Genomic DNA, 121,896 nt, shown 5'->3' on the forward strand with positions numbered 1-121,896 from the left:
GAGTGGCTCATCTCCTTGTCTGTGTGTGGCCCTGTGGCTTCTGTGTGTGTCTAATTTGAGAATTCTGAGTTTTCTGGCCATGGCCTCTGTGTTCTCCCCACAAGCAGTTATAGAAGGAGGAGTTTCTGCTCTGTAAATGTTGAGCTATTTTTTTAAAGGGAAGATTAAATTGTATAGGTGGTAGAAGATTACAGTGAGCTTAGAAGAGTTACCATTTTATTACCTTCCATTTCTTGAACAAGAATTTCACTAAGTCTACCTAGCAACCTTGAATTTAGGAGTTGAACTGCTAAATCATTCACAACTGTTTGAGAGGAATAGTATTTTACATAGAACTCTTGAAATTTTTCAGAAGCTGAAATTGAAAATCAGCTGAGTTCCTGAAGAATCTATTGCCTTTCTAGTCTGCGAATGCATTTCAATGAGCAGGTTGAAGCAATCTAGGCATTCCAGTTTTTCTAATAAATACGCATATGCCAACTATTTGTACATACATAATAATATTAGGTGCTTACTGTGTTCCAGGAAGTTTTAAGCACTTTACTGGTATTATCTGACATAATCCTCACAACAATCTATGAGATAAGTACTTTTAATATCTTCATATTATAAATGATGAATTTCTAGTAATCATAAGGAAATGCAAATTAAACTCATCATGAGATAACATTTTACACCTGTCAGAATGACTAAAACCAAAACCCCAAGAAATAACAAATGTTGGTGAAGATGTGGGGGGGCAGAAAGGAAGCCTCATGCACTGTTGGTGGGGATGCAAACTGGTGTAGCCACTGTGGAAAACAGTATGGAATTTCCTAAAAAAATTAAAAATAGAATTACCAGGGGAGCCTGGGTGGCTCAGTTGGTCAAAAGTCTGATTCTGGATTTCAGCTCAGGTCATGATCTCATGGTTCATGAGATTGAACCCCACTGAGAGTACAGAGCCTGCTTGGGATTCTCCTGCCCTCTCTCACTCACTCTACTCTTCCCACTCGTGCTTGTGGTCTCGCTAAATTAAACAAACTTTTTAAAAAATTAAAAATAGGGGCGCCTGGGTGGCGCAGTCGGTTAAGCGTCCGACTTCAGCCAGGTCACAATCTCGCGGTCCGTGAGTTCGAGCCCCGGTCGGGCTCTGGGCTGATGGCTCAGAGCCTGGAGCCTGTTTCCGATTCTGTGTCTCCCTCTCTCTCTGCCCCTCCCCCATTCATGCTCTGTCTCTCTCTGTCCCAAAAATAAATAAACGTTGGAAAAAAATAAATAAATAAAAATAAATAAATAAATAATTAATTAAAAATAAATAAAAATAGAATTATCATATGATCCATTAATTCCTCTATTTACCCAAAGAAAATGAAAACACTAATTTGAAAAGATATATGCACCCCTATGTTTATTGCAGCATTATTTACAATAGTCAGAATAGGAAAGCAACCCAAGTGTCCATCCACAGATAGACGGATGAAGAAGTAGTATATATATTATATACTACTATATATAATACTATATATAGTATATGCTACTATATATACTACTATGTATAATATATATACACAAGGAATATTATTCATCCATCAAAAAGAATGAAATCTTGCCATTTGCAACAACGTGGTTGGACCAAGAGCGTATAATGCTAAATGAAATAAGTCAGAGAAAGACAAATACCATATGATTTCATTCAATTTAAGAAACAAAACAAATGAACAAAGTTTTCAAAAGAGGCCAAAAAAAAACCAACAACAGACTCTTAAATGCAGAGAAGCTGGTGGTTGCCAGAGGGGAGGTGAGTGGAGGGATGGATAAAATAGATAAAGGGGTACACTTTAAATAGATTAAGAATGCACTTATCTTGATGAGCCCTGAGCAATATATTGAGTTGTTGAATCATTATATTGTACACCTGAAACTAATATAACATTGTGTTAATTATACTCAAAAAAAGAATTTAAATAAATGATGTATTTCTGGCTATGTAAGTAATAAAAGGTAGAATGAGGAAACTAAGTAATCCAGAGGTTCTGGGAAATGTAGGGACTCTACCAAGAGCAGGCAAGATGGATCAGCCCAGCGGACCTACACAATACCCAGATAAAAGAGTATCCCTGAGTATGTGGCCTAATGGAGGAGCCTATGTTCTGAGGATAGAAAGCCAGAGGTTCATGCTAGGTGCCCCTTCTATGGGAGAAGAAGCCTCCTATTGACCCTACTAGTTAGCCTGGGCTAGTAAAGAGGTAAAACAAAAAAAACAGGAAACCCTAGCAGGACTTCCTATGACCAGGACTTGAAAGCAGAGAAGGGAGAATAGAGACCTTATTTCTGTCTTCTATGGATAAGGCAAACTCTCCCTTATGTTCTTACTATACTGGGCCAGATTGCAGCTTCTAAAGGACTCTCCTGGGAGGCAAAGCCTCCCTCATGGGAATAAGGTACACAAAACTCATCCTAGGGAAAGCAATGGGCCACATGTCAAATAACTGGGCAGTAGTCTTACGTTCATGTTTGATTTCATGCCTTTTAGGGGCTGTGGGAGAAGTGTCCCATCATATTCTCCACAAAAGTATACAGTTTCCATACATGCAAATCCAACCTCCAACTGCAGCTCTTTGCTTCAGGGCTGGTTATGGACACCAGAGCCCACTGGGCCTGTGCAAAGGGTGGACTGGAAATTCCAGACAATTAATACCAGTTCTTTAGTTGGGTGATAAATATCACATCCTTCTTACCACTTGAGTGGGTAACTCTGAAGTACATCTTCTACACTTGTTCCAAAATTCCCCAGAAGAATTTTGCTCTGATTGCCCATTCTAGTAATATATGATAATACATCCTTTTAAGGGCCATCATTTCTTCCCTTCTTAGTGTCTTCTGGGATCACCTCCTGTGTTGAGGGTCTCCAAGACCACCCTTCTCAGGTTCAGTAATTCTCTAGGAGGATTCACACAGCTCAGTATATGGTCATACTTATGGTTATGATTTAACGCAGCTAAAGGACAAAAAGCAAAAAAAAAAAAAAGGTGCATGAAATAAAGCCCAGAGGAAACAAGCTTCCAAAATGTCTCCTCCAGTAAATCACACAGGATGTGCTTTATTCCCACAGCAACAAATTGTGACAGTGTGTTTGAAAAGCTGTCTACCAGGGAAGCTCATTAGAGACTCCATGCCCAAAGTCTTTAACAAAAGTTGATCATATAGACACCCTCTGCTTGCTATGTGCCCAAATCCCAGACTCCCAGAAGGAAAGGTGTTTAGCACAAATCACATTGTTTGCATGCAACTTAGGCACAGTGAGCCATTTACCAGGGTTTTGGGAACCGTCTCAAAATCCAAGTTCCCTGATGCCAGCCAAGGGCCAACTTTGCAAGCAGAATAGCAGTCTTAGGCCTGGTGTGTTAATGCTTTTATCCACATAAAGTGAACCCTGATACAAAGATCTGAGGACAAGAGATATCCCAAGTAAATTTCTTGTCCTCAGATCTTTGTGTCAGGGTTCACTTAATCCATACTAATGCTGGAGTATGCTCCTCCTCTGAGATTACTGGGCAGTAATCATGTCGTAAACTCAATATATTTGATTTTGAAAGTTACTAATGTGTCACTCTTTTTAAAAATTCTTTGGATTCATATATAATAATAATATACAAACCAAAAAGAACTGAAAATGTAGTATAATGGATAGATCTCTATTCTGGGAGTAGGGATCCTGACTTTAGTCCTTTCATATCTCACATAAGGATTGGCTAACATCAATGGATTTCAGTTTGTTGCCACCAAAGACCCCTTGTTAATTCCTGTTTTCATTCATTTGGGCTGCTATAACAAAATGCCGTAGATGAAGTAGCTAAAAATTATGTAAATTTATTTCTTACAATTCTGGAAGCTGGCAAACCCAAGATCAAGGTGCCAGCAGATTTGGTGTTGGGTTAGAGTCCACCTCATGGTTCTTTTCACTGTGGCCTTACATGGCAGAAGGGGCAAGCGAGCCCTCATGGTTATCTTTTGTAAAGATACTACTCCCATTCGTGGGGGTTCTGCCTTCCTGATCTGAGCACCTCCCAAAGGCTCTCCCTCCTGATATCATCACATTAGGGACTAGATAAGAATTAAGATTCTTATGTTCTTCTTAAGAACATAAGAATTTTAGAGGGAAAGCAAACAATCTACAGAAATCCTCTCCCACAATAAACCTCATATTTCTTTGATTTTTTTCTAAAAAAATGTAATTACCTTTATTGAGGTATAATTTACGTTCAATAAAATTTATCCCTTGTCAATGTGCAAATCAATGATTCATGATAAATTTATACAATTATGTGATCAACATCCCAATCAAGACAAAATAGACATCTCCCCAAAAAGTTTCTTCATGATCCATTACAGTCAATCTTTTCCTCTACCCCTAGCCCAAATACTAGATGACTGATCTGGTTTCCTTCTTTATAGTTTACCTCTTCTAAATTTTCATGTAAGTGGTATCATAAAATATGTAGTCTTTTTTGTCTATCTTCTTTCACTTGGCATAAGTCATCTAAGATTCACCCATATTGTTGCGAGCACCAGTAGTTTACTCCTTTTTATTGCCGAGCAGTATTCCACTGAATGAATATAGAATGGTCTGTTTATCCATTCACCTGTTGATGAACACTTGAGTTCCTTCCAGTTTGTGCTGTTGTGAATAAAATTGCTAAATTCTTGGAAAAAACTTAGTAAAAACATGTTTTTATTTTTCTTGAGTAAATCCTATGAGTAGGATTGCTGAGTTGTATGGTAAGTATATATGTAATTTTTTAAGAAGTGCAGGACTACTATGCAAACTAGCTGTGTCTTTTGCATTTCCAACAGAAATGTATGAGAAATCCACATCCTCTTGGACACTGTATATTGTCAGGTGTTTTTCTTTTAGTTTTAGCCATTCTAATAGATGTGTAGTAATAGCTCATGGTGATTTTACTATATATTTTCTTGATGATCATTGATATTAATTAAACAACTTTTCATGTGTTTATTTGACATGCATGTAACTTCTTTGGTGAAGTATCTGTTCAAATCTTTTCCCCATTTTTAAAAATTGAGTTGTTTGTGTTCCCAATATTTAGTTGTAAGAGTTCTTTACTTATTTAGGATATAAGTCCTTTAATCAGATTATATTTTGTAAATGTTTCCCAGTCTGTAGCTTGCATTTTCATTTTCTTAATGAAGTCCTTTAAAATAGCTTTATTAAAATATAACTCACATATCCTACAATTTACCATTTAAAGTATATAAATCAGTGGATTTTAGTGTATTCACAAAGTTGTGCAACCATCAGCACGATCCAATTTTAGAATATTTCAACACTCCAAAAAAATACCTAGTACTCATTAGCATTCACTCTCCCATTTCCCCTTACTGATCCCACATTACCCCCACCCCAGGACTCTGTAATCCCTAGTCTATTTTCTGTATCTCTGGATTTGCCTATTTGGAACATTGCATACAAGTGGAATCATGTAATATGTAATATGTTGTGATTAGCTCCTTTCATTTTGTAAAATGTTTTCAAGTTCCATCCATGTTGTAGCATGTATCAGTACTTCATTCCTTTGAATTGCCAATAATAATCCATTGCGTGAACATATTACATTTTCTTTATCCACTTATCAGTTTATGGACATTGGGTTGTTTCCACTTTTGGACTATTATGAATAAGCCTACTATGAGCATTCTTATACAAGTTTTTGTGGACATATGTTTTCACTTATCACTAGTAATATATAAGGGTTCTAATTTCTCCACATCCTTGCCAATACTTGTTATTATCTTGTCTTTTTTATTTTAAGTCATCTAAGTGGGCATGAAGTCATATTACTTTGCTTTACATTTCCTAATGGCAAATGAAATTGAGCACCTTTTCATGTGCTGATTAGACCTCATACATCTTCTTTGGAGAAATGTCTTTTCAGAGCCTTTTCCCATTTTTAATTGGATTATCTTTTTATTATTGATCTGTAAAAGTTCTTTATATATTCTGGATATAAAACCCTTATCAGATATATGCTCTGCAAATATTTCCTCTCACTCTGTAGGTTTTACTCATACTTTTTGCAGAACAAAAGTTTTAAATTTTGATGAAATTCAATTTATAAACTTTTTCTCTTTTCTCTTAAAGTTTTGGTGTCATATCTAAGAAACCATTACCTAACACAAGGTGACAGAGATTTACTTTCTTCTATGAGTTATAATTTTACTCCTTACATTTATGTGTTTGATCTATTTTGAATTAATTTTTGTGTGTGATACAAGGAAGGATCATAACTTAATTTTTTTTTGCATTTTTATATGTAGCTTATCTAGCACCATTTGTTGAAGATCATTTTCCCCCCATTGAATTGTCAAAAATCAATTGATCATAAACGTAAGGGTTTATTTTTGGACTATAAATTCTATTTCAATGATATGCATTTCTATCTTTCTGCCAATACTATACTCTTTGTAGTAAATTTTGAAATCAGAAGTGTGACTCCTCTAGTTTGGTTCTTTTTCAAGATTGTATTAGCTGTTCTGGGTCTATTGTATCTCTGTATGAATTTTAGTATCAACTTGTCAGTGTCTGTAAAGCAAACAAACAAACAAAAAAAGCCATCTGGGATTTTTAGTAGTGGTTGCACTGAATCCGTAGATCAATTTAAGGAATACTGCAATCTTAACAATATTGTCTTCTGATCCATGATTATGGGATATCTTTCTATTTATTTTGATTGTATTTAATTTTTTCCACATTTTATACTTTTGAGTGTACAAATCTTGTACTCTTGTTAAATGTATGTCTTACTATTCTATTATTTTTGATGATATTTTTGATGATATTAGAATTGTTTTCTTAATTTCATTTTCAGATTGTTTCTGGTGTATATAAGTATAATTGATTTTTATATATAGAACTGATATTTTATCCTGCAGCCTTGCTGAACTCATTTGCTAGTTCTAGTGTATATTACTGGATTACTTAAGATTTACTATACACAAGATCATGTCATCTGCAAATAGAGATCATTTTACTTCTTCCTTCCTGATCTGAATGCCTGTTATTTTTCATGCCTAATTGCCCTGGCTATAACCTCCAGTAAAATGTTGAATAGAAGTGGGAAGAGCAGACATCCTTGTCTTGTTTTACCATTAAGTATAATGTTGGCTGTAGGATTTTTTTGGTAGATGTCCTTTATCATGTGAAGAAATTTACTTCTTTTCCTGGTTGTTGTGTTTTTATCATGTTTTATCATGTTTTGTCATGAAAGGATACTAATTTTGTCAAATTTTTCTGTGTCTATTGAGAGAATCATGTGATTTTTACCCTTCATCCAATTGATAGAGTATATTACGTTAATCAAATTTCATAAATTAAACTAACCTTGAATTCTTAGAATAAATCCCATATGTACATGATTTATAATTATTTCTATATGTTTGTGGATTCAGGTTACTAGTGTTTTTTTGAAGATTTTTGCCTCTGTATTCATAAAAGATATGGGTCTATAGTTATCTAGTGATGTCTTTGTCTGTTTTTGGTATCAGGGTAATCCTGGCCTCATAGAATGAATTGGAAAATATTCCATCCTTTTTTATTTGAAAGTTTGTGAAGGATAGTTATTAACTCTTTAAATGTTTGGTAGAATTCACCATTGAAGCCATTTGGGCCTAGGCTTTCCTTTGTGAAAAGTGTATTTATTTACTCAATGTTTATTTATTTTGAGAGAGGGAGAGAGACAGAGTGTGAGCAGGAGAGAGGCAGAGAGAGAGGGAGACACAGAATCCAAAGCAGGCTCCAGGCCCTGAGCTGTCAGTACAGAACCCGATGCAAGTCTTGAACTCACAAGCCATGAGATCATGACCTGAGCCAAAGTGGGACACTTAACTGACTGAGCCACCCAGGCACCCCTGTGGGAAGTTTTAAAATTACTAAGCTTTGGGGCGCCTGGGTGGCTCAGTCAGTTACGTGTCTGACTTCTGCTCAGGTCATGATCTCACCGTTCATGGGTTTGAGCCCCGCGTCGGGCTCTGTGCTGACAGCTCAGAGCCTGGAGCCTGCTTTGGATTCTGTGCCTCCCTTTCTCTCTGCCCCTCCCCTGCTTGTGCTCTGTCTCTCTCTCTCTCTCTTTCTCTCAAAAATAAATAAACATTAAAATTTTTTTTTAATTACTAAGCTTTTATTTATTGTTAGTCAATTCAGATTTTCTCTGTTGAGTTAGTTTCAGTAGTTTGGGTCTTTCTAGGAATTTTTCCATTTTATCTCTCTAATTTGTTGGCATGCAGTTTTTTAAGGTATCCTCTTATATTTCTTCCTATTTCTTCTGCATGTAGCTGTCCACTTTTCCCAACACCATTTGTTGAAGAGGCTGTCTTTTTCCCATTGGATATTCTTTCCTACTTAGTTAAAGATTAATTGCCCATATAATAATTTATTTCTGGGCTCTCTATTCTGCTGTGTTGATGTTGTGCCAGTACCATACTGTTTTGATTACTATAGCTTTGAGTTTTTTTAATGCTTGGAAAGTTGTAATAGTTTAATCTATCAGCAAATGCCATCATTCCCAAAAACAAAAACCAGACTCTTTAATTATTAGTGTTAAAGCAGTTCATATTTAAAATCACATATTTACAGAATTCAGTCTTTTGTGACTGATCATTGTGTCATGTAGATGAGGTATGCCCTTGATAATTTGCTACAGTACATAATGAAATACATTTTTCTATTAAAAAGAGATCATTTCAATCTTTTTGGTTCACATTGCCTTTTTAAATCAAGATATAGTTATTATTGATAAAACAATGTTAACTTATTAACAAAAAAGTATTTTCATTGATTGAGTGAAGAAAACTATATGCACCATGATAGTCTGAAAACCTGGAGGGTCTACTTAAAGCACTCAAAGCCTATGAAGCTGAAGAACCTATATTGAAAAAAAAATAGTCACACTTGGGATTTGTGTTTCTTTGGACAGCAGGTAGTTGAGTCTTCTTTTTTGTTGTTGTTCCATTTAAATATATACCAATATATTTTAGTATGTAATTTACATATGCACACAATGTAATAACTATTTTGTTAATGGCGATGATCACTGCAGCTTTGTAATATAACTTGAAGTCTGGAATTATGATACCACTAGTTTTGTTTTTCTTGGCTGTTCGGGATCTTTTGTGGTTACATACAAATTTTAGGATTGTTTATTCTACTTCTGTGAAAAATTCCGTTGGTATTTTGATAGATTGTATTATATGTGTAGATTGCTTTGGGTAATGGAGACATTTTAACAACATTTGTTCTTCCAACCCATGAGCATGAAATGTCTTTCCATTTCTTTGTGTCCTCTTGAATTTCTTTCATCAGTGATTTATAGTTTTCAGAGTACAAGTCTTTCACCTCTGGTTAGGTTTATTCCCAGGTATTTTATTATTTTTGGTACAATTGTAAATGGGATTATTTTCTTAATTTCACTTTCTGCTGCTTCATTATCAATGTGTAGGAATGCAACAGACTTCTGTACATTGATTTTTGTATCCTGCAGCTGAATTCATTTATTAGTTCTAGCAGATTTTTGGTGGAGTCTTTAGGATTTTCTGTATATAGTACCATGTCATCTGCAAATAATGAAAGTTTTATTTCTTCCTTACTGATTTAGATGCCTTTTATTTCTTTTTGTTGTCTAATTGTTGTGGCCAGGACATACAGTACTACATTGAGTAAAAGTGGTGAGAATGGACATCCATGTGTTGTTCCTGACCTTAGAGGAAAAACTCTCAGTTTTCCCCCACTAAGTATGATATTAACTGTGGGCTTTTCATATAAGGACTTTATTATGTTGAGGTCCATTCCCTCTAAACCTACTTTGTTGGGGAGTTTTATCATGAATGGATGTTGTACTTTGTCAAATGCTTTTTCTGCATTTACTGAAATAATCATATGTTTTAATCCTTTCTCTTATTGACGTGTTGTATCACATTGACTGATTTCATATAAGCTTTTACATATTGTATTATGTTTTTTATTTATTTCAAAGGACTTTCTAATTTCCCCTGTGATTTCTTCTTTGACCTGTTAGTTATTTAGGAATATGTTGTTTAACTTACACATATTTGTGAATTTCCCAACTTTCCTTCTGTTATTGATTTCTAATTTTATTCCATTGTGCTTAGAAAACATGCTAGGTATGACCTAAATCTTTTTAAATTTACTGACACTTTCTTCGTGGCCTACTATATAATATATCCTGGGGAATGCACCATATGCACTTGAGAAGAAAGTGTATTCTGCTGTTGTTGGGGGGAGTGTTCTAGAGATGCCGAGATCTAGTTGATTTATATTATTGTTCAAGTCTTTTATGTCATTCTTGATTTTCTGCCTAATTCTTCTATCCATTATTGAAAGAAGGGTATTAAAGTCTCCAACTATAATTATTGAATTGTTTATTTCTCCCCTCCTCACATGGCCTTTCCAGAAGTCTCATCGTCTATATTCTAAGATTATATATATTTTTAATTTTGATGAATTCCAGTTAATCTATTTTTTTTTCTTTTATGCTTTCTGCTTTTCTGTATCTTATCTAAGACATCTTGCCCTTACTCAGGATCACAAAACTTTTCTCCTCTTATTTCTTTTCATAAGTTTTACCATTTTAGCCTCTATATTTAGATCTATCTGGGTTATTTCTAGTTAACTTTTATATGTGGAGTGAGGTAAGGGCCAAGGTTCTTTTTTTTTTTCCTTTTTATACATCCAATTGCTCCAGTATTATTTATTGCAAATATAATCCTTTCCCCATTGAATTACCCTAGTACATTTGTAAACAATTAATTGGACATATATACATGGGTCTACATCTGGACTATCTACTGTATTCCATTTATCTGTAAGTCTATCCTTATTCTAAAACCATTCCATCTTGCCTAATGAAGCTTTTTTGTACATCCTAGAATTAGGAGCATAAATTCTACAGATTTATTCTCCTTTTTCAAAATGTTTTGGCTATTCTGTATCCTTTGGTATTCCACATATATTTTAGAATCAGCTCATTAAATTATACAAAGGATGCCTATGTTATAAGAATACCATAAAATTCAAACTGAAATTACAGGAAGGAGGGATATAAAATCATTTACCTGGAATCAGTCCTTCACCCTTTTTGTAAGAATCTGTGTAAAGACTAATACTGCAGAATCATAGAAGTATTGTAGTGTAGTGGTGGGGTGGAATCTGAAGCCCTTGTTTGGGATTCAGTTCTGCTACATTCATCATTTAAAATCCCTGAATCTTGGGGCACCTAGATGGCTCAGTCAGTTAAGTGTCCGACTCTTGATTTCGGCTATCATCATGATCTCATGGTTGTGAGATAGAGTCCCACATCAGGCTCCATGCTGGGCATGGAACTTGCTTAAGATTCTCTGTCTCCCTCCCTGTCTGTGCCTCCCCAGCTTGTACACACACTCTGTGAAAGAAAGAAACAAAGAAAAAGAAAAAGAAACAAAATTTTTTTAACAAAATCTCTGAGTCTTGATTTCTCCTGGACAGAATCAATAATTTTATCCATTCTTTTTTTTTTTTCTTTATGAAAGAGAGAGGAAGAAAGAGAATCCGAAGCAGGCTCCATGCTGTCAGTGCAGAGCCCAACACTGGGCTCCTTCCCACAAACCATGAGATCATGATCTGAGCTGAAATCAAGAGGAGGATGCCCAACCAACTGCCACCCAGGCACCCTCCATTCTTTTCTGATTATGCAAACTATACCAAAATTCAGTAGTTTAAGCAATAACCAATTTATACTATAGAGAAAAATACTTTGTAACTGGGGAAGACTTGTGAAAACATAAGAGATTATTACTACTGATATTTTTTTTAATCCAGGGCACCTGGGTGGCTTAATCAGTTGAGCATCCAACTTCAGCTCAGGTAATGATCTCATGGTTTGTGGGCTTGAGCCCTGCATCAGGCTCTGTGCTGACAGCTCAGAGCCTGGAGCCTGCTCCAAATATGTGTCTCCCTCTCTCTCTGCCTACTCCCCCCCCCCCCCCCCCGCTTGCACTCTGTCTCTCTCTCTCTTTCAAAAATAAATAAAACATTAAAAAAATTTTTAATCCAGACGAATTTAATTTTTTCTAATTCTAGCCTATTAACTTGGAAAGGAGTAAAATAACATCTAACACAATGCAGTATGAAACGTTCTGAGCTAACATATTCCTGACCATTGTCTAACCAGCAATATCCCATGTACACTCACCAGAGAAAAAAGGGGGCATAAATCCCCCTGTCCCCTCTCTCCAGAAAAGACAAACTGTGACAGGTCAGTACCCGTGGGAGGAAGAATATAAAAAAAGAAGATGTCAACGCAAGATGACACAAGAAAATAGAGATAAGGAGAAATGTAGCTCATTCATTCTTTTCCCCAAAAGAACTGTGGCTGTCATGCTTCCCACACCTTGTCAAATACTCCTGTGCGGCTCAAGGATGATCCAGGTTCTAGCCTGTCCCTACAATTAACTTCTACATCACCTTGGACAAGTCAACTTCACCTCTTTAGGCTTCAATTTCCTTATTTTTTTCCAAGCTTAATTATGGTTTGGCTAACTATATATATTTAGGTATACAATGTGATGTTTTGAATTTGGTGTATATTGTGAACGTATTAATACGATTGATCTAATTAACATATCTGTCACTTCACATAGTTTTCGTTTTGTGTGTGTGTGGTGAGAACATTTGAAATCTACTCTTTTAGCAAATGTCAAGTATACAGTACATTATTGTTAACTATAGTCACCATGCTGTACGTTAGGTCTTCAGAACTTACTCATCTTAGAACTGAAAGTTTGTACCATTTGGTCAATATCTCCCATTTTCTCCCACCCCCGCCCCAGCCTCTAATAACCACACTTCTACTCTGTTATTGTAAGTTCCACTTTTTTTTTAATTCCACGTATAAGTGAGATCACGCTTATCTAGCTTATTTAGCTTAGCATAATGTCATCCAGGCTTATCCATCTAGTTGCAAATGGCAGGATTTTCTTCTTTTGTAAGGCTGAATGGCATTTCATAGGTACTATGGTATCTCATAGTAATAAACAAACACATAAGAAAAAGTCTAAAGGATGAGTGGCTCAGTCAGTTAAGCGTCCGATTCTTGGTTTCAGCTCGGGTCATGATCTCACAGCTTTGGGTGTTCAAGCCCTGCATCAGGCTCTGCACCAGCAGAGGGATTCTCTCTCTCCCTCTCTCTCTGCCCCTCCCCCCTCATGCTGTGTCTCTTTCAAAATAAATAATAAAAAAAGAAAATTTTAAAGGATGAGATTTTAAAATGAAAACAATATTTTAAATGTCTGATTAGCTGGATACCTCCTGTATCATTATCAGTATCTCAAGTCACAGTATAGACTTTGTCAATAAGGATAGTAAATGTCAATCCATTTTTCAGATAGTATTCTTAATCTAAAAGTTTTGTGTGTCGGTTTTTGTTGCCGGGTTTTCTTTTTTCTCTCACTGGGAGAAAGAGGCATGTCTGCCTAGCCATTTCCATGTTCATTTGTCCCTGCTATGCAGTTTAGCTAAGAGTCAACAGATAACCTTTGTCTCTTACCCACCTGTGTTCTAAGATACAGCAGTTAGACATATGGAGATCAGAATGATAAGTAGTATGTACAGAAAAGAGTTAACATGGCAGGCCTAAGCTACTATCCTTGAAAAACTCCAGCTTGCAAGGTTGCTTCTTCTCTGGCATCTAGAACTTAGATTTCAGGAGGGTTCCTACCCATTAACTGATAAATGTGCCTCACTGAACCCAACTGTGCAAATAATGTAGCTTATGCTGAACATCTGCTTTCCTTCTGGTAGTCTGGAATTTGAATATATGCTAGGTAAAGAATACTGTGTGACCAGCCCTCAAGAAAAACTCCAAGCATTGACTTCTAATGGACTTCCCTCATTGGCAACATTATATATGTATTGTCACAACTTGATGCTGGGAGCATTCAGAGTGTCCTGTGTGACTATACTGGAAGAAGACTTTTAGAAGCTTGTGCCTGGTTTCCTCCAGACTTCACCCAGTGCACCTTTTCCCTTTGCTAATTGTGCTGTCTATCCTTTCTCTGTAATAAATCAAACCCATGTCTCTGACTTATGCTGAGTCCTATGGGTCCTCCTAGAGAATAACTGAACGTGGTTGGTCTTGGGGACCTCATGACATGGCCTGCTAACAATTCTTGACATAAGCTTACCTCAAATTGCAGCCTTCCCTTTGTTGGGTTATTTGAAAAGAAAGAGCCTTTGTCAAACTTTCAATTTGTGTGTGAAAACAAAAATAACCCTCCCCCCCAAAATAAAATAAACCCACATACTGTATCTTAAGAACAATATTCAAAGAAGGCAATACAGGGCACCTGGGTGGCTCAGTTGGTTAAGCACCTGACTCTTTATTTTGGCTCAGGTCAAAGTTTGAGCCCCACATCAGGCTCTGTGCTGACAGTGCAGAGCCTGCTTGAGATTCTCTTTCCTTCTCTCTCTGCCCCTCCCTCAATTGCTTGGTCTCTCTCTCTCTCTCTCTCTCTCTCAGAATAAATAAATAAACTTAAAAAAATAGAAGGCAATACAAATCTGTGCCACTAGCTGATGCAAGTTTTGTTTTTCCATGACTGTTGGGCTTACTCTGTATACACAGGATGAACTCAATAAATGCTTACAAATTGAATAACATACATTCTGCAAATGTAAAGTGAAAATGGAATCGTTTCATAAATTTTTCCAAATGTGTAACTAAAGCAGCTCTTAAATTCACATTAGGGAAATTGTGTGTTTTTTAATTATGCTGCCAACTGTCCTTTAGATGAACCAGATGCACTTTGTCCAGACCTGCTCTGACACTGCCTAAAAGTAAACATCTCTCACTCTTTAATGTGGACTCAACTCTAATGTTCCCTGTTATGAAATTACTTTGAATTTAGACTCTTCTACTTTGGTATATATTGAAATAGTTCTTAAATTAATTGAATTATGCCACCCTAGTTGTAACCATGATGCTGAAATAAGAATGAGACAGTCCACATAAAATTAAACAGAACTCACAGGAATTGTGTTGAATTAAAAAAGAAAAAGCCAATATCAAAAGGTTACAGACTGTATAATTCCATTTATACAGCATTCTTGAAATAACAAAATTACAGAGATGAAGAAAAGATTAGTGGTTGCCAGAGCTGGGGTATGGGGGAAGGAGGTGGGTATAAAAAAATAAAATAAACAGAATATGATTATTAATCAGGAATGTAGAAAGATGAAATCCTATATGTCACTTATTTTTAAAATATTTATCATTACCCATTTGATCTTTTTCATTTCCAACCATATATAGTTTTCACCTTGGTGATGACCTTGCTGGGTGGAAAGCATAATATCTTTAATACATGAGTTAAATCTAAGATGATGTTCAAATGGACTGCAGGTAACTGTTTATGTCAATAATAAATACAGTAGATTACTTTTAAAACCCATACTTTGGACTTTTTATTACAGATGCAATTGCTGGCTTACCATAAATCAATGTGCTTAAAGTGCCATATGATATCAAATGTTTAGCTTAACAGCATAAAATTGAGCCGAAACTGTAAAACATGTTTTATAGATGCTATAAAATCTTGAGGCTGGAGGTCCCGATTTTTGCATTACTCTGATCCATCAAGTCCACTGAAAATTCCAGATAGCCAATATACTTGGGAATTGCAAATTGGCTTTCAGAGTTTTGCTCACTTTGGTTATTATGACCTCCAGAGACAGTATCTTCTGTTTCCTAACATGAAGAGAGGAGCACAGGCTAGCATAGGACCCACAGATTTAAAACCTTGAATCCTTTACAATGCTCTTCTGTTACTCCATCTTGCTGAATCTGGCCTCTCCCCCACCCCCACACCCCTCGGCCCCAGTCCCTTGTGGGCGCCTCTTTAGCATCTGAAAAAAGGCCAATTGATATAGCTAGAAGGTATTCATTGTTTATCTTAAAATGTTTGTTTTCTGCCAGTAGTGGACGTGGCCGCTCCTTCATTTAGCAAATGGAGTTACCGCTCCACTTCACGGCATTCTGTGGTTAAGCAACAGAGAAGAGGTGGGGTCAGTGAGGAAGTGAAGATGGAGAGATGTAAGTAACTGTGAGGAACCTTTAAGATACAGAAGGAATCAGAGTTGGTGGTGAAAATGGGTGAGTAAGAGAGAGAAGTCAGATATGATGCCCAGGTTCTTGGCGGATGGTGGTGCTGTTGCCTGAGAGAAGAGGAGAGAGAGAGGGAGCTGGGGCAGTGAGTAAGGGAGGATACGTTGCATTGGAGATGCTCCATAGGTAATCTGGTGGCAATTTCCAATAACAATTGGTTGTATGGATCAAGACCAAAATACAAATTAAAGGAATCAACTGTAGTAAGCACCATTGATAGCGTTTTCTGTTGTTGCAAATGCAGTCCCCTCCATTATAAAACCGTGTATCTCACAGATCCCTTCAAAGAATTACCAGATTCAGCCTTCCATCTTTATTTATCCATCCAGCCATTAATTTCTAAGCTTAAACCATCTACTGCTCACCTTTTAGAACTGGGAAAGTCTGCTACTTTTCCTCTTTAATCTGTGGAATCCAGAACATGGATTCTAACTAATGCCTTAATATGTTGTCAGACATCAGCACTGACGAAATGAAAATAGTCAATAAAGAGGACTATCACAAGTTAGTAAAGGGGCAAAATGGAATAATAAAAAAACGTACTAATCCAAAAAAATGGAAGGAAAAAAATGTAATACAAAGCGGGTGGGTTAATTAGAAAACAATATAAGTCACTATAAACTCAACTAAGTCAATAATTAATATAAATTCTCTAAATCCAAGTGAAAAGCTAAAACTGCAACACTGGATACAAAAAGCAATAGACACTCTTTTTATTGAAGTAGAGTCGACGCAAAGCAATAGACACTCTTTTTATTGAAGTAGAGTCGACGCACAATGTTACATTAGTTTCAGTTGTACAACATAGTGATTGGACACCTCTATATGTTATGCTACGCTCACCACAAGTATAGCTACTATCTGTCACCATAAAACATTATTACAGCACCACTGACTATATTCCCTATGCTGGCCTTTCATCCCCATGACTTACTCATTCTGTAACTGGAAGCTTGTACTTCCCACTACCCTTCACCCATTTTGCCCACCCTTCTGAGTCCCTCCCTATGGCAGGCACCAGTTTGCTTTCTGTATTCATCGATCTGTTTCTGCTTTGTTTGTTCATTTGTCTTGTTTTCTGGATTCCACATATAACTGAAATTATATGGTATTTGTCTTTCTCTGTTTGACTTATTTCACTTAGTGTGACACCCTCTAGGTCCATTTATGTTTTCACAAATGACAAGATCTCATTCTTTTTAATGGCTGTGTAATATTATATATATTACACATTATATATCTATATCTATATCTATATCTATATCTATATATCACTCTTCTTTATCCATTCATCTATCAGTGGACACTTAGGTTGCTTCCATATCTTAGCTATTGTAAATAATGCTGCAATGAACAGAGGGAGGCATATATCTTCTCCAATTAATGTTCTCTTTTTCTTTAGGTAAATATCCAGTAGTGGACTTACTGGATCTTATGATCCAGTGATCTTATGATATTTCTATTTTTAATTTTGAGAAGGAACCTCCATACTGTTCTCCAGGTTACACTGCCACCAACAATGTACCAGAGTTCCTTTTTTTTCCACATCCTTACCAACACTTGTTATAGCTTCTCTTTTGGATTCTAACCATTCTGACAGGTGTAAGGTGATATCTCACAGTGGTTTTGATTTGCATTTCCTGATGATGAGTGATGTTGACTATCTTTTAATGTGCCTGTTTGCCATCTGTGTATGTCTTCTTTGGAAAAATGTCTATTCAGGTGTTCTGCCCATTTTTAATTGGATTATTTGGGTTTGTTTGCTTCTTTGTTTTTTTGATGTTGAGTTGTATAAGTTCTTTATATATTTTGGATATTAACCCCTTATTGGATATCTCATTTACAAATATCTTCTCCCAATCAGTAGGTTGCCTTTTGCTTTGTTGATGGCTTTATTCTCTGGGCAAAAGCTTTTCAGTTTGATTTAGTCCCATTTGTTTATTTTAGCTTTTGTTTCCCTTGCCTGAGGACATAAGCTAGAAAAATGTTGCTAAAGCCAGTGTCAAAGAGATTACTATGTTTTCTTCTAGAAGTTGTATGGTTTCTGGCCTCATATGTAGGCCCTTAAACCATTTTATTTGCATTTTTTATGTTTATTCATTTTGAGAGAGAGAGAGACAGATTGTAAGTGGGAGAGGGGCAGAGAGAGAGGGAGACACAGAATCTAAAGCAGGTTCCAGGCTGTGAGCTGTCAGCACAGAGCCCGACGAGGGCCGGAACCCACATACTGCAAGATCATGACCTGAGCCTAAGTGGACGCTCAACCGACTGAGCCACCCAGGCACCTCTGTTTGCATTTATTTTTAGATATGGTGTAAGAAAGTGGTCCAGCTTCATTCTTTTGCATGTAGCTGTCCAGTTTTCTCAACATCATTTATTGAAGAGATTGTCTTTCCCCGTTGTGTATTCTTGTCTCCTTTGTCGTAGATTAATTGACCATGTAAGCATGAGTTTATGACTGGACTATACATCATGTTCCACTGATCTGCTTGTCTCTTTTTATGGCAGTACCATACAGTTTTGATAACTAAAACTTTGTAGTATATCTTAAAATCTGGAATTATAATACCTCCAGTTTTGTTCTTCTTTCTCAAGATTGCTTCAGCTCTTTGAGGTCTTCTGTGGTTCCATACAAATTTTAGGGTTGTTTTTTCTAGTTCTGTGAAAAATGCTGTTTGGTATTTTGATAGGGATTGCATCAAATCTGTAGATTGCTTTGGGTCTACTTGCACTTTTAAACCATGGCTTTTTTTTTCCTGTGCCCCAGAGCAACCCGGGCTAGAATAGACTGCGGATCTAGGGGCTGCTGAGGTGACAGGCTGACTTTGGCACCTGGACCCTGTTCCCATGTGTACTGTTAAGGTGGAGAAGGAACACAAACTGGTGTTCGCCATCCCCTCTGAGCCTGAAGAGAGTTCCAGCACCTCCCCTGCCATTTGGCAAGGTTCTAGAGCTGGTTCATTTATACTGTAGTTACTCTTTTAAACTGCTCTTTTTTCCTGTGCTATAGGGCAGATGAATCTACTCAAGGTTCCTAGGTACTGTCCCTCACCCCTGCAGTTCATAGCATCAGAGGTGGGGGTTCCCTTCATTACTGTGTCTCCAACTCTCTTGCCATTGTCTATGTGGTCTCTCTACCTTTTGTTGTGCACAATCTATTCAGTCAGACCTCAGTTCTTTTTCAGGAGGAATTGCTTTAGAAATAGGTGTAGAATTGATGTGTCAGTGAGAGGTGAGTTCAGGGTCTTTATACATCCCTGTGTTGGACCCTCTCATTCAACTATAGACACATTTTTAAGTTTATTTATTTATTTATTTATTTATGTATTTATTTATTTTGAGAGCGACTAAAAGAGAGAATAGGCAGGGGAGGGGCAGAGAGAGAAGGGGACAGAGGATCCAAAACCAGCTCTGTGCTGACAGCAGATAGACCAATGCGGGGCTTGAACTCACAAACTGCAAGATCATGACCTGAGCCAAAATTGGATGCTTAACCATCTGAGCCACCCCTAGACACATTTTAAATACAATAACACAGAAATATTGAAACTGAGATATTGGAAAAAGAGTCATCATGCAGACATTCACCCTAAGGAGCTAGTATAGCTATCCTAATATCAGACAAAGTAAACTGTGAGGCAAGAAGCCACACCCCAAAGAAAGAGGGACACTTTATAGTGATCAGGGAGTGAATCCAGTAGAATATAACACAATCCCAAATCCTTGAACATCCAATAACTTAGCTTCAAAATACAAAAAGTGAAAAATTGAAAAATTGACAGATCTGAAATCCACTGAGGGAAATCACTGATTAAGTTCAAAACTGATCTGAGTGAATTACTACTAATTCTGAACTCTTTATCACAAAGCACATGACTTGCCTAAGCACCAGTCGGCCATGAAGTTGCCTCAGGGACAGTTGGATAGGGGCAGCAGCTGGACGGTGAGCTGTATCCATCCTGCTAGATCTCTTGCTTAGTGAGATCTCTAGAAAACATCTCCAGCACTTCAGTTGAAACACTGTGCAGCCTTTTGTAGCAACGTGGATGGAACTGGAGAGTGTGATGCTAAGTGAAATAAGTCATACAGAGAAAGACAGATACCATATGGTTTCACTCTTATGTGGATCCTGAGAAACTTAACAGAAGTCCATGGGGGAGGGGAAGAAACAAAAAAAGAGGTTAGAGTGGGAGAGAGCCAAAGCATAAGAGACTCTTAAAAACTGAGAACAAACTGAGGGTTGATGGGGGGTGGGAGGGAGGGGAGGGTGGGTGATGGGTAGTGAGGAGGGCACCTTTTGGGATGAGCACTGGGTGTTGTATGGAAACCAATTTGACAATAAATTTCATATATTGAAAAAAAATATATAAATAAAAAACATATACAGAGAAAAAATAAAAAATAAAAACATCAAAATAAATAAATAAATAAATAATTTACATTCCTCAAAAAAAATGAAATTTGAACACAAAATTTGTTCAAAGAGATCCTCTGAAATTTAACGAATGAAAGATTAGGTTATTTGAAGATGAAGGAAGAAAAAAAAATAAAACACTATGCAAATATTACATCCTTACCAAGACTGTTACATTCCATCTGCAATTTTCTAAGTGAATTCTATTCAGTGTCAGCAGATCACCAGGCCAGGTCCCAGCCTTAGGATTCTCCAGTCCTGGTCTTATTGTCAAAAGATAAACATAATGTGCAGTTGCATCTTGGTACCCGGCCCATCAGGAGTCCTCATCAGAGACTCATAACAGTGAAGAGCTCCAGGATTATGGTCCAAAGGATCATAAATATGTAGAGGATTTTAAAATGTGGGTCTCTTCCCCAGTAAGGAGCACATTACTCAGTTCCCTGTGCCATCACTAATTTCTGCCCCAAGAGCTGTTTTTCATGAGGATCCCTTGACTTCTCGATCCTGTCTGTGGTCACCCCACACATATGACCCTAATATACATTGCCCACTTGGGCAAACTCTCAAGTGATTGGTCATAATCTCTGCATCAAAACTTTTTTCCCCAGGAGGAGTAAATTACTCTGCTACATTTACCTAACTTTAATCTTCAAAGATGGGGATCATTCTTTTGGGGTATCCCTTCTCCCACTGCCTCTCTGAGATGGGGCTTTGACCCTGGAGTTCACCTACTTCCTTTCACCCAAGGAAAAAAAGCCTCCTCCCCTTACTTTTCTTTAGTCCCTGGGACCTCCCTTGGGTTCTAGCCACTCCCCTTTCCCCAGAACTCTTTGTATTTCTGCCATCTCTGTAGGATCCTGCATAATCTGCCTCTAGTGGTTCAGGGAGTAAGCTCAGCTTCTCTTGCTGAGGGTAGGTCTGGGGGGTGGGTGCAACAGTGGGCAGGCTGTTATTAACAAACATGGCTAGATATTATCTTGAGATATTAATCTGTGGAGTTTTTTCCCCATTTCCTTGTACAGTGAGCAAGTGACCCCATGGAAGAGTAAAGTTCATAGAGAGGAACTGAGAAGAGCTGAGAATGGTTAATGCTGAGCTTTGTGACTCTGAAATAGCTTTTGAGAATCAAAAGGTGGGGCTTGGGTCATGAAGCACATAAAGAAACATGGAACAGGGGCGCCTGGGTGGCTCAGTCGGTTGAGCGTCCGACTTCGGCTCAGGTCATGATCTCACAGATCGTGGATTCAAGCCCCACGTCGGGCTCTGTGCTGACAGCTCAGAGCCTGGAGCCTGCTTCTGCTTCTGTGTCTCCCTCTCTCTCTGCCCCTAACCCACTCACATTCTGTCTCCGTCTCTCTCAAAAATAAATAAACACTAAAAAAAAAAAATTAAAAAAAAAAAAAGAAACATGGAACAAGGAGAGAGGCTAGAGGAATTGTCAGACAACCACATCCCGGTGTCTCTAGGGGCACTAGTGTAGGTCTCCTGGATGGGTGAGGGGAGGAACAGGGAGGAGCACACAGCAAAGAGTAGGTCAGCACTGAAAACCTGGGGAGCATCTTGGAGCATTTCCCATTACCACCCCTTCCCCCAGGAGGCCCTCAGCTGGCTGCATATCCCTGGAGATGTTTGCTCTCATACTCCCCTGAATGGTCACCCTTTCCACTAAGTGTTTTGAGATTCTCATGAGCCCATGTACACTAAAACCTTGGATTGCAAGTAACTTGTTCTGTGAGTGTTCCGCAAGATGAACAAGCATTTCTAATAAACTTTAACTTGATAAATGAGTGATGTCTTACAATATGAGTAATACTTGATGCTGAATGTCACGTGATCACAACTGAGCCAATGTTTCTTGAAATTCACTTTGATATACAAGTGTTTTGAATTACAAGCATGTTTCTGAAATGAATTACACTCACAAACCAAGGTTTTACTGTATATGTTAGGAATACTCTCAGCTCTAAGCAACAAAAAAAAATGTGATCAACAGTACCTTAAACATCAGAGGTTTGTTTTTTCATGTAACAAAAAGGCTAGAGGTGGGCAGTTGCTTCATAAAAATTCAGATTCCCCAAGAACCAGTCCCTGAGAACAGGATTCAGTTAGTTCTGGAATGATCTCCAGGGATTTGTAATTCTAGAATCTTCCCAAGCAATCCTAATTTGCAACCAAATGTGGAAGCCACTGTTCCCTAGTTTACTGCACCTGCTATGCTCTCCCCTATTCTGAGTGTTCAGAGCCCTTTAGCTTCCCCAGGAGCTAGCAGCACTATCAGTGATCACCTGATATTATTCATTCAAATGAATTCATTCAAAGTAATTGCTCACCTTTTAAATGGCAGACACCAGCTCTATGAGGGTTGTGAACTGGGCACTAGAAACATGAAGGTTTAATAACATTCTCTAAGTGGGTAGAATTTCCATAGAATCTATTTTAAGTACTTTTTTTTCCATTGAGGAAGGATGGGGTAACCATCCAAGTAAACATGGTGCATTAAACACACTTTTTTGCCTCTATTTCCTCTCAAAACCTCATTACAATATAAAGATTTTGTTAAAGGCAACAAGAATGGAAAGAGAGATGTGAACACAGTGTTGGCAACTGGAAAACAGATAGCCAATGATGAATGACTCAGAGACTGGGCATGGGGTGCAGAGAGGAAGCAGAAAGCTAACAGATCAGCCTCATAGAGCCCCTGAAAGGCATAGGATCAGAGGCACCAGGAACTGCTCAGGAAGTGGGGTCCTGGTTCAAAGCCTGTACTAAATGCAAGGAGATCCCTAGATCACTTCTTCACCCCACCAACCAGGCATCTCCCTCATCCAACAGAAAACATACTGGAGAAGGAGACTGAGGGCAAGGTGGCATGCTGAATGAATGGTGACAATCACTAGTAACTCTTCCCCATTGCTTCTGAGAATCTTGGTGGCCCAGCTTGGACACCTGAGGCAGCAGCCTCAAAGTTTCCTTCTTAGGGAAACTGAGTTCCTCAAAGAAAAAACTTACAGACAATGATTATTGGGAATCCTAATCAAATATAGAAATTCAGAGGAAACCAAGACAGCACAAAGAGCAGAATAAACTGTCAGGAAAATCACAGTATCTTCAGAGAGGTAATAAAAGATAATTGTATCAACAAAAAAAGAATAGACTGGCTTGTAGAAAAAATGTTTCTCGGTTTTAAAAATATATAAAAACAAGAAAAATTTTTTCAATAGAATCCAACCATGCTTTAAAAGAAACTACCTGAGAATGTACTCCACCAAAATGAGGGAATAAACCAGGAAAAAAGAAGACACAGGATTCAAGAATAAGGGATCCAACACAGGGAAGTTGGATAATACATCAGAACAGGCCAGTGGGCTCCAGAGGGATTATGATAAAAATTTAAAAATAACCAGATTATTTGACATATTTGAACTATTACAAGATTAATGGTTTTGACAAAGAGTTGGAAGAGCATTAGGGACAGGTATTAACCAAGACATAAGATAATTTTGAAATCCAGGGATTTCCTTTGTATAATAATGTTTTGTTATTAGTTGCTGCATGCCTTAACTGGGGAAGATACTTACAATAATCACAACAGTGTTAACTGAATAGTGATTTAACCAAATATTATGATATATTTATATTGGAAGAAGGAGGAGAACAAGGGTGCTAAATCCTCATCTTTCATAGGAGGAAGTCAAGAGTTTATATCTAAATCTTAAAAATCAATAGGGAAGCATATTATTTAGACACATGGAAGAAAGATCCAGAAGAAACAGCTTAGCTAGTTGAAAGTGACACTTCCGTGTCTCTGATGAGAAGGGCCATGTGGGAAATGGTAGTCTGTCAGACCACAGGGGATTTTTCTGGTCAAAAAATCCCAGACTTTAGTGATTCTTTCTCTCTAGTTCACTGAGTTCAGCCAAAGTACTCCCTTGAGATTTGCCAAGTAGAAGCCCTAAGGAACACACAAACACACACAATGAACTTCATCTGAACTTTGTTCATCCTTTTTTTCTAAGCCAAAAGTGTCATAACAAATAGGGAAAGAGCCAGAGCCCACACAGATAGTTGGGGTGTTAGCACAGCAGGTCTATTCCCTGAGCCTCTCACATCTGTGTTTCCCATCAACATGAAGAACTACGAGTGGCTTCAATAGCCACCCACCATAGCGGGCACTCAGTGCACGTTTGAATGAATGAAAGAAAGAATGAATGAACAAGAAAACTCATTATTTTTCATGCATTGTGAATGCTTAACAAACTAGGACCAACACTATTTTGCCTCTGTGCTTCTTTCTGATTCACTCAGATTTAATGGCCTGTTGTGTGCTTTGTTATATATGAAGTGGGCACCCCTAATGTGCAAAGAACACTCCTGCTTTCAAAGATATTACAATCTGTTTGGGAAGGCAAAATGTACATAGATGAGTTTAAATAATTAGCCACAGACAGTGGGTGCAAGAGGAGATGTTACTATGGGATTTGAACTCATAACCTGAATGAGGGTCTGATGCAAGGAGGCATGAATTTCCCAATACTAGCTGAAAAGAGTCATTTCCAAGTATTTTGCTCACACTGAAGATGGGAAATGGGAAGATGGGAAGAGAGTGTCACAAAAGTCAACAAAGTTGACAAAAGTCAACAAAGCACGTTGGAGCGCCTGGGAGGCTCAGTCAGTTAAGTGAAGTGTCGACTCTTGATTTCGGCTCAGGTCATGATCTCAGGGATCCTGAGTTTGAGCCTGCATAGGGCTCTGCACTGATGGTGCAGAGCCTGCTTCGGATTCTCTCTCTCTCTCTCTCTCTCTCTCTCTCTCTCTCTCTCTTTCTCTCTCTCTCTCTCTCTCTCTCTCTCTCTCTCTCTCTCTCTCTTTCTCTGACCCTTCAGTGCTCTCTCTTTCTCAAAATAAATACCAAAAAAGTCAACAAAGCACAGATTTGGCTGGCGCCCTACAATCATTCTCATATTTGCCTTAGTGCTTTCTCTTTAAAGCAGGAAAATAACAGTTCCTCTGGTGATGAAATCTCACCAGTCTTGCTGCCACGAGGGCAATGACAGAGGTGTTGCTGTTTTCCAGCTCTGCTTACTCCATGGCTGCAGATGCCAATTGATTTCCCCCTTTGGGGTATTTCTTCCCAAAGAAACATTGGAACAATGATCAAACCATTATACATAAGTAACTAAGAGAACTTTCACTGCTTTGAGCTCATTTTGGTCTTTTCTGAATTCTGGAACTCTGCCTCAACTCCTGTGTCCTCCCATGGCACCACATCCACTGCCAGCCCCACCAGGTCCCACGAGAGTAGCCCCTTCCATGTCCTAGGAGGAATAACCTAATAAAGGAGAATTCTTTGTCTCACTCTGCACTTCAGATTTAGAGGCTTAGAACTTGAGGTTCAGACCTCAAAACATAAAGTCTTCATTTCCTTAGCTGTGGCTACTTTACTATTATTTACTTTTGCAGAAATATCCAGAGATGCAGTACTCTTTAAGTGTTATAAATATTTCATTTTAACAAAATGCATTCCCTTGGCATTTAAATGTCCCTGCCTTTGGGAAATAAGATCATTACAAGAGGAGCTAAACCTTTAAAAGGCCCTTGAACTCTATAGGATGGTTATTTCTGAGGATCTGGTTGCTTTTGTGTGTGTAGAGTGCTCATTTCTGTGTGCATCCACAACAGAGCCTGGCATAAAAAAGTCCCTGGATAAGTATTTTTAGATGAATGAGAAATAAAAACCTTTCATCTGATTGCCATAAGCTTATCCTACCACAATATGAAAACATTGGAGAGTTCTATTTTGTGTTCTCTTCAAATATACTTGGCCGTCCTGCAAGCTTACATAGACTCTACCTATTTTGTTTGAGGCTACCATGGGAACCAGCTTACGCTGATTAATCTAGTGCCTGTATGTCTCAAGTGTAAGGAAAAAAGCCTGTCTCCTGGCTCTTCCAAATAATCTCCTCTGTGAGGCCAGCTCCAGGAGGATGGGGCTCCAGCTACCATTTTCTGTGAACTGCACAGGCTCGTTAGCATGGTTTGTGGTGTAGGAAAATCTCTGTGTGGGAGAAAGCAGCTGGATTTCTCCCCTTAGATTTCATTGGAAGAAGGTCTGCCACCACCACGCTCCATTTAAGGATTCTGCTCTGGGGGCTGAGCACCTACTATGTGTCAGTGAGAAACAAGACAGACACAATCTCTGCTTTTAAGGAACTTGTAGTCTCGTGGAAGAGGCTAGAAGTTAGAGTCCTATGGGGCACCCAGAGGGACACTTGGCCCAGACAAGCATGGACAGTGTCCTCTAAGAACTAAAACCTGGCCAAAGCAGGTGGGCCAGGAGAGAGCTCCAGCAGGGGAACAGCATGTGTTAAGGCTCATAGGTAAGAGATGCTGTCACGTATTGGGGTTACGTCTGGAACAGAGAAAGCAAAAGGAGGAAAAAGAGATGAGAGAGGGTGAGAGACACATCACAGAGGGGGCACATCACAGAGGAAGCATGTTAGGAGGTTTGGGCTTCATGTTGAGAGAAATGGGAAGTCACTGAAGTATTTTAAGCAGGTTAGGAACATAATTACATTTGCATTTTAGAAATATCAAACCAACAGAGCAGCTGTGGAGATGAAGAAAAACAGCAGAATTTAAGTCTTTTAGGAGACAGAATATATAGTTGTGAGGAGAATGGATATGGTGGATGAGAGGTCGGGGATTCACGATGAAGCTACAGGCTCCTAGAATTAACAGCTGGATAAACAGACAGGCCATTCCCTGAGCTAGAGCTCACAGAGGAAAAGCAGATTTGAAGAAGGTAGGAAGATGATAGATTCAGTTTGAACCTGTTGAATTTGAGTTACCTGTAGAACAGCCAAGAAGAGACAAATAAATGTCCATTAGATGGCTGTGTGTTTAGGTGTAGAGTTCATCAGAGAATCTGGGCTGAAGACATGGACTTGGACAGCATCAGCACAAAGAAGGTAACAAAAACCATGGAAGTAGATGTAAAAGGAGAAGAGAATTCAAGGACAAACCCCCAAGGAGCACCAATATTTAAAAGCAAGATTAAAAAAGAGATGGGGAGAGCATAGGAGGCTCAGTCAGTTAAGCATCTGACTCTTGATTTCGGCTCAGGTCATGATCTCATGGTTCATTGGATGGAGCCCATTCAGGCTCTGTGCTGACAGCATGGAGCCTACTTGGGATTCTGTCTCTCTCTGCCCCTCCCCTGTTCACATTTTCTCTCTCTCTCAAAATAAATAAATAAGCAGAGAGAGAGAGTGAGAGAGAGAGGAATCTATAGCATAGATTAAGAGGAAACAGCCAGAGAGGTGGGGGAAAAAAACCCAGGAGTCACAGAAATAAGGGAGCTAGACTTGTAGGTATGGGTGGACAACATTGTCTAGTGATGCTGAGAGATTAAGCAACATAAGGGTGGAAAAGTATATGTTGGACTTAGCACCAAAGCAGTTGTTTTGAGTTGCATTGTGTCCCCAAAATTCATATGTTGAAGTCTTAATCCCTAGTACCTCAGAATGTGACTGTATTTGGAAATAGGATCTTTGAAGAGTTAGTTAGGTTAAAACGAGGTCATATGGATGCACTTTATCTGATATGACAGCTGTCATTATAAAAAGAAGATATTAGGACATAGATAAACAGAGAAGGATGACCATGTGAAGACACAAGAAGGCAGCTATCTGCAAGCCAAAGAAAGAGGTCTCAGAAGAAACTGGCCCCACCAACACCTTGATCTGAGACTGCCAACCTCCAGAACAATGAGAAACTAAATTTCTGTTGTGTAAGCCACACAGTCTATGGTACTTTGTGGTGGCAGCCCTTGAAAATGAACACAGCAGTTGTGGTGACTTTGATGAGAGGAGCTGCTTTGAGAGGAGCGTCATGGGAGGTCAGGTGGCAAGGACTGAGGAGTGAGCAAGAATGAGGAAATGTCCAACAGTTATAGAAAATGATTTTAAAATTCTGGGGCACCACAGGGTGGCTCAGTTGGTTGAGCATCCAACTCTTGATTTTTGGCTCAGGTCGTGATCCCAGAGTCGTGGGATTGAGCCCCATGTGGGGCTCCATACTGAGCATGGAGCCTGCCTGAGATTCTCTCTCTCCCTCTGCCCCTCTCCCCCATTCACACACACTCTGTCTCTAAAATAAAAAAAATAAATTAAAAAATTTTTAATGATTTTAAAATTCTGTCTGTGAAGGGAAAGAGAAAACATGGTGATACCTGGAGGAAGCTGTGGGTTAATGAAAGGGTGTTGTTGACTAGTTAGTTGCTGGACTAGTTAGTTGATTTAAAAGTAATACAGGGTGCCTGGGTGGCTCAGTCAGTTGGGTGTCCGACTCTTGATTTTGGCTCAGGTCATGATCCCAGGGTCATGGGATCAAGTCCTGTGTCAGGCTCCATGCTGAGCATGGAGCTTGCTTGAGATTCTCACTCTGTCTCCCTCTGCCCCTCTCCCCAGCTTGCATGCATGCATGCACTCACTCTCTAAAATAAAAAATAATAAATAAAAAATTTTTAAGTGATACAACTAGTCATTAATAGCTCTCCGACTGAAGAATCAGAGCATATTTCAAGAAGGTCAGTTTAACATTCCAAGGATAGAGTTTAACCAAGCTAACACATCCATTCTGGTCAGGTCCCTAGAGCAGCACTCTCCAGTAAAGTAGGCACTGGCTGCATGTACTTATTAAAATATAAATTAATTATAGTTGAGTAAAATTTAAAATTCAGTTCCTCACTCACGCTTGCCTGCTTTCAGGTGCTCAATGGCCACAAATGGCTAGTGGCTACCATATTAGGCAGGACAGATTATAGAATATTTCCATCATCACAGGAAGGTCAATTGGACAATCCTGCCCCAGAGTTATTTAAGTTGTTGTCAAGTGAAGAGCTGCTACAAACCCCACAGTGTCACACGGTACAGTTTCAATGAATAGGGGAAGGTCAGCAAGAGAATGCATGTCATTCCCAAGTCACGTGTCATTTGAGAAAGATGCTTTAGGCCAGACACAGCTGGACACAGCCTGGTTTATGCTCCAGAGAGAGAACCCCTATGGCCCTCCCTTTTGCCAAGGACTTTGAGATTGAGAGCAGGTGGTAGAACCTGACTAAAGGTGTAACTGGAGGTTTTTATGGCCAGGAAGCCCAGTAGTGGAGATAAATTCCTACCAGCTGACTAGGGGTCCCTGTCCTGGGGGCCAGGAAGGAAGCTGAGTCATGAAGGTCCTGGGAGAGACTCCTGCACCCTGTGGCTTGTTGCCAGGAACCGAAAGGGACCCAAAAGGGTCATCCAAAGGACAATCCTACTTATGTCTCCTCAGTAAGTCTCCTTAAGTTAGACAAGGACTAGCCTCTCTGGAATTTCCACACACTAGAAAGGATGAAATGGTTTACTTTTATTTAACCATTGTATTGGAAGCTTTTGTTATTGTCGTTAAAATTGATTTATTTGTTCCTTTTCATTTTTTAAGACATAGTCATGTCTGACTGTATTTTTTTCTTTTGTTATTGTATTGAAATATACATAACATAAACTTTACCATCTCAGTCATTTTTAAATTTTTTTAAGGCTTATTTTATTTTTGAGAGAGAGACAGACAGACAGAGCATGAGTGGGGGAGGGACAGAGAGAGAGGGAGACACAGAATCTGAAGCAGGCTCCAGGCTCTGAGCTGTCGGCACAGAGCCCGATGCAGGGCACGAACCCACAGACTGTGACATCATGACCTGAGCCGAAGTCGGACATTTAACCGACTGAACCACCCAGACACCCCTACTATCTCAACCATTTTTAAGTGTACACACAGTTCAGTGGTATTAAATACCTTCACATTGTGCAGCTGTCATCACCATCCATCCCCATAGCTATTGTCATCTTGTGAAACTGAAACTCTATACTTATTAATCAATAACTACCCATCTCTCCTTTCCCCAGCCCCTGCCAACCATCATTATACTTTCTGTCTTAATAATTTTGACACTCTACATACCTTATGGAAGTGAATCATACGATATTTGTCTTTTTGTGAATGGCTTGTTTCACTTAGCATATCATCGAGGTTCATCCATGTTGTAGCATGTTGCAGAATTTCCTTCCATTTTGAGACAGAATAATATTCCGCTGCATGTATATACCAAATTTTGCTTATCCAGTCATTCATTGGTGGGCACTTGGTTTGCTTCCATGTTTTAGCTGTTGTGAATAATGCTTCTATAAACATGGGTGTATAAATATCCCTTTGATACTCTGCTTTCAATTATTTTAAGTATATACCCAAAATGGAATTGCTAGACCATATGGTAATTTTATTTTTAACTTCTTGAGGAACATCTATATTGTTTTCCACAGCAGCTTATCATTTTACATTCCCACCAACAGGGGTTCCAATTTCTCCACATCCATGCCATCTTTTCTTTTGTGTTTGTTTGTTTGTGTTTGTTTTTGTTTTTGTTTTTGTTTTTGTTTTTGTTTAGAGCAGCCATCCTAGTGAGTGTGGGGTGGCCTTACTGGCAGTTTTTTGAATACTCTAGTTGAAATATGTCCATCCAAAACTGCCCACAGAGCTGACCAAACCAAGGTCTGTAACCTCAGCTCACACTATCAGCATGGTTTGCTGCAGCCCATCATACTAAAGGGGCCTATTACAAACAAACAACATGCACAAACACACACAAACTTTAAAGAGGTTTTCATTTTTAAAAATGTGATTGTGGTTAAAAAGTTCTAACAGTATAGAAGTATGTAAAATGAAAAGTAAAATCTCTTCCCACTGCTCCTGACCTCCAGCTTTCTGCCTCCCAGCGAGAACCACAGTCGACAACTTCCTGTGTATCCTTATGGAAATTTTCTATTCATTCCCACACACACCTTGTTTTATACAAACTGGCATAACTGATCAGGATGACACTGCTGATCTCATAAGTTTTGTCTTTGCAAATATATCCGTGTGTAGGGGTGTCTGAGTGGCTCAGTTGGTTAAGCGTCCAGCTTGATTTTGGCTCAGGTCATGATCTCACAGTTGTCAGATTAGGCCGGGCATTGAGCTCTGAGTGGGGCTCTGTGCTGGGTGTGGAGCCTGCTTTAGATTCTCTTTCTCTCTTTCTCTCTCTCTCTCTCTCCCTCTCCCCCCCAAAAAAAATATATCTGTGTGTATGTATACCTACACTCAATCCACTCCCATGTCATGGTATCGCCCCCATATCACTCAAGGGCTCTCACCTAAGAAGAACTAATGCAGTCACCTGTGGGTCATGTCTATATGAACCCACGTATGTATTTCATACAAATGAAATCTTACCTCTATATACTTTCTGTAACTTACTTTTTTCTTTAACCTTAAAAATATCAGAGTGTGATAATTTATGTGCCAATTTGACTGAGCCATGGGGGTACCCAGATATTTGGTCAGACATCATTCCTGGGTGTGTCTGTGAAGGTGTTTCTGGGTGAGATTAACATGTGAATCAGTAGACTGAGTGAAGCATATTACCTTTCCCAGTACAAGTGGGCCTCATCCCATCCTTTGGACGTCTCTACAGAACAAAGGGTGAAGTGAGGGAGAATTTGCTCGCTCCCTCTGGCTGTTTTCCAGCTGGAACATCGGTCCACTTGGGCACTTGAACTAGAACTATACTACCAGCTCGCCTGGATTTCCAGTTTGTGGATGGCAGCTCTTTTAATGATTCTCCATAGAATTCATGACCTACTCTCGCTATCCTGACTTCAAGCTGCTCAACATTTTCATCTGATTAGCTTTTTCTCCGAGAATGGGTCTTAACCTCTACCAGTATCATCACATTAGAAAGGACTCTCCTGGGCCCCCATAAAAGGCCCCTTGGGGACAGCAGAGCAGCCTATCAGTGACCCACTGGGGAAATGGAGCAGATGGCAAGTGGAAGGACATTCCAGACAGACTGCCTTCGTGACATAAACGGCAGGTCAGAAGGAAAGACCCTAAAGTGTTTCCTTCACCTTAAAGCTCCATATTCTATTGTTTGTCCTTCCCAACACATCAGAATTTGAACTTTTGTTTTTTTCAAGAGAAAAATGCCCAGTTTTATTTACTTTTCAATAAGCTTAAATCCTTCAGGGGTACAACATGGCAAGGAATCTATGTGCAATGGCCTTAGCAAGAAGGCAGCTTTACAGTTTGGCAAAAACCATGCCACTGTTTCCACGGCATGAGTTGTCTTTTGCCAGATTCCTCCTGGTTTCCTGCCAGGAGTCACTGAGTTGTACTTTATGCTCATATACACATTTCTTGCCCAAATAGAATTCAGCTTCATGTCAGGCATAAACAACTCCAGTTTTAAAAAGAGTTGTGTATTCTATCTGGTTCTGGAGACATTGCCAGCAAAAATAGCCCTGGACCACAGCCTCCCTGACATAGTTACTGCTTTAGAAGTCCTATTCCTGGCAACCTTCCATGGGTTCCAAGATGATGGACAGAGTAAATTTGATCTCTTTTGATAAGATAAGAATCTCTCTAATTGGAGAGGAACAAAGTACTTTTTCAATACCATTTGTCCCAAAATAAACTATGTTGATTGCCGAATAGAAGATTGGTACAATATTATCTTGTTGTTACTATTTATTATTTTGTGATGAGAAATTAGCACTACAAAAAAAGTAATAGCTCCACTAATAATTACACCAGAGAAAAATAACTTCACTTCTCCCTGTTATGGTTTAAAAGAGCATATCAGTTTACATGGACATTGCCTCCAAATTCATAATTAATCCCCAAATGATGTAAGTAAAAGTTCTGTGGGTCAGTAAAGAGGAAAAGAGAAACTAATTTCATGAAGTATTAAGATTGCTTAAGGTAGGGCCCATAGCCATGCCCCCTCGGGCTTTGTAGGATCATTTTCTCAAGCAAAGTGGAGTTAGGGTTGGAGAGAATTCAAACAGGACAAAAAGCACATCGGGTACAGCAGGACATGGTAGTTATTATTTAGGAGGCCTCATGCCCCTCGAGTCAGTAATAACAATATTTAGCACTCCTGGGGTGCTGTTGAAACCTTGGACGCCCCTCAAAGCCCTACCATAAGCCCAGGGCACCGAGTTGCTGAGAAAGGTTATTGCTACAAGTATCATGTAACCCGATGTTCTTCTCGCTGATGAATAAATTGGGGAGAGGAAGAAACCAATCCTGAGTGCCACATGTTGTAGTAACACCCTCCTCACTGAGCTCCTGGGTGCCTTTTCCTATATGTTCCTAGCAGGGCAGCAAGACTGACTCTCTCCAGACACATTCTGATTGTGTCACACCTCTGCTAAACACTCAGGCCTCCTGTCAATTTTAGAACATAGACCAAATCCTAAGAGGGTGTTCAGGACTTGGTATAGACTCCTGCCCACTTCACCATCATCTTCTACTTTTCCTCCTGCACACTGGTCTTCTGTAAACTCCTCAGGCATCCCCTGAGGGCACTTCCTGTCACAGAGCTCTGTACGGGCTGTTCCCAACCTTCCAGCCCCACCCACACTTTGCCTTGGCTCATGGCTCACGCTAGTACTTGAGATCAAAACTGAAAGGTCTGTTCCTTAATGAACTTCCTGCCCCAGATTAGTTTACCTCTCCCAGAACCAAGTATCTTTTCCTCAAGAATTTATCACATATGCAATTATGCAGTCATGTGCGTGATTATTTGATTAACATCTTCCTCTTCCATTCAAATGTGATCTCCATGAGGGCAAGGCTCACGTATGTTTTGCTTACCATGTTTTTTCCTAATGCCTGGCACAGGTTCATCACAGACTCAATAACTGCTTGATGCCTTAATAAATGGTAGAGTGCTGTTCCATCCCTTATAAATGTAATATTTGGGTTCACTACCCACCATTGCAGCACAAGCTATAATCAACATACAGATTTTTATCTGTATTTTTATACTGTAAATGTTGACTTATATACCTTGTTCTCTGGAATTTAATAGTATATTGATTACTTCAATTCATGCATCTCCATCCTTCAAAAAGAAAGAAAATGATCATAGGCTCATGGTACCAAAAGGGACTCAGTTATTTTCACTGGACATTTTTTTCCATTTTATTTATTTATTTATATATTTTAAAATTTTTATTTTTATTTAAATCCAAGTTAGTTAACATATAGTGGAATAATGATTTCAGCAGTAGAATTTAGTGATTCATCACTTACATATAACACCCCAGTGTCCATCCCAACAAGTCCCCTCCTTAATACCCACCACCCATTTAGCCCATCCCCCCACCCAATACCTCTCCAGCGACCCTCAGTTTGTTTTCTGTATTTAAGAGTCTCTTTGGGGCCCTTGGGTGGCTCAGTCAGTTGAGCATCTGATTTCAGCTCAGGTCATGGTCTTGTGGTTCGTGGGTTCGAGTCCTGTGTTGGGCTCTGTGCTGACAGCTCGGAGCTTGGAGCCTGTTTCAATTTCTGTGTGTGTGTGTGTGTGTGTGTGTGTGTCTATGCCCTACCCCACTGGTGCTCTGTCTCTCTCTCTCTCTCTCTCTAGAAAATAAATAACACATTAAAAAAAATTTCAAGAGTCTCTTATGGTTTGCCTCCCTTTCTGTTTTTATCATATGTTTCCTTCCTTTCCCCTCTGTTCATCTGTTTTGTTTCTTAAATTCTACATATGAGTGAAATCATATGATATTCATCTTTCTCTGACTTACTTATTTCACTTAGCATAATACCCTTTAGCTCCATCCACATTGTTGCAAATGGCAAGATTTCATTCTTTTTGATCACTGAGTAGTAGTATTCCATTGTATATGTATACCATATCTCTATCCATTCATTAGTCGGTGGACATTTGGGCTTTTTCCATAATTTGTCTATTGTTGATAGCACTGCTATAAACATCAAGGTATATGTGCCCCTTTGAATCAGCATTTTTGTATTCTTTGGATAAATACCTAGTAGCACAATTGCTGGGTGTTAAGGTAGTTCTATTTTTAATTTTTTTAAAAACTTCCATACTGTTTTCCAGAGTAGCTGCACAAGTTTGTGTTCCCACCAACAGTGCAAGAGGGTTCCCCTTTCTCCACATCCTCACCAACATCTATTGTTTCCTGAGTTGTTAATTTTAGCCATTCTGACAGGTGTGCCTGGACATTTTAAACATCAGGCAAATGTTGAGCAGTCTAGTCAACATAACTGAGCTTCCTAATTTTTTCTACCATTAGAGACCCTCTCACTGCCCCAGAAGTCTAGTGAAATGACACTTGAATCTGTATTCAGTCTATTAGACAGAAATTTCTCCTTGCTTTTCATGTACTATCCCTTTGACTGATCGGGAAATGAAAATCAACCAGTGTACCTGCTCATTCTTCAGAGCTCTCTGTGCAGCCGATGGGTTCCAAGACCTCTTTCCTCTGAAATAAGCCACTCCAATTTCCAGCTTAATTCCTTTATCTAAAGTGGTTTTTCTTCTCAACTTCTGTGGAGCTGTCAAAGACAATGTTGTCTGAAAAGAATAGCAGGGATAAGCCAGCTCTGCCAAGTATTAGATACATTATAAGGCTGTGATACTGTTGTGACTGGTGCCAAGACTTCTGTTTCAGTAGCCAAGATCCGCTGGGCACCAGAGAACTAACAATAATTGGAGACCCATGATGTAAATCCTGCACACTGCCTGGTCAAGGCAGTGATCCACTGTGGCTCCTAGAAAATAGTTCTTCACTTGACCCACTTGAGGCTGCCTCTAGGCCAAGACCCCTATTTAAGAAGCACAGTTGCCTGGTTTCCCATAACTTCTGAACCTCTCTCATCTTCTGGCCATTATCCCTTTTATCCTCTGAGCCAAAGGCTTCGTCTCTTCTCTTCCCTCACAATATCTGTGGTTGGCCTATTGTTGGGAAGATTACTTATTGCCCAGTCAGATTAGTGAGGAACCCCAGTTGTTAATGACTGACCTCACCACGTCAGTTCTCAAGGGCAGATGGTGCTCATTCTTCATCAAACCCAACAGTCTAATCTTCACTCCAAAGAGAGAAGAGAATGTTGCCTCTCAGCCCTGGGGAAAGTTATCATCACCTCCAGAATGGACTGAATAACTCTTCACCATCCGGAAAGAAAAAGACAATAAAATTTGAGTATTTGTTTAAAGAGAAAATTTATATCCTGCTTTTCAGACCATGATCCATTTACTACCCATAAATATCTCTAACACACCCACAAAAAAGGTGATCACATTCATTATTTTTAAGAATTCCCCACAGAAAGACACTCATTTTTTGTATTTCGTTTAATGCTCAATTTATTAAAACCTACAAGTTTAATAATCAAAACTTTGAAAATCAAATTTTCCTTTACATTCAAGCATTGGTTATTTACTTAAATTACCTGAGGTTATTTAAGCTACAATGACATTTTAGCATAACTAATTTCTGAACAGTTCAAACATAAACATGATGACCACAAAACCCTTAAAACTATTCTAAAATATAACCCAACTTATTTCCTAAGAATTGTTTAGAGAGAGTCCAGGGCTCCGGAGCACCCCTGCTGCCACCACTGCCTTGCAGGAAACCCGAAGCCCCCCCTCCCACCAACACACAGAGCCCACCCCGTCAGTACCAGAGCTGAACTCAGTGGTGCCCTTCACTCTCTCTCTTCACAGTCAGTAACAAGCACACATCCATACTCAGTGTTGGTAAGGAAATGTAGCCAAGTGAAGAAATAAAAGCCTGCATGTATTACTGTTCTCCTACTCATTACTATCAACACAAAATTAAACATGCATGATTGCATTCACTCTTTTACTATAACTTCCTTCTGTTCACTTTATATTAACCTTTTAAATATCTTTTTTAATACCTTTATCAAGATAGCTGAGGCTAGGAGAACTTATGTAATGTGTCCAGGATGACATCAGTAAGCAGCAGATTTCAAACCTGATCTATTTCTAAAGCTCATATTCTCTCCATTACACAGCACTTTGTGAAACAGAAGCTCTGGTTCTGGTCATTTATTAATTTACTCTATGAACCAGTCCTCCCTTACAGCTTAGGACTTGTCTTTCCTTCTTTATCCTCTGTCATGTGGTTATAAGGTGACTTAAGTATGTCCTGTCTGTTCTGGACATGCTGCTAAATGATCAAGGGAAGAAAAATTCCTGTAATTGCATCAAAGTGGGAAGTAATTATTTTAAACATTATTTTTATACCTTCAAGAACCATTCTCTCAAGGCGTCAAGTTACCTTACATTTCAAGGTCAAGGTCAGCATAAAGAGTAGAGTACAATAAGAGAAATTATCTGAACAATGCAAGCCAGCACAGCTACAGTAAATGAGGATTCAAATCTTGCCAAGCTATAAATTTCAGAATAAAGGATCTGCTCTTTCTCCACAGAATTGGCATCAGGATCAAATAAGAGCCCACTTAAAGTATCTGTCATAGAGCAAATACTCAAAAATGTTGGGGATCATTAGTAGTATTACTTCTGTCTGAACCAGCCAGTTCTATGGATCACCTATAATGTGTACAGTATTTTGATGCAAACTGGGGGTTAGTATAAATCAACAATCCTGTTTTTCAAATAATAGAAATAATTATTTTGAAGATAAACTTTATTGATAAAAATGTTGATTAAAGTCACAAGGGGGGTGCCTGGGTGGCGCAGTCGGTTAAGCGTCCGACTTCAGCCAGGTCACGATCTCACTGTCCCTGAGTTCGAGCCCCACGTCGGGCTCTGGGCTGATGGCTCAGAGCCTGGAGCCTGTTTCCGATTCTGTGTCTCCCTCTCTCTCTGCCCCTCCCCCGTGCATGCTCTGTCTCTCTCTGTCCCAAAAATAAATAAATGTTGAAAAAAAAATTAAAAAAAAAAAGTCACAAGGTGCTGCTTTGAGTTAGAGGAAGAAGATGGGCTGGCAGAGGGTGGGGTGAGTCAGCTCAGAGAGACAGGGTACATGTGATGTGCTTCAGTGGAGAGATTCCACCCCCACACAACAGCCTGAGAAAACCAAATGAGTCAAATAGTCACTGAGTTCAGAACCATGACAGGGTAAAGTAAATTAAATGTACACCCTTATTAAGTAGTAAGTCAAATGGTCTAAAGCATTTAAAATGAACTTGTCTTCATCAAGAACCCAAAGGGCTATCTTGTTTTTAGCACACGAAGACTTTACCTCACCCCACTCTTACTTCTTCCAAATATAGCACACTTTAATTACTGTGGTTTCTTCATTCAGAGGGATTATATTCCCAAACTGAGGTCTGCTGAAGTCTTCAATGGCCTCCCATCTGTGGGGATGGCAGATCCAATAAATTGCAATCAGCCCAGTAGGATGTAGTAATGCCATAGTAAAGAAAATTGGACAGTCCCTGTTCCACATATTATAAAAACCTTTAAAAAAAAAACAGGAGGAAAATTCTCAAACTGCTGGTACACAGCCAATCTGTCTTAGTCAAAGCTGATCTCAGTTTCTGTAGACAGTGGCACAAATTAACAATAAATAATTCCTTTCGGTTCCTAATTCCTCAAGTACAGAAAAAGTTAGCTAGGATAGCTCAGTGTGACCTAACTGGTAACTACAGCCAATTGGATAGAACTTTTTAAAGATAATTTTAAAATATCGTATATAATTGAAGTCTTTCTATGAAGCTTAAAAGCAGCGTTGCAAATAGGTGTTAGGTTAAATGCTAAAGTGAAAACCTAAATATATTGTGTTATAAGTATTACACCTACTATATAATTATATGTATTATATAACTGGCACATCTATATCATCCAAGTGTTTATTGAGAGATTAGGCTCTCAGATTTATTAAATAAGTCTTTCTTCCTGCATTCTTTTTTTAAATGTTTATTTATTTATTTTGAGAGAGAGCGCAGGGGAGGGGCAGAGAAAGAGAGAGAGAGAGGGAGAGAAAGAGAATCCCAAGCAGACTCCCCACTGTCAGCACAGAGTCTGACTCAGGGCTTGAGCTCAGGAACTGTAAGTTCATGACCTGAGCCAAAATCAAGAGTCAGAAGCTTAATGGACTGAGCCACTCCAGAGCTCCAGAGGAGCATGAGACTCTTGATCTCACGGTTGTAAGTTCAAGCCCTACATTGGGTGTAGAGATTACTTAAAAATTTTCTTTTAAATCTTAAAAAGAGAGAAACAGTTTTCTAAATATTTCATTAATTAAAGAATAAATCACTTAAAAATGGTAAAATATTTAGAAGTGGATGCCCCCAAATTCTATATCCCATATGGAATGAAACTAATGCAAAACTTAGAAGAAATTAGATATATTAGAACAGAATAAACATTTAAAACTTTAATTTTTAAATGTTTATTTATTGTAGAGAGAGAGAGAGTTAGAGAGAGACAGAGCATGAGTGGGCAGGGGTAGAGAGAGAGGGAGACAGAGAATTCAAAACAGGCTCCATGCTCTGAGTTGTCAGCACAGATCCCGATGCATGGCTTGGCCTCACGAACTATGAGATCATGACCTGAGCCAAGGTCAGACGCTTAACTGAACTACCCCTAAAAACTTTAAAATGTAAGCATTCAGTTCAAGAAACTATTGAAATAATAATAAAATAAAATACAACAGAACTAATAAATATAAGAGCACAAATGAATGAAATTAAAAAACAAAGATAACTAAGGGCACCTTGGTGACTCAGCTGGTTAAGCCTCTGACTCTTGATTTCAGCTCAGTTCATGATCTCACAGTTAATTGTGAGATTGAGCCCCGAGTTGGGCTCTGTGCTGGATGTGGAGCCTGCAAAAGACTCTCTCTCTCCCTCTCTCTCTGCCTCTCTCTCTCTCTCTCTCTCTCAAAAAAAAAAAAAAATTTCAGTTAGAAATAAAAAAAAAGATAGCTAAATAGGTTTAATAAAATCAAAAGCTGACTCTACAATGTCTTGTAAAATGGATAAACTCACAAAACTGGTCAATTACAATGAGAAAAGGCATAGATCAACATACAATATGGAAAGTAAATATAAATACTGGCATAGGAACCTTTTTAATGTAATGAAAGAATACTATGAACAATATGCAATAATAATTAGATATACTAGATAATTTTCTAGAAAAATATAAAAAATCAAGGAGAATATAAAACCTGAAAATATCTGTATGTTTAAAAACAAATTGAATCATGGGGTGCCTGGGTAGCACAGTCAGTTAAGTATCTGACTTCAGCTCAGGTCGTGATCTCACAGTTCATGGGTTTAAGCCCCACATTGGCTCTGTGCTAAGAGCTCAGAGCCTGGAGCCTGCTTCAGATTCTGTCTCTCTCTCTCTCTCTCTCTGCTCACCACCCCCCCCCCCGCCATGCTTATGCTCTCTCTCTCTCTCTCAAAAAGAAATAAACATTCAAAATTTTTTAATAAATCGAAATAAAAATAAGTTGAATCAGTAATTTAAAAAAAAAGTCAACCCCTGAAAAAAGCAACAATCCTTCAAATGGTGCAGCTATTTTGGATGATAGTCTGGAGGTTTCTTACAAAGCTATAAACATAATCTTATCATATGATCCAGCATTCATGCTTCTTGGTATTTACCCAAAGGAGCTGAAAACTTAGCCACACAAAAATGTGTACATAAGTGTTTATAGCAACTTTATTTATTATTACCCAAACTTGGAAGCAATTACCAAAACTTGGTAGGCAAATGAATAAACTGGTGCATCTAGACAATGGAATATTATTCAGTGTTATCAAGCCATCAGCTATATAAAGCCATGAAAAGACATGGAAAAAAGTTAAATGCATATTACTAATGAAAGAAGCCAATCTGAAAAGGCTGCATACTGTACGATTCCAACTATCTGACATTTGGAAAAGGCAAAACTAAGGAGACAGTAAAAATATCAGTGATTACCAGGGGCTAGGGATTGGAAGGGATGAACAGGCAGATCACAGAGGATTTTTAGAGCAATGAAAGTATTCTGTATGATATGATAATGGTGCATACATGTCATCATACATTTATCAAAACCCATAGAGAATGTATGACACCAAGAATGAATCCTAATATAAATTATGGACTTTGGGTGATAATGATGTGTCAGTGTAGGTTTATCACTTTATAATAAACTTACCACTCTGGGTTGTGGGATGTTGATAGTTGGAGAGGCTGGAGCTTTGATGGGAAAGAAAGGGAGTAGAAAGAACTTTCTGTTCTTTCTGCTCAATTTTGCCATGAACCTAACACTGCTGTTTAAAAACAAGGAAAGTCTACTTAGAAGAAAGCAACAATCTTTGATGGTTTCACAATTGTTTTACCAAACATTTGAAGAAAGATAACAAAAATTTTAATAAAATATTAGCAAACTTGGGTGTCTGAGTGGCTCAGTCAGTTAAGCATCTGACTCTTGATTTTGGCTCAGGTCATGATCTCACGGTACATGAGCTCAAACCCCGTGTTGTAACCTGAGCCGAAATCAAGAGTTGGATGCTTAACTGACTGAGCCACTCAAGTGCCCTTGAAAACCCACTTATGACAGAGGTGGTATTACAATTTAGACTAAAAAAATGTTCTGGGGCAACTGACTGTGGATTTGGGAATAAAATCACTTTCACACACATATTCAAAATTATGTATGATAAAGACTCACGTGTGGAAAACAACATCTTAATATCTTTAGAAGAAAATAAGAGGTTATTTTTATGACATCGAAGTGGGAAAGAAATTTCCTAAATAAGATATAAAAGCAAAAACCATGAAAGAAAAATTTGATTACATTAAAATGTAAAACATATGTAGAACAAAAGTCAATACACATAAAATGAAAAAAAAACAATGCATAGACTGAGAGAAGATATTTTCAAGGCATGTAACTGACTACATCAAGAGCCCCATCCCACCCCCACTTTCTTGCTTCCATAGGGTTTATCAATGAAGAGCCCAATAGACTGGAGGCAGGCAGATGTTATGAAGTCAGAGCATCTATTCTCTCAGTATCCATGGGTGTTCCCATAACTGGCTATGACTTTCAACCAAAGTCCACAGCTCCTGAAGGAGCCCTCTCCACATAGCCTCACTGTCCCCAGGTTCCTTCTGTGTCCTATCAGCCTAGGGGTACAATGGCACCCATATTAGGAGTTTGGTTTCCCTAAGCCCTGCCCACACCTTTTTTACACTTGCTCCTAACTGCTCAATTTGTTTGCCATCTGCTCTCTTCTGGGACACTGACTGGTGTACGTGGTACAAATTCTGCTTTTAACCTATTAGGCATGTTACTTAACCTGTCTGACCCCAATTACTTCAACTATAAATGGTGCCACCATGGGAATTAATTTAAATGATCTATATAAGCTCCTCAGTGCGGTATTCACCATGATGACCAGTCAGTAAATTGCTACTATTATTATTGTGGTGGTGGTGGCTATATTGTTGTTTCTAATATTTCTTCATTGCTACTCAGTGGTCTAAATGTCACCTAACCACAGCTGGGCAAAAACACCAAAGCTGAACCTAAACAGGATAGCTAAAACATAATTTGCTATCAGGCTTGAAGAACTTCTCAGGGTTTTCCTAAGCTCACTGTCATACTAATCAATGTGAAACCTTCTTCATCATGTGGAATTACATAATGTTGTTGTCTTCTGTCTACCTATGATGAATGGGCCAGTCCAGTTCATCTCCCGCAACAAAAGAAGCCTTCATTATTTGCAAGATGAGGCCGCACCAATCATTCACATTCCACAGACACCTGCAGGTATGTCAGCCACAGCAGTCAATGATGCTCTTACACATTCAGGTCTCCATAAATAGCAGCCAACACAAACCAGGGGTGGAGGCTGGCCAGCACCCACCCCTACACCTATGTGCAACTCTCCCAGTTGTAGACCTCATGGGTCAGTTCTGCCAGTCAGTCACCATGATGCGGGTCCTTACATACCTAATGACATTCATGATCAGGAAAATTGTCTCCATTTCAATTCAATTTTATATACATATTTGAAAAATACTACACGTTACAACATGAAATAAATGCTTTAATTGGTATGACATACTGAACTATTTAAGGAAAATTATGCAATGTGGTAAAACAACATAGTAAACACCTGTGTCATGGAAGGGGGTGGCAAATTTTAAACTATATGTATTTATAAATCACATATATCTGTCCCATTTTATTTTTAGGGGATATTTATTCTCCTCCCGTTACAGTTGCATAGTGTCTAAGATCTGTTAGAGTGTTAGACCATAGAATTTGTGAGGAATGGGGAAGGGGACCATTCTAGGGTGATAGACATGATCTGTATTCTGATCAGAATGCTGGCTACATGGATCTATGCATTTTTCAAAACTCATAGAACTGCACACTTACTATCTGGGCATTTCCCTATAGGTATTAACTCAATTTTAATTGAGTTTACAGGAACATGTAGAGGAATAAAAAAGTTAAAACACAAATTCTAAAAGGTTACACTGGAAGGTATATCCCATTGTACCAGTCTCTTTATGATGGAATACAATCTTGAAACACTAAGAAAATCAATCTCATCCCCCAGAAGTTTGGTAGATAATGGAAGGTAAGAGGAGGTGAGTCAGAGACCTCAGAGTAGCAGTGGGAGTCAACTGAAGATTAGGCCTCTGCTGGGAGTGTACCGCCTACATAATTACAGGGTCAACGCCTCAATTATCTGTGCTCATTCAGAGTGGGGTTGACCCAATGACACCCTAGGCTTTCTGGAAAAGGCTTTGGCCCCTAAGGGATCCCAATTTTTTTATGAGCATGTGCGCAAAAGCCTCTAGGGTTACCCCTGAGGGCCCAAACACAATTAGATCTATTCCGAGGCGGCTGAGTGGGAAAACTATAAGTTATTGACAGACCCTCAAGGTTCTTAAACATTTTAATCAACAATTTGGATGAGGGCATAGAAGATTCATTTACCAAATGTTCAGAAGCCACACACAGGGGTGAGACCACCGGTAAGAGGGGTCAGAGGCTCATAATTCACATCCCCTAAACAGGAACAATGACGGGGCCCAAGCCAAAAACTTAAACTAGAATAAATTAAAAACAAACTACCATCAGGTGCAAAAGCCAATTGCCAAATCCAGGGTGGGAGTGGGGACACCTGACTTGGCAGAAAAGAAGCCCAATGGTTTTCACTGATCACACATGCAGTTGTGCATCAATGGTGTAGTACAGTTGGTTAAAAATTGAACACATTGACAGACAGGTCTGCTAAACTCAACATTGATGCTCTCCTTTTGTCACAGGTGCTACATCTTAAGAGTGACATTGACAAAGTGGAGTGTCTGCCAGAGAGGGGGATCAGGTGGAAGTAGATACCTGCTCTACCAGAAACATTTTAGGAAATTCATTATTTAAGCTAAAAAAGAGTAAAGAGGTACAGGTTAGGTGACCGACCATCTTGGTTTGCCTGGGACTGAGGGGAGTTTCCAGACATAGAACTTCCAGGTTTAAAACCTGTGCGGTCTCTCTCCCTGGCTTGCAGGTGGTCACCTTCTCACCGTGTCCTCACATGGTAGAGAGAAGGAGCATGCTCTGGTCTGTCTTTTGCTAATAAGGACACTATCCCTTCATGGAGAATAGTGTTGCCCTCATAACCTCATCTAAACCCGATTATCTCTCAAAGGTTCCACCTCCAAATATTGCAACAGTGGGGGCTAGGGCTTCAACATATGAATTTGGAGGGTGAGGAACACAAACATTCAGTCCATAACAGAGAGATACCAAGCTATGGGTGCCAGAGCCATGAACCTCAATACCCACCTCCAGACACCGAAAGCAGAAGCCTAGGAACGAGAGTTAGAGGGGTCAAGAGTCATGATGAAGGGTGGAGTGGTCAGACAGACTCAGGCCAGAATCCCACCTTCACCACTTCCTGGCTGTGTGATTTGGGCTTATTATTAAATTAAATACCCTCTGAGCCTTAGGTTTGTCATGTGTAAAATGACCAATCTAAGACATGGCATTGTACCCGACCTAGAGTAAGTCCTCAGGAAAAGGTGGTTAACAATTGTCATCACCATCGTCATCAGTATCAGGGAGCATGCTCACATACATCCCACTGACTTCTCTTCTTTCCCGGACTTCATGCTCCTTGAGGCAGGCAGAGCCCTCACAAGTACCAAAAACCTGATGGAAAGAGGCCCTGTCTGGTCAGGGGTTAGTTTTCCCACATAAGAGAGTCTGGAGTCCTGCAGCCGCTTGGGGATACCACTAGAGAGGCAAGGTCCTTCTCTCTCCTGCTCCACCTCCCTCGGTGCATAGCTTCTGTGGTGGCAGAGTGGCTGCTGTATCTCCAAGCCTACCATCTGCATTCCAGGGAGGAAAAAAGAAAGGGGTGAAGGGCAAAGGTCCATAACAACACCCCAGCTAAGCCAAACCTCTTTATTTAAAAAAATTTTTTTGATGTTTATTCACTTTTGAGACAGAGAGAGAGAGAGAGAGAGCACGAGTGGGGGAGGAGTAGAGACAGAGGGAGACACAGAATCCAAAGCAAGCTCCAGGCTCTGAGCTGTCAACACAGAGCCCAATGCAGAGCTTGAACCCACAGACCGGGAGATCATGACCTGAGCCGAAGTCAGACACTTAACCTACTGAGCCACCCAGGTGCCCCTAAGCCAAACCCCTTTTAAAAGCCATCCTGGAAGCATTGTGTGGAAACCCCTTGGATGTCATTGGACAGGATCAGGTCACACAGCTACCCCAGCTGCAAGGGCCCTGGCGCAGTACTCAATGGACACATTGCAATCCTGAACAATACTGGGGTTTAGCTAGTAAGGAAGAAAAGGAGAATGGATATTGGGTAGGCAGAGAGCAGTGTCCCCCCCCTCCCCCAGCTACCTCTTCTGCACTATACATTCGTCACCTCCCCACCTCACTTCTCAGGGAACGAAAAAAACCACTAGTCCTAAAGGCACAGCCTGAGGATGCAGCCCTAAACAGGAGGGCACATGGACATCAAGGAGAGGTCCTTGATGCACTCACCTCAAGATGCACTCACCTTGAGAGTGAGTGCAGGCTGTAGTGCTGTGTCTTGGCAAGGAGCTCTGTGACTCCCAAAGCAGAGGTGGTCACAGTTAACATTGAGCCCAGGAGATTTTCCTTTAAGAAAAGCAGCACAGTTGGACATGGAAAAAGGATCGGGTCTTTTTTTTTCTCAAGACTTTGGTGGAATTGACATAACTATTAAAAAGAATGTTCTTTAACGCAGGCCCCTGTGTTCTAAAAACAAAAACAAAATGATTGAAGAGTGGGCTAAGAGGAAGCAGCCTTGTGCAGAGTGGGTAATATATGGCTTGTGTTGCAATGAAGAAATACAAAACAGCTAGTCCTGGTTAGACAATTGACAGTTCTGACTGTCTTGCTCAGCCCATGTCAGCCCATGCCTGGAAGGTGCCAACGAGTGTACCTACACTAACCAGGTTGCCTCCAGGCATCCCCCACCCAGGCACTCAGAGATGAGAAGTATACAAAGGTAGTTCTCCATCATGTCAACTGCAACTTCCTGAACCAGTGGTGTTTGAAGTCTGATCCCTGGGTAGTACCAGCAGCATCAGCATCCCTGGGAACTGGTCAGAAGTGCAAAGCCTCAGGCCCATCCTGGACCTACTGGGATTCTGATACATATACAGGTTTGAGAACCACTAGCCTAAGTCATTGTCCAATAGCAGGGATGTATTCAATAAGAGCAATCGTTCTATGGCTTTCTAATACATTTCACAAGAGACCCATTAAAGCCAATAAAAAGAAGGGGCACCTGGGTGGCTCAGTCGGTTAAGCATCTGGCTTCAGCTCAGGTCATGATTTCACAGTTTGTGGGTTCCAGCCCTGCTGACAGCTCAGAGCCGGGAGCCTGTTTCAGGTTCTATGACTCTCTCTCTCTCTCTCTGCCCCTCCCTTGTTCATGCTTTGTCTCTTTCTCTCTCAAAAATAAATAAACACTAAAAAAAAATTTGTTTAAGCCAGTAAAAAGTTAAATCAGGATTCTGAACTATGTAATAAATTCAGAGAGTTTAGGGTAGGAGATGAATCAGGGAAACCCTCCACAGACCTGTAATTAAATTTGTAGTCTTAATGTTATTTTTTTATTATTCTAATCACAACATGTCTTTTTATCTGTCTTGAAAGTTATAGCAAAAAATGATTTATTTACAAAAATTGATCTCATTAGAGTTTTGGCCCCAAGTATAGGGATAAAATGCACTGAAAAGTTTTGCATATTCCCGTCATTGTTATAGCCTTACTCAGTGAGACAGGCCCCAGTTTTAATATCATATCTATTATGGGCTGAATTGTGTCCCCACCAAATTCATGTTGAAGTCCTAACCCCGAGTACTTCTGACTATATTTGGAGATAGGACCTTTAAATAGGTAATTCAGGTAAAATGAAGTCATTAGGGCAGGCCTTAATCCACTATGACTGGTGTACCTATAAAAAGAGGAGATTAAGACAGACACACACAGTGGGAAGACCACGTGAAGAGACAGCAAAAGTGGCTATCTGCAAACCAAGGAGAGAGGCCTCACATGAAACCAACTCTGCCAGGACCTTAATTTCAGACTTCTAGCCCGAGAGTTGTGAGAAAATTAATTTCTGCTGTTCAGTCCACCCAGTCTGTGCTGCTTTGTTATGGCAGCCCTAGCAGACTAAGATGACATACAAAAAGACTTATGAGTAAGTAGGGCCTTGCCTAATAATTACTGTTGTGGCAGACCTTTGTGCTGTTCCAAATATTTCCAGCTTGCCACTTCCTGGGAAACGTAATGATATTGTACCTTCCCACCCCCTGAAGAACTTAGGCATGGCCACATGACATGCTTTGGCCAATAAAATGTGACAGGAATTTTAAGAGCCTGAGCACGATTCCCCTTGCTCCTTTTCCCCTCCACCACAGCAAGGAGCAATGCTCCCAAAGAGGCTATTCCTTCACCTGCTCCCTGGAACAAGTGATACAGGCCAGCCCCCAGCCAACCTGTGATGGAGTGGTAGTGAGAGCAACACAATACACCTTTGCTGTTTTAAGTCCTGAGACTGACGCATTGTTCATTATTGCAGCATACCCTAGCCCATCCTGACTGCCACATTGCTTTACTCACAATCTAAAACATGAGCCATCTCATTTATCAAATTTCAAACATTTGATTGTCTCATTTAATTCAGAAAATAGGCATAAAAATTAAACTATCAGTCTTTTTTTGTTTGGATTTTTTAAAACCCCAAAAAAGCTGAAAAATAAATAAAATGTAGAGTAAATAAAAAGGAACTACTGAAGTATAAAATAATAATAAAATAAAATAAAATAGGTAATAAGTCCGTGTATGATACCTGCATGCTGGGGAGAGAGCACAGGGCTTCTTGTAGAGGGTGGGAAGATGTCACTGAGATTAGTCCAAAGGAAGGACAATGCAGCAAGCCTCTCTGCAATGGGGAGGCACAGCTAAAGGAGAGTATAATCACAGTGTTCCAAACTGGTTCTTCCTTCTGATTATCATCTAATTTACCCCCAAACCAGCATCTTATACAGAAGAGGCTGAGGCCAGTTAGGGTGGCTGAGCTGGGCTAGAAGTCTTTCCTCCTGCCTCTCAGACCAGAACCCTCTGCACTCTTCTGTACTTTAAGTCCTTTAAGAATCAAAAGGTAGAGAGGTGCCTGGGTGGCTCTGTTGGTGGAGCATCCCTTGATTTCAGCTCAGGTCATGATCTCCTGGTTCATGAGATAGAGCCCCACATCAGGCTCTGCACTGACAGCATGGAGCCTGTTTGGGATTCTCTCTCTCTCTCTCTCTCTCTCTCTCTCTCTCTCTGTCTCTCTGTCTCTCTCTGCCCCTCCCCTGCTCATGCTCTCTCTCTCTCTCTCAAAATAATAGCCCATAGTCCATAATAGTGTCTGCTTATCCTAAAGTCTGATCATTTCTGTTATTTACCAGTGAAAACCATTTTTGAACTAGTTATTTCCAAAAAATAATGTTCATATAATCTAACTCACTTTGTGCACTGTGGATTCTTTTATTTGTAATTTTTAAAAATTTTCTTTTAATGTTTATTTATTTTGAGAGAGAGAGAGAGAGAAAGCTTGTGAGGGAGAGACTGTGGGAGAGCGGGGGAGGGGCATAGAGAGAGAACCCCGAGCAGGCTCCACACTGCCAGCACAGAGCCCTACTCAGGGCTCAACTCACAAATACGAGATCATGACCTGAGCAGAAATCAAGAGTTGGACCCTTCACTGACTGAGCCACCCAGGAACCCCTGTGTACTGTGCATTCTTCTCAGCCTAGGCATGTGGAAACTTCTGGGGGAACCTCTAAGAACAAAATGCCTCTTTCTGGGCTTCAGGGTCTTCTGCCTTTTTCCTTTACCTCAGGTAGCCGCTGGCACCATCCCAGTCAGCGTCACTGCTGTCCTGAGCTTGGGCTTCCCTACAATTCATTCAGGCCACCCCTTCTGCCTGGAACAGTCCCCCAACTTGATGTTCTCACAACTTGCTGACTCTTCTAAACCCACCACAAATGCAACTTTTCTGGGAGAACTTCCCAACTTGAAGCTACCCCTACTGCGTCATTACATTGCAAGGTACTTGCCTGACGTCTGCTTATACATAAGTTGTCTAGGCGATTGTGTCATCTATTTATCAGTCAGGTGATTTACTGTATCAGTATTCTGTTCTTACTATTAGACACATGCCCTGTCATGTACTCTGTGGAAAGAATGGTGAGAAGGGAAAAAAATACAATGTGGGTTTTCTAACACATTGTCCTGTTATCTAGGCTGCCATATGTGGGCAGATGCAGTCCTCTGCGGTATGCGGAATTGGTTTTAGTTGGCCCTGATAACATACTCTATGAAGTTTAGTCGTGAGCACTAGCATCATAAACAGAGTTTCAAAAATCGATCACTCCAGAGAGTTCATGGTATACAAATATGAACAATTACTAGGGATTTTTCTTTGAAAAACATAAAATCCTAAGTAGTACTGCCAGGGGAAAAAAAAACCTTTAAAATTCTTTATTTCACTCTGTAATGAATATAGCATCTTCTCAAGAAAGAATAAACTTTACAATTTCAAGCTTTACTTAAATATCTTTTGCTTGGAAAATTAAAACAGTCCCAACTTGTCATTTATTTTACATCACAGTTTATAAATCAAGTAGAATGTTAATTCATTCTTGGAATGGCAAATATCCTGTCCTAAGTGATTGATGGAAGGACAAAATGCCAAGCAAAATTCATTAGAAAATGTATAATCGATCTATAAAGATGTTGCATTCCTAACTAGCATTACATGCAAAAATGAGGACTTATTTGGAAAATTGCAAAATCCAATACCTTGGGTACTGACCACGTTCGTGTCATTACATTTTTAAAAACATCTGTTGGCAATTTTGTGTCAAAATGGGCTTGTCAAATCTTTTCAAAAGAAGAAATTTTTCTCAAAGCCACACCATCTAAATTACTTTCAGTTTTAACTGTGAACACATGGTGGATTTTAAAAGAATTGTTTCATACTCACGGTAAGTGGAACAGAGAACGTCCTAACAGTTCTATTAATCTGCGCAAATGCTGCAGTGACGCCAAATCAAGAGTGGTCAGGCAAATAGGTTGTCCCCACTCACTATGTACCTTAGCTAACAACCAGTGTTGCAATCACCAAATAATTTGAATATAGGAAGCTTGATGCTTTTTATTTTCTTTAGATGCCACCAGTTTCTGGCCATCCCAAATGCTCCTCATACAACATCCTAAGGCCCAAGCTGTTGAGTTCCTCCTAGGGGCCTGAAGTCTAGCCAAGCTCACTGGGATATAAGAGAAATGTCCACACATCAGAACCAAGAAAAACCAGAATAAAAGGAAGCTTTCACTAGTGGTAACAGAGACAACCCACTACTCCCCTCTAAAAAAATGATCTTTGAATTTCACACTGAAGATTGAGTGGCTCCTTCAGTATTCTTCTCTGAAAACAAAATAATCCCAACTCCTCTGACCACAAAGTCATATTTTCCCATCATTCTTTAGGCTTTTTGTTTTGTTTATGTAATCCAAACCCCTCCACCTTGAGTCTCTGGTTGTGGAATGTACAAAATAGTGCTTGGAGAAACAATGGGCCACACCTGAGTGTGGACCCCTTTCCTAACCCTTGCTGGTAATGAGACCTTGGGCAAATCGTGTAACCTCTCTCTGGCTTACGGTTTAGTCCTCTAAACTGTGGAGATTGAAGGAGGTAATTCTGTTACAGAAAGCATGTAGCATCATATCTGAAACACAACTCCCCAAAATATTATTTTCCCTCTTTCCCCAAATCAACCCTGTAGTGAAGTCAGTTGTCTGTAACTGTGCTGTCTAGTATGGTAATCAGCCACAAGTGGCTATATATATTTAAATCAATTAAAATTACATAAAATTAAAAATTCATTCTTCAGTTGCACTAACCACATTTCAAACACGTGGTAACTACGCATAACTAATGGCTCCCATATTAGACAATGCAAATAGAGAAACCTTTTCACTCTGAAGTTATTTTGGATGGTGCTGGTTACCTTACCCACTTGGATTTGGAGGCTTCCAGACATATCAATTTCAGTCTTTAACTAAACTATGTCATGTGAAATCTTTCCTTGGTGACAGTAATAAATGCAACTACTCTATTTTATATCACATCTCTTTTATTTTTTTTAGTTTTTAAAGTTTATTTATTTATTTTGAGAGAGAGAGAGAGCAAGCAAGGGAGGGGCAAATAGAGAGGGAGGGAGAGAATCCCAAGCAGGTTCCACACCTGTCAGTGCAGAGCCCAGTGCAGGGCTTGAACTCACAAACTGTGAGATCAGGACCTGAGCTAAAATCAAGAGTCAGACACTCAACCAACTAAGCCACACAGGCACCACCTTTTTATTTTTTTTTATTTTATTTTTTCTCCAGCTAAGACAGAAGAGTGGATTTTATTGTACGTGGGTCACATTCAACCACAAATGAAAACAGAATTAGTCCCAGAGGTCACAGGTCCAAAACAAAGGATCAAAAGGGACTGTTTTGGTATGAGCAAGGCAAGTCTCTCAAAGGTGGTGGTTGCAAATAGATGGCAATGGATGTTCTAGATCCACCGAATCAAGTTCTAGAAAGTAGGCGTGTAGTCCAACAATTGGTACCAGTGTCCCTGGCATCTGGCTTTCCTTATTTCTGCTCCTGTGGCTCCATGGGTGTACAAGCTAGCGGTTTACTCAGAATTCTACCTCATCTTTCTTCTTTTACACTTCAGCCTGCGCATTTACTTCTTCCTCCACTTGGCTCTCATGGTGCAGAGGTTTCCAAGAAGATGGCGCTAAGGCTGAGAAAGCGCCAGAGGCCCCTCACATCTTTTATAGAAAGAACCTTATCTCCAGTTCTGCATCTCAAAGAATTCATTCTTTTTTTTTTTAACGTCTTTATTTATTTTTGGGACAGAGAGAGACAGGGCATGAACGGGGGAGGGGCAGAGAGAGAGGGAGACACAGAATCGGAAACAGGCTCCAGGCTCTGAGCCATCAGCCCAGAACTCACAGACCGCGAGATCGTGACCTGGCTGAAGTCGGACGCCCAACCGACTGCGCCACCCAGGCGCCCCTCAAAGAATTCATTCTTACTAGTTCAAGCTAGAAAGGCTCTCTCCTTAATTCAGAAACCTATCACAGCCATCCCAACCCAGACCTGCATTTTAGAGCCCTTGGCACTGAGGGTGCCCTCTGCCTGGCTACTGAGGATCTGGTGGGGTGTAGGTGTGATGCTTCAAGCCCTGGGTCTTGTTCCCATCTCTGGAAACTTGCTGCAGCCGGTGTGAGCATCAGGTAGCTTATGGGCCCATGCTGAGGACAATGAATTTCTCCCTGAGTCCTAGGTATCTTCAAGGGAGAGATCAGAAAGCCAAATGTTGTATGCAAACAGCTCACTGTCGAGAAGGGCTTCTTTTCTTTCCTTGACCAGCAAAGTGCTTTCCTCCAGGGATTTTAGGACAATTATTACATTACAGGCCTGGGGACATAGCATGGGAAATGTAAAGATCTATAGGGCTTAACTGAAACAAAAACTAACGTCACCTTAGAGCATGCAAGATGCAGACCCAGGGAACCAGGTGACCCACACTTTCTTCACAAGTGTCCCTGGTTCCAAGGCTCAGAGAAAAGGATCATCTCAGTCACACCTGAGCTTTGGTTAAACAGCTTTCAGTAGTCAAGGATTGATTATCCATATACTCCTCCCAATCCCACCTCCCTTCACTTTCACCTGCTGAAGAGAACAGAAAAGGGATATAGAATCACATTTTCTGGCTTGCTAATAGCTCTAATAATAGGTTAAGAAGGCTAAAGAGTACAATCACGCACATAGCCATTACTGTGTGCCTAGCACCGTTGGAAGCGCTTTATGTACGTACAGATATTAGCAGATGCAAATCATTAGGAGGCACCGCAAAAGTGCAGAGCAGTTGAGTCACGCCGCAGCTCACACTAGTGAAGCTGGGGGTCTGGCTCCAAGTCCAAGCTCCCCACTGTTGCACTACCAGCAAGAGATGATGGCAAAGAACCAAAGACTTGCAGTTAGAATAAACCCCTCCCACCCCCAGCTCCCTCTTGCAGAGGCAACCACTGTTAGCAGTTTCCAATTGTCCTAGACATTCTGCGCAAATGTCCAGAAAGGAGTTGTGGTGTTACATTCTGTGGCCTCACTCATGTATGAATAGGAAATGTTTTCATCATTTTCCTAATAATTGATATCATCTGTGCTTTCTAATCATTGATTTCATCTGTGGGGGGATGCTTGCAACTGGTGATATCAGGGGTGAGGGACAGGGAGAAAACTAAGTTGTCAATAAAGAGTACTCAGGCCTTTACAAAACAGTCCATCCATCCCAGTGCTTCAGGATGGGACTTTTCGCCATGGTCCAGGTTCAAGTCTCTAGCGGATTCCTTCTCCTCCTGCAGGGTCTTTTCTCCCCTCCCACTCCTCCTGATCTGCTCTTCTTAGAGAAGAGCCTGAGAGACTGGAGCTGACCATTTTCCAGCCTGGGAGCTGTCACTCCTTAAGGACCAGCCTGGCCTTAACCAGCTTAACCTTCACCAGCTGGCTCAGCCCAAAGTTGGTGGGATCTGCCAATAGGGTCTTCTCAAGGTAGGGAGTAGCTGAGGTAGTCCCAGACTGTCCTCCAGTGCTGGCACAAGCAGACCCCTTACACACACACACACACACACACACACACACACACACACACACACACGGCAGCCTTATAACTTTGGTTCCTGCTAGTTGTATCCGCCTTAGCAGAAAAATTAGGAATTCTTCAACTGTTATAACAAAATCATGCTCAAGTTGGCTTAAACAATACATTTGGTTTATTGGTTCTTAAAACTCTAAAGTCTAGAGCTAGGGCAGGCTTCAGGTGGGTCTTGAGTCAGCAGGACTTCATTTCACCTTGAAATCATCTCCAAGGACTTGATTTCTTTCCATGCCTCATTCCTGCCTCCCCGCCCCCCCCCCCCCCCGCAGTTGTCTTCACCCTGATGCCTACTTTCCTGAGGGTGGCAAGATCGCACCAGCACCTTCTGGGGCTACAGGCTTCCTCTCAAAGGCGCAGCAAGGGGAGGGCTCGCTCTCTAGAGGAGCAGCTTCCCTCCAAGACCTCACCAACAATTCATGACTCACTCACCCAAATAGGGGCCTGAGTCTACACCTGAACCACCCCCACCCCCGCAATGACCAGGGGGTGAAGGTCCTGCTGACCACTTACAACCTCCTCTCCAGCCCCAGCTTTCTGAAGACCTGTCCCAGTTCCAACGTCACTGTGCCACAGGGACCCCCATCAATGCTGGCTGCGTCTCTCCCACTTCTCTCCATGGCCCCCAATTTCACTGTGTGCGAAACCGAAGTTCCAAGCCTTGGAGAACTGAAGCAGGTTCTCTCTAAAACCCAAAGGGTTTCGAAATCGCAGCAACTGCAGAGGAGAGAAGCCGGCACACGGACTGGGCTGGGGGCACGGCGCAGGGTGGCGGCGGGCAAGTCGTGCTCCCTCGGGGAAGGAGTCTCCATTGCCCCCCTCGTCCCCTGCTAGCGCAGCCGGGGCTGGACATCCCCGGCCCCGCGCCGCTGAGGCGCCGCCGCGTCCCGGCATCGAGCCGGGAAGCTGGGGCCCGGGCGGAGTGGGGTGGGGCGGAGGGGCCCAGGGGCTGGAAGCGGCGCCGAGAGGGCGCGGCCGGGCACGGGCCCGGGCTCCGGGCAGCGGGCCGCCCCGAAGGCGGAGGGGAGTGGCCCGCCGCGGCCTTATTTCCTTGAGCGCCGGCGCAGCTCACTTGGAGCCCGTCCGTCGAACGCCGCGCCCGCCCGCGTCCATGCCGCCCCGCCTGCAACCGCCGCCCGCCTCTGGGACCAGGCGCCCGCGCGCCGCGGTTCTGCCGCTCGCGCTGCTGCTGTCGCTCGCCCTGCAAGGGGTGGCGGCGGCACCCGCGGGGGCCGGGGAGCCCGAGGACTCCCTTCGGCGCCGGGACTCGGAGCTCCCGCGCGGACTCCTGGAGCAGGCGGCGCGCGCGGCGCTGCACTTCGTCAACTTCCGCGCGGGCTCGCCCAGCACCCTGCGCGTGCTGGCCGACGTGCTGGAGGGCCGCGCCAGGGTAAGTGCTGGCGCCACGCGGCGGCGCACCGTGGGGGCAGTGACACTTCTGTGCGCGCCTGCCCGCCCAGCGGCGGATCCGAGAGTGGGTCTGTGAGGAGTACGGCGTTGGGGGAGATCAGCGGCCGCGAAGCGTTCAGGCCGTGGAGCGGTCCGTGGTTGTGCGCAGTTCGCAGAAAGCTGGGTGGCCCTTTCGGCATTTATGAGACCATAGATTTTTTTTACAGGGCAGCTACCATTCCTGGGAAAGAGGTGCATGGGGAAACTGAAGAACAGGCCCCAAAGGCAAGGCTGGATCTTGTCTGGGAGTACCCAGAGGTGGTTGTGAAGGGGGTGGTCGCTGCGCGGCCCACCATGGACCCAGCAGAAGTCCTGGGCGGGATTTCCAAAAACTATGCCAGTTCCCCTGCGGACCGTGGACGGAGTGCCTTTTAATTGCAGGCGACCCTGCAAGGGCTTCAGGATAATGTGGTTGGAATTTACGCGTTGGCCTGGGCAGAAACCTTGGTAATACTGGCGTCTGCTTTAAGGGGAGTGAGTGCACCAGAGCTGTTTTCCCTGTGAATGCAGTGAATGAGAATTTGGCAGCTCGTTATTTGGTTGCTAATTTCCAGGCTCTGGCTGTAGGAACCATGAGATCATGACGTGAGCTGAAACCAAGAGCATGACCCTTAACGACCTAACCGACTGAGCCACCCGGGAGTTCCTATAAATTAGTTCTAAAGAGTGGCAGTAGGATTTTTGTTCTAGATTGCTCTAGACTTGGTGTCAGATACAGAGGTGGAGAGGACATTTTGGAAACTCAGCCTTGGTTCGTCAAAGACTTAATCTTGTACCTGAGGTTGTTAAATTTATTGACCGCTGAAATAAAATTTTTCCTAGAAAAAGGCAACCTACTCTCCTCACCTGTTTTGACAATCCTTACTGGCTCAGGGAGAAAGTTGTTCAGTTTTACTAGTCCAACAGAGAAGTGCAGAAACAGAGCTTGAGAACTTTCTATCCAAGTAGCCACCTCCCAGAGCCCAACAAGACTGTCCCTGAAGATTTGCTCCCTGGTTTTCATTGAAAAGGGTTCCTTACAGAAAACCAAGCTCGGTTTTCAAATTCAGGAATTATTTTCTTCCTTCCAAAACCATAAAAGCTAAATAATAACACTTTGCTTTTGTATGCATTTAGTCATCCCCTTGAAAGAAAGATTAAATACTTGGCATCTTTCACAAAATAAACTAAGCTCTCAAAACACAAGTGAGTTAAGTAAAAATTCCTCTTCTCTTCCACAAAGAACTCAGTGTTTTTCATCAGTAATAGTATAACGTTCCTGAATTTTAAGGAGATTCTCCTTTTGACGAAAACAAACAAAAAACCGGTGGGGGAGTAAATCAACACATTAGAGGCAGATATGCATGAGATGGGGGAGGAAGAGTTAACAAGTAGGGGAATCCAGGGCATTGACCCTAAGAAAGGATAACTTCCTATTGTCATTTGGTTTACCTTTACATTTCTTCTGAAAATGGTTATACATGTTTAAAAAAATTTTTTTTAATCTTTATTTTTGAGAGAGAGAAAGAGTGCAAGTGGGGGAGGAACAGAGAGAGAGGGAGACACAGAATCAACCCAAAGGAGGCTCCAGGCTCTGAGTTGTCAGCACAGAGCCTAATGCAGGGCTCGAACTCACGAACCACCAGTTCATGACCTGAGCCTATCTGATGCTTAACCGACTGAGCCACCCAGGAGCCCCACAAGTGTTTTTAAATCAAGGAGCCAGGAAAGTGAGCTCAGTGACTTTCAGGGCCAAGAATTTCCAGAGGCTAAAGTGTTTTCAGTTTTTCCCAGCAATTTGGTGAAATTTTCCCTCCATTCCTCTGCCACCTCGAAACATCACCACTAAGTGAAGACAGACCCCCCCCCCCCTTTCAAGGGTGATCAAGGCAGCCAGGGGCAAAGTGTATCTTAAATTTGTGGCAGTGGCCTGCCAGAATCCTGCGGGGTAGCAGAAGCAGAGCAGGGGGCGGCTCGAGTGTGTGTGCTGTTTCTACTGGGGAGCTGCCATGGGTTGCCTTTCCAGAATGTGGGTGACCAGTTGGTGTGGTGTTGTAGGGAACCCGTATTCTAGCCCCTGTTTTACCTCCAGTGAGCCACACAACCTAGAGAAGAAAGATCATGTCTTCTCTGGTTATACCCTCATTTGGAGTGGAAATAATCCATGTTCTGCCGACCATGCTAGGCAATTTTTAAGAGTTCTTTCTATAAGATGATACAAGTACCAGTGGTAAAGTATAAAAATGTGAGTTATCATTATACTGTCTGAGGGTTATCCATTTATCTTTGAGTTATTTGTTGAGCACTTACTATGCGCCAGACACTGGGCTACACATTATGGCCCCAATTCAGATTGGGCTGGGGTCATTGGGGAAACCCTCTTTGAGATTCACTCAGTTTTGAAGCAGTGTCTCAGCTACCTGAATGAGGAGCACAGACACCAACCACCTGCATGGAACTTTCAGCATAGTGGCTTAAGGAATTTCTGCTTTAATTACAAGAACAGTCATAGTATGGACAAGAAGTAAAAAATAGTAGATCCCCAAAACGGGTCTGCATTCTTGATTCAATCAGTGCATTTCCAGAGTGAGTGCTCACTTGCTACACAATGTCCCTCATCCATGACTGAGCCCAGGGTGAGCAGGTGGCTGGGTATGTGTGAGAAGTGTAGCCAGTAGGGAGCCCTCTCCACCCATGAGGTTCCTGCACCCCTTTGTAAGATGAGAAGCAGGGACCAAGTCAGGAGTTTTCAAAATAATGGCCCCCATAGTGGGTTAAGAAATCAGTGTAGTAGATTGTAGATGTTTTGACAAAATTGTTTAGAATACAGACTACTGGAGTGTGTTGTGAAAGTAAGAGTAAATAGTATCTAAAATGTGTTTCAAATATACATGTATGAACTAGGTCATTATGGAGAATGAAATTCTTGATTTTGGTTTCAGCTAAGAAGATTGTGAAAGCCAGTAAACCATATGATTTTTAAGATCTCTTCTAGCCTGGAAATTTCCTGGATTCTAAGTGATTTCTTAGTTCTGCAAAAATCCCTCATTTTAGAAACACTGTTGCCCTCTCGTGGTGAAATGCAGTGATAGCTGTGGTAGGAAATGTAGCCAAGTTTTGAAAAGAAATCAATGCTAGCTGCTGAAAGAGGCATTCTGGTTTGTTTACGAATTGTAGGGAGAGATCACACACCACAGCTTGTGTTCCTTCACTGCCCTACCTGGTGGCATCTCTTTTCTGGCTTTACACTACCCTCCACCACCAAGGGAACTTCTGTTTTTCTGATACCATGTAGCACAGCATTACCCACAGTGCAGAGTGGTGGGAGAGTTTGGGGTTGATAACCAGGATATCCTGGATCAGCCCCACTCCTGACTCCTCCCTCCCCTTAAGAGGCTGCCCCTTACACTGAGACAAGTCTCAGCAAGTACTGAGACCACTTCCCCTAGCAGTTGATGAGAGGCCAGCCAGCCCTTCCCTGACATTTAAAGATCTTTGTGTGCACATACTTCATGAGAAAGGCACCCATTCAGGAATCAGCCATTGTTTGAGGATTGGTCACTTAGGGTGAATGCCCTCTTACATTTCTTGGTTCATTTGTTTGGGGGAGGGAGGTTAGGCCCATACCCCAAATGTTTCTATTCAAATTAAAATCAGTAAATATAAATGAATCACCTATTTTTTGGTACAGGGCAAGGGCCTTTTAACTGTCACCCCTTGCAGTTTCTGTAACAAGAAAACTCAGCCGTTATGGATCACCCATGTCTTTCATTTTGGTTTACTTACAGTGCAGGGGAGCACTTGCAAAGGATACAGCGCATAATCCTCTACTTTTACCCTTTTTTCTTCTTTCTTGCTCAGTCTTGACTCACCCACACCCAATTCAACAGCAAGAGTTTTAGAGACTTCATCAATTCCTTCTACAAATTTACCTTGGATTTTGTGGACGTGACACTTCTATTTCACACCCACGCTTCACCAGTTTACCTGACAGTTAATTTGCAATTAGATAATAGGCACACCTGGCAGGAGCAAGTTTGGGAGCAAAACAATGGACTTTTGGTAAGTCTCGGGCCACCAGTGGGACAGACAGGCTGGGCTACTGTGGGTACCCACCCACAGAGCCTGTCGGCTGAGCCACAGGCATTTAGGAGAGCACTTGCTCTACTAAGAAAAGCCTTTCTTTATCACTTTCCAATCTATACTTTCACTTAAGGAAGTCTCCTAACTGCTTTTACAGCCATCACGAAAGAACCCGGGTGGGATTTGCAAGATGAGCATAGTGTTCCTCACTGCCCTCACCCTGCTCTGGGAAATGAAACATAATGATCCTGAGACCACAAAACAGAGATACACTCTCTCCTTCTTTCCCAGGCATCCCTTGTGCTGAAAAGGCACAGGTGTACCCAAGGTCTCCACCCAACCTCTCACTACAGCACCCATCTGGTCTGCAGGCTCTGACTGCAGAGTCTGGGTTTAGCATGGGATGGGAAAGGCCATCTGGCCCAGATGATAAACTTAGGCCTTGGCCTCTTTGGCACTTAGCCCCACTCACCCAAGCCAACTGCACCCAGATGAGCTAGTAAGTAGGAATGCTTTTGACCAGCTTGTAATGAATTGTTTTTGAACCATAAACATTTTTTTACCATCCCACAACACTTTCCACTTGTCTCGCCGCATGTGGTATCATAGCCAGGGATGTGTGTGATCACAGATTATGAGCAGCGGCCCCATTTAAAGATCACTGGCGGTGGGTCATGAACCTAACCACCAGGAGTCTGGCTTGGTTGCACATCCTTCCTTGAACAGCCTAGGCTGTTCTGCTGGAGATAGAATATAAATTCTCAATACTAAAATGACTGATTAATGAGGCACAGAATGTTAAATACACACACACACACACACACACACACACAGTGTCCCAAATCCAACCTGACCTTTGATCTCAGTGTATGGACAATGAGTCACCCTAGAGATTTATCCTCTCACATGCACCCTTGGCATTTAGTTGCCTTTGCAGTGGTGCCTCAATTGAAGGAGTTTTTACAGAGCTGGTCCCACAGGAGTGGTTGAGAACAGTAGCCATAGCAAGTCTGCACTCTAAGTGACTTCTTTTGGTTATTCAGGATGTTTCTAACCTTAAAGTCAAGTTATCAAGGGGTCTTGTAACTGTTTGCAAGGGGTATGTAAAACCATTATGGTCACAAAAGGACCTGCCCATGAAGAACACATAAAGAATCACTAATAGTAGTGGGTGGCTCAGTCAGTTAAGCGTCAGACTTTGGCCCAGGTCTTGATCTCCCAGTTCATGGGTTTGAGCCCCGCGTCAGGCTCTGTGCTCACAGCTCAGAGCCTGGAGCCTGCTTCGGATTCTGTGTCTCCCTCTCTTTCTGCCCCTTCCCTGCTCACTCGCTCGCTCTCTCTCTCAAAAATAAACATTAAAAAAAATCTTAAAAAGAATCCCCAACATCTATAACTAGTTTCATTGCTGTAACAAATACCCACAAACTTTGTAGGTTAAAAAACTCCACACGTTTATTCTCTTACAATTCTGGGGGTCAGAAGTCCAAGTGAGTCTCCCTGGGCTAGATCAAGGTGTTGGAAGGGCTGCGTTCCTTCTGGAGACTCTAGGGGAGAATCTGTGTCCTTGCCTAGTCCAGTTTCTTGGCTCATGCTTCTATCTTCCAAGCCAGCAGCAAAGCATCTCCTGAATACAACACTACCATCTGCTTCTTTTCATTTTCTTAATGTTTATTTTTGATAGAGAGAGAGACAGAACGTGAGCAGAGGAGGGTCAGAGAGAGAGGAAGACACAGGTGCCTCATTCCTGTCTGCTTCTAATAACTCTTGCAAATATTCCACCTGGATAATCCAGGATGTCTGCCCGTCTTAAGATCCTTAACTGGAGGATCCTCAAGCCTCCGGTTGGTGAAGTCCCCTTTGCTATGTTAAGTAATATATTTACAGGTTCCAGGAATTAGGAGGTGGGCATCTTTGGGGGCCATTATTCTGCCTACATCACCCAGTTTCTGGGGTAGCTGTGGGCTCATGCAAGTACTTACCACACTGCTGGACATGGGACTGTCCCCAAGAAATGGCAGCTCTTGCTCACACCTCTTGTCTGGCTGATCCCTGCAGCCTTAGTGATCTCCTCGCCTCCAAACATGTCTGCCCTTTACACACAGTCTTGGTACTTGACTGTAGGCAGCTTTGTTCTCCTCAACAGGAGTATGTCTGTTTCTATACTATGGAAGACAACCTCTCTGTTTCCTCCATTCTTCTGACAGAGGGTCCTGTAAGAGACAAATTATTATGTATTTTTTCAATGAAATTAAAGGTAACTGGAAGGGTGATGGGACCATTGGCCCTCTGGAATACAAGCTAGGCCAGGCCCTGACCTACTCCAGCCCTTCTAGAGGAATGAGGGGGACCCAACACTTAGTATCCCTCTTACAACACCTTTTCTAATTAGCCACACCCTGAGCTAGAGGGGAAACCAAGGGTAACACTGTCTCTGGCCATTTCCACTTTAACTTCTTTAGAAGGGTCAAGAACTTGTAACCAGAGTTGGCTAAACAGCATTCTGTGTCTTTCTATCCACTGCTACTTAACCTAATAAAGCAAAGTGTCCACGTGCAAAGGTCTCCTTGGACCCCATGGGATGGGGCGTGATCTGAAGGTCACTGACTTTTGCTCCATATACTATTTGCTTTATCTGGCATTGCCTAAGAGACAGAAAATGCAATAATTCCAGAGTATAATGTAATACACTGAAGCTCTTTCTGTCCAGAACATAAGAACAGCACAGCAATTTTTATCCACAACTGATTTGTTTGCTTGTCTCCAACTAAGCCTGACTCATAAAACTAACCTTACAAAATGAAGAAGTTTGCTTTTACTGAAATGGCATGGCATTTATATTTTCTTACCAAATGTGAAGGATGGAGGGGACATTTAGAAGTGGAGTCTGTCAGGCCAGCAAGGCCCAGTGTGTGTGGGAAGGGATATTAGAATCACCTGGGAACTGGTTGACAGCTAGAGGCGTCCCCACCACCCACTCCGTTGACCTGAAAGCATGACGCTTAAAGTTGTCACCACTGCCTCTAAAGCAACATGAAGGGACTGTGGTTAGAAACCAACTGCAAAGAGAGGAAAAGCAAGGACAGCGTTTCTCCAAAGCACAGGGTTTTGTTTTCTAAGGATTAGCTTTTGGCAGAATCAGGTCTTTAAAAACCCCCAGAGTCCCAGCATTTTCATGGCCTCCCCATGGCAGGTGACAGCAAAGCTTCTTGGGGACGCCATCCCTGCTCTTAACTTGGTTCCAAGTTTTGAGTGAGTTTAAAGGCAGTCTTAGGTTTCTAAAATGGAATAAATAAATATTCTGTATCCCTCATTAAGTTCCTCAGGTTTATTTCTAATATCCACATCAATATTTCAGTGACTTGACTTTAAACAAACAAACATGGGGTAGTATCTAATATAAAGATAGTCCAGATACACGCTGGAAGAAAAATCTTTGATTCATTGACATGAAAACAAACCTTTGTGTTTTATATTAAGCAGCTTTTTTACTGAAAATAAGCCATGACTTCGTAGAGTATTAGAATGGATAGTTTTAACTTCTTGATGCGTATGTAAATGTCTTTACATGTCAAAGTAGCTCTCCATGTAATAGGAGGCAGAGAATGAACTTTCTTCAATGTTGTGTTAATTGGAACTATTTCTGTCCAGAGTGCCTTCTTAGAATGCTCCTGCTTGCAATAGAGCACATCCTGTGTTGTCATAGAGCTTACCGATTCCACTCCCTGAAACGGGCTAGACCCACCATCTTCACTTTTTTTTTTTTTCCCTAGAGTATTTTTTTAAATTTATTTATTTAAATCTAAGTTAGTTAACATATAGTATACTGATGGTTTCAGGAGTAGAATTTAGTGATTTATTACTTACATATAACACCCATTACTCATCCCAACAAGTGTCCTCCTTAATGCCCATCACCCATTTAACCCGTCCCCACTCCCCACCTTCCAGCAACCCTGTTTGTTCTCTATATTTAAGAGTCTCTTATAGTTTTCCTCCTCCTCTGTTTTTATCTTATTTTTCCTTCCCTTCCCCTATGTTCATCTCTTGTGTTTCTTAAGTTTCATATGTGTGAAATCATATATTTGTCTTCCTCTGACTGCTTTTGCTTACCATAATGCCCTATATAGTTCCATCCACATTGTTGCAAATGGCAAGATTTCATTCTTTTTGATGGCTGAGTAATATTCCAAGTAATATTCCATTCTGTGTGTGTATATATATATATGTATATATATATGTATATGTATACACATACCACATCTTGTTTATTCATTCGTCAGTTGATGGACATTTGGGCTCTTTCCACAACTTTGCTATTGTTGATAGTGCTGCTATAAACATGGGGGGGGGTGCATGTATCCCTTCAAATCAGCATTTTTGTAGCCTTATCCTTTGGATAAGGCCCCATGACCTAATTGCCAGAAGCACTACATCAACCAAACCTTGAGTTCACATTCCTCCGTTGCTTTTGGTCCTCATGATAGTCTCTGGCCCTCAGAATTGTCCTGTGCTCAGTTCCCCATTCGGCTGTATTCTAGTGACTGTCACATGGAGAGGTACTTGTCACTTCTACCCCTCCCTCAGAGCCCCAGTGATTTCACTCTGCGCCTAGAGAGAAGGCCTGAAATGGTCATCCCCAGAGCAGCAGCAGCAGAATCCCCTGGAACTCATTAATGTGCAGATTCTCAGGGCCCATCCCACATTTGCTGAATCAGTATTCTGGAGGTGAGGCCCAGCATGCTGTGCTTTAGCAGACCTTCTAAGAGTCTCTGTTGCAGCTTGTTTTAGAGCCATCACTCCAGAACAAAGTCTCCATAAGAGGCCTTCTCTAAGCTGGCCCCAATCTACCCTCTTAACCTTGACTCCAAGTATATCCCTCAGTGAACTTGCCAATTTCCCAACCTGGCTGCTCACCTCCATGCCAGGGCTCACACTCCCTTCCTTGTACTGGGTGCCTGCTCCCTTTCTCTCGGTCTCTCTCCTCCCTGGAGAATTCCCCACCTGCACTGGCTCGTGCGCCCCTTTATACCTTACCTGCCACAGTGTATCCAGGGCTGCTTGCAAAATCTCAGATCATCTTCACTTCCATGCTGTTGTGGGTTGTGGTGTCCTCAAAAAAATATATATATTGAAGTCCTAAGCCGCCTACCTGTGATCATGACCCTCCCTGGAAATAGAGGCTCTGCAGATGCAGTCGGGTTAAGATGAGGCCATGCCAGATTAGCATGGGCTCTACATCTGATGATTGATGTCCATAGAGGATGACCACATGAAGACACAGAGAGGAAAATGCCATTTAAAGACAGAGCAGAGACTGAAATGTTGCAGCTGCAGCCAAGGGATGTTGGGGATTGACGGCTACCACCAGAAGCCAGCTGGGGAGAGGCATGGAGGGATTCCACCCAGTGTCTCCAAGGGAGCATGGCCCTGACAACAGCTTGATTTGGGACTTCTAGCCTTCAGAACTGTGAGAAGATCAGTTTCTGTTAAGACACCCAATTTGTGGTTCTTTGTTACAGCAGCCCTGGAAAACTGATACACATGCCGGGTCTGGCTGTCTCCCTTCCAGGCTTGGTGGTCTTGTCTGTGGGAACCAGTCAGTCTCCCTCCTCCTGCCCCCTCCCCTCCCCCCACCCCATGCACACATTACGGAGCTTTCTTTCCACCCTCTCTTGGAGGATGCTGGTTCTGTTTGTACAACCTCCAAGCCATATAAGGGAAAAGCAGCAATCAGGAGCCAGACTTTATTATTTACTAGCTCTGTGACTTTGGGTGGTTGACTCCATTTCTTCATCTTTAAAACGGGCAACGGTAGTATCTACCCCAAAGGGCTCTTGTGATGTGATCATACAAGGTACTGTGTAGAACCACAAGAAGCACGTAGTGAGAGCTTATTGTATATATTATAGCTTTATCATTGTCCTTTCCTGGTGGCTTAGCAGGGTGCTTCACATGCAAGTACTTGATACTGAGTGGGTAAGGATTCAAGGAGCATTTCTCTTACCCTGCCCCCAAAAGCCTAGTGTGCTGAGTTCAGTCATCCTTTGTATACTTTCCTTTGTACGCTTTCTCAAACAGGACTTTAAAAGCAGCCTGTTTCCCTCCCTACTGAAAGGGAAGCCCAAAATCAAAGTGCTAATCATTCCCCCTAAAGAGCCCTTGTAGGCTCAGCATGTGGAAAGTACACATGGGAGGTGGCTGCCTTTCCTCGTGGCCAGAGGGGACAAAACCAAGAAACCTAGGAAACACACACACACACACACACACACACACACACACACACACCAGATTAGATATAATCCATGTCATTAGTCATCCCTGATTATAAAGCATTTTGTTCCAGGCTATAGCCCATAAATCCTCCTTTATACATAATTAAAAAGAAATCTGTAGCAAAGAGCTGCTAATTCATTCAGGTTATACAGTCACATGGTCATTTGCTTTGTTTGCTGACTTTTCATGAAAGAAAGAATATTCCAGAAAATATTAGAACAATGTGTTGTACCTCTTGCTGTGCTTTAAGAAACAGATATAAAACTTCCTAATGTGTCTCCTATTTGGACACGTGGGCAATGTGGGGACGTAAGGGTATGAACACTGTGACCTGCTATTCCAGGAACACTTCTTCCCTCAGAAAAGCCAGAACTGTTGTCCCAGTTTTAGGTTGGGCTCTTTCAAAAAATGTCTATTTAGCTTTTTCTTTTTTTTTTTTAATAGCTGTGAATGAATGGATTAGCTTTGCACCATGTGGCTGTAGCAACCCTCGTGCCAGCTGCAGAGGGAGGACCACCCAACCTGAAGAGGTTGGCTCCATGCCGGGAACAGAACTTCTAAATTCGAAACCACGTATAGTGAGTTTACCACACTCCTCAAATCTAATCCCACTAACTGTGAAAAACAAAGACCTAAGTTTCAGATATGGGGTGAGGATATCCATACTGTGTTACTTTGGACTTAACATTTTTATTTATTTTTTAATGTTTTTATTTATTTTTGAGAGAATGAGAGAGACAGAACATGAGTGGGGGAGGTGCAGAGAGAGAGAGGGAGACACAGAACCCAAAGCAGGCTCCAGGCTCTGAACTGTCAGCACAGAGACCGACACGGGGCTTGAACTCAGGAACCTCAAGATCATGACCTGAGCCAAAGTTGGAGGCTCAACCGACTGAGCCACCCAGGTGCCCCTCGACTTAACATTTTTTATTTTTATTTATTTTTTAATGTTTGTTTATTTTTGAGACAGAGGGAGACAGAGCGTGAGTGGGGGAGGGACAGAGAGAGAGAGAGACACAGAATCTGAAGCAGGCTCCAGGCTCTGAGCTGTCAGCACAGAGTCTGACGTGGGGCTCGAACCCACGAACCGTGAGATCATGACCTGAGCCAAAGTTGGATGCTCAACTGACGGAGCTACCCAGGCACCCCTGGACTTAACATTTTTAAATGACTTTCAGTCTTTTTAAAAGCCATTTCAGGGCGCCTGGGTGGCACAGTCGGTTAAGCGTCCGACTTCAGCCAGGTCACGATCTCGCGGTCCGTGAGTTCGAGCCCCGCGTCAGGCTCTGGGCTGATGGCTCGGAGCCTGGAGCCTGTTTCCGATTCTGTGTCTCCCTCTCTCTCTGCCCCTCCCCCGTTCATGCTCTGTCTCTCTCTGTCCCAAAAATAAATGAACGTTGAAAAAAATAAATAAATAAAAGCCATTTCATGTGCTCTTGGTCCCAGGTACAAAGCTGAGGGAGGATCATGCCTCAGATCAGGGTCTGTTTTTGTCTTTGGTCTGTGAAGGCTCCCCTCTGGAATTTATTCTTCTATCTCCATTCCCATTCACCCCACCCTCCCACGGGCATCCACTCAAAAAAGTCTGGTTGTATATTCATCTGTTTGTAAGTATTCTTATAAAAGATACTGTTGGTTTGGTGCAAATTTTTATTTAAAATTTATTTGCAAATGGTATCCTGCCATACATGTTTTTGTTTCTGTTTTCACTCACAGCATTTAGAATCTACGTACATTGCTGTATGGGTTAGTGTGCTTCCTGTCCCTGCCCCCCCCCCATCCTGCTGAACATCACTCTGTGGCGGGCACTCCCATTTTACCTGCCCACCCCCCAGGGATAGACACCAGGTCGCCTCCCAACTCCTACCCCTTGAAGCAGTGCCTCGAGGAACCTCCTCCTGAGTCCCCTGGAACCAGTATCACCATTTCTCTGGGATGCATACCCAGAAGTGGGGTATTAGCTTGTAGAGTATATGGAAGCTTCATCTGGCCAAGTGAGCCAGACTGCCTCCTAGCCAGGCTGCGCTGGGCTACTCTGCCACCAGCCGAATGGCAAGCCCCCAAACCTGGCCAGCAGCTAGCCTGACCCACTTTCTAACTTATTGTCAGTCTAATAGTTGTACAGTGATACCTCATTGATTCTTTAATTTGCATTTCTGATTACTCATGAGTTTGAACCAGCCTTCAGAGCTGTTAGCATAGTTAAGACATGTGAAGTGCTTAGAACAGTACTCAGCACAGACCTAACAGGGTGTCTCTTGTTGTTCTGTAAATACAAGCATCATTTAAATGACGGTTTAATAATGTTGTCCTATTATGAAGCTTATATTTTGGTGGCTATTTCTGGCCTTGAATTCATTCATGGTGTACCTTCTAGTGTAGCACTCCTTTCTGTCCACTGTCCACTTCTCTCCATGTCCACTGTCCCCACCTTGTTTCATCCACCCCCTCCGCCAGCCTTCGGCAGTCACTCAGGACACCTCCGTACTCCAGCACCAACTCTCCACACCACAGCTAGAGGGATCTTTTAGAAATCTCTCCTTTCTGTCCGTGGTTTCCCATTTCTCTTATGATGAAGTCCTCAGCATAGCCTGCCAGGAAGGGCGGCCCCTTCTGGTCCCAGCTCCGGTCTCTCTGCCTTCTGGCCCCACTCGCCGTCCCTCAGGGCCTTCCTCCTCACTGTTCCTTCCATGCCCCCCACCCCACCAAGTCCCTTCCTTCTCAATCTTCACAGTTCAGCTTAGATTTCATTTCCCTGATTCTTAGACTGGAGCGGCCCTCCAGTTCTCCTGTCACAGCTCTTCCATCCTCTTTAATCAAATCACCAGCTCTACAGTGATCCACTTGAAGCCCTTCTCCCCTGCTGATTGCCCTGAGGGCATGGGCTACCACTGTTCTGCCTCCGTGTTCCAGCACCCAGCACAGTGCTATAAATCCTGCACTGGCTGTTGAACAACCAAGGCCAGGTTACCACAGAACAGTTTTAATCAAAGACAACCAGAGTAGGGGCGCCTGGCTGGCTCAGAGCATGTGACGTTTGATCTTGGGGTTGTGAGTTCGAGCCCCATGTGTGGTGTAGAGATTACTTTAAAACATAAGACATTTAAAATTTTTTAAAAAATATTTTTATTTATTTTTGAGAGAGAGAGAGAAAGAGAAAGCCAGCAGAGGAGGGGCAGAGAGAGAGGGAGACACAGAATGCGAAACAGGCTCTAGGCTCTGAGCTGTCAGCACAGAGCCCGACATGGGGATCAAACCCATGAACCATGAGATCATGACCTGAATCAAAGTTGAATGCTTAACCAACTGAGCCACCCAGGTGCCCCTAAAACATAAGATATTTTAAAAAATAAAAGGGTACCTGGGTGGCTCAGTCATTAAGCGTCTGACTTTAGCTCAGGTCATGATCTCACGGTTCATGAGTTTGAGTCCTGCTGCAGGTAACGCAGAAGCCCCACTTTGGGTAAGCACCAATTCTTTCTTTCTCTCTCTCTCTCTCTCTCTCTCTCTCTCTCTCTCTGCCCCTCACTCACTTGTGCCCTCTCTCTCAAAAAAATAAATACAGCCAGGGGCGCCTGGGTGGCACAGTCGGTTAAGCGTCCGACTTCAGCCAGGTCACGATCTCGCGGTCCGTGAGTTCGAGCCCCGCGTCAGGCTCTGGGCTGATGGCTCAGAGCCTGGAGCCTGCTTCCGATTCTGTGTCTCCCTCTCTCTCTGCCCCTCCCCCGTTCATGCTCTGTCTCTCTCTGTCCCAAAAATAAATAAACGTTGAAAAAAAAAATTAAAAAAAAAAAATAAATACAGCCAGAGTGAAACACAGTCCTGCAGCAGCCAGGCCAGAGGAGCACGAGACACTGTCCCAGATAGAGAAGGCACTGGCTCCTGCTGCTGGTGCCCATAGGCCTTATCTCACGAGGACCGGCAAAGCTACCTCAGAGGAGCTCGTGACTCATCAAGGGAGGAGGGAGAGGCCTTTTTGGGAGATAAAAGCACTGCGTCTTGATAAATGATAAAGTCCAACCCAAAATATAAAAATCTTATTTTGGACAAAACGTAGATGCTTTTAAGAGTGCCTCATTAAAACAAACTAAGGAAATCAAATCAGCAAGGAAAATAACTCTTCAAATGCACAGGCTCCATTCTGACTCAGCTCGCAGCCTTTGTTAATCAAGTTGTTTCTTTCCCTACAAAGAGTATGTACCTCACTTTGCCCCCATGTGTTTTCAAAAAAAAAATTGTTTTCAAATACTATCTTGGGTAGTTTATTTAAAATCTGCACAGTTGTGTCAAGGATAAGAAAGACCTTTGTGAATCCTTGTATATGGTGAATAAGCATGCCCTAATGTATTATTGATCTGAAGGTTGGTGGTCCACAGGATTCTTCTCTATGTACACGTATGTCTCCCCTGGGGGTTTGCATCCAATTCCCTGGCTTCACCCACTCTACCTCCACTGAATCTACCTCTGTAACATACAGCTGCCCTCGGACTCCTCTCCCATGTTCCTGGGCACCAAAGGTTGTACCTGTCAACTCTGCCTCCTCCTGCTTTTCTCATGAATGGTCTCACTGCCCATCCCACCCATCCCCCCACTAGCAGCCTGAGGGGGTCCCTGACTCCTGTGCAGGAGGGCTGCACTCAGGGGGCCTCTGTGCAGATGAAAGGTCCCCCATGTAGCTGGGGAGAGGGCCCCAGGGCTGGTGCAACAAATGATTCAAGGCATAGAACCTGCTGGCAAGCAGAGGTACTGCCTTCTGAGAGGACTGGTCCTTTGTGGGTGTCGGTGTGGTGTGGGAGTCACAGGCAGCAAGCCCACAGTTCCCTGTGTTTCTTTAACTTGGGCAGCAAAGACCCCAAACTTCTGGAGTTTTGGAGACAGGGAGCTCCAGGCAGGAGTAAACCAAAGTAAAAGCAACCTTGAGACCGTGTTGACATTCTTCCGTAGCCTGGAACGTGGCCAGACTCTCGTTTCTAGCACAGATTTTTTTCTCTCCTTCACATCTATAGATTTTACTAACAATAAGTGAACATACACTAAACTTTTACCCTGACTCAGGCACTAAGCCCTTTTAATACCCTATCTTAGGCTTCCCAACACTCTAACTACTGTAGTTATGTTTACTGGGACACCCCCAAGTTCAGGATGAAGTTCCAAATTCTCTTCATTTAAAAAAAATAAAAAAGAAGTGAGGGATGCCTGGGTGGCTCAATCAGCTAGGCATCCAACTCTTGGAGTTTGACTTGGGTCATGACCTCACGATTCCTGGGTTGGAGCCCTGCATCAGGCTCTGTGCTGATAGCATGGAGCCTGCTTGGGATTCTCTCTCTCTCCTTCTCTCTCTGCCCCTCCTCTGCTTGCATGCTCTCTGTCTCCCTCTCTCTCAAAAAAAAAAAAAAAAAGGCTTTCCATGACCTTGTGCCAACCTCCCGCACAGCCTTTTTTCTAGCTTCATTGCCTCCCCTGGAATGCCAGCCCCTATATTCTGTTCCCACACCCTTGCCTGGTCTGTACCTCTTCCTCAAAGAACTGGTTCAGGCCCTACTCTCCATAGAAAGCCTTCCGCACTTAGCACCCTGCACCTGTGCAGCTGTCAGCCACACTGATGAGCACTCTATGTCTCTCTTGACTTGCCTGTTCCCACACAAGAAGTAGGTCTCTGGTAAGGCTGGACTGGATGTTGTATTTCTTTGTATCCCATTCCCCACTCCACCCCCACCCTGTGATTGGCATGGTCTGCGGCAAACAGTGAAAGAGAGTGAAGATAAATTTGTGTGTATGAATTCTGTAAACTGAAATCAATATTTCAACTTACACCAGAACTTTTTCAAGGTTGAAAATGAGCCCTAAGAAAACTGCCCCTGTGTAGTGCTCTTGGGGCTCCCTCTGCCCCAGGAACATCTATACATTCACATGTTTAAATATTCTTTACACAAACAGTTGCCAGAGAATCCTATCCCTCCATTCTCCAGCTTTCTAGAATTTTTTAAGGATCTGAACTAGGAGTGGATGATATCTGCCTATTTAAAATCACAGTCCTGTTTGGTTGTTGTGTTCCTGGGCTAAGATTCAAAGGAAATCAATGTTTCCAAAGTCTACCTTAAGACTATATGAAATAACTTCAGCTCCATGCAGCAGAAATGTCCTCTAGAAAATATTCCTTGTACTGAATGATCATTTTTCTCTGAAAAAAAAAAAAAAAGGTTAATGGCAAATAGCATAAAGCTCTTCTAAACCGTTTACATTGCCTCAGTGATATGGCTTTGTATACTCTAAAAATAGGCATTGGAAGTGATTACCAAGTCTAAAAGGCTAAACAGGCATTCCCAAAGTTTAGAAGTGTGCCTGCTGGTGAAAGCTGCTGGGGGAAGGAGAGGGCATACAGGTGAGGACTTCTTCAGCATCAGGGTCGGTACTCCATCCTGTCCCAGACTTCCTGCCTCGCTGGCAGGTCCTGTCTGCCTGCTGGGTCTGGGGGCGGCTGCTTCCCTGCTGTCCCTTCCATCTCAGCTGAGGCCCCCTTCAGGACAGCTCCTCAGCCGCCTTAGAGAAAGTAGCTACTCCTGCCCCACCTCTCTGTCTTCACTTCTCGCCATCAGAAAACCCCTTATTTATTACCGGGTACACCTGGCTCCCCTGTTGACCACCCCTGCCGCCCCCGCCTGCCTCACAGCTGCAGCCCTGAGCCCAGGGAAGGCCTTGGAGAGGTGCTCACCCCCAACCCGCATGCGCGTGTCTGTTTCTCATCTAGCTGTTCTCACAAAGTCACCTGGCTGCCTCAGTACAACCGTTCCCCTTTCTCAACCCCCCTTTGTAGGTGTCAAACTACCAAGCAGAGTGTCATGATGAGACGAAAATTTGAGATATTCTCTCCTTCTAAAAAGTCATTGATTTTATTCTAGTATAAATGCTATAGCTGCCATTTGCATGCCATGGTATCCCAAGAGAGTGATTCTTGGATGGGAAGATGTTAACAGAACTTCTAACAGGCTAAGATTCGGTTTCTATGTTTCAGGTTAATCCAAAGAAGGAATGTCAGGTTGACCTGGTGTTTACCACAGATCGCTATAACCCAGAGGTAAGCTGCCATAATTGGTGAAGTATCCAATTAGCAACTCCTATGGATTTATTTTTTTAAAGGGGGAAAATCTGGGGGGTGCCTGGGTGGCTCAGTCTGTTGAGCATCTGACTTTGGCTCAGGCCATGATCTCACAGCTCCTGAGTTCTGTGCTGACAACTCAGAGCCTGGAGCTGGCTTTGGATTCTGTATGTCCCTCTCTCTCTGCCCCTCCCCCAGCTCACTCTGTCCCTCTCTCAAAAATAAATGTTAAAAATTTTTTAAAAAACAAAAGGTGAAAATCTGAATATATAGTGACCCAGAGGTTTGCATTTGTTTTGTTCTGCTTCGTTTTCTATTCTCCAGAACTGGAGAACGGAGCTGGGCAGGAACTCAGTATTTAAGGCCTTCGACGTCATGGCCTTATGCAGGGCTACTTTTAAAACAGCCCACAGAGCCACCATCACCTCCTTCCTTTGCCCTTGGGAGGAAATTTCACAGTCCCCTTGGTGTCTCTTCTAGCACCTCTGAATGCTTAGAATGACTCACTCTCAAATGTCAACCTGCCTTCCTCCTGTCAGCTGGTGACATTTCTTGTTAGCGGGCCGACTTAGCACGAGGCCAACCCAGGAGCTTCCATACAGAAGTCTTCTGTAAAACACAGAGCAGTACCAATGTATGCCACAGGCATTATTAGTCCCTACAGTCCTGACCGAGCAGGCCATGGTTTGCCAAGTTTCCTTTACCCATCCGTTCTTGGGAAGGGAGTAAACAGAAGACTCACACAGAAATTAGAGCCAGATGAACTTCCATGTGCTGGGCCAAGCTGGGCGTCAGCAGCTGGAACATGGGTGGAGAGAAGACCAGCCCAGATGCTCTCTGTGTAGTGCTGAGTCAGAGCAGGCGGCATCACATTCAAGTGTCTCAGGGGGGCAGAGCTTCCTTCCTGGGGGTTGGGGGGGGGGCAGGACCCCCACCTCGCAACCCAGACTGAGTCTTCTGGAGGAATGCTTACCAGTCTGTAGAGATAAGTTGTAACAAAATAACAGTGTATTCTGACTTTGCTACTTCACCTAAGAATTAAGCATTTTCTTAAAGCTTAAAGAAGACCCCTTTGATTCTAGCGTTGCAAACTGCAAGTTAGATTAAAGCTAAAGGGAAAACATTTCCTAGATCATTTTGACCGGCGATAGGTTTCTGTAAAGAGCATAGCTAGCTAATTGAAATGTTCCATTTCAGAGGATGAGAGTGCTTTGCTTTGATTCTGTGGAGCTGTTTTGAGGGGACAAAAAGGAAAGTAAAAAGAAAACAAAACTGGTTCCTTTTCTCTTCCCTGGAAACGGCTTAGACATCAAAGGAGATTGTGTGCCAGCCCTCTCTTCTTCTGCCTTCCATAAGCCTCTTCCAGATGCCCCCTTCACCTTTTTTCTATGTTGTGCCGATAATTCAGATTTTAATGTACCACCAAAGCTCCTTCTCATTCAAACTAGCACTCAGGGGATTCGGGGTTGGGGAGAGGGGAGTCAACCACTGGAAAGCACACCTCAGTTTTTTTGAGTTAGCACTGTGCTAGAAATGGGCTTATTAAGCAGATCCAATTTTGATTGAAATTTGTTTGTGCTTTTTTGTTTCTTTTTTGGTTGAAACCAAAATAGTTCTGGGCGTTTCTTTTTTGGTTGTTACAATCCAGGTTAAACGACCATCCAGTGTAAACAACTGTAAAAGTACAAAGACATGAACTGCTCAACCGAGCACTCTGTAACAGGAGTTCTTAACTAGGGGCCCATGGATGGGTCTGGGTGGGGCCATGACTAGTGGCCACAAACTTCCTCAAATTCTAGGCCCAGTGTTGATGCTCTGAGCATACATGCAATTTTCTGGGAATAGGTTCCTGGCTTTTTTGTTGTTGGGGTAAGGAATCTGTGACCTGTAAGGATGGAGAAGGACTGTCTGACAGTTGAGTCCTACATTTGATGTTTACTTACAGCACCCAGTTGTCCAGATCCAGATGTCTCTGGATTGGAAACCAAGTGAGGATGATCCCAGAATACTCAGATGTCTGCATTTAAATGTGAATGCAAAAAACGTCCCTTGAATTAGTCCCATTTGGGTGGCATCTGCCTACATTCCTTTCAGATGAGATCCTGGAGAAGAGAGATGGAATTAGTATAGAGGCAGGGCTCTGGCATCAGACAGGAGCTCAATTCCTGGCTTACCGTTTACTAGCTGTGAGACATGGAGTAAATTCCTCTTAGATTCAGTGTCTCGCTCTGTAAAATTGGAATAGGAGGACCGACTTCATAAAGCAGTATGAGGCTGTTGTCATTTTTGTTAATGGGGACAGCGTCATCTTTTAGTTTGAGTTAGCAAGCTTGAGGTCCAGCTAAGCATTTTGTTGGTCCACGGTAGAGAACCTTGAGGTTTGAACCAAGCAGTACTCAATAGACATCAATGTTATTTCTTTAGAGTAAGCCCAGCATGATTATATAAGGGGGTTGTCAGAAAGCACTTTAAACAACAGCAAATAGTGAAGGACTGTTGTATTCAGTTGTGAGCACACAAATCACTTTCTACAAAGCCAAGACTCCTGCATCTATTAATGCCAATGCATCCTGCCACATATAGGGAATTTCTCAGTCTTCTGTGTATCTGTGTATTGGAGTGGGTGGGGAGGGATCAGTAGCCATTGTGTTTAATTCCAAAATCTTTATTTCAGGAAGGTGAGGAACGTTTGGGGAAATGTTCCGCTCGAGTGTTTTTCAGGAATCAGAAACCCAGACCGGCCATTAATGTGACTTGTACACGACTCATTGAGAAGAACAAAAGACAACAGGAGGATTACCTGCTTTACAAGCACATGAAGCAACTCAAAACCCCCTTGGATGTAGTCAGCATACCTGGTATGAATCAGTGTCTGGAATTTCTATATTAAAGAATATATATAATTGCTAAATCTTAAAAAGAATGATTATTTATGGGGCGCCTGGGTGGCTCAGTCGGTTGGGCCTCCAACTTCGGCTCAGGTCATGATCTCACAGTCTGAGTTCGAGCCCCGTGTCGGGCTCTGTGTGACAGCTCAGAGCCTGGAGCCTGTTTCGGATTCTGTGTCTCCCTCTCTCTCTCTGCCCCTCCCCTGCTCATGCTCTGTCTCTCTCTGTCTCAAAAATAAATAAAAACATAAAAAAAAAAATTAAAAAGAAAAAGAATGATCATTTAAATTTTTATCCTCATAGTGGCACTTGAACTCAGAATGTGGTAGACCTTGTTACTGAAACAAAATGCAGAGGTATCCTTTTCCTATTCTTTGTCTCCAGGAAGCTATAGTAACGCCCTCAAGAGCTATCAGTACACCTTTAATCTCCCTACTTCCCATCCTAGACAAGGTTCAGCAAGAGCTGAACCTTCAAAGAAAAGGTAGAGGTCTTTGTAATAGGATATGCACGTAGGGGTGCAGTTTTCCAAGTTGAGCCCAGAGCCTGAGGCAACGTTTCTAAAGATTTCTGGTAGTGGCTTTGGAAACTTTAAGTGATTAGACACCATTCCAGATCCCCACTGTGCCCATCACAGACTTCCACACCAGGGCTGGGAGAGCCAGCCTGTCTCAGGGCCTTGCTCGGAGGCTGCAGTGGAATCAAGTTTATCTCCTTTTAGGTCAAGAGCTAATGGGCAGTGGTGCCATCTTTAATAAGAAATGAGCCCTGCCCTCTGAAGTGACTCAGCTGAAGCGCAGCACAGCTCGTTTGTTCTGGCGCTCAGGAGAGCATGTGGGCGGCCGTTGAGACTGCACTTACTGGAAAATCCAATTTTCCAAACCACAAAAGTCATCTCTGGACTTGTGCTTGGGTATTGAGCTCGACATATGACCGCTCTAGCACCGCGGCTCCCCCCGCCCCATCCCACACTCTCTCACAGCTCACTCGTTTGCCCAGCCACTACAACAGACCCGTGTCAACGTGGAAGGACCGGAGGTCTTCACTCCTGAGTGCATCCGTGCTCTGTCCATTTGTGGAGACCAAGTGTTCTTAAAAACCTGCAGGCAGGGGCGCCTGGGTGGCTCAGTCGGTTGAGCGTCCGGCTTTAGTGCAGGTCATGATCTCGCGGTCCGTGGGTTCGAGCCCCGCATCCGGGTCTGTGCTGACAGCTCAGAGCCTGGAGCCTGCTTTAGATTCTGTGTCTCCCTCTCTCTCTGCCCCTCCCCTGCTCATGCTCTGTCTATCTCTGTCTCTCAAAAATGAATAAACATTAAAAAAAAAAAAAACCTGCAGGCAGAATACTGCTCCTTGCCTTTCTAAAATTCAGAAGCTTTAGGATGTTTCTCATAGTAATTCTCTGACAACTCCGCTTGAATTCTGTTCCAAAGAATTATGAGGAACAATTCAAATCTTATATTGTGGTAGAATTTGTGTGTATTTAGTAGTGTCTGAAATAAATGGGCTAATGACTAATGCTTAAAATCTACAGTTATTTAGGGATTTTTTTTTCTCTTTTAGCATTGGCTGGGGAAATAAGATTTTATATATTTTCCTTAGAACAAAAATTTTAGAAATTGTATAGGACCTTTTCTTTGAATATTTGCTACAGGATCACTAGGTTTTGGACACTTTTTCTTTTTTGGAATTATTTATTTTTGTGAGGGAGAGAAAGTGCACTCACAGGCACACATGTGCAGCTAGGGGAGGGGCAGAGAGAGAGGGACAGAGGCTCTGAAGCAGCAGCAAGCCTGACTCGGGGCTGAAACTCACAAACCGTGAGATCATGACCTGAGCCAAAGTCGGATGCCTAACCAACTGAGCCATCCAGGCGCCCCTGGATACTTTATGAAAGTGCAGATAAACTGCATTATGTTCAGTTAATAAGTCCTATGTGCCCACAAGAATCATTCTGTAACAATGTAACTTAATGTGGCTTGAAGCTCCAAAAATTTTTTTAATAGAGGGCACCTTTTTATTAACAGAATTTACAAGTTCTGTTAGCATTTTTAAAATTTTTTTTTAATTTTTTTTTTCCAACGTTTTTTATTTATTTTTGGGACAGAGAGAGACAGAGCATGAACGGGGGAGGGGCAGAGAGAGAGGGAGACACAGAATCGGAAACAGGCTCCAGGCTCCTAGCCATCAGCCCAGAGCCTGACGTGGGGCTTGAACTCACGGACCGCGAGATCGTGACCTGGCTGAAGTCGGACGCTTAACCGACTGCGCCACCCAGGTGCCCCTTAAAATTATTTTTAATGTTTACTTTTGAGAGACAGACAGAGCATGAGCAAGCGGGGGGAGGGGCAGAGAGAGAGGGAGACACAGAATCTGAAGCAGGCTCCAGGCTCTGAGCTGTCCGCACAGAGCCCGACATGGGGCTTGAACCTATGAACTGCAAGATCATGACCTGAAGTCAAACACTCAACCGACTGAGCCACCCAGGCGCCCCTCTGTTCTCATTTTAAATTCAGCGGAAGCATATGATGGCACTATTTATAGCTTGTCTGTAAAACTATTAAAATGGAAAAGGCTCGGTTTTAGACAAAAGTCAGTCAAAACTGTGGCAATCTCCTCGGATTAACTAGTTCAAATCCCAGCAGCTTCTATTCAGCATTTACTCCTCCACGACGTTGGGGTTCTGTAGTCCAGCTTGCTCTACAGTTGCTAGGTGAGGCTATCTAAATCCATTTCAGGATATCCTTGCTCCAAACTATTTTTCCCCAAAAAAGGTATTTGTGGTTTTTTGTTGTTTTTTTTATGAGTACAGTTTTCACTTTTTCTGATGAATTTACAAACTTCCTATACATGAGCCCAAGTACTCTACAGAGGAAAAGACTGAAGACCTGGGACAACCAGCCAGAGACCTGTCACCTGAGTGATTCTATAGTAGCACTGCCAGCATTTATACTTTCAGTTGTCCACGCTGTTCACAGTGTTTGGGGTAACCGACTTGCTTTCTAGTAACGGGTTTTGTTGAACTCACAATGGCACTGGAAGATGAATCACGTGATGGGGAGCTGGATGAAGGAAGCTTTCACTGTCTCCCTCCCATCCCTACATACACAACAGGAATCCAGGGCTCAGCTCAAATCTCATCCCTGTGAAGTTTGCCCCAAATCTCTCCAGCCCAAAGGTCCCTCTCCCTTCCATGTGCTCTATCAGATCTTTGATCCTCCTTCTCTTGCGGAAGGTATCAGCTGTGTTTCTGCACTGTCGACGAGTAGAGGGTAGGGACCCATCTTCGTGTCCCTCCCATCACCCCTGCAGTCTGTGAATGATCTTTGAATTGATTACCATTACAAACCAGCCAAGTTCCACAGTACAAAGAAGAATTTATGCTAATTATTTTACCAAGAAGGATTAATTTCCTAGTAAGTTTGTTCTTATTCCTTACATATTATACTATTATTGGGCTTATATTTAAGCCAAGAATCTCTCCACCATTTTTCATGAAATGTTGGTCCGTGAACAGTTATCTCATAAATTAATCACTTGCTAAAATTTGAGTTCCTAAAAGTCACAAAAAGTAATGTGTTAATGTAATGTACTAACCCCACCTCAAGCAGTGTAGTTAAGTAGGTTTTTATAAGTGTTTGCTGAAATAAAAAGATTGCAATTCCAAAAACAATACCACAGAAAAAACCCTCTTGGTTTCTGCATGTGTTCAAAATCACTGACAGAAATACTACCAATTCATTGATTAGCTTTAAGGCCAATGATCAGATAAAGATATTTGGAGATTGGCAAAGACCATCGCATTGACTGTAGACCCAGACAGAAGGTAAGGTAGCAAAAATAATTGATAGACTTTTCCATCTAATATAAAGATGCTTCTCAACTAACAAGACTTCAACTTTGAGTATCATTATAGCTCTTACTTTGCCTTAATATCATACATCTGTACTAGTATACTATACTGGTGTACTAATATAGTACATTAATATAGTACAGCAAATAAGATTTTTATAGTGGCTTTACTCAGTAGGACAAATTGAAGCACATAAATCTTCATATGATGTAGAAACAGGTAAGAACAAGTCATGTGTCCAGCTCAAGGTCTTGCTGTAAGAGATGACGGATGTGACTTAAGGTTACGCCCCTATTTCAGTATTGAAACATTTGAAATTTTGTCCCCAAAATGTCATAACACAAATGTGTTTTCGTTTTCTTTCTCTCAGATAGCCATGGACATATTGATCCCTCTCTGAGACCCATTTGGGATTTGGCTTTTCTTGGTGGCTCTTATGTGATGTGGGAAAAGACAACCCAGTTTTTACATTACTACATGGCACAGCTCAGCAGTGTTAACCAATGGGTAAGAAAAAAACTGAAAGTCATTTTTATGTCACAAGAGATACAACCAATGCAGTTTTCTAAAACTAAATTAATGTGAATTTCTAATTTTATGCCAACAGTTTCATTCATTCAACAAATATTTCTGTGCCTGCAATGGGCCAGGTATAGTTTTAGAGACTGTGGACATAGCAGTGAAGAAAAAACACAGTGTAGCTGCCCTCATTGAAACTCTAGTGAGAGAAGACAAAGACGGTGAACTAATAAATAATTAATATGTATCAAAAGGTGGTAGTAGTTGCTATAGAAAAAAAGTAAGGGAGAAGGGAATGCAAGGTGTTGTTAGAATTACTACTTATATTGTCTAAAATAAGGCCCCTCTAATTTGAGCAGGGTGACAGTGGGGCAGAGGCCTGGGAGAAGTGAGTGAGCCAAGCCTCCACAAGGGAAGATTTTTTTCAGGCAGGAACTGAAGCATCAATGTGGCTGATGGGTTGGCGAAATAGCAGTGAGGCTACTGTGGCTAGAACAGAGTCAGCAAGGGGAGGGTACTGGGAAATGAAATCAAATGGAGAGGACCAGTTCCTGTAAGGCTTCGCAGGCCAGTGGAAGGACCTTGTATTTTACTCTTCAGAGGTTTTTAGCCCAGGAGTGATATGATCTGACTTACAATACCATCATTGTGGCTGCTATGTTGACACCAGACCACACAGAGACAAGAGTGGAGTCAGGGAGACCAGCAAAGTATTGCAAAAATCTAGGCAAGGTCTGGGGGTGCCTTGGACCAGGTGGTAGCCATGGAGGTGGTGAAAAGTGTTTGGATTCTTTATATATTTTGAAGTTAGACCAACCCTATTTGTTGATGTGGGTATATCTGAGAATGAGAAAAGTCACGGAGAATGAGAAAAGTCTTACAACTTTGGCCTGAGTAACTGGAAGGACAGAGTCTTCATTTACTGACTGGGGAAGGCTGCAGGAGGAACAGATCTGGAAAGAAATTAGCTTGATTTGGGGCATTCTAAATTCTACTAAACTACCACATGTGTAGTATTTAAAGCCACAAAAGTGGATGACGTCACAGAGAATGTGTAGATAGAGAAAAGAAGGTCTGTATTGAGAGAGTCCTGCTACACTTGTAACTTTAGAGGTTGAAGATATAAGAAAAGAAGGTGTTTTAAGGATGAGGCTTGGCTGTATCCAGTGCTGCTGGAGAATTGTGTGTGAAGAGGCCTGAGACTGACCATTTGATTTAGGCTGTCAGAAGTCATTGGAGAGCTTGTCAAGAGCTATCTCACTGGCACATTGCAGGCAAAAGCCTGAGCGAAATATGTTGGGAGAGACTGGGAAAAGCGAAATAGACATTCCATCTCTTTCAAGGAATTTAGCTGTAAAGGGGAGTATAAGAAAGAAGGGGCGGAGGAGCCAAGATGGCAGAACAGCATGGAAGTTTTTTTGTGTGTCTCACATCCATGAAATACAGCCAGATCAACACTAAACCATCCTGCACACGAGGATCAACAGAAAACAAGGGGCTATAGCTACAGGATGGGTGAGCATAGGGTTGAAAGAGAGTTTGTTTTCTGTTGTATTTTTAGGCTGGGAGATTTAACAGCATATTTATGTGGTGCTGAGAAAAATCCAGTCGAGAGGGGCAAAGTAGGACTTACAGGAAAGCAAAGGAAGAATTGTTGGAGTTCCTATCTTTGAGTAGGCAAGAGAATAGGATCAATCTAGGAGCTGCTTTTAGACAGGAATGTGAGGAGTTCACCTGGAGGGAGGGCAGACAAGCAATGGCATAGTTGCTGATAGGGGGCTGGATATCCTGGCGGGAGCCCCTGGATATTCTCCCTGCTTCTGTGCTCTCAGCGAAAGAGACAAAATCATCAGGTCGGAGAAGGATAAGAGCGGAGGTGTTGGAAGTGTGGGGGATGCATGGACCTGGCATTGTGCGCCGCTGCAGGCCCCTTGAAGATCTGGGCTCATGAATTTCAAGGAGGACCAGTCATGCTGAGCTGTCTGGGTGTGGGCATGGAGTAGGCCAGAGGTGGATGTAGCCCAATATGGGGTTCCTGTCAGGCAAGTGTGATGTAGAGAGAGAGGGGCATTTGCACAGTAAACAAAGTCAACTACTCCAAGAGAGGCAAGCTCAGATAACCTTAAGTACAAATTTCTAAAATCCATTTTCTTCATGGATGCATGAAACCATAGATTCACCTGTGGATGGATCGTCAGTGAATATCTTCTGAGCACAAAGATTTGCCCATCATCAAATAAGCATTTTTAAAAAAAAATTTTTAATTATTTCCGTATAGTTGATACTCAATATTATATTAGTTTCAGATGCACAACATAGTGATTGGACAATTCTACACATTAGCTAATGCTTACCACAAAAACTGTTGTTAGCACATCTATAACCATTCAACGTTATTACACTATTAGTGACTGTACCCCATGTGCTGTACTTTTCATCTCCACAATTTATTTATTTTATGACGAGAAGTTTATACCTCTTAATCCCCTTCACCTAATTCACCCATTTGCCCATTCCCCACCTCTGAAAACCACCAGTTCTCTGGATTTCTGAGTCTGTTTTCTTTGTTTTGTTTTTCTACATTCACATATAAGTGTATGTGTCTTTCTCTGCCTTACTTATTTTATTTACTATAGTACCCTTTAGGTCCATCCATGTTGTTGCAAATGGCAAAATCTTCTTCTTTTTTATAGCTCAGTAATATTCCATTCTATTCCATACCACACCACATCTTTCTTATATATTCATCTATTGATGGACACTTAGATTGCTTCCATATGTTGATTAATTGCTGCAGTGAACAAAAGGTGTGTATATCTTCTCCACTTAGTATTTTCATTTTCTTTGGGTAAATACCAAATAGTAGAATTATTGGATTATGTGGTATTTCTATTTTGAATTTTTTGAAGAGCCTCCATACTGTTTTCCATAGTGGTTGCACCAATTTACATTCACACCAGCAGTGTGTGAGGGTTCTCTTTTCTCCACCTCCTCGCCGACACTTGTTATTTCCTGTCTTTTTATTTTAGCCATTTTGACAGGTATAAGGTGATATTTCATTGTTGTTTTGATTTGCATTTCCCTGATAATGAGTGATGTTGAGTATATTTTCATGTGTCTGTTTGCCACCTATATATTTTCTTTGGAGAAATGTCCATTCAGGCCTCTGCCCAATTTTAATCAGATTGAATTTTTTTGTGTGTTGAGTTGAAAAAGTCCTTTATATATTTTGGATATTTATTCCTTATCTGAGAAATCATTTTTAAATATCTTCTCCCATTCAGTAGGTTGCCTTTTTGTCTTGTTGATGTTTTTCTTTGCTGTGTAAAATCTTTTTATATTGGTGTAGTCCCAAAAGTCTATTTTTGCTTTTGTTTCCCTTGCCTCAGGAGATATATTCATAAATATGTTGCTAAAAGCAGTGTCTAAAACATATTGCCTGTGCTTTCTTTTAGGAGTTTTATGGTTTCGGGTGTCACATTTAGGTCTTCAGTCCATTTTGAGTTTATTTTTGTGTATGGTTTAAGAAAGTGGTCCAGTTTCCTTCTTGTATGTAGCTGTCCAGCTTTCATTTGTTGAAGAAACTGCCTTTCCTCATTGTCAAGTTTTGACTTTGTCATAGATTAATTGACCATTTAGGTGTGGGTTTATTTCTGGGTTCTCTGTTCTGTTCCAATGATCTATGTGTCTATTTCTGTGCAAGTACCATGCTGTTTTGATTACTGTGGCTTTATAGTATATCTTGAAACCTGGAATTGTGATACTTCTAGTTTTGTTTTTCTTTGTCAAAATTGCTTTGGCTATTTGTGGTTCCATACGAATTTAGGGTTGTTTGTTCTAGTTTTGTGAAAAATACTATTGGTATTTTGATAGAGATTACATTAAATCTGTAGATTGCTTTGGGCAGTATGAACGTTTTAACAATATTAATTCTTCCAGTTCCTAAACATGGTATACCTTTCCATTTGTTTGTGTTGTCTTCAATTTCTTTCATCGGTATCTTATAGATTTCAGAGTTTAAGTATTTCACCTCCTTGGTGAAATCTATTCCTAGTTATTTTATTCTTTTTGGCATAATTGTCAGTGGGATTGTTTTCTTAACTTCTCATTCTGCTACTTCATTATAAGTGTATAGAAATGCAACAGATTTCTGTAATTAGTTTTGTATCCTGCAAGTTTGCTGAATTCACTTACTTTGATCATTTTTTGGTAAAATCTTAATGGTTTTCTACATACAGTATCATGTCATCTGCTAATAGTGAAAGTTTTACTTCTTCCTTATCAATTTGGATGATTTTATTTCCTGTCTAATTGACGCAAGTAGGACTTCAGTACTATGTTGAATAAAAGTGGTAAGAGTGGACATCCTTGTCTACTTCTTGATCTTAAAGACAATCTTTCAGTTTTTTACCATTGAGTATGATGTTAGCTGTGGGCTTGTCATATGTTGAGGGATGTTTCCTACTTTGTTGAGAGTTTTTAATCATGAATGGATGTTATATTTTGTCAGATGTTTTTCCTACATCTGTAGAGATGATCATATGGTTTTTATCCTTTCCCTTGTATCATGTTGATGTGATGTATCATGTTGCTTGATTTGCGAATTTTGAACCACTGTTGCATACCTGGAATAAATCCCACTCGATTGTTGAATGATCTTTTTAATGTATTGTTGATAGCAGTTTGCTAATAATATTAAGTATTTTTGCATCTATGTTCACTAGAAACATTGGCCTGTTAGTTTTCTTTGTAGTGTCTTTATGTGGTTTTGGTATCAGGGTAATGCCGGCCTGGTTCTGACTTTTGTTGGGAGTTTTTATTATTACTGATTGAATTTTATTACTAGTAATTGGTCTGTTCAGATTTTCTATTTCTTCCTGGTTCAGTTTTGGAGAATTGTATTTCTAGAAATTTATCCATTTCTTCTAGGTTGTCTAATTTTTGGCACACACTTTTTCATAATATTCTCTTCTAATCCTTTGTATTTTTGTAGTGTCATTAGTTATTCTGCTTCATTTCTGATTTTATTTGAGATCAGTATTTTTTTTATTGATGATTCTGGCTAAAGAGTTATAAATTTTGCTTATTTTTTTTCAAAGAAGCAGCCCTTGGCTTCATTGATCTTTTCTGGGTTTTTTTTTTTTTTTTTTTTAAATTTTTTTTCTCAACGTTTATTTATTTTTGGGACAGAGAGAGACAGAGCATGAACGGGGGAGGGGCAGAGAGAGAGGGAGACACAGAATCGGAAACAGGCTCCAGGCTCTGAGCCATCAGCCCAGAGCCTGACCCGGGGCTCGAACTCACGGACCGCGAGATCATGACCTGGCTGAAGTCGGACGCTTAACCGACTGCGCCACCCAGGCGCCCCTGGGTTTTGTTTTTTTGTGTTTTTTTAGTCTCTATTTCATTTCTTTCTGCTCTAATATTTCTTTCTTTCTTCTATTAGCTTTGGCTTTGTTTGTTCTTCTTTTTTTAGTTCCTGTAGGTATAAGCTTGTTGTTTGAGATTTGTATTTCTTTTTATCATTGGTTCCTTTAAAAAGCTATTTTCCATATGAAGTTTCTCTTTTTTTTTCATCATTGGTTTTGATGTCTGTTATTTTATTATCAGTATTAAATTGATTAATAAAATTTAACAAAACTTTTTAAAGAATATGTGACATTCCTTTTGTACAGTCATTTTGTTAGTTCCTTTATGCCATTTGATAACACTAAACAAACTTGACTTCATTAACCCCCAAAATAAATCCCTTCTTTCAGGAAAAGTTATTCAAGAGATACCAATTGGGGGCACCTGCATGACTTAGTCAGTTAAGCATCCATCTCTTGATTTTGGCTCAGGTCATGATCTCACGGTTTGTGAGTTCAAGCCCCGCATCAAGCTCTGTTCTGTCAGCTGCTTGGGATTCTCTCTTTCTTCTCTCTCTCCTCCTCCTCCCCCACCTCTCTCTGTGTCTCTCTCTCTCTGTCTCTCTCTCTCAAAATAAATAAATAAATGTAAATTCAATTAGTATCTCTCTTTTTTTTTTTTTAATCTCAGATGTTTGTTTATGCAGGCATTCTTTGTAGTCTGCTTACTTTGAAATATCTTTGTGTGTTTTAAATAATAATTCCAGTATAACTGGGGCATCTGGGTGGCTCAGTTGGTTAAGTGTCCAACTTTGGCTCAGGTCATGATCTCATAGTCCATGAGTTCAAGCCCTGCATAGGGCTGTGTGCTGACAGCTCAGAGCCTGGAGCCTGCTTCGCGTTCTGTGTCTCTATCTCTCTCTGCCCCTCCCCCACTCATGCTCTCTCTTTCTCTCTCTCTCTCAAAAATGCACATTAAAAAAATAAATAATAAATAAATTATAATTCCAGTATAGTTAACAGTGTTATATTAGTTTCAGGTGTACAATATAGTGATTCAACATTTCTGTACGTTACCTCATCATGATAAGTACATGCTTGAATCCCCATCACCTATTTCACCCATCCTCCCACCCTTCTCCCCTCTGGTACTCATCTGTTTGTTTTCTATAGTTAAGAGTCTTTTTATTTTTGGTCTCTTTTATTCTTTATTCATTTGTTTTCTTAAACTATACAAATGAGTGAAATCATATGATATTTGTCTTTCTCTGACTGACTTATTTCACTTAGCATTATACTCTCTAGCTCCATCCATGTTGTTGCAAATGGCAAGATTTTATTGCTATTATTCAACTATATGTATATATACCACATTTTTTTATCCATTTATCTATCAATGGACACTTGGGCTGCTTCCATAGTTTGGCTATTGTAAATAATGTTGCAGTAAATGTAGGAGTGTATATATCTTTTCAAATTAGTGTTTTTATATTTTTGGGTAAATACCCAGTAGTGGAATTACCAGATCGTATAGTAATTCTATTTTTAATTTTTTAAAGGAACCTCCATACTGTTTTCCACAGTGGCTGACCTGTATGTCTTTCTTTCTGTCTTTTTTTTTTTTTTTTTTTTTTTTTTTTTAGAGAGAGAGCATGAGCAGGGGAGAGGGGCAGGAGAGAGAGAGAGAGAGAGAGAGAGAGAGCGAGCGAGCCAGCAGGCAGGCTCTGCGCTCAGTGCAGAGCCTGAAACAGGGCTCCATCCGATGACCCTGGGACCATGAACTGAGCCAAAATCAAGAGTTGGATGCTCCACTGACTGAGCCACCCAGGCACACACCCTGTGTGTCTTTTCTATAGAAATGTCTGCTCATGTTTTCTGCCCATTTTTAATTGGATTATTCAGTTTTTTGTGTGTGTGTTGAGTGGTATCAGTCCTTTTTATTTTTGGATACTAGCCCTTTATCTGACATGTCATTTGCAAATATCTTCTCCCATTCCATAGGTTGCCTTTTAGTTTTGTTGATTGTTTCCTTCATTGTGCAGAAGCTTTTTATTTTGATGTAGTCCCAATAGTTTATTTTTGCTTTTTTTTTTTTTAAATTAAAAACATTTAAAAGAGAGACAAGCTTGATACGGGGCTCAAACTCACAGACCGTGAGATCATGACCTGATCCTGTTGGATGTTCAACTGACTGAGCCACCCAGGCACCCCTATTTTTGTTTTTGTTTCCCTTGCCTCAGGAGTCATATCTAGACAAATACTGCTATGGCCAATATCAAAGAATTTACTGCCTGTGTTCTCTTCTAAGATTTTTATGTTTTCAGGTCTCACATTTAGGTCTTTAATCTGTTTTTAGTTTACTTTTGTGTATAGTGTGAGAAAGTGGTCCTGATTCTTTCTTAAATATAGCTGTCCAGTTTTCTTACCACATTTGTTGAAGAAACTGACTTTTTCCCATTGTATATTCTTGCCTCCTTTGTTGAAGGTTAATTGACCATATAATTATGGGTTTATTTCTGGGCTTTCTATTCTGTTCCATTGTCTGTTTTTGTGCCAGTACCATACTACTTTGATAACTACAGCTTTGTAATATATCTTGATACCTGGGATTGTGATACCTCCAGTTTTGTTCTTCTTTTTCAAGATTGCTTTGGCTATTCAGGGTCTTTGTTGTTGTTTTTGTTGTTGTTTTTCCATACAAATTTTAGGATTATTTGTTCTAGTTTTATGAAAAAAAGCTGTTGGTATTTTGATAGGGATTGCAATAAATGTATAGATGGCTTTGGGTGGTATAGAAATTTTCACAATATTGTTCCTTCCAATTCATGAGCACGGACTGTCTTTACTTTTTTATCTGTAATCTTCGATTTCATTAATCAATTCTTTTTTTTTTTTTAATTTTTTTTTTTCAACGTTTATTTATTTTTGGGACAGAGAGAGACAGAGCATGAACGGGGGAGGGGCAGAGAGAGAGGGAGACACAGAATCGGAAACTGGCTCCAGGCTCTGAGCCATCAGCCCAGAGCCTGACGCGGGGCTCGAACTCCCTGACCGCGAGATCGTGACCTGGCTGAAGTCGGACGCTTAACCGACTGTGCCACCCAGGCGCCCCGTCATTAATCAATTCTTTATAGTTTTCAGAGAATAGGACTTTTACCTCCTTGATTAAGTTTATTCTTAGGTATTTTATACTTTTTGGTGCAATTGTAAATGGAATTGTTTTAATTTCTCTTTCTGCTGCTTCATTATTAGTGTATACAAATGTAACAGATTTCTGTGCATTGATTTTTGTACCCTACAATTTTACTGAATTCATTTATCAATTCTAGTAGGGTTTTTTGGTGGAGTCTTGAGGATTTTCTATATGTAGTCATGTCATTTATAAATAGTGAAAGTTTGGAGTGGCTGGGTGGCTGAGTCAGTTGAGCATCTAACTCTTGATTTCAGCTCAGGTCATGATCCCAGGTTTGTGGGATCAAACCCCATAGTGGGCTTTGTGCTGAGCATGGAGCTTAACATTCTCTATTTCTCTCCCTCTGCCCTTCTCCTCAACTCATGCTCTTTCTCTAAAATTAAAAAAAAACAAAAACAAAAAAAACCAACTACAAATAGTGAAAGTTTTTCTTCTTCCTTACCAGTTTGGATGCCTTTTATTTCTTTTTCTTGTCTGGCTGCTGTGTACACCCTCCAGTACTGTGTTGAATAAAAGTGGGAAGTGTGGACATCCTTGTCTTATTCCTGATCTTAGGGGAAAAGCTCTGTATTTAATCACTGAGTATGATGTTTGCTGTGGGTTTTTCATACATGGCCTTTATTGTCTTGAGGTATGTTCCCTCTAAGCCTATTTTAGTGAGTCTTTTTATCATGAATGTGTGTTGTGCTTTGTCAAATGCTTTTTCTGCATCTATTGAAATGATCATATGGTTTTTATCCTTTCTCTTTTGATGGGATAAATCACCGTAATTGATTTGCAAATATTGAACTACCCTTGCAACCCAGGAATAAGTCCCACTGATTGTGATGGATGCTTTTTTAAATGTATTGTTGGATTCAGTTCCATAATTCTTGTTGAGGATATTTGCATCTTTGTTCATCAGAGATATTCACCTGTAGTTCTTTCTTTTTAGTGTCTTTATCTGGTGTTGGTATTGGGGTAATGCTCATTAAATGAATTTGTAAGCTTTCTTTCTTGGTAATATTTTGTTGAGGGTGTTTGTGTCTACTAGAGATACTGGCCTCTAGTTCTTTCTTTGTAGCATCTTTATCTGGTTTTGGTATCAAGGTAATGCTCATAAAATGAAATTGGAAGCTTTCTTTCCTCTCCTGTTTTTTTAAATAGCTTTGAGAAGAATAGGTATAAACTCTTTTTTTAAATGTTTAGTAGAATTCACCTGTGAAGGCTTCTGGTCTTAGACTTTTGTTTGTTGGAAGTTTTTTGATTACTGATTCAATGTTATTGCTAGTGATCAGTTTGTTCAAATTTTCTATTTTCTTCCTGATTCAGTTTTGGGAAGTTACATGTTTCTAGGAATTTATCTATTACTTTTAGGTTGACCAGTTTGTTGGCATATAATGTTTCATAATATTATAATCTTTTATATTTCTGTGGTGTCAGTTGTTATTCCTCCTCTTTTAATTCTCATTCTTTTTGAGTCTTCTTTCTCACTCTTTATTTTAATGAGTCTGACTAAAGATTTATCAATTTTGTTGATTTTTTTCGAAGAACCAGCTCCTGGTTTCATTGATCTATTGTTTTCTGTTCTATCTATTTTGTTTATTTCTGCTCTAATCTTCATTATTTTCTTCCTTATACTGGCTTGAGTTTTGTTTTTTTCTTCACTCCTTTAGGTGTAAGGTTAGGTTGTTTGAGATTTTTATTGCATCTTGAGGTAGGCCTGTATAGCTATCAACTTCTCCCTTAGAGCAGCTTTTGCTGCATCCCAAAGATATTGGACTGTTGTATTTTTATTTGTCTTCGTGTATTTCCTCTTTGATTTCTTGGTTGATCCATTCATTGTTTAGTAGCATATTTAACCTTCATGTTACGTGGTCTTTCCAGATTTTTTCTTCTGGTTGCTTTCTAGTTTCATAGCATTGTGGTAAGAAAAGATGCATGGTATCGCTTTGGTCTTTTTGAATTTGTTGAGACTGATTTTGTAGCCTAAAATGTGATCTATTTTGGATAATGTTTCATGTGTACATGAAAAGAATGTGTATTCTGCTGTTTTGGGATGGAATACTCTGAATATATATGTTAGATCCATCTGGTCCAATGTTTCATTCAAAGCCACTGTTTCTTTGTTGATTATCTGTTTGGATGGTCTATCCATTTATGTAAGTTAGGTGTTAAAGTACCTTACTCTTACTGCATTACTAGCAGTTACTTACTTTATGTTTGTGATTAGCTGGTTTATATATGTTTGGTGCGTAAATATTTACAACTTTTATAACTTCCTATTGGATTGTTCCCTTTATGAGTGATTGCATACTGTCCTTCTTTGTCTCATTAAAGTCTTTGTTTTCAAAAGTATTTTGTCTGATATAAGTATTGCTATCCTTTATTATTCTCTCAATTTGCATGATAAATGCTTTTTCTATATCTTCACCTTCAGTCTGCATGTGTCTAGGACTGAAATGAGTCCCTTGTGGGCAGCATAGAGATGGGTCTTGCTTTTTTATTCATTCCATCACCCTTTGTCTTTTTTTTTTTTTTTTTAGGTTTATTTATTTATTTTGAGAGAGAAAGAGAACAGGGGAGGGGCAGAGAGAGAGAGAGGGAGAGAGAATCCCAAGCAGGCTCCACACCAGCAGCATATTTTTTGTTGAGAGGTTTCTCTGAGGCCGCCACAGGCACACTGATGGATGGGACCAGTAGTCAGACCAGGTGTCTTCAGTCTGCTTCTCTGTCACAGCTGCAGGCATACCCAACATGGCAAGACTTGATCCATGGGCAGCTAGCAAAGAGGACTAGCTGCAGGAACTGTAGGCTTTCCAGTGTGTGGGGTTGTCTCCCCACCTCTCCAAGGGCAGGAGTCACTTTGGAGTGGTGGTACCCGTCCCAGCTGAGAGTTGCTTGCAGGGTGTGGTAGGGCAGGACCTGCTTTGGAGGGACACCTGCTGCTGCTGGTGAGTTGCTTGAGGCAGGACCTATCATGTTAGCAAGATAGATGGAGAATATTAGCAGTGGCTCCCACAGTGTCCTACTATCTAGCCTGGGGAGGGGAAGAAAAATGGCAGTACCAGCACTTTTGTTCCTGGAAAAATCTCCTGAAGATCCCTATTCCTCCAGGGCATGTTCTTAGATTAGTAAATACATGTTTTTCACGTAGCCTCAGGTACTTTTCAAACTGAAGATTATGTATTGTGTTTCAGGCCAACCATATTACTGTATTTTTACCTTTGTGTCTTAATATTTGTGAGTTTCTACCTTTATATCTGTTAATGTTTGTTGAATGTATTAGGTGCTCCTATATTGGTTGCATTGGTATTTATAATTGTTACCTCGTCTTGTAGGATTTGTCCCTTTATCTTTATGTAGTATCCTTCTTTGTCTCTTGCTATATAGTCTTTGTTTTAAAGTGTATTTTTGTCTGATGAAAGTATTGCTACCATGGCTTTTTTGTTGCTTCCATTTGCATGGAAGGAATATCTTTTTTTTTTTTTTTTTTTGATCATCCCTGAATGATGGGAATATTTTTTTCAGTATGTTTGTGTCTTTAGGTCTGAAGTGAGTCTCTTGTAGGTAGCATAGAGATGGTTTTTTTTTTAAATCTGGATTTAAAAATACGTTTTTATTGGAGCAGTTAGGCCATTTACATCTAAAGTTATTAATTGGTATGTACTTAGTGCAGTTTTGTTCATTGTTAAGGTTGTTTTGTATTTCTTCTCTATTCCTCTTGTTCTCTTTCTTTGTGGTGACTTAAAAAAAAATTTTTTTTAATGTTTATTTTTTGAGAGAGATAGGGTGTGAGCAGGGGAGGGGCAGAGAGGGAGACACAGAATCTGAAGCAGGTTCCAGGCTCTGAGCTGTCAGCATAGAGCCCAAGGCGGGCTGGAACCCATGGACCCTGAGATCATGACCTGAGCTGAAATCGGATGCTTAACTGACTGAGCCACCCAGGTGCCCCTGTGATGACTTTCTTTAGTGTTATGCTTGGATTCCTTTCTCTTTATTTTTTTGCCGTCTAGTACAGGTTTTTCACATATGTTTACTATGTGATTCATATATAATCTAAATATATAGTAGTCTCTATTAATTGATGGTCTTGACGAAGTTTTGAGGTGATAGGGGCAATCCGGAGCTGACTGCCAAGAAAGAATTCTTGAAGACGTCTTTGGTGCAAAACGGTGATTTTATTAAAGGACAGAGACAGGACCTCTGGGCAGGAAGAGCTGTACTGTGGGGGACAATCTGTTTTTTGGAGTCTGGATCAAGAGGGAGTTTCCAAAGAGACTTTCACTTGCTAAAGATTTACTGGAGGTCTAGCTATTGTTAAGCTAAAGTTGTTTTCCCCTCCAGCAAGACATTAACATTAAGACAGTAGGGAGTTCCTGGACTTTAAACTATGATGATACTGCCTTTTTCTGGTAAACTGGTAGAGACTGTTAGCAGTTTGACCTTTTTTTTTTTTTTTTTTTTTTGTCCTTTCCCATTTTTGGGTAGCTGGGAGTGTCCAAAGAATATCACACATATCCCATCTGTGGAGGTGGGGTGTGTGCTAAGCTTATGCTTTGTTCTCAGCCTACCTCCTGCTCCCTCATCAGTCACTCAAGTTCACACACATTCTAAAAGCACTATAGCCTTCTTCCCCCATTTTATGTATATATTGCCATAATTTACATCTTTTTATTTTGAGTCCCTAAACTAATTTTTCTGATATAATTGATTTTATTACTTTTGTCTTTTAACCTTTGTACTAGTGTTACCTGTGATTGGTCTACAAACTTTATTGTAAGTTTCCTTTTGCTCATGAATATTTTCCTTTTACATTTTTCTTCTACTTAGGACCTTTTTTTTTTTTTTCCATTTAAGGAAGTCCCTTTAACATTTCTTATTAGGTCAGCTTAGCAGTGGTAAACTCCTTTAACTTTTGTTTGGGAAACTGTTTATTTCTCCTTTTATTCTGAATGATGACCTTGTCAGATATAGTATTCTTGGTTGTAGGGTTTTTTTTCCAGGATTTTGAATGACCCACTTCTGGCCTGCACATTTTCTGCTGAAGTATCAGCTGATAACTATGGGATTTCCTTTGGACATAACTAGTCCCTTATCTCCTGCTGCTTTTAAGATTCTCTTTATCTTTAATCTTTGACATTTTAATTATTTGTTTTGGTGTACCTCCTTGTGTTCATCTTATTTGGGTCTTTCTGTACTTCCTGGAACTGTATGTCTGTTTTCTTCCCCAGATTAGCCAAATTTTCACCTGTTTTTTCTTCCCATAAGTTTTCTGCCACTTTCTCTCTTCTTTTTCTGGAATCCCTATAATGCTAATGTTAGTATACTTGATGTTGTCTCAGAGATCCCTTAATCTGTCCTGATTTTATTTTCATTCTTTTTTTTTCTTTTGCTGTTTTGCTTGGTTGCTTTCCATTTCCGTGTCTTCCAGATCACTGACCCATTCTTCTGCATCTGCCAATCTGATGTTGATTCTCCCCAGTGTGTTTTTCACTTCAGTTATTGTATTCTTCAACTATGATTAGTTCTATTTTTGTATTTTCTATTTGTTGAAGATCTCACTAACTTCATCCACTCTTCTCTACAGTCTGGAGAGAACTGTCTTTGAACTCTTTATCTGTGGCTTTTTTTTTTTTTTCCTGTGGCCCAGGGCAGATGAATTTGTTCCCAGTCTATCAGTATTATAGACTCACTGCACTTTGCAGCCTTGGGGCTGGGGTTCCCAAGGTTACCGTGTCTCCTGCCATTTTCTCTGTGGTCCCTTTATCTTTTGTTGTATATAAGTTGTTCAGTCACCCCTCAAGCTCGTTAAGAGGAATTGTTCTCTATATGGGTGTTGACTCCGTGTATCTATGGAGGAGGTGAGTTCAGGGTCTTCCCACATTGCCATACTGGACCCTCACACAAGGTCAAGTAAGCATTATTAACGATGGTAAGTTTGGTGTGTTGTTCAAGGGCCACTTGTAAAACAGACAATGAGAAATATAGTTTTTTATTAATTATTAAAATTGGGTCAATATAAAACAAAATCCTGGCGCCAGGCAGATGGTTGTTAATGGCAGACACGAGGCCATGAGGCACCTCATCTGTTTATCTTAGCTAGTCTAGGGGGTAAGACAGAGCAGCTACCTCAGGGTCAGCAAGGCACCTTTCTTTTGCTAATTAGCTCTGCTCTGGGCAGCTTCACCCTTCAGCAGTCTATAGCCCTATTTACCTGTTTACCTAATTTGGTTCTTCCTTCCTGTGAAAGTAGCTTTCTGCTATAGTACTAAATTGGGGAGGGTGGGGTATCTGCCCTGAATACCTAATCTTATTTACCTCATATACCTTTGTATTGGGGACTTTGCCACTCCCTCTCTATACTTATTTACCTAATGTTGTTTACCCAAACTTGGGTGTGAGCATCCTATGGCTTTGTAATTCTTTATGCCTTATTAACCCATCAATGCAGGCTCAGGGAATTCCTAAGCTTATTCCTCACAATGGTTATATATACAAGAGACTTTTAGCTTAACTGGAAGTTTAGGGGAAACTTTTTGTTTTACAGTGTAGAAAATTATGCCAAGATAATTTAGAACAAATTTTAATGAATGTGAGACAAAAACACAATAATACAGCAATATAGACAAAACAGAGGGAAAAAATGAATTTTTTTCAAACACTTTTTATTTTTTTGAAGTGATTTATTTACTTATTCAAGTATAGTTGACGTACAGTGTTCATTAGTTTCAGGTAAACAATATAATGATTCAACAGGGCTATACATTACTGCTTGTCACTATAAGAATAGTAACCATTTGTCAAAATACAGAATTTAATATTGACTATATTGACTATGCTGTACTTTCCATCTCTGTGACTTATTTATTTTACAACTGGAAGTTTGTACCTCTTAATGGTCTTCACCTATTTCCCTACTGCCCCCACCTCCCTCTCCTCTAGCAATGAGCAGTGTGTGTTCTCTGTATTTATGTATCTGTTTCATTATTTTTTACATTCCGTATATAAGTGAAATCATATGGTGTATGTGTCCTTCTCTGCCTGACTTAATTCATTTACAATAGTACTCTCTAGATTTATCCGTGTTATTACAAATGGCAATTTCATTCTTTTTTATGGCTGATTAAAGTTCCCTGTTCTATTATCCGTTCATCTATAGATGGATACGTAGGTTGTAGCCATATCTTTGCTACTATAAATAATGCTGAAATTAACATAGGGGTGCATTTATCTTTTCAAATTAATGTTTTCATATTGTTTGGGTAAATATCTAGGAGTGGAATTATTGGATCGTATGGTATTTCTATTTTAAATTTTTGAGGAACTTCCATACTGTTTTCACAGTGGTTGCACTAACTTACATTCCCACCAACAGTGCGTGATGGTTGCCTTTTCTCCACATCCTCACCAACATTTTGATACTAGCCATTCTGACAGGTGTGAGGTGGTATCTCATTGTGGTTTTGATTTGAATTTCCCTGTTGATCGGTGATGTAGAGCATCTTTTCATGTGTCCATTGGCCATCTGTAGGTCTATTTGTGAAATGTCTATTCATGTCCTCTACCCAGTTTTAAAAAATGTTTGGGGGAGGGGGGGTGCTATCAGCACAGAGCCCAACATGGGGCTTGAAGTCACAAACTGAGATCATGACCTGAGCTGAAATGAAAAGTCCAGTACTTAACAGTCGACTGAGCCACCCAGATGCCCCTCTTCTGCCCATTTTTTCATTGGAATGTTGGAGGTGTTTGTTTTGTTTTGTATTTTGTGGGGTTTTTTGGTGTTGAGTTGAATGAGTCCCCTTATTGGATAAATCATATAGAAATATTCTCCCATTCAGTAGGTTGCCTTTTCGTTTTGTTAATTGTTATGTTTTCTTTTAGGAGTTTTATGGTTTCGGGTTTCACATTTTTGGGTCTTTAATCCATTTTGAATATATTTTTGTTTATGGTGTAGAAAAGCTCAAGTTTCATTCTTTTTGCATGTAGCTATCTCATTTTCCCAGCTTCATGTTTTGAAAAGACTGTCTTTTTTCCATTGTATATTCTTGCTTTCTTTGTTGTAGATTAACTGACCATATAAGTGTGGGTTTATTTCTGGGCATTTTATCATGTTCCATTGATCTATGTGTCTATATTTGTGCTAATACCATACTGTTCTGAATATTGTGGCTGTGTAGCATATCTTGAAATCTGGAATTGAGATATTTAAATCTTTGTTCTTTTTCAAGATTGCTTTGGCTATTTGGGGTCCTTTGTGGTTTCAAATAAAATTTAAGGTTATTCTAGTTCTGTGAAAAATACTGTTGGTATTTTGATAGGGATTGCACTGAATTTGTAGATTGCTTTGGGTATTAGGGACATTTTAATGATACTCATGCTTCCAATTCATGAAGATATATATCTTTCCATTTGTTACATCTTCAATTTCTTTCATCAATGTCTTGTAGATTTCAGAGTATATCTGAAATCTTGTTTAAATCAATTCCTATGTACTTTATTCTTTTGGTGCAATCATCAGTGGAATTATTTTCTTAATTTTGCTTTCTACTAATTCCTCATTAGTGTAGACAAATGCAACAGATTTCTGTATATTCATTTTGTATCCTACAAATTTACTTAAGTTGTTTCTAAGTTCTAATAGTTTTTCGGTGGAGTCTGTAAGGTCTTTTTTTATAGAGTATCAGGTTATCTTAAAATATCAAAAGTTTTACTTCTTCCTTACCAAGCTGGATGCTTTCTATTTCTTTTTCTTGCCTGATTGCTGCAGCTAGGACTTCATGTGACTTTATGCTGAATAAAAGTGGTGAGACTGCACATCCTTCTCTTCTTCCTGATCTATTACGATGTTAGCTGTGGGTTTTTCACATGTGACCTTTATTATGTTGAGGTATGTTCTCTCTAAGCCTACTTTATTGAGGTTTTTTATCATGACCAGATGTTGAATTTGCCAGATATCTTCTCTGCATTTTTTGGAGTGATAATATATGGTTTTTATCCTTCCTCTTGTTAACGTGTTAACATTGATTTAAAAATACTGAACCACCCTTGCATCTCTGGAATAAATCCCACTTGATTGTGATGAATGATCTTTTTAAAAAAAAATATTTATTGTTTAATTTACATCCAAGTTCATTAGCATATGGTGCAACAATGATTTCAGGAGTAGATTCCTTAATGCCCCTTACCCATTTAGCCAATCCCCCTCCCACCACCCCTCTAGTAACCTTCTGTTCTCCATATTTAAGAGTCTCTAATGTTTTGTCCCCCTCCCTGTTTTTATATTATTTTTGCTTCCCTTCCCTTATGTTCATCTTTTTTGTCTCTTACAGTCCTCATATGAGTGAAGTCATGTGATATTTGTCTTTCTCTGACTAATTTTGCTTAGCATAATAACCTCCAGTTCCATCCATGTAGTTGCAAACGGAAAGATTTCATTCTTTTTGATTGCTGAGTAATATTCCATTGTATATATACACCACATTTTCTTTATCCATTCATCTATCAATCGACATTTGGGCTCTTTCCGTACTTTGATAGAGCTGCTATAAACATGTGCCCCATTCAAAACAGCACACCAGTATCCTTTAGATAAATACCTAGTGTATGATTGTTGGGTCATAGAGTAGTTCTATTTTTATTTTTTTGAGAACCTCCATACTGCTTTCCAGAGTGGCTGCACCAATTTGCATTCCCACCAGCAGCGCAAAAGAGATCCTCTCTCTCTGCATCCTCACCAACATCTGTTGTTTCCTGAGTTAATGTTGCCATTCTGACTGGTGTGAGGTGGTATCTCATTGTCGTTTTGATCTGTCGTTTTGATCTCATTGTCGTTTTATTCTGATGATGATTAATGTTGAGGATTTTTTTCATGTGTCTGTTGGCCATCTGCATGTCTTCTTTGGAGAATTGTCTGCTCACATCTTTTGCACTTTTCTTCACTGGATAATTTGTTTTTTTGGGTGTTGAGTTTGTCAAGTTCTTTATAGATTTTGGATACTAACCCTTTATCTGATATGTCGTTTGCAAATATCTTCTCCCATTCTGTCAGTTGCTAACTTTTAGTTTTGCTGATTGTTTCCCTCGCTGGGCAGAAGCTTTTTATTTTGATGAGATCTCAATAGTTAATTTTTACTTTTGTTTCCCTTGCCTCCGGAGACATGTTGATTAAGAAGTTGCTGTGGCTGAGGTCAAAGGTTTTTGCCTGATTTCTCCTAGATGATTTTCATGGCTTCCTGTCTTACGTTTAGGTCTTTCATCCATTTTGAGTTTATTTTTGTGTATCGTGTTAAGAAAGTGGTCCAGTTTTCCCAGCATCCCTTGCTGAAGAGACTGTCTTTATTCCACTGGATATTGTTTACTGCTTTGTCAAAGATTAGTTAGCCATATGTTTGTGGGTCCATTTCTGGGTTCTCTATTCTGTTCCATTGATCTGAGTGTCTGTTTTTGTGCCAGTATCTTATGTCTTCATGATTACAGCTTTGTAATATGTCTTGAAGTCTGGGAATGTGATGCATCCAGGTTTGGTTTTCTTTTTCAGGATTGCTTTGGCTATTCGTGGTCTTTTCTGGTTCCATACAAATTTTAGGATTGGGGCACCTGGATGGCTCAGTCGGTTAAGTGTCCGACTTTGGCTCAGGTCATGATCTCACAGTTCATGAGTTCAAGCCCTGCATCGGGCTCTGTGCTGACAGCTTAGAACCTGGAGCCTGCTTCGAATTCTGTGTCTCCCTCTTTCTCTCTCTGCTCCTACCCTACTCATGCTCTGTCTCTCTTTCTCCTTCAAAAATAAATAAAAACATTAATTTTTTAAATTTAGGATTGTTCTAGCTCTGTGAAGAATGCTGGTGTTATTTTGATAGGGATTGCATTTGAATATGTAGATTACTTTGGGTAGTATCTACATTTTAACAGTGTTTGTTCTTCCAATCCAGGAACATGGAATATTTTTCCATTTTTTTGGTGTGTTTTCTTCAGTTTCTTTCATAAGCTTTCTATGGTTTTCAGTATACAGATTTTTCACCTCTCTGGGTAGATTTATTCCTAGGTATTTTATGGTTTTTGGTGCAGTTGTAAATGGAATCGATTCCTTGATTTCTCTTTCTGTTGCTTCATTATTAGTGTATAGAAATGCAACAGATTTCTGTGCATTGATTTTATATCTTGCAACTTTACTGAATTCATGGATCAGTTCTAACAGTTTTTGGAGGAATCTTTTGGATTTTCCATGTAGAGTATCATGTCATTTGCAAAGAGTGAAAGTTTGACCTCCTTCAGGCTGATTTGGATGCCTTTTATTCCTTTGTGTTGTCTGATTGCTGAGGCTAGGACTTCCAACACTATATTGAATAACAGTTGTAAGAGTGGACACCCCTGTTGTGCTCCTGACCTTAGGGGGAAAGCTCTCAGTTTTTCCCCACTGAGGATGATATTAGCAGTGGGTCTTTCATATATGGCTTGAATGATCTCGAGGTATGACCCTTCTATCCCTACTTTCTTGAGGGTTTTTATCAAGAAAAGATGCTGTATTTTGTCAAATGCTTTCTCTGCATCTATTGAGAGGATCATGTGGTTCTTGTCCTTTCTTTTATTGATGTGATGTATCACATTGATTATTTTGAGGAAATTGAACCATCCTGCATCCCAGGTATACATCCCACTTGGTCATGATAAACAATTCTTTTAATGTATTGTTGGATTGGTTGACTAGTATCTTGTTGAGGATTTTTTGCATCCATGTTGATCAGGGAAATTGGTCTATAGTTCTCCTTTCTAGTGAGGTCTTTGGTTTCGGAATCAAGGTAATGCTGGCTTCATAGAAAGAGTTTGAAAGTTTTCCTTCCATGTCTATATTTTGGAACAGCTTCAAGAGAATAAGTGTTAACTCTTCTTTAAATGTTTGATAGAATTATGCTGTAAAGCCATCCAGCTCTGGACTCGTTTTTTGGGAGATTTTTGATTACTAATTCAATTTCTTTACTGGTTATGTGTCTGTTCAAATTTTCTGTTTCTTCCTATTTCAGTTTTGGTAGTATATATGTTTCTAGGAATTTGTCCATTTCTTCCAGATTGCCCATTTTATTGGCCTGTAATTGCTCACAATATTCTTATTATTGTTTGTATTTCTGCGGTGTTGGTTGTGATCTCTACTCTTTCATTCTTTATTTCATTTGTTTGGGTCCTTTTCTTTTTCTTTTTTATCAAACTGGCTAGGGGTTTACCAATTTTGTTAATTCTTTCTTTTTTTTTTTTTTCTTTAATTTTTTTTTTTCAACGTTTATTTATTTTTGGGACAGAGAGAGACAGAGCATGAACGGGGGAGGGGCAGAGAGAGAGGGAGACACAGAATGGGAAACCGGTTCCAGGCTCTGGGCCATCAGCCCAGAGCCCGACGCGGGGCTCGAACTCACGGACCGCGATATCGTGACCTGGCTGAAGTCGGACGCTTAACCGACTACGCCACCCAGGCGCCCCATTAATTCTTTCAAAGAACCAGCTCCTAGTTTCACTGATGTGTTCTACTGTTTTTTGCTTTTTGTTTTTTTTTGGTTTCGATAGCAGTGATTTCTACTCTAATCTTTATTATTTCCTGTCTTCTGCTGGTTTGGGGTTTTATTTGCTATTCTTTTTCTAGCTCTTTGAGGTGTAAGGTTCGGTTGTGTATCTGAGGCCTTCCTTCTTTAGGAAGGCCTGGATTGCTATATACTTCTCTTATGACTGCCTTTGCTGTGTGCCAGAGGTTTTGGGCTGTGGTGTTATCGTTTTCATTGACTTCCATGTACTTTTTAATTTCCTCTTTAATTTCTTGGTTAGCCCATTCATTCTTTAGTAGGATGTTCTTTAGTCTCGAAGTATTTATCTTTCCAAATTTTTTCTTGTGGTTGATTTCAAGTTTCATAGCATTGTGGTCTGAAAATATGCATGGTATATATAATCTTGATCTTTTTGTACTTGTTGAGGGCTGATTTGTGTCCCAGTATGTGATCTATTCTGGAGAACATTCCATGTGCACTGGAGAAAAATGTGTATTCTGATGCTTTAGGATGAAATGTTTTGAATGTATTTGTTAAGTCCATCTGGCCTAGTATGTTATCAAATCCATTGTTTCCTTGCTGATTTTCTGTTTAGATGATCTGTCCATTGCTGTAAGTGGGGTGTTGAAGTCCCTTACTATTATGGTATTATTATCAATGTTTGTGATTATGTTTCTTTATGTTTGTGATTAATTGATTTATATATTTGGGTGCCTTCATGTTTGGAGCATACATGTTTACAACTGTTAGGTCTTTTTGGTGGATAGACCCCTTAATTATGATATAATGACATTCTTTATACCTTGTTAGTGTCTTTATATTAAAATCTAGATCATCTGATATTAAGGATGGCTACTCCAGCTTTCTTTTGGCTACCATTAGCATGATAGATGGTTCTCCATCCCCTTACTTTCAATCTGAAGGTATCTTTAGGTCTAAAGTAGGTCTCTTGTAAACAGCATATAGGTGGGTCTTGTTTTCTTATCCATTCTGTTACCCTATGTCTTTTGATTGGAGCATTTAGTCCATTGATGTTTAGAGTAAGTACTGAAAGATATGAATTTATTGCCATTATGTTGCTTGTAGAGTTGGAGTTTATGGTGTATCCTCTGGTCCTTTCCAGTCTTTGTTGCTTTTGGTCTTCTTTTTTTTTTTTTTTTTTTTTTTTCCATCTTTTCTCCTCTCAGAGAGCCCCCCTTAACATTTCTTGCAGTGCTGGTTTAGTGGTCACAAACTCCTTTAATTTTTGTTTGTCTGGGAAGCTCTTTATCTCTCCTTCTGTTTTGACTGACAGCCTTGCTGGGTAAGAATTCTTGGCAGCATATTTTTCCAATTCAGCGTATTGAATATATCCTGCCACTCCTTTCTGGCCTGCCAAGTTTCTGTGGATAAGTCTGCTGCGAACCTGATCTGTCTTCCCTTGTAGGTTAAGGACTGTTTTTCCCTTGCTGCTTTCATGATTGTTTCCTTGCCTGAGTATTTTGTGAATTTGACTATGATATGCCTTGTTGATGGTTGATTTTTGTTAAATCTAATGGGATTCCTCTGTGCTTTCTGGATTTTGATGTCTGTGTCTCCCCAGGTTAGGAACATTTTCTGCTATGATTTGCTCACATAAATATTTTCTACCCCTTTTTCTCTCTTCATCTTCTGGGACCCCTATGATTCTGATGTTATTCCTTTTTAATGAGTCACTGAGTTCTCTAATTTTTATTCATGCCCTTTTGCATTAGTCTCCTTCTTTCTTTCTGCTTCATTATTCTCCATAAGTTTGTCCTCTATATTGCTGATACACTGCTCTGCCTCATCCATCCTTGCTGCTGTGGCATCCATTAGAGATTGCAGCTCAGTTATAGCATTTTTTATTTCATCCTGACTAGCTTTTATGTCTTTTATCTCCACAAAAAGGGATTCGAATCTATTTTCAACCCCAGCTAGTATTCTTTGTATCATGAGTCTAAATTCTGGTTCAGACATCTTGCTTGTATCTGTGTTAAGTCCCTGGGTGTCATTTCTTCTTGTTCTTTCTTATGGATGAATTCCTTTGTTTCATCATTTTGGAGGAAGAAAAGGAATTAATAAAGTAAAAAAAATTAAAAATTAAAAACAACAGAAAGAAATCAAATGAAGGATGCTAGATCCTAGGTGTGTTTTGGTCTGGTTGTTGAAAGAAGCTTGATAGATTAAAGATAAAGGGAAAGATGAGAAAAGAAAAAAGGAAAACATTTGAAAAATTTTTAAAATGACTACAATATAATAAAATGAAATGATGAAAGCAAAGTAGAATTTAAAAATTTACAAAAGTAAAACATATAGTAGAAAAAAATTAAAGAAAAATCTTTTTAATAATAATGGAAAATAAAAAAATATAGTTTTTCTTTCTGTATTCAAGAATAAGAAAAAATGTTGAATAAAAGGACCAGCAAACAATGAAATACAATTGAAATTACAGCAGGTTTCCCGTAGAAGTCAAGCTATGAAGCACTTTATAGCCCATAAACTAAGCAGGCAGAGAGACTTGTGTTTGTCAAGAGTGCTGTTGGCCAAGTTGGATGGGGTTTAGTGTAATGACTCCATTATCCACTAGATGGCACTGCTCAGCTTACTGGGGTGGATTGCTGTGGCGGTGTAGGCGTGTATGCGCGTGTGCGGGAGGAGTGAAAATGGCGTCACCCAGCTACCCAGCCTCTAGTATTGGAACTCTGTGCTCTCCACAACTGGCAATCGGGCATCCCTCCTTTGTCTCCAGCTTCCGTCCACTCCCCACTTCTATACTGTCTGTGACCAAGCAGTCAGCCTGCCACGCAGCACCTCTCTCCTGAGTTTTATCTCAAATGGGCTGTTTCCCAAACCCTCACTTCCAAGGGACTGCGGCTTTGACCTGCTCAGACCTTTGGGGGATGGTCTCACTGAGCAATGGCCAGGTGCTGGCCCACCCCCAGGAACACTGACGAGACTGCACTGCTGCTAATGCCCAGAGACTGAGGCTGGGTGCCAGTCTGCCCCAGAAAAAGTGTGGTCTTGTAGCAGCAGCGTTTCAGGGTTTATGGAAGATCACAGCACATGTCTGGCACCAGGCTTTCCCCTTAACATCCTTCTTCTAGCACCAATGAATAGGGTGGTTCTCTGGGGTCCGCTGGGACCTTTGCCTCTGGGGTAGCCACACAGTCTTTACCAAACGTCCTCCCAGCAGGGGAACTGCCTCTCCCCTGTGTGGCCCGAAGACCCCTTGGACCTCACTCTCTGGTGGGAAGGGCGAATCCCCAGGAGCAGAGCACCACTGGGTATCCAGCTGTGGAGTTTCAGACTCTGTGCTCCCCCTGTTTGTAGAGTCTTAATGGAATTTAGACCCTCTCCTTTCTCCTTTTTTTGTTCAGTCCCTGCAGCTATTTCCACTCTTCCACTTTCTGTCCAGCTGCTTTTGGGTGTGTGTGGGCAGAGCTTTTCCCATACTCTCCCCGTCTCCGTCCTCTCTCCACAAGCAAAAACAGCTCCCTGCCCTCCGTGGCTTCTCTCTCCCCTAGTTCACCTCTCCATGCTGTGTACCTGCCAAGTTCTGTGGTTCAGGTTGGGCAGATTGTTGTGTTAATCCTCAAATCAGTTTTCTAGGTGTGTAAGATGGTTAGTGTTGATCAGGCTGCATTTCAGGGACGACAGACATAAAAAAAAAAAAAAAACAAACTTCCATGCTGTTCCTTCATCTTGGCCCCTCCCCCTGAATGATCCTTGTAATGTATTGTTGAATTCAGTTTGCTGATGTTATTTTTCTATCTATATTCATCAGGAATATCGACCTATAGTTTTCTTTTCTTGTAGTGTCTGGTTTTGGCATCAGGATAATTCTAGACTCAGATTAACTTGCTAGTTGTCCTTCCCCTTCTATTTTTTTATAATAGTTTGAGGAGAATTCCTATTAATTCTTCTTCAAGTGTTTGGTAGAATTCACCTATGAAGGCTTCTGGTCCTGGACTTTTGCTTGTGGGGTGATTTTTTTTTTTTTTAACTGATTCAATTTTGTTACTAGTTATCAGTCTGTTCTGACTTCTATTTCTTCCTGATTCAGTTTTGGAAGATTGTATTTTTCTAGGAATTTACGCATTTTTTTAGGTTGTTCAATTTGTTGGCATTTAATTTTTCTTAGTATTTTTTTTATAAACTTTTATATTTATGTGGTGTCACTTATTATTTCTTTCATTTCTAATTTATTTGAGTCTTCTCTACTTGTTAATGAGCTTGGCTAAAGGTTTATGAATTTTGTTTATCTTTCCAAAGAACCAGGTCTTGGCTTCATTGATTTTTTTCTATTTTTTTTTTCTTATTTCCGTCTAGTCTATTTCCTTCTAATGACTTTGAGCTTTGTTCTGTGTACACAGAATATTACATCCAAAAACATAATTTGGATGTACACAAATCGTTTTCTAGTATAGACCACATTTTAGGCCACAAAACAAATCTCAACAATTTAAATCCATCTGGTCTAATATGTTGATCAAAACCTGTTTCCTTATTGATTTTCTGTCTGGATGATACATTTAGTGACGTAAGTGGGGTGTGAAAGTTCCCTACTATTATTGTGTTTTCCCTTTATGTCTGCTAATACTTGCTTCATGTATTTACATGCTCCTATATTCGTTGCATAGATGTTTACTAATGTTATATGCTCTTGTGGAATTGATTATGTAATGTCCTTCTTTGTCTCTTGCTACAGTCTTCGTTTTAAAGTCTATTTTGTCTAAGTATTGCTACCCTGGTTTTTTCGTTGCTTCCATTTGCATTTAATATTATTTTTCATCTCTTCACTTTCAGTCTGCTTGTGTGTTTAGGTCTGAAGTGAGTCTCTTGTACGTGGAGTATAGATGGGTCTTGCTTTTTTATCCACTTAGTCACTCTCTATCTTTTGACTGGAGCTTTAGAGCATTTATATTTAAAGTAATTATTGATGGACATGTACTTATTGCTATTTTGTTTATTGTTTTCTGGTTGTTTTTGTAGTTCTCTGTGTTCCTGTTCTTGCTCTCTTCCCCTGTGGTTTAATGGTTTTCTTTAGTATTATGCTTGAATTGCTTTCTCTTTCATTCTGTGTATCTATTACAAGTTTCTGATTTGTGGTTACCGTGGTATTAATGTATATTATATATATATATGTATATATATATATATATAACATACATATATATGTATAATATATATTATACATACATTATATATAGCTGTATTAAGTTGATGGTCACTTAAGTTTCTGTGATTTTTGTCTTATAGTTAGGATATATTCCTCTGTCTTCTCATTTTGTCTAAGTCTTTTGGGGCTTGAACGTAGTGGCCTTGTATAGAAGCAGTCCTGTGATATCCTGTAGCACAATCCCCCCAACCCATCTTCAGAATCACATGCTCCAGGGATGTCCTCCTGTGTGGGCTGTGTGCACACCTGTTTTTTGCCAAGATGTGATTGCTGTAGGCATGCCAGTGATCCGGGCTGGCCCTCAGCCCAGCTGGTGCAGTGACCTGTTTTGCCTATTGCGGGCACACTGGGCAAGGTTTGCTCTTCATGCTGTTCAGAGTCCTGTCTATAGTGGCTGTGGGATCACTAGTGGGCAGGGCTGGCCCTCAGCATGGCTGTATGCAATTAGCCATTGCACAAACTGTAGGCACACAAAGTGCAAGGGGGCTTTCTCCCTGCACAGATGAGAGGCCCAGCCCCAGGAAGTGTGGGTATGCTGGTTTGTAGGGTTATCTCTGCCTCCCCTCCCCAGGGTAGGAATCACTTTGAGGGGGCACTGGTCCTTACCAGCATTGCCTGCTGGGTGGGTCTACAAAGGAACTCCAGGTTGGGCACGTGGTCCTGGCGAAGTAGATGGAAAGTATCAGAACTGGCTCCCACAAGCATCTGACGGTCTAGGCTGAGGAGGACAAGAAAATGACACCCACCACTTTTGTTCCTGGAGAAATGTTCTGTAGATCCCTGTCCCTTTGGCCCATGTCCTAAAATCAGTCAATAAATCCCTTTCACATATATGCCAGGTGCTTTGCAAAGTGCTCCTTTTGTGCTATGTCTTGGCCTTATTATTTAGCATCTTGGCTCTTGAAGGGCAGAGACTTTATTTCCTGTGGCCCCTCCATCTTTCCCAGAGTTAAGCCCCACTTATTTCATAGGTAAATGTTATGGAGACTCTTTCCAGGGTGGATGCCCAGGGCCAGGGGTGCCTGGTGTGGGGTCCGATCCTTTCTTCTGTGCTTGTGATATCCCTGCCATTTGTGCTTAGTCATGTCAGGTCTGCTTCCCAACTGTGCTCCACCTCTGCTCGTCTTTTTTTTAATTTTTAAACATTTTTAAATAAATGTTTATTTATTCATCTTTGAGAAAGACAGCACAAGCAGGGGAGGGGTCAAGAGAGAGGGAAACACAGAATCCGAAGCAGGCTCCAGGCTCTGCACTGACAGCAGCAAGCTCGACGTGGGGCTCGAAATCACAAACTGTGAGATCATGCCCTGAGCCAAAATCAGATGCTTAACTGACTGAGCCTCCCAGGCGCCCCTCTGCTGGCCTTTTTGATGTGGCCTCCTCTCTACAACCAGCTGTGGAAGCTCTATTCTGCAGGCTTCAGGTTGTTTTCAGAGTGAGCTGTAACACATGTGGTTGTTGCTTGGGTGTGTCCATGACATTAGGGAGCTCAGGGTCCTCCCACTCTGGCATCTTCCCCGCTCCTTAGGATCTTTTAATGTCAGTGCTTTCTTTTCATTTGCCATTGTACATAACACACTACCAAACTAACAACCACTGGGACACAGTATGGCCAGATACAGCAGCTCCATTTCTGTCTTGTAGCTGGCCTTTGATGTCTATCATGTGTCCATTAATATCACTCACCCAAATTGGGACCGACGTAATTGTAGAGTTAAGGAAACAAAAATGCAGGGGGCGCCTGGGTGGCTCAGTCGGTTGGGCGTCTGTCTTCGGCTCAGGTCACGATCTCACAGTTTGTGAGTGCGAGCCCCACGTCGGGCTCTGTGCTGACAGTTTAGAGCCTGGAGCCTGCTTCGAATTCTGTGTCTCCCTCTCTCTCTGCTCCTCCCCCGCTCATGCTCTGTCTCTGTCTCTCCTTCAAAAATAAATTAAAAACATTAAAAAAAAATTTTTTTTTAATGCAGAGGGAGAACCATCACTTAGTAGGAAATTTAGCCTTTTTTTTTTTTTTTTTTTTTTTTTTTTTTAACCCTGTGGGATTTTGGTTTTAGATAACTAATAATTGAGTAATGTTACTGGCTTGCTGGGCCACCCAAGGCAGATGACTTCATCTCTTAGGACCTATTAAGTGAGGATTAAGAAATTTACTGAAGTCTTTGAAATTAACAAAAATCTGAATCACTGAATCACTTGGTAAATTTGATTTCAAAGTTGATACACATTTAGATATGTCATTTGCAAATATCTTTTCCCATTCCATCGGTTATCTTTTAGTTTTATTGATTGATTCCTTTGCCGTGCAGAAGCCTTTTATCCTGATGAGGTCCCAACAGTTCATTTTTGCTTTTAATTCCCTTGCCTTTGGAGGTGTGTCGAGCAAGAAATTGCTGTGGCTGAGGTCAAAGAGGTTGTTGCCTGCTTTCTCCTCTAGAGTTTTGATGGTTTCTGTCTCATAGGTCTTTCATCCATTTTGAGTTTGGTATGGTGTAAGAAAGTGGTCTAGTTTCATTCTTCTGCATGTTGCTGTCCAGTTCTCCCAGCACCATGTGCTGAAGACACTTTCTTTTTTCCATTGGATACTCTTTCCTGTTTTGTCAGTTTCCTTAAAGAAAAGTATGCACATATCCACAAAGATTTTCGAATTTTGCTATTTGGTAGCCACTTAGGATTTTCATGATCTCTCAGCAAAAGAAGCAATGCACAAAAGAAGCAACGCAGCAACAAGCAAAACAAGAAACAGTGTTTAAAAAGTCACTGAGATCAGATCTATATACTGTTCTAGGAGACGAGCTACAGGAAGGTGGTGGGGCTGATAAAGCCAAGACAACACAGAGGCAGGAAGTGACTGCAGGTGCCCTGTGGCTTAGCAAAGTATAGAGATTATAGTTTTTCAAAAGCTTTTTAAAGGGTGGGAATTATTACCTTTATACTCAGGGTTAAAGTCTCCTTTTAATGCAACAGAGTAAGGAAGTGCAGGCTTACAAACTGACAGTTCCAAATGAACAAGGCCTGAAAGAAGAGGGGTAACGACTAAAATACAGATACAAAGTAAGACCCATCTGACTGGCACAGTTACTACTTTGGAAATCAAGAGCGGGTGTTATTCCTAATGCCATAAGGACCGTGCCAAGGGCAAGGGAGGTATTTGGTGGCTAGGAAAACAAAACAGATGAGGACTTTCCCTACACGCTTAACCTTTAAGTATGAATTGAGAAAAGGAAAAGTGAGCATTGTTCTCTTATCTGTCCATACCAATCACTATCAGCACCCCAAACTATTCCGCGCACTAGCAGTCAGCCCAAGGCCTTCCCCTACCTAGAGGCCCCCGCTAGCCAAGGGTGCATTATAGAAACCTTGTTATCTACCTTATTTATTCGACTAAGAAGTCTACTAATTATATACTAATAATATAAGTCTACTGACTCAACTAAAACCACACTGGTTGTGGTGGAGATCACGAGTAAGGAAGAGGGAACAAACAAAACACTTCCAGTCTGCCTCTAGGAAGATGAAAGTGCTGAATTACTGGAAAATGTGACAGGAAATCATCAATTTGGATTATAAGGCTTTGGCATTTGTGATAATTTGAATAGAAGCCAAGGAGATTATATCTGAATAACATTAAAAATAACTACTTCTCGGCAGAGCTTGCCTTGGCGGGGGCAGCCCAACCCGGGAATACTTTGCCAGGCTGGGATGTGCAGTGTCCCGTTCTCTGGTTTTTTTAATAAGCCCTGCTTTTGGGCTTGAGGTAAGAGTGCTTCCTCCTGGAGGAGGCAGAATCTATAAAACCAAAACTGTAAAGGTTTAATAATGTTATTGAGGAAGGTCTTAATTAAATGGTACAGGGTTTAAAAGCATTATAATAATCCAAACTTTTGTATTAAAAAATATGTAACACTGTGTATTTAGCAATAGAGTTTATAAAATTAAGTTGGAAACTGATCGTTTCAGGATTTGCCTAAACTCTAGACACCGCTAGGATTTTCTTCAGGATTACTATTTTCCAAAACAGAATAAAAAGGTATTGGCTTGAGAGAATACTTCAAGTTTATAAGTAAAACCAATTTTTAAACTATACAAATACATAAATAGTCTGCCTGCCTACCTATAAATATCCAGCATACAGCTTTTAGAAGCAGTGCGTAAGGAATGTGGGTTGCTGGAGGGGAAAGGGGGTGGGGTGGGATGAATGGGTGATGGGCATTCAGAAGGGGACCTGTTGGGATGAGCACTGGGTGTTTTATGTAAGTGATGAGTCACTCAACTCTACTCCTGAAACCATTATTACACTATATGTTAACTAACCTGAATTTAAATTAAAAGGAAAATTGTAAATCAGGGTTCAAATCCCCATTCTTCACTTACCAGCTGTAACCTCAAGTTACTTCCCCTGTAAAGCCAGGCTCGTAGTACATATTCTTACAAGGCAGAGAATTACATGACTAATGTATAAAGTTTTTAGCACAGAACTTGGTCCATGGTGGCATTTTAAAAATTTTTTTTTTTTTTTTTTTTCAACGTTTATTTATTTTTGGGACAGAGAGAGACAGAGCATGAACGGGGGAGGGGCAGAGAGAGAGAGGGAGACACAGAATCGGAAACAGGCTCCAGGCTCTGAGCCATCAGCCCAGAGCCCGACGCGGGGCTCGAACTCACGGACCGCGAGATCGTGACCTGGCTGAAGTCGGACGCTTAACCGACTGCGCCACCCAGGCGCCCCCATGGTGGCATTTTAGAATGCCACCTGCCCTGCCCCTTGTCCAGGTGTCTGGCATATTGGTGTTGACATACAAATGCAGGTGCATCTACAGTATTTAGACTCCAAAGGCTGTCCAAAGATTCTCCCTACTCCCATAGGACTTAGCCATACATATTAGAACAAGTGATAGTAAGATAGTCAACTAGATTTGCATCTAACTTGGTGACAAAACAGTAAGGAACCCTGGCTTTCATATCTGCCTGCAGGCTACTACTAAAGGAGCTGAGGCTAGGATTGAAGAGGCAGCAGGAGATTCAAGGCACTCGGTCCAAACAAGAATTTATGATAGAAGCCCTCCAAACTCTGAACTAATATAAATCTATCCCGTTTATTACACTAATTCTCTTTTCTTTCTCTAGAAAACAAATGACGATGCAATTGATTTTGATTACACTGTTCTACTCCATGAATTCTCAACACAGGTAAAACATAGAATTGTATGTAGGTTAGAAGGTAGAGGAGGGAAACAGTAAAGTATCGTACAAACTGAGAAGGCACTTGGAGACCAAAAAACACAGCAGGCAGCTGCACCCAGTTTACACGGAGTTTTAGTCAGGGTGACTTACTGACGGGAGGATCGGCAGGTGATGACCGAGGCGCTGCGCAGCTGTTCTCTGCAAAGTCTGGACTGTTAGTGCACAGATTTTATAGAGCAAGGGGATGTGCAGAGGTCACTGTGGTGAGGTCAGCGGTCTAATATTTTCACAGACCTCGTGGTACCATCAGGGTTGGGGGCATGGGCACTAGGCAAGCTCTGCTAGTTACCAAAACATTAGGGGAGATCAAGACAAGCCTTCCTGCACTTGGGGCAGGGCATATTACCTCCAAGGGGCCTGGAACATGTTCCTGAGGGAGGTCAGTGCACAGACATGAGCAAGACGGAGGCTCAAAGACGGAGTCAGTATTGTCAGCACTCCTCTGATACAGAAATGCTTTTGCCAGAAATTTTTGCAGATCATAGTACTTTAGAACTCTTATTTTCCAGGAAATCATTCCTTGTCGTATTCACTTGGTCTGGTACCCTGGCAAACCACTTAAAGTGAAGTACCACTGTCAAGAGCTACAGGCACCAGAAGAAGCCTCTGGAACTGAAGAAGGTTCAGCCGTGGCACCAACAGAGCTCAATAATTTCTGAAAAGGAAAAAGGTCTGCTTATACCAAATTCTAAACAAAATGACTCTATTAAATAGTGTAAATCATTATTCTGGCAAAATAGGTAAGGTATAAAGTATTGTAATATTTTTTAGAAAGCCTGCAATTATAATACTTAACAATTAAAAGATGCTGGGGTTTTGTTTTTCGATTGGTTTGGTTTATTTTGTTAATTCTGGGAACACAGGCATACTGAACTCTGCTCAGCGCTAAACAGTTTACTCCACAAGTTTCTCAGGGTTTCAGCCCTAAAATGTAAAAGAAGAATCAATTGGTATATACTGTAATTGGATCAATAAGTATTTAGCAAAACAAAAATTGATGGTCTTACCTTTAAAGCTGTATTTCTCATTAGTTTGAACATAGCAAAGCCAACTATTTTCTGTTGCTAAATTCCTTCTACTTAGTATATAAAAAATATAATATAGTTCAATGAAAGCAAATTGCAGGGAAAATAATACCAGTTTAGAACAAACTTTAATTTTATCATTTCAAGCAAGTATTCTTTTTTTGATATCTACTTTTCTATATAAAATGTGTTCAGTGTGTGTTTATAGAGATTTGTATCCATAAGCAAAATTTGTGCTAAACTGAATTAAATGAACTCTTAATATTGCTTAATTCAAATTTTATAAATAAAGTGTTTCATGGATAAAGTGGAGTGTCTGCAAATGTATTAAATGGAAGAGTGATGTAACTGAAATTCTATCAAATATGTACAATTTTCATCTATAATGACAATTTGCACCCCAGTGTTGGCCTAAATTAATTTATAAAAGTAAATATAATATGTCCCGTAATCAAATTCAGTGGAGTACCTCCCCAAGGCAGGAAGAAGTGATCCAGGAAACGTAGCCATCATTTGCCTCTCAAAATTCCTATCCTTTGTAGGGGGAGAATTTAAATTTTCTTCTACCCATCAAGGTTCTTCCAGCTGGTCTAAGAATTAAAGGGGAAGATAAACAGGAGGAAAATAAAACAGTTTTACTACATGTGCAGAGAGGCTCAATAATGCACTTGAGACCTAAAGAAATGAAGGCAGTCAATTTTTATACTTTGAAGACAGAGTATAAATCTATAAGGACTTGACAGGACAAAGAAAACTTTGGGAGTTTCAATTGCTAAGGAATTCTTTTTTTTTTTTTTTTTTTTTTTACTGTTAGAGTGTGAGCAGGGGAGGGGCAGAGAGAGAGAGGGAGACACAGAATCTGAAGCAGGCTCCAGGCTCCGAGTGGTCAATACAGAGTCAGATGCAGGGCTTGAACTCACGAACCATGAGATCATGACCTAAGCTGAAGTAGGACACTTAACCGACTGAGTCACCCAGGCACCCCAATTAATAAGGAATTCTAAACAATTTGGGTTCAGGTAGGCAGTAACAAGTAACAAATGTTTTCTGTACAGACTTCTTTGCTCTAAATTTCCTATCTCTGATAAGGATGTCTCTTTACCTTGTGATACAGGAAGGGTATTTATTTCCTTTTCACATGGGGGGGTTTATTTCCTGCTTTCAGGAAGACAGAAGGGGATCCCAGTGTCTCTCCTGCATGGTCTTAAGTAATTTTTACTTAAAATAATATACCACAGTAGGACATTTTGGGGCGGCCTGCCCTTGGCTCCCACAGTTCCTTCCACCGAAGCTTCCCTGGAAGTTTCACACATTACAAGTTGAGCTGGTAGACTATTCCTTCTTGTTGAAACAGTGTCTTAATACTGACAATAGGTCAACCAACTTAAACTCATTTCAGAACACAGGTGTCTTCTCCACGTTAAGCCTATGGTTCAAAAAATCATGTAATAAGAGGCACTTTTATGGAAATAAAAGAAAAACAATGGTTAACGATTGAACCAAATTGTGAACCCATTTCTGAGTTCTGAGGGTAGCTAGTCAAGAGGATTTCTAGATGCAGGCTTAAAGCATCTTCAGATAGATGCTTTTAGGGCAGGTCTGGCAATGTGACAGATTTTCTTTGTAGTTTGCATGTTTCTGGTGATGGTTTTGAGTGGCCCATAGAACAACAGGCATGAAGATTATATATGAGCTGTTATGGTGATCTGCTATTCAGTTGGCAGGGCTTCAAGAAAAAGAAGTTTTAATTCTCAAATGATTCCAAGTCAAAAGGATGGGAAAAAAATAGAAGACATTCATTCGCTCATTTGAAGGGCGGTAGCCAGGCACTAGAGGAAACTAAAAGGAATCAGGATCTAGTCCAGTTTATAATGAACTGTATTAGAATCTAATTTACACAAAGGTGTGTTAGTGAAATAAAATTCTTCCCTCTATATTCACCCTTATTTTTACCAGAGTAAGGCTAATTTATTTGCAGAATAAATATAGTTTCAATAAACTTGGCTTGATTATTTACAGAAGTACAGCAAGAATAGTGATGGATCATACAGGCTGTTTTAAATCTGCTTTGCTTAAACTTTTTGTAAGGAATCTCTGGACTTTTAACAGCCTTTGAAGGCCCAGAAGCCAAGCCAAATATTTGCCATCAGACCTCGCCTGTAATACCTATCGTTTGGGGTTAAGTCCTCTCTTCTTGAGGTCCCCAAAGAACCCTGAGGTTCTTGCACCTGCAACAAAATGACCTTCTTTACTCACTTAGACTGCTTGGGAAACCTGTATCCAGCTTTTTCTAAGGAGCTTTATTCCAGTCAACCTTAAAGCTGTTCTGGTCATGTCTGAGTCTATGCATGTCTCCCTCAAATATGACATTTCAGTGAAAACCTTGGTAATACAACCAATGTTTCCAATTGTGTCCTGTTACAAGGAGAACAGATTTTTACTGAACTTATGGAAATAAAAATTATGAAAATGTAAGAATACTCACTGAGAGTTTAGGAACTCTGGAACAATCAGGGGGAAAAAGATAAAATATACCTTTGTGAACAAATTGAAACATTTGTCAAATTGCTGTAAGTCATAGTGTAAGAGAAAAACTTCCCTTAAATTTGAAAAAAAAACCCCAAAACATTAAAAAAAATCACTAATGGTTCTAATAAAAATGTCATAGAAATTATAATCTTCCTCTTCAGTTCATTCAGGCTCATGTTATTATTTCTTCTGCTGCTTGAATCCAGTTTTTCCACTAGTTCCAGAAATTCTTACCCAGTTCAGTTTTATAATCTTAAGGTCATCAGAAACCTGTACTCAGAATTGTTTCCACAAGTCTCACTGAAGATGAAACCCATCTGCAGGAAGCTTTTGTAAAAGCATCTAAGTAAAAGTAGAATTGTTTGTATATGAGAAAAGATTTAAAAATGGCCACGATGAGGGGCGCCTGGGTGGCTCAGTCTGGTAAGTGTCTGACTTCAGCTCAGGTCATGATCTCATGGTTTGTGAGTTTGAGCCCCACATCAGGCTCTGTGCTGTCAGTGCAGATCCTGCTTTGGATTCACTGTCTCCCTCCCTCTCCACCTCTCCCCTTCTCATTCTCTCTCAAAAAATAAAAACATTTAAAAAAATGTTGAAAAAAATGGCCATGATTAGAATGAATTGTAATGCATTTGATGAATAAATTTGGTTATTGCTGTGACAACACATCAAGATAATAACATACTAGCACATATAAGATTTCATTCAACTTTTAAAACATTTTAATAACATATCTACACAAATATAATCTAAGAGGGTTTAGTATCACTTCTTTGACAATTCTTCCAATGTAACTGAACATGATAAATAAGCCCAGTTAGCTTAATACGTACTTTTTTATATGGAGAACAGATCTTCTGAAATGTTCTGTGGGCCCTCTGGAATATTTCAGTTAGACTGTGGTCAAAAGAGGGGCACCTACCTGGTTCAGTCGGTTAAGTGTCAGACAGGCTCAGGTCATGATCTCACAGTTCGTGGGTTCGAGCCACAGCTCAGAGCCTGAAGCCTGCTTCGGATTCTCTCTCCCTCTCTCTGCCCCTCCCCTCGCTCATGCTCATGCTCTCTCAAAACTAAATAAATGTTAAGGAAAAAAAAAAAAAGTTGTGGTCAAAAGACTTCATTTTAGACTTTAATCCTGGCAAGTTTCTCAAAAAATAGCAGAAGGTTTGAACATTTGATTAAATAGGCTCACAGATCATTCTGAAACCATACTTGTCTGTTTAACCAAAGTGATAAAAGATTTCAAAGGCAAGTGCAGAAGGTTATATGTTGTGAGTAAAGCTTAGCTCTTTTAATAGTAAGACGAGACTTGGGTTTTTTGATAATCAAAGACCCAACAGAGACAAAACATAGAATCTTTGTTTTTCTAGGCAGATTACATTAAAAGTAAAGGAAAACTTTGTATACAAATTTTATAAAAAGCAAATCAGTAACTTAAGAAAAGGTTTTCCTTTTAAAAAATTTTTTTATTTTTATTTTTATTTATTTATTTATTTTTTTTTTAATTTTTTTTTCAACGTTTATTTGTTTTTGGGACAGAGAGAGACAGAGCATGAATGGGGGAGGGGCAGAGATAGAGGGAGACACAGAATCGGAAACAGGCTCCAGGCTCTGAGCCATCAGCCCAGAGCCCGGCGCGGGGCTCGAACTCACGGACCGCGAGATCGTGACCTGGCTGAAGTCGGACGCTTAACCGACTGCGCCACCCAGGCGCCCCAAAAATTTTTTATTTTTAATGTTTATTTTTGAGAGAGAGAGAGTGCAAGGAGGGGGAGGGTTAGAGAGAAAGGGAGACACAGAAGCTGAAGCAGGCTCCAGGCTCAGAGCTGTCAGCACAGAGACTGACACCAGGCTCAAACTCATGAACCACAAGATCATGACCTGAGCCAAACTTACTGAGCCACCCACGCGCCCCTGTTTTCAACAGAGAAAAACCAAATTCTAATTTTGCAACAGTGTACTTTTGATAAAACACATCCTTAAGGAAATTTATTTTAATCTTAGCCAGTACTGGACACAAATAAAATTCCTTTCCAAAGCTTCTTTTGCTATAAACCTTTCACAACATTAAAAAAAATAATTTTATTTATTTATGAGAGCCAGAGAACATGAGCAAGCAGGGGAGGCGCATAGAGAGAATCCTAAGCACGTTTGGAGCTGCCAGCGCAGAGCCAGACTCGGGCTCTATCTCACCAACTGCGAGATCAGGACCTGAGCAGAAATCAAGAGTTGGACGCTTAACCGACAGAGCCACCTAGGCACCCTGAGATATACTGGCTTCTTATCACAGGTGCCAGGGTCTTGGCATAACAGCCTTTTTAGCAGTTTTTATTTCAAAAAAGCCTCTTTTCCCTTTTTAAAATTCTATCTCCAGTGAAATAAAAGCAAAAATAAACTATTGGGACTACATCAAAATAAAAAGATTCTGCACAGCAAATGAAATAAGCAACAAGACTAAAAGACAAACTGTTGAATGGGAAAAGATATTTGCAAATGACATATCTGATAAAGGGTTAGTATCCAAAATATATAAAGAACCGATACAACTCAACACCCCCAAAACAAATAATCCAATTAAAACCGGGCAGAAGACATGAACAGACATTTCTCCAAAAAGACATCCAGATGGCCAACAGTTACATGAAAAGATGCTCAACATCACTCATCACCAGGGAAATACAAATCAAAACTACAATGAGATATCACCTCACACCTGTCAGAATGGCTAAAATAAAAAACACAAGAAACAAGTGTTGGAGAAGTTGTGGAGAAAAAAAAAACCTTGTGCACCGTTAGTGGGAATGCAAACTGGTATACCCACTTTGGAAAACACTATGGTGTTTCTCCAGCAAGTTAAAAATAGAACTACTCTATGATCCAGTAATTGCACTGCTGGGTATTTACCGCATAAATATAAAAACACTAATTCAAAAGAGTACATGCACCCCTATGTTTATAGCAGCATTATTTACAATAGCCAACACATGGAAGATGAATGGATAAAGAAGAGGTAGTACACACACATAGCAATATCATTTAGTAATAAAGGATGAATTCTTGCCATTTGCAATGATATGGATGGAGCTAGAGGGTATAATGCTAGGAGAAATCATAGACAAATACCATATGATTTCACTCATATATGGAATTCAGGAAATAAACAGACGAGCAAAGAAGAAAAAAAAGAGACAAACCAAGAAACAGACACTTAACTATAGAGAACTGAGAACAATAATGGTTACCAGAGGGAAGGTGGGTTGGCAGATGGGTGAAATAGGTGAAGGGGATCAGAGTTCACTTACCATGATGAGCACTGAGTAATGTGTAGAACTGTTGAGTCACAATATTGTACACCTGAAACTGATATAATACTATATTCTAACTATACTAGAATTAAAATTTAAAACCTAAAAAAAAAAACCCAGGGTGGGCCTGAATGGTTTCTAGAGTTCCATTTCTGGTTTTGTAGCAATTTGTAAGACAAAGACTGTTGTTTCCAAGTCCCTCAAAGAAATGAATTATAGCCTAAATATCTATGGGTTGACCTGCCTTTTCCTTTTTAAAAGTTTTTATTTTCTTATTTATTTGGAGATAAAGTGGGGGAGGGGCAGAGAGAGAAGGAGACGGAGAATCCCAAGCAGGCTCTGTGCTGTCAGAGGGGGGTTGGATCCCATGAACCGTGAGATCATGACCTGAACCAAAATCAAGAGTCAGACGCTTAACTGACTGAGCCACCCAGGCACCCTGATCTGCCTTTTTAATTAAAGTTTTAGTTTTTTATAGCAGGAAGATTTTCAACTAAAAAGGGAATCAAAAGATTTATGCCTTTGTAAAATCTGTATCAAGCATTTTAACAAAAGCCTTTTTTCTGAGTATAGAATTTAACCTTGGCTTCTATTAGTGCCTGAAAATTGGTCTTCCCCAATTCATTTGTAGGAGGGCCATGAGAAATTTTGGTCTTCTGTTTCCTCTCTGAAGGGAGGGTTTCTCCAGGGGACTGCCTGGACTAATAACCATAGTATAATCATGGGGTGGTAGAACTCACCTTAGAAGCCAGTCAAGGTCTCTGTGAGTGGGGTTGTAAATAACCATTAATCTAATTCTTCTCTAAATTTGGTAGGATCTTCTGAAAGTGGAGGAAAAAAGGCTTTTTAATTCACAGGATCTGCTGCTGTTCAGGAGACATGCAGTTTTTATAATGGCAGGGTCTAGGATACATCTGTAAAGGTCACTGCACAGAAATGCCTAAAGCTGAAAGAGCCTGATTGAAGCAAAGTGAGCCCTATGGCCTGTCCCAGGTGCTTCTGCTGAATTCCCTTTCTAGCTTTCAGCGTTTGCATGACTAGCCTGAGTAGCCTGTCTACTTTAAAACTAGAGATTAGACCAGAGTGTTCTCTGTAAATCTTCTAGGGAAAGTTAACACAGGCAGATGGGGCTGGATTTTAAAAAAGGGAATTTATGTTGGATGTGGACATTAATGTCTTTTTTTTTTTGAGAGAGAGAGGTTGGGGGGAGAGAGAGAGAAAGAGAGAGAGAGAGAGAGAGAGAGAATGCACAAGTAAGGTGGGAGGTGGTGCAGAGAGAGAGAGAGAGGCCCAGAATCCAAAGCATGCTCCAGGCTCTGAGCTGTCAGCACTGAGCCCGATGTGGGGCTTGAACTGGTGAACTGGGGGCTCATGACCTGAGCTGAAGTTGGACACTCAACCGAGTCACCCAGGCGCCCCTGGACATTAATGTCTTAAGTCTAATTTTTTTTTCGTTTCATCCAGGGAGTCCCTCAGGTTAGTCATTACACTAATCAGATAATCAAGAACTCTCCATAAATAATTTTTTTCTTTCAAATTCAGCCAATTCAAAGGATCTCTCTTCTGGACACTGACAAGTAGGATCTTATTAATTTCAGTAGCAGCTCAAAACAATAAGACCTTTTATGGCTTAATCAAAGGTGCAAGATGTGTCCCTAGACAGGACATAGATGATGCAACCCCTGTCATACAAAAGTTTACTCCCCAAAATTATCTAATTAAGCAAAGGACTTTGTTGCACAGGCAGTAAGGATGCTGTAGTGAAAATGGTGTTGCCGGTCTCCCACAAAAATGAATAGATCTGCTAATCTGTGACACCAGGCAAGCACAACTACAATGGAATTTTCCAACACTAACAAGCAACGAAGGACAAGACGACAAAGGCTCAGGACCTTATGGACCAGGACGTTTTATGAGAAACTCCCCTTGAGAACTGGCACAGCCAAAGTTCTTGTAAAAAGTACAAAGTGCTGCTTGTAACTGCACACATCAGAACCCAGGTCTATTTGGCCACCAAGGTGCCCCCAGTAAGTACCATCCAGGCGGCGAAGACCAGAGAGAATATTCTTACTGACCACAAAGTCAAGCTCTTAGGACATATGACAGGATAAAAGGAAAAATCTCGTCTGGTCTTTCTAAGCTTTAGCTTGGTGTTGGGTCTCTCAGAGCCAAATACCCAGGAGGGATGTGCCGTGCGGTTGTGGATTGTGTGGTGTTTGGCAGATGCTTACTGTCAATCTAACCTGTTCTGTGACCAACTTTCCTAACATAGGGGAGTCCCTGAGTTCGGTGGTGAGCACTCTAACAGCTTTTAAGTGCTCAACCCATGCCCATCCATTTTGAAGCTTTGGCTTCCAAGATTTCCTCTGGCAACAGCCTTTCCCTCATGTGCCCATTAACCCACAGCAAAGTTTATCTAAACAGACAGCAGTCTGATAAGAACCATTAATTCATCATTCTGTGAGGTTGGCTCAAACAGCAGGCTTCTAGACCCTGTGCCTGCTTTCTGCCCTATGATTCGTTTTCATAACAAATGACACAAAAGAGACAAAGGAAAACCAAGACCATCTCTGGGAGGAAACGGATCACTAAAACCGAGAGTACTCACCCACATTTTTACCAAGACTTGCTAAGCCCAATG

The 121,896-nt window shown here is 40.7% G+C and overlaps 1 protein-coding gene across 1 annotated transcript; it reads left to right on the top strand.

The window, feature by feature from the left end:
* The first annotated feature begins 55,736 nt into the window (after positions 1–55,736).
* On the top strand, positions 55,737–113,728 carry RARRES1 (retinoic acid receptor responder 1). The gene is made up of 6 exons (XM_043595029.1): positions 55,737–56,176; positions 73,583–73,645; positions 76,341–76,524; positions 80,775–80,911; positions 112,280–112,342; positions 112,906–113,728. The coding sequence occupies exons 1-6, from the start codon at positions 55,898–55,900 to the stop codon at positions 113,053–113,055; spliced, it is 876 nt and encodes a 291-aa protein (XP_043450964.1). The 5' UTR covers positions 55,737–55,897; the 3' UTR covers positions 113,056–113,728.
* The last annotated feature ends 8,168 nt before the right edge of the window (positions 113,729–121,896 follow it).

The sequence above is a fragment of the Prionailurus bengalensis genome, chromosome C2, assembly GCF_016509475.1.
Source record: "Prionailurus bengalensis isolate Pbe53 chromosome C2, Fcat_Pben_1.1_paternal_pri, whole genome shotgun sequence".
NCBI classification, from domain to species: Eukaryota; Metazoa; Chordata; class Mammalia; order Carnivora; family Felidae; genus Prionailurus; species Prionailurus bengalensis.

What these genes read in the sequence shown, in the direction of transcription:
- RARRES1 (XM_043595029.1), top strand. Translation starts at nt 55,898, where the DNA reads ATGCCGCCCCGCCTGCAACCGCCGCCCGCCTCTGGGACCAGGCGCCCG. An exon ending in TGCTGGAGGGCCGCGCCAGG is followed by an intron (nt 56,177 to 73,582) that starts GTAAGTGCTGGC and finishes TCTATGTTTCAG; the next exon opens with GTTAATCCAAAGAAGGAATG. An exon ending in GGATGTAGTCAGCATACCTG is followed by an intron (nt 76,525 to 80,774) that starts GTATGAATCAGT and finishes TCTTTCTCTCAG; the next exon opens with ATAGCCATGGACATATTGAT.